At 41.6% G+C, this 120,859-nt stretch overlaps 1 protein-coding gene, 1 long non-coding RNA gene and 1 pseudogene across 6 annotated transcripts; 2 read left to right on the forward strand and 1 right to left on the reverse strand.

Moving 5' to 3' along the window:
* Positions 1-15,505: 15,505 nt before the first annotated feature.
* Positions 15,506-119,799, reverse strand: LOC146222334 (RAS guanyl-releasing protein 2-like). Of its 5 annotated transcripts, XM_084691360.1 has the most exons (18): positions 118,945-119,799; positions 92,341-92,435; positions 91,707-91,937; positions 89,296-89,427; positions 89,006-89,108; positions 82,112-82,168; positions 81,755-81,886; positions 81,173-81,323; positions 80,839-81,012; positions 78,822-78,938; positions 78,170-78,451; positions 60,190-60,270; positions 42,981-43,103; positions 42,338-42,453; positions 42,047-42,188; positions 30,887-30,923; positions 29,555-29,713; positions 15,506-18,616 (listed from the first exon to the last, which is right to left on the reverse strand). In XM_084691360.1, exons 4-18 carry the CDS (start codon positions 89,363-89,365, stop codon positions 18,558-18,560), a joined length of 1,803 nt encoding a protein of 600 aa, XP_084547486.1. In that variant the 5' UTR covers positions 89,366-89,427; positions 91,707-91,937; positions 92,341-92,435; positions 118,945-119,799; the 3' UTR covers positions 15,506-18,557. The 5 variants fall into 5 exon arrangements, with proteins under 5 accessions (XP_084547486.1, XP_084547487.1, XP_084547488.1 ...); XM_084691361.1 differs by lacking the exons at positions 91,707-91,937; positions 92,341-92,435 and having other exon boundaries at positions 15,506-16,987; positions 18,554-18,616; XM_084691362.1 differs by lacking the exon at positions 91,707-91,937.
* Positions 52,267-54,012, forward strand: LOC146222335 (uncharacterized; annotated as a pseudogene).
* Positions 72,220-73,261, forward strand: LOC146222336 (uncharacterized). The gene is made up of 2 exons (XR_014746731.1): positions 72,220-72,855; positions 73,089-73,261. It is a non-coding gene; the product is annotated as an uncharacterized LOC146222336 (long non-coding RNA).
* Positions 119,800-120,859: the final 1,060 nt, after the last annotated feature.

Here is a 120,859-nt window from a genome sequence, read left to right on the forward strand (position 1 = left end):
AACCGCTAGGGGGCGATCCTGTGTCTGATACATGTTAAATTGTGATACCAGCTGAATTGATGTGGCCGCCATTTTGAATGAATGAGTCGTTATTGGTAAATATCAAATATTCACCTAATTTGGCACAGATTATCTTCAGACCACAATCACTTTGACATGTCAAAATATAACTGAATTACAGCTGTTCAAACTTTGGACAAATCAAATTTTTACCCAGTAACTGAAATCTGTGATTTCCAGCACTGAGAATAGCTCACTAGGATAACTTGGTGTCCTGGCAATGTAAACGTCAGAGGTTCGAATCCAGCCTAAGCTGACCAGCTTGTCATGTGTCTGATTCTCTGTTTAGCGAGACTGTAAGCCACTGCAAAGGAAGCCAGGTACACCGCAGTCACTGGATGTTGAAAGTTTCTTCTGGGTCATCTGACCTGCTTGGCCACCACATTGCTGCTTGCAGCTATATTTATACATCTTTTTTGTAAGGGGGGCTCTTTTTTGTTCTGTCGTTGTGTTTACCTGCAAGATGAAGGAAGAAGAAACAAGGCCAACGTGTCCGAATTTGGAAACGGTGCTTCAAACCTGCCTTTCCAACCATCCTACTTGCTAACGTTCACTCCATTGACAACAAAATGGATTAACTTAATGCTCGTGTCAAATTCCAACGGGACATCAGGTACTGTACTGGCGTTCGGCGAGACTTGGCTGTCTCCGGAGATTTCCGACACGGCGGTTACTCCGTTGGAATTCAACATACCGCCAGGACAGGACAGCTGATTCAGGTAAGCGCAGGGGCAGAGGGGTCTGTGTTATGGTTAAGGCCGAATCCCAATACTCCCCCTTACCCCTTCCCCTTCCCCCTTCCCCTTAATTTACCCCTAGCCCTTGGCCCTCGAAACTAAGGGGTAAGGGCTACATAGCCCTAAGAAATGGGACACCACTTGGTTACAGGTACGTCATCTAGCACGCATCGATATCTCCAAAGCAAGTAGTGTTATGCACTGATTTAAACGAAATTCGCTGCTAATGGAGTTTACTTTAAACTGTAGACATGCTAGTCAAAGAAATGCGGGACTGTTGTGTAATTCAGCACTGTAATATTTGCGTACCAAACTAGCGATTTTTAGAAACGTTTCAATTAGGAAAATGGTTGCAAATATATATGTTCATGACTGCATATAACACAAAACAAGACTGTCATAATTTTTTTATCAATTAATTAAGCCGAAAATATTATATTTAGCGGACTCTCTGGATGATCTGGCCGCCATTGTTGCCGGTCGCGCAGTTTTCACATAGCCCTCGGTTTCAAGTAAGCTCCCGACCTCACTTGGTTTCAAGGGGTGTATACCCCTTAGTCTTAGCCCTTCCCCTAGCTCAAAAAGAGTATTGGGACACCACTAGCTCTCACGGGAACGCGCAAAACGAAGGGGAAGGGGTAAGGGGTAAGGGGGAGTATTGGGATTCGGCCTAACTTTCTATGGGCCATGGATGTAGCTGTAATAGCATCTCACTACTCTCCGGTCCTTGAGCTGCTAACTGTAAAAATTAGATCCTTCTATCTGCCTAGGGAGTTCACTGCGGTCATCATAAGTGCAGTCTACATCCCCCCTGTGAAATACATTTGGGCCTATGTACAATGAATGTGTTTTAAGAGTTTACAGTTGGTTAAAAAGCTTGATACAATGAATGTTTATTCAACTCCATTTGGCAGAGATACCACCTGTAGTTTTTATGACACCTAACTAGGAGACGTGAAGTCTAGAGACGTGAAGTCTGGGTGACCTGGGAGAGTTCTCGTCACCTGGGGGGAAGAGACAGTTGGTGTGATGTGGATTCAACTGTATTGTTCTAAGGATTTAACCAATAACAGAAGAGATTTGGTGTAGCTGCATGTCTGTAGGATGGACCAATGATTTTTGAGAACTGTCATATCTATAAAATGGTCTGTTGAAGAATGTTCTTGGGGGGGTTCAGGGCCATCAGCTGAGTAGTGCTGGTGGGCTGAATTCTCCCAGTTCCATTCTAGAATGCTAGATGGCGCTGTATGGAATTATCTTTGTGTTATTGTATGATGTTTGTGTGTCAATGATGTTATGTTGATAATGTTATTATGTATACATCTACGTCCAATAAACATTAACTCTGTACTTCACCCGACTTCAGCTTAAACGATTGATTCTCTCAAAAACTTCCACGACACCCCCCAGGCAGATAAGGCCGCTGCTTTGGATGAAACGTATGGGATTATCAATGGTCTGGAAAATGTGCACCGAGAGGCAGCCTTTATTGTTGTTGGTAATTTCAACAGAGCCAACATGAAGAAGGTCCTGCCCAAATATTATCAGCACATTGACTTCTTCATACGTGGAGACCAGACCCTCGACCATTGTTATACAGCATTCAAGGGCAGCTACAAACCCCTCCCCCGCCCTGCTTTTGTGAAGGCTGATCACACCTCCATTCTTCTCCCTGCATATAGACAAAAGCTAAAACAGGTCAGACCGGTTGCAAGGTCAGTTCACCTATGGAGTAACGAGAATGTGGCGACCCTGCAGGACTGCTTTGATACCACTGACTGGCTGATGTTTAAGGAGGAAGCAGATGGGGACATTAACGAATACACAAACACTGTTTCCAGCTACATTCAACAGTGCATTGATGACGTCGTCCCCAAGAAGGTTGTCCGGTCTTTCCCCAATCAGAAGCCCTGGGTTGATGCCGCGGTCTGGATGCCTCGTGGAGTGGACTTAAAGCCATTACAGACTACAAAGGGAGAGGCTACAGTGAGACCCAGTCCTCTGTCCTACTACTGCCAGACAAGTTGAATGCCTTCTACGCTCGCTTTGCAGGGACAGTGACCCCCCTGCAGTGGAGCTACCTGAAGGCCTAGCCAGTGGTGTGCCTACACTAACTGTAGCTGAGGTGAGGCATTGCTTCAAAAAGATCAACCCTCGCAAGGCACCTGGCCCAGACAGAATATCAGGTAGGGCCCTCAGGGGCTGTGCTGTCAAGCTAGCAGGGGTTTTTAGTGACATCTTCAACCTCTCCCTCAGCCTGTCTGTACTCCCCACCTGCTTCAAGAGGACCACCATTGTCTCTGTGCCCAATAAAACCAAGGTCACCTGCATGAACGACTATCCCCCGATAGCACTGATGTCTGTCATCATGAAGTGCTTCGAGCGGCTAGTCAAATCATTCATCTGCACCTCGCTGCCTCCCACCCTGGACTCATACCGTTGCATACCGGTCCAACAGGTCTACAGACGATGCCATTGCCCTGACTATGCACACCGCTTTCTCCCACCTGGACAAAGGGAATAGGTATGTGAGGATGCTGTTCATTGACTACTGCTCAGCATTCAACACCATCATCCCCTCCAGACTTGTCTCCAAGCTTGTGGACCTGGGACTAAGCACTTCCCTCTGCAAGAGGATCTTCCACTTCCTGACGGGGAGGCCACAGGTGGTGAGAATCAGTGACCCCACCTCATCCGCACTGATCACCAACACAGGTACCCCCCAGGGCTGTGTGCTCAGCCCTCTCCTGTTCACCTTGTTCACTCACGACTGTGTGGCAACGCACAGCTCCAACCTCCTTGTTAAGTTTGCTGACGACACAACCATCGTGGGCCTCATCTCTGACAGTGACAAGTCAGCCTACAGAGAGGAGGTTGATACCCTGACATCATGGTGTCAGGACAATAACCTCTCTCTCGACGTCAGCAAGATTAAGGAGATGATTGTGGACTATAGGAGGCGGCAGGAGGAGGAGCATGCACCCATACACATCAACAGATCCAAAGTGGAGAAGGTCAGCTGCTTCAGGTTCCTCGGGGTGAATATCACTAATGATCTCACCTGGTCTGCTCACACGGACAAAGTGGTCAAAGCGGCCCGGAGGAGACTGAAGAAGTTTGGCATGGACTCAGTTATCCTCACTAACTTTTACAGATGCGCTATAGAGAGCATACAGACTGGTTGCATCACAGTGTGGTATGGGAGCTGCACAGACAGGGACCGCAAAGCCCTATGTAGTGTGGTCCAGTCTGCTGAGTTCATCAGCAGCAGGAAGCCCCCAGCCCTACAGGACACCTACCACACACGATGCCTCAGGAAAGCTGGCAGGATCCTAAGAGACTGTTACCACCCATCCTTCAGTTTTTTTTGCCAGTTGCCTTCTGGCAGGCGATACCGAAACATTCGGTCTCGCACCCGCAGACTGGACAACAGTTTCTTTCCAAGGGCCATCAGGCTTCTGAATGGACATTGATATGGACACTGTCACTTTCAGCTTCTGGTTGCACTATCAGCAATATTGCATTGTTGTACTTCACTTTTCTTAGGTTATTATAGGTTTATAAGGTTAGTATAGGTTGTGTAGGATGTGTATTAGAGGTTTTGTATACTGTATTGAATATTGTACATTATTTGTATTTTAGGAGGTTTACTATATTTCAGCTTATTATAGATGTAATCAATGTTCTGTGTACTTATGTTATGTTATGCCAGGTTGCTTTGCGTTGTCTTGTCCAAAGAATTTCAGTGCCCAGGCTGACCCTGTGTTGTTTTGTGCATCTGACAATAAAATACTTTACATTTACATTTTACATTTAGCACTTGAACAACTTGAACTACCCATTAGTTTTGCGCGTTCACATGAGAGTAAGTGGTGTCCCAATAGTCTTTTTGATCGATGGCAGGGGCACAGATGGAATTTTGAACTGGGGGGGACCAAGCTGTCAGCAAATGATTCCAACTCCATTTGTTATTTTGTGTAATATATGTGTACATATATGCAATGTTTATTGCAGCTTCAGTATATATAGGCATACTGAAGTGCAATACTGAGGTAACAAAAGTGAGAATGATACTGCAATCCCTGACCCTGTAGGGGGGTCCGGGGGCATGCTCCCCCGGAAGAACATTTCTTAAAATGTAAAATTAATCGCATCAATCTAGTGCACTTTGAGAGCAAAATTAAGAGGCTAGATCAATATAGAATCTGTGCTCTTCTAAACAATATCATGTTATTGTTAACATCATCTCAATGACAACCAGGAAGACGCCAAGCCTAAAGCACAAACGCCGGCTCCAAAAATACTTTAAAATAAGCATAATACACTTTTTCTTTTCAAGTGTTGTAGTACTTTTCTGTGGCAAACGTTACACACGCTAACATCGCCTAATCAGCTCTGTGCAGTTATAACTAATGCTTGTCGCCTTACGGTGCGTTCACACTGCAGACTTTTTTACCGCTCTGCACCGCCGGCCTTCCCACAGTGCACCACGCTCGGGGGCGTGCCAGACAGATTCATTCAGAGCTGTAGTTCTCTTAAATCACTGTTGTAGTTCGTATAATGTCATGGCAAATGTGAAGACAAAATACAACTTTTACACACATTAAGCAAGAATCCGACACGCTTTCTAGATCTGACATGATCTTATCTTCAGCACACAATAGGTTATCTTTTTCCACACTTCTTTTAGGCCGAGTGAAAGATTAAATGCCACCCGCACTCTATGTAACGGGTCTTTTTCCGGCTGGAAAAAAAGATGCATCAGACAAACGTTGACATGTGTAACCTTTTATTATATTACTCGAAATCTGTGCAAATCATTCGCTAGATTATGACTTGCCTCTACACATTCACTGTATGGATAGCGAGTGGCTGCCAGCCAGCATTTCAGCGTTGAATGTCAATCGTGTGCAGGGTGAACTAGCTAGACTATGCAGCTAGCACAGAAGAAAGTTACGTAATGTCTTCACATTCACGTAAAACTGAATTAAAGTACAAAATACAACACACCAAGGACGCCGACAACCTCAGCAACCCTGCGCCAGGCATAATTTTTTTGTTTATGTCTCTGTAATCGAACATAGACGTATCATACAATACTGGGTATGAAGACACACATACGATGAGTTGCTCTTCCATCTTGAAAATTGTCAAACCTAGTAATGTTTACCATTACCAACAGTTGCTACGTTACAAGAACCAAGAAACTAACCCGATTGGCCATCGCTGGCGTTTTCACGCTCCTCATTTACATAAAGTTCAGAAAATCCAACTTTCGCTCCCCCGCTCGCCTTCCCACAATGCCCTACGTGAGCGTCGCCGCCCCGCTCACCTTCCCACAATGCCCTACGCGGGCGTCAACGCCTGGTTTCATTGAAAATTAATGGGAAGCCGACGCCCCGCTGCAATGTGAACGCACCGTTACGTAGGGAGAGTGGTGGGGACGGATCGGGGTCGCATGTCCCCACATGTCCCCCCCGTCCCCAGTGCCATCTGCGCGCATGATCGAGGGGTAGGGCTAAGACGTATACACCCCTTAAAACCAAGTTTTCGGGATCTTACTTGAAACCAAGGGGTATGTGAATACTGCGCAACCTGCAACAATGGCGGCCAGATCAGCCAGAGAGTCCCATAAATGTAATATTTTCGGCTTAAATAATTAATTAAAAAAATTACAACAGTCTTGTTTTGTGCTCTACACAGTCCTGTACATATGTATTTGCAACAAATTGCAGAAAACAAATCGCTAGTTTGCTATGCTAATGTTACATTGCTGATTTGCACAACAGTCCCGCATTTCTCTGATTAGCCTTGAATGGACTCCATGCATGTCTACAGTTTTAACTGAACTCCATTAGCAGCGAATTTCGTTTGGTATCAGTGCATAACACTATTTGCTTTAGAGACATCGATATATGTAACCGTAACCAAGTGTTGCCTCATTTCATAGGTCTATAGCCCTTGGTTAGCCCTCAGTTTCAAGGGACAAGGGCTAGGGGTAAACAAAGGGGTAGGGGTAAGGGCTATAGGGGTAAGATAGAGTATTGGGATTTGGCCTAAGTCTGCGTTTCTCAGAGAGCCTCATTAGCTTACACATGTTAATATGGGACAACATTTTTCTTATTTAACTGGAAAAAATCATACTTATTGTACTTTCAATCTGATTCACGAATCTGATGTATGTTTGGGAGGGGGATATTTGTATATGTGCTTGAGTGTATGAGAGGGAGTTCTGGGGTGGGTGTCTGTATTTGTTTGTATCTGGGCAGACTAACCAGCAGAGAATGGAAGCAGATGTCAAACATCTATTGAGGGGGAAGAGACAGGAATGGAAAAGAGGGGATGTGGACGTCACAACCAGATAAAATATTGACAGGAGAAAGACATGAAATGTGTTAAATGTGCTGTAATGCTGTATGATCTCTGTCACCTGCCATATCAGTACATTATATTGCACCATGTCATAGTGCTTTTAATAGCTCAACATCACCATCAAGTGGTCAAAATGTGTATTAGCATGATTACACCAGGGTGCTGAAACAGACATTTGTGCCGATTGGTGGTATTGTAGTCAAAACCCCTCATGTACTATAATGGGATAATAATGGGACCTCATGGGATGATAATGGGATTTTAGGGCAACGATTTTCCCACCATTAAGAACCAGGCACTGTGCAAAGTTCAAATTCTGCAGGTGTCCTTTCAGAACCCAAGGACGTGCAGTTTGACGTTAATTTGCCAGAATCTTCTCCAGCCATGTTGAGTTGGCACTACAGTGGGGATTGAAAGTTTGGGCACTCCAGGTAAAAAAATTGTATTAATGTACATAAAGAAGCCAAGAAAAGATAGAAAAATCTCAAAAAGGCATCAAATTACTGATTACACATTCTTATAATATATATATTTTTTAAGTTAGACTTTATTTCCATCATTTACACTTTCAAAATAACAGAAAACAAAAAAATGGCGTCTGCAAAAGTTTGGGCACCCTGCAGAGTTAATACCTTGTACTGCCCCCTTTGGCAAGTATCGCAGCTTGTAACCGCTTTTTGTAGCCAGCCAAGAGTCTTTCAATTCTTGTTTGAGGTATCTTCGCCCATTCTTCCTTACAAAAGTCTTCCAGTTCTTTGAGATTTCTGGGCTGTCTGTCACGCACTACTCTTTTACGATCTATCCATAGATTTTCAATTATGTTGAGGTCAGGAGATTGTGAAGGCCATGGCAAAACCTTCGATTTACGCCTCTTGATGTAATCCACTGTGGATTTTGAGGTGTGTTTAGGATCATTGGGTCTCATTCTCGAAGGCAGTTAAGAAGAATTTAAGAAGGAAATTCTTCTGAATTGGATTTAGGAAAACATATGGCATTCATGAAAGTTTTCTCATCTGGAATTTGTTCTGAAATTCAGAAGACTTTCCGAACTCGAAATAGCAGTCGTAAATCGTCCAGTTGTCTCAAATGCGATTCCTTAAAAAACCACAAGAGTCAAAGGAATCGCATTTAAGAAAACTGTTTAAATTGTTAATGAAGTTATGAGAAATCGTAGGTGAATGCGTTCACATCAATTCTACAGACTATGGCAAGCCGTTTTATCATTTAACCAATGAATTCTTGATATCCAAAATTTGAATTCTTGATATCAAAAATTGCATTTTGGATATAAAGAGTTCGAATTTTGGATATAAAAATTTCAATTCTGGAAATCAACAATTCGAATTCTGGATATCAACAATTCATTGGTTAAATGATAAAACGTCTTGTCATACTTACTAAAAAAGCTTAGAATTGTATTTTTGATATCAAGAATTCAAATTTTGGATATCAAGAATTCATTGGTTAAATGATAAAACGGCTTGCCATGACAGACATCCTCGGATTTAAATCATTATAATAATTGACCTTGCTTAGAGGAGAGCCAGATGAGGTGGCTCGGGCATTTGATTAGGATGCCTCCTGGGCGCCTCCCTGGTGAGGTGTTCCGGGCACATCCCACTGGGAAGAGGCCCCGGGGAAGACCCAGGACACACTGGAGGGACTATGTCACTCGGCTGGCCTGGGAACGCCTCGGGGTCCCCCAGGAAGAGGTGGTGGAAGTGGCCGGGGAGAGGGAAGCCTGGGCCTCCCTGCTTAGGTCGTTGCCCCCGCGACCCGATCCCCGGACAAGCGGCAGATGACGACGATGACAACGACGACCTTGCTTAGTGTGCACACAGTTAGATCCAGTGGAGAACAATTCCACTGCTCATCTTACGGGTATGATTCCTAATTGTGTCGATTCTGACTGCACATGTCACTGCTGTTGCGTGCCCTTTTAAGGAGCTGTCGGGGCGTGTATGTATGCAAATTCAGGAGCACGAGGACACGCTTTCAGCGCTGCATGAATCAGTCCATGCCGAACGCACCTGATGATTGAGAACAATCCATGACAATGTCAGTCTCAGCTTTCCAAAGGGGGCTGTGCATGCTATAAACTCTGCAGGGTGCCCAAACTTTTGCAGATGCCATTTTTTTGTTTTCTGTTATTTTGAAAGTGTAAATGATGAAAATAAAAAAAAAGAATATAAGAATATATAATCTGTAATTTGATGCCTTTTTGAGATTTATCCATCTTTTCTTGGCTTCTTTATGCACATTAATACAAATTTGTACCTAGGGTGCCCAAACTTTTGATCCCCACTGTATATCGTTGAGCTTGACTGTATGAAGTTGAAATGCTGCGTATTGCACTGCTAAGTGGTTTGTGATACTTCCGTAATGTGGAATGTGATCCATTCCGCTGAAAAACAAACCCCACCAGCGCCCTGTCATTTAACTGTTACCCTGAGTGATATTGATCTGAATAGCCAGAAATGAAGTGAAACGGACACAGTTGCAGCTAATTACATAGTAATGAAGGTAAGAGGAAATAGCCTCACATTGTTAGCCAATTTCACACTGTGCCTTGAAGGGAAATAATCCATTCTGATACAGAAAAGATACTAAAAACTGATACTAAAAAGAAAAGCTTATTTGTCTTCCGGAATAGGCAATACATATCCCAAGAGATTGGAAGAACCCTTTTTTTTCCATAGCTAACAGCTACGTAAAAACAAGGCAACATGGCCTCAGTCAGATATCTTACATTTTAAGGGGAATATATTACATTTGCTCAAATGGTATAAATGTAGGTTGGAAGAAACACTGGTCCCACCTCTCATATTCTTGCCTTTTTCCACAGGGAGGTTAGAATATTCTTACACCTCAGTGTGGAACCTTTTCATCCGTTGCCCTATATGGGACATGATATTCTGACGTGTTAGTTCTACATATGTTTTGACGCATATTCCTGGAGACCACAGAGTATGCTGTCCCTCTACCATGAGGTGTGTCCTTTCCATTGTGTTTCTCTCACTGTCCTCCCACTTGTAATCTTTATTATGTCTGTTCCAGACTAACTGTTTTCCCAGCTGTGCGTTCCTCTATTACATTTACGCATTTAGCAGACGCTTTTATCCAAAGCGACTTCCAAGAGAGAGCTTTACAAAAGAGCATAGGTCACTGATCATCACAACGAGGTTGTCCCAAACATTGCAAATAACCAAAACATGAAGCATACATTGTGAAAAACTACACAAGTGCCAAAGGGAAGACCCATAAGAGCATGCAGTTATACAAGTTACTAATTAAAACAACATGAACCCCAAAAAGTGCAACACTGTACCTGTAGAAGAACAATTAACAGTAAAATATTTCACAGTCAGCAAGTACAAGAGTTGAAGAGTTAACTTCATTATAACTAATCTACAAGAGCAACAAGTCTCCCAATAAGAGTCATTGTGATCCTGGAGGAAACTAACATCAGGTTCAGCCAAGCATTCCTAACGGTGCGTTCACACTGCAGCGGGGCGGCGAAAGATTTTCTCAACTTTATGTAAATGAGGAGTGTGAAAACGCTAGCATTGGCCAGCGAAACCATCGGGTTGGTTTCTTGTTTCTTGTAACGTAGCAACTGTTGTTCATGGTAAACATTTCTAGGTTTAACAATTTCAAGATGGAAGAGCAACTCATCGTATGTGTGTCTACACACTCAGTCATGTTTTATACGCCTCTATACGATTAAAGAGACTTTAACAAAAATACCTGGCGCAGGGTTGCCAAGGTTCGGTGTCCCTGGTGTGTTAAATTCAGTCTGGTCACTTTAGCTAGCTACAGTACGTAACCTAGCTCTAACTTTCTTCTGTGCTTGCTGCATACTGTACTAGTCTAGCTACAGTAGTCTAGTTTACCCGGCACACGATTGACATTCAACGTTGAAATGCTGGTTGGCAGTCACTCGATAGCCATACAGTAAACGTGTACTGTAGTTGCCATAACCTAGCGAATGTTACTGGAATTTTTTTTGAAGTGCTGTACAGTAGGCCTACTGTAGCCTATAGCCTAGTTGACAAGATCATGCAACATCTAGTCAGCGTATCTGATTCCTTGCATCATGCCGTGTAAAAGCTGTATTTTGATTGAGACAGGAGCACCTATATATCAATAATGATCGCTATTTTAAATACATGAACCCAAGTCTGAACACTTGTACTTGACACCGTTTTACACAAACTACAACAGTGACATTAGAGAACTACAACTTTTTTAACACGCCCCAGAGCTTGGTGCACGGTGGGAAGGCCAGCGGTGCAGAGCAGTAAAAAAGTCTGCAGTGTGAATGCCACCAGAGAATGTCTAATATAGAGAGAACTGCCACTCTCGGGAAACTTCCGGGTTCTGAACTGGTTGAAGTTCCATGTGAGGGCGCTAACGAGCGAGTGCAGAATGAATGGAGGTCTATGGAGCTATACCCCTCAAAATCCACTTTTTTCAGGATATAATTTTTTGTCTAGTAATTTGAATTCTGAATTCGAAAGGGGAGGCAAAAAAAAATACACACTGCTGGCTGTTAGATTTTTTTTAAGTTGCCTTTCTGTTTTAAAAAGCTTTTGAAAATATAATTGACGTCATACACATCGTACGACCAGAGCTACTGCTTTACGGCAAGCTCTGGTCACTTACTTTTTTCTCTCAGGGCATTGACAACACAGCTGACAGGTTAGGCTCTTCCTGTCAATACACATGCTAGAAAGAGTTTTCGCTTGCTAATGTTGTTGCTAATGTTGCTAATGCTCTGACATTCTGATTCCGCTTCGGATGCCATCAAGCAAGAGCTCTGGTCGTATCAGTCCTTCACTAACCAATCAGCATACATTAGCAGAATGCTAGCGTGTTGTAGGCAACAACGACTCACCCTGTAAGAAATCAAAAGGACATAAGTACTCGTTCATTCAACTTTCGACCTATAATCCATGTTGAAAATGCAACAACTACAATCAAATCGTAGATTTCTCAACGACAATCAGGCAAAAGAGACAAATTTAGCCGTTTAGCTCCATAGACTCCCATTCAACATGTACTCGCTCGCGATCACTCCCAGTGGAACTCTGGTGGAACTGCAACCAAATTCGGTACAATGGGGCTTAATAGGGAGTGGCAAGGCTCTCCTTAAACAGGCTCTGATGCCACGTAAATGCCGTTGTACTCCCGGAACAAGTGCGTCTTGAGCCTTCTCTTGAAGGTGGGGAGACAGCTATTAGTCTGCCTCTATCAGCAGATTCGTCAAAGATTCACAAACATCTTACTGGCGATTTTCAAGTCGGATCCTATATTTGCTGCGGCAAATATGAAAGTATAGGCTATGTGCGCACTACATTACATCCATTCACGACAATATCAATGGAGACAAAATAAAACATTTGCAGGCTCGCATGATGTGGGATTCGATTGCACTAGATGAAAAACACATATTACACCAAAGCCATTGCTTTACACTGCGAGCTATTCTAGCTCATATAACGTTTGCAAAATCAGTTACGTATTCTTAACTACGTTGGCCTTCAGGTAACATCTTGTTTTGGCTTCTGAAACAACTAATTACCATACACACTACCCAAATGTAGGCTACTAATCACTTATTTTGGGTTGTTTCGAGGCAATAGCCGTATTTAGCACAACACTGCTACTTCTGACACCACATATTGAGTTTTAAAGGAGACATGACATGAAAACTTCGTTTTATGAGGTTAATTAACATTAATATGAGTTCCCCAAGCCTGCCTTTGGTCCCCCAGTGGCTAAGTGTAAACCAAGCCCTGCGTGTTCTTTTCCGCCTTTGACAAAATGAAGGCTCAATTGCTCTGTTTGAAAATCTCCCCCTAGTGACATAGATAGGGGGAAGGTTACCTCCCCTCTCTCTGCTTTGCCCGCCCAGATCATCTGGCCCGCCCATGAGAAACTGAGCTACCACCGTGCAAGGGCAAGTGCGATATCGTTTTTTCCTGGAGAGACATCATGGCGAGCAAACAAACGATGCATAAAAGTTGCTTGGTGCTTGGATGTACAAATGCAAGCACAAATCTTTTTTTAGTTCCTTCATCCGAACCTCTGCACAACCACTATCTCAATTTTATTTTCGCTGGAAATGCGCCTACACAACTTCCCAAAGTTTTGCATGTCTGCCCCAATCATTTCAGCGACAACTGTTTCCACAACTCGGAACAATACAAAGATGGCTTTGCTGGCCGTCTACAATTGAAGACTGGATCAGTACCAACTCTCTTGGGTCCAGCGACAAACCTCGGACAAGTAAGTCAACTAACACTACATAATTGTGTTGCTTTACTGTATATGTTTACCTAGCTTGTTACCCTTCGAATGTGGCTGTTACAACAGCCCAGTTAACGATTAATTAACGATTTAAAGTCTGGAAAATATGTGTGTGAATACACACTGTAATTCCTTCATTGTTATTTGGATAGCCGTTCTGCTGTTGTTGTAATGGTGCATGCTCCTCATTAGCATTTAAAGCTACAGGCACCAAAACAGCGCGTTCTGAGGAAAGCTCATTGTGGGACTACTCGTAGTGGCTATAATTCTGCACCATGGCTGAATTTTGGGAAAGAGACTTCAGATACAGTATTAGGGGACCACTAAGGCCTTTATAAAAGCATCCAAAAACAGCATTTCATGTCTCCTGTAAGTAATACTTAGATTGTCGCTGTTAACCCAGACAATATCATCTTAAATGCGAACACTGCCGAGTAGTACTAGTTGCCTGTACATGTAGTAATATTCTAACTGCAACACAGTGTTGAAGGTGTCAAATTTGTTTGTGACTAACATCCAGGTAACTGTGAGGTTTCTATAATACATACGTTTGTATTTTTTGTCAAAGAAATACACAACACTCATGTAATGCCATCATATTGTCTTTATTATGTGAAGTACTACACATGTTTGTATGAAGTACTATAAACAATTATTAGCCTACATCTAACGTACAGGTAACTTTTGGGGTTACTTGGTTTGGGGTTCATCCAAAACAGCTGGTTACCTGTTAGGATTACCTTGCCATGATTGTCAGAAGTAGGATAATGTCTGTGCCCACGTTTCTATATCATTTCACTTATCATAGGTCTGGAATTCCAGAAATCTGTGTGTGACCAAAGTATACATTTAATTGAATTGTAAGCTAAATATGGCTAAAAGGGAGTAGTTCAAACTATCATTATTACTGGAGATTACAAGTGGGAGGACAATGAGGAAAACACAATGGAAAGGACACACCTTATGGTAGAGGGACAGCCTACTCTGCGATCTCCAGGAATATGCATCAAAACATATGTAGATCTAACTCCTCAGAATAGCATGACCCATATAGGGAAACCAATGGTTCCACACTGAGGTGTAAGGTTTGAGGTATGAGAGGTGGGACCAGTGTTTCTTCCAACCTACACTTATACCCATTTGAGCAAATGTAATATATTCCCCTTAAAATGTAAGATATCTGACTGAGGTCATGTTGCCTTATTTCCAAATAGCTCTGAGCTATAAAAAAATCAAATAAAAAGTATTCCTCCAATCTCTTGGGGTATGTATTGCCTATTCCGGCAGACAAATGAGCTTTTCTTTTAAGGGTCTTTTCTGTATCAGAATGGATTATTTCCCCTTCAAGGTCACAGTGTGAGATTGGCTAACAATGTGAGGCTATTTCCTCTTGCCTTCATTACTATGTAATTACGGTAGCTGCAACTGTGTTTGATTCACTTAATTTCTGGCTATTCAGATCAATATCACTCAGGATAACAGCTAAATGACAGGGTGCTGGTGGGGTTGTTTTTTTCAGCTGAATGGAAAGTATCAATCAAGGGCCTAAGCAAGTAATTGAGGCATCTAAAGAGAACCTCACACAGTGCTGTTTAGGAAAGGAGGTTGGCGTGATAGAGACAGATTTGTGGTTACATTTGAGGGGTTTTAACCAATATCAACTGACACAATGAGAGTGAGTATTCATGTCCAACATAAGATTGTTTCAAAATACTATATTTCTATGGAAAACATGCGCGAGGAACAAAGATTAGTACATATACCTCAAATTTAGTGGAAACATAGATATCAAACATGATGAGATGGACTCAGGCTTTATCGTCAAGCTGTCTAACTGTCTTTCCTTTGATGCTAGCTGATGCTTTTTTAAATGAACATCATATCTTTATTATCATGGTGATGTGGAGGGTAGTATATCTAACCTTTAAGCTTGATTATGAGTAAGTAGGACTATCCTTATGTAAAAACGTAAGGACAAAAACTTGAAATTAATGACAAGACCAAAAAAAGTGAAAGACAAAACATTTCCATGTTGAAAATTCTTATTAAAACAAATATGAGTGATGCATTGTAGATTAACACTGAAAACAGACAAGAGACAGTTACGTTTTTAGATCATTTTTGTTTGTAGATAATTTGAGTTTTTACAGTTCTCAAGTTGGCTATATATAAGAAAATGTATTCAGTTTTTCAGTTATTTAGTCAATAACTCAACCAAATGTTTCATGAACACTTCTTGACTCAAACCCATTTTTCATTACTGTGTGCCCAAACATCTGTTCCTTTTAATCAACTTCACTTTCAAAACTGTGCTTCCATTTAAAAATATAAATATGCGTGCTACATAAATATATATCAACAGCAGAGATTACCACTTAGCAAGAAGCATGCGTAAACAACAATACTTTTAATAAGACTGCCATTAAAATAGATTTGATTTCTCAGGACGATTGTACTGTTTCCACTGTATTCAAAGTACTGCAAGAGGATAGAAATATCAGTGCACTGAGACGTCAATCATGGTCTTATACTTTACACACCACAGTTATCACCATATAAGTAATTGATATTCAGTTAAACATGAAAGAAATACCATAGTATTCAGATAACATTCAAACTGACAATGCATATTAGTTAACTTGAGTGTGACAAGTATACACTCTTGGCAGTAACAGCACCTCTTTCGTTTTTAACAAAGAATTTAAAACATACAAGGCAAATTGTATACAGCAACGTTAAAGCAACGTTAAAGCAATGTTATCAAAACATGACTTATTGAAATAAAAATAGACTCACAATCCCAATAACCATTCTAAAATACAATTTCATAGATTTTTTCTAAATTCAGTGTTTAAGCAATTATATATTCAGCAAGTAATATACACCACAAAGCAGGATCAAAATGTAGAATTACCAACCAAACAACATGTCCAGAAAACATTTTGGACAATCTCACATTCAGAGGATTGGTTAATTTTGTGGGGAGTGCTTTAATTTGTAATTGCAGTATTGTCCACTAGATGACAGCATGTTATGGAGTTAGATTAGTTTCATAATTCACAAACAACTGTAACACGATTCACAAATGTATTACATGATTCACAAATAAATGTAACGCAATTGACAAATGTATTTTGTGATTCACAAATGTAACGCCGTCGTCGTCATCATCTGCCACTTATCCAGGGGTCGGGTCGCGGGGGCAGCGACCTAAGCAGGGAGGCCCAGACTTCCCTCTCCCCGGCCACTTCCACCAGCTCTTCCTGGGGGACCCTGAGGGCGTTCCCAGGCCAGCCCTCCAGCGTGTCCTGGGTCTTCCCCGGGGCCTCTTCCCAGTGGGACGTGCCCAGAACACTTCACCAGGGAGGCGTCCAATAGGCATCCTGATCAGATGCCCGAACCACCTCAGCTGGCTCCTCTCGACACAGACGAGCAGCGGTTCTACTTTGAGCCCATCCCGGATGACCGAGCTTCTCACCCTATCTCTAAGGGAGAGCCCGGACACCCTGCGGAGAAAGCTCATTTTGGCCGCTTGTATTCGTGATCCGCTTGTATTCGCCAATGTAACGCGGTTCACAAATAAATGACCCCATTACATTTGTTTGCAACCTGACGAACACGAGTTACAAATCGGAGAACACGAGTTACAAATCGGACAAACACGAGTTACAAATCCCTGCATTTGTGTGTTGATTTTAGGAACTTTCCTGATATGCCTAGATTCACAAATGCATTTTTTCTAAAAGATATCCTCTGCAGCCTATCAGATGTCTCTTCCAATTGTAGCCAATCACAGATAGCTTGCTAAAGGTTAGCCTAGGAAACACTTAAAATGACTAAACATGGATCCTGCTATTCTCAAAAATATTCAATCACGTATGATAATCGGTTTAATAAGATTAACAAGCAATATTTCACCTACATGTTACCAGACGACATTGCTCGTGATCTGAAGGAGACAATGTCCGTTATTATGGCAGGCTGTTGAAGTCCACATAGACACGTTAATGTGATTGGCTGAAATTGGAAGAGACGATCTGATAGGCTGCAGAGAATATATTTTAGAAATGCATTTGTGAATCTAAGCACGTCAGGAAATACAAATGTCCACTGTTGGAAAAATTGAAGATGTAACACATTTATTCTGTGTAAGTGTTCAGCATTCCTTGTGTGTAGAGAGGCCTACCCCCAAATCTGAACTTTGGGTAACACGAGGCATACGTAAACAAGCTGACCTAGGCTGACCATTATCTTACTAGAGGTGCAATAAATAACCTTATCTGTGCTGAGTGAATCATATGGTCAAGCCTAGGGTCAAAGAACTCTACGCAAGGAGCCAATGAAGAAGATCCATGGAACATTTGCATGATTTTGTCTTAACCAATGACTGTAAAGAGCGCTTGTGCTTAAATAGCTAGCTAGCACAACATGCTAGCAGACAAACGTTGTAGCACAATGGCGTGTGATGTTTTGTCTCCTTGGGAGCCAGCCGCAAGCAATAAACTTTCTTAAACTTGTTCACCGACTGAATGTGCAATGCTTGATAGATTAATATTTCTGACACCACACACAAATGCAGGGATTTGTAACTCGTGTTCGTCAGGTTGCAAACAAATGTAATGGGGTCATAAATTTGTGAATCGAGTTATATTTGTGAATCACAAAATACATTTGTGAATCGCGTTACATTTATTTGTTAATCATGAAATACATTTGTGAATCGTGTTACGTTTGTTTGTGAATTATGAAACTAATCTAACTCCATAGCATGTAGGTATCTTGTGTTGTCTCTTCTTTGTCTTACTTACCCATTGGATGTACATAGCTTGGCAGTGTGTTGTATATGCATAATATGTGTGTGTTTGTGACAAATTCCAGTTCAGGACAAAAGACAATGATCTATTATTGTACCACTTGTGATTAATATTTTCTCGGTTATCAACACATTATATCACACCTTAGAGTAGCCTAATTAATTAATAAGATAAGAAAAATATTCATAACTGTCACTATAGCTATAAGAATAATTTGCTTTGACAAGACTTGTTATTCGTGAAAAACGTTCTTCTCACCTAGTTATAGATGAATGTCAAAGACACCCTCCTCGACTGACTCTAGGTCCTCCTCTGTAATTACTGAGACAGAGAGAGAGAGAGAGAGAGAGAGAGAGAGAGAGAGATGGTTGGGAGGTCAGTGGTTATGGTTACCTGCCATTATTTCACATATTGTGTGGACTAGCTATCAAGAGAAGCCAATGGTGAATGCAGTCAAATTCAATCTTAGACTGATGCATGAGTGGCTTACACAGTCACAGTCCTGCCTCCCTTGCAAATGACAATTCACCCCAGTATGTCATTGTATGAAGAGGTCTCAGTGAAATGGTGAGAAAACTCAAGTGAACCTCACAAACAGGTTGTGCAATGTATTGGCGTAGTTCACGTTTTTGAGGATTCTATGCTTTCATTCCCTCTTTTATATTTGAAAGTGTCCAGGCCAATAAACTGGATGCATAATATCTTGTATTAATCAAATCAATCTGTAAAATGACTGAAATTATTCGTATTGAAATGTGATCACTATTAAAACCCCTAAAATTAACCCTTTTGAATGCAATGCCACCCAGATCCATCGGACCCCTTTACTTCAAGCTGAGGAGGGATGGAATTGGAAAAAAATTGTTATTTGCACAAAATATATTAGATAGTTTCAAGTTTACGTGACATTTATATTTACAGGTATGGCTACATCAGAATTAGCTGGGCCTGCTCCTCTACATAACCCTTTATTAAATATACGTTTTGTCAATGTTGCAGCAGTCTCCCGGTCGTGTAGGTTCACCCTCTACAATATCTGGAAGATTAGGAGATACTTGTCTGAGCATTCCACCCAGCTGCTAGTCGAAGAACTTGTCCTCTCCAAGTTTGACTACTGCAACTCTCTGCTCGCCGAGGATACAGAACGCAGCAGCCAGTCTGGTCTTCAACCTACCCAGACGCTCCCATGTTACCCCGCTCCTCATCTCCCTTCACTGGCTACCCATCACAGCCTGTATCAGATTCAAGACCCTGGTTCTAACCTTCCGAGCGGTGAACAGGACTGCAAAAGTTTCACGTTCGGAGAAAGTGTCCTATTATATATTTTTTTCACAGGTCCCTTCAGGGCATGGGTGGATCTACAGGGGGGCAGCTGCCCCCCTAACTTTGGGGATCCAAAAACTGTACTTGTAAAAACAGACCGCCAGTATGTCCACAAGCTTCTCAAAACATTGAACTGAACAATACATTTACCAAAAGTGAAAAATTGACCTTTCCCCAGGGCCACGCCCCCTTAGTTACTGTTGCTACGTCCGACACAATTCCCGGAACTGTCAACCCAAAAGCCATGGCGAGTACGGGGATAAGCGCTATAGCTGTCAGTGTGAGTGAGGATTTTTGGAGTAATACCTCTGCGATATCTTCCAGATCCAGGCAGAAGAGACTGCAATATGCAGTGGAAGGATATATTCAAAATATTAAAATTAGCAATGAAGGGAAAACAACAAAAATTGAAGCCAAAGCATACAGGTCTCAAGTAGCCTTGTCTGGCCAAGCACTTGAACAGCAAGCACCAGGTTGGGATACTCAGGAATAGGTCGCCCACTCACACAATTCTACTAAGATTAAAATAAAATAAGTTTATAATGGCTTGTTGGGAAGTTTTGTTCAGCATTGATACAGTATTTTAAGCTCCTGGCAACTTGCTGGCGTTCGTTGGCTAGCTTAGCTTGCAATTTTACAGACGTTAACATTAACATTTTGATTTTAACATTAACACATTTGTTGACTAGTTACTAGTTATGCACTAGTAGTGGTAATAATACTAGTTTACATGAACCATAACTGTTTGGGGATGATCTCTCAACTAACATCTTAGATATCATTCAGTAGCAGCTTATCGCTAGCTAGCTACCTTGGACAGACATATGCTAAGTGTGTTTGGTGATGTTATCTAAATTAAGTTGGGAGTGGGGTCTCCCACACAGTTTTATCCACCGCCGGCACCTTCCCTCTTGAGTTTTCGGCTTTGCAAATGGAAAAAATACCACACCTCCCTCTAACCTCCCCGTATTCTTAGCCCCCTGCCCCTCAAATAGCTACGTCCCTGCATCAAACATGCAGAGCGGAGTTCACACAGTCTGGCTCACACACAGTGAGTCTGCTGCAGTGCGGTGGCACTTTGTGATGGGAAGTTCGGATCATTTCACTGATTCGGTTCTTTGAATCTCGTTCAGTAAAATGAACAAATCTTTTTCGAGTCATTCGTTCATTTCAACGGGGTGGGGGGGGGGGGGGCAGTTTTTATGTTTTTTTATCAGTTTTTATGATTTGGTCATTTATTATCACACTAGCATTTAATTATCAAGGCAAATAATTGCACTGCTCTAAACTGTAAGTGTAGAGTGAAAATAACAAAACCAGTCAGTATGATGACTTGAGCAAATATCATTCACGTCTTACTAAAACAGCGGCCACACGAAAGGGAATGAGGAAACTGTTTCCTCTACTAAAAAATACAATGCAGGTCACATGAAAAATTATCCAAAGACTCGTAGAAAGACAGAGTCGGGAAATGAACGAATCGTTTGTTTCCTCTAGCTCCCAGTACAAAGCCTATGCAGGTCATGTGAAAAATGATCCAAAGACTCGTAGAAAGACCGAGTCGGGAAACTAACAAATCGGTAGTTTCCTCTAGCTACCAGTACAGAGCCTATGCAGGTCACGTGAAAAATTATCCAAAGACTCGTACCCAAAGACCGAGTCTGGAAATTAACGAATCATTTCTGTTTACTTGGACGAGCCTATGCAACAGTCCCGATGCGCGGCCACGAGAAAATGAACGAATCACTCTTTGAGAGGACTTGTTACTCCCGAGTCCTTGTAAGGATTCGTTCAAAATGAACAAATCATTCACGAACGACACTTCACTTGTGGCACTGCAGCCCGGCAAAGAGTGGAGCAACTGAGCTGTCCCCGAGCCACTGAAGGTGAAGTCAGTTTCCCCAGGTGAAGTTTAAACACACGTTTAACCTTTAGAGGAGTGAGTTCTAAATATTACCGACGCTGCCACCAGAGTGAGTTATTTTTTCAAAACGAAAGCTAGCTAGCTTTAGTTAGCTTCCGTTACCTAGCAACCTAGCATTATACTCGTAGCAATGCTACTAACTGCTAGTGTTACTTGTTAGCCTCCTAATTGTAAATTTTGAAGCCATACTATAGCGTTTGTCATATAGTTTTTGTCTATCGGAAAATAGTCGGTTGGAATGTTCAGAATCACATGTGTGACGGTACTCTGTGGGGCCCGCTTTCGAACGATCGACGCTACTAATTAACGGGTTAAAGGGGCAATTGACTGCAAAACCGATTTTACCTTGTCATAGTTGAATAACGACAGTTCGGTGGGTAAAATGAACATACTGTGAATATCAAAGTCCATTGACACCTCTCTCCTATTCAAATCTCTAAATGAAAAAAATTGGCTGTAAAACGCTAGCTTTTCAACAAAGCCACCGGACAAACGTCAGTCTGGGGACTGCCTTTTTTGGCAATGGTCTGTATCTTTGCCCCAAAATTTACATCCAGACCTGCCCACTCACTGGTGTTCTTGCCCAGTTCGAGGTAGCATAAATCTCCGATGCTAGTTTAGCTGCGCGCTGTTCTGTGTAGGCTACCTCTAAGCAATTACAAAGAATAACGTTTTGAAATATAACAAGGATATTGAAAATGGACCACGGTCATAAATGCTTTGTTCCAGGCTGTACAGGGAAGGCTAACACTCAGTCTTCCCAAGGAGCCGGGGCCGCCCATAAGAGGGGAAAGCTGTCTGGGGCCCAGCCGTGAATCATGTTCGTCCTAAATATTTTAAGAAATTGTAACCAATATTATTTTGAACTGAAATACTCACCATTGGTTTAAAAAAGCAAACATAAAAATTGTATTGTTGCTTTAGTAAAATGTAGCCCGTTTCATAATGACCCCCCCCCCCCCCCCGTCTCTGCTAAAAATTGTATGAGTCGTTTATTGTTTAGCGATGTCATTTATTGATCGAAGGTTAAGTTAATACTAATGTCAGAGTAGACTACATGTCGTTGCTATGCCAGGACCTGTTCAGAAATCGGATATCAGAAAAGAGAAAAAAAAGAGAGAGCTAAAAGGGGCATTACCCCAAATAAAAGTAATAAACTTTTTTTTTCCAGTCAACTTTGAAAGATGCTCCCAGCCAGGCTGAAGAGACGAGCAGCAGTAGCCACGATGCTAGCCAAAAGGAAGCTAGTTTGTGCAAAGCTAACACTGAGAAAGCGCATGTTCTGCATTGCTCGTAGTGCTCTGAGGATATTCTCCAGTGAACTCAAAATCCTAAAAATGTCCTAACAATGAACCAGGAGAGGCTCAATCACAATACTTGCCATTGAGTATGAAATGGCTAAACAAATTGACTTCAAATACTTTATAAAAGACTTTGCATCCAGAAAGACAAGGAAGATAGCTGTATAATAGGCAAAGGTAAGGTCGGAACGGACCTCTTCTCAGCAACAGCTTCATAGCAAATCCTGCTTTACATTGTCCCAGGTTTTCAAAACCGTCCTTGGTGAAATGGTTCGCACATGCACGTGTCGAGGGTCTAATTGCACAGGGATCTTCTATGCTACGGTATAGACAAACATCAGCCATGCCCGTCTTGTCAATGTTAGATAGACTCTAGCTCATCTGCTTTTTATTAACGCTGATTTGCAAGGAATTCAAGAACAGCTAAATAGCAAAAACACCTAGACTGTAGGCATGTAAACTAGTTTAGCTTGCAAATGCAAGAGCATAGTTAGAATGTGTGATTAGTTAGCCTAGTTTATTGGCAATGGGGCTAAAGTTGTTTCATGTTCCTGACTGTGTTTCATTCAAATAACCCGTGTTCTGTAAATCTACAATTCACGATGCATATGTGTCCAGATCTTTGTCAGGTTATTTCTCAGCAAGATCACAATATAGTTTGGTTGCTAAGCTGTAACGTTCTACCCACCTAAGTCAATCCAGTTTGCTTCGACAACAGAAGTGGAAACAACTAATGTTATCATTTCAAATTATATCTAGTCAATCTTTTGAAAACTGTTGTGTAGACACAATAAATGTATTTGCGCGTTTTTATTTCAAGTCCACCTTTGGCGTTTCAGTGAGTGCTGTTGGCCGTGTTGCGTTTTTGCTCCCCAGCTTCACTCGTTGAAAACCAACCAATCAGCGCGCAGCTCAATCTAAATATTAATCAGCATACCATAAAAGGAGAAAAGCTAGTGTTTTTTCCCGGGAAAATGTCAGAGGATCTATCAGGGGGCATAGAACAGCACCCGGGCCATTTTCAACCCAACCAATGTTACATACCCTTTTCTGAGACCTTAAGGAACAGTGTGAAATAGCCAAAAACCAAGTCAATCACCCCTTTAACCCGTTAATTAGTAGCGTCACATATAAGTGATCGTTTGAAAGCGGGCCCCACAGAGTACCGTCACACATGTGATTTTGAACACGTGATTTTTCCATCCGACTATTTTCCAATAGACAAAAACTATATGACAAACACTATAGTATGGCTTCAAAATGTACAATTAGGAGGCTAACAAGTAACACTAGCAGGTAGTAGCATTGCTACAAGTATTATGCTAGGTTGCTAGGTAACGGAAGCTAACTAAAGCTAGCTAGCTTTCGTTTTGAAAAAATAACTCACTCTGGTGGCAGCGTCAGTAATATTTAGAACTCACTCCTCTAAAGGTTAAGGAAACTGTAGTTGTTCAAGTTCAAGGAGGTACTGTTTGAAAATTGGGACGTGAAAATATAATAAATCTGCCATATTTGAAATCATTTCAATAGTTTTCATGAGTGAATGTCTATTTCTAAAATGATACAAAACGAGTTTTTAATGTCCCATATCTACAGCAAGTACCCTATCATAATAACAGATTAATTCTAGTACAAGAGAGACTTAAAAAAAAAAAAATTAAAGCAGAGGTGTATATATCGGCAATCGGCCAAAATGAGCTTGTAAATATTGGCATATCGGATATCAGCTAAAATGTTATATTGTGCATCCCTAGTTTTCATTTAGCTTTTTATACTTTGACTTTTTAAAAGATGCACAGTTTTGTTTTGTTTGAACACTGGTCTCAGGCCCAGAGTGGCCATCGGGAAAATTCTCATAAATTGGAACAGCAGATCGCCTGCTTTCTCTTAGTTTTTTTCACACACCGAATAAAATGATGTGTTAAGTTTGTTAACTACTATGTGACTGATAAATAAGCTAATATGCTACACTAGGTTTTAATTTAAATTAACGCATGATCAGACCGTGCATTCAAAAGTGCCGTTTTCAGTTATCGGACATGCACTCTTTCTCAAACACAACTGCGTGTACCAAGGTTGTTGCCATGGAGACAACCCTAAACCGTAGTTTAGGTAAAAAAAAGAAAGATCTGTCACTTCATAAATCTAGGTTCCTGCAAGGGTGGGAAAAATATGTTTTCTCAAAAGCCCTGAATCTTTTAGGTAAACATTTTGGTTGTAATTTCTGGAAACATAACAATATGAGTCCAATGCAATGTTCATTTTACATAAAGCTAAAAAAACAATTTTGCACTGAAATTCATGCAAAAAAAATTAGCTCACGCACGTTCGAATTAATGTGAAGTTTGGATTTCAAATAACGTCATCAAGAGCACCTAGGTCCTGGGTTCGGGTTAAGCCTTGAATGTTCAAGTATGGCTCGGCCCCTGGTGGGGCTGGGCTGGTTTGGGCCATTACACTCCCGTGCTGAAAGTTGGTCCTGTTTTTATTTTGTCAAAGCCATTCAAATATAGGGATTCCCACGTACCGTTTACCCATTCCACCCTGACAAGACTTCTTGCCCCCCTTTGCCACCCCCATTTGTAAAATGTTCTAGATCCGCCACTGCTTCAGGGGCTCTGTAACATGTACATACATTCGGGAAATATTACTTTGGCTGCTGTTACAGTACAATTTTACCAGAGGCAACAAATAAGCTTTAGTTGACCATAAAATTCAGATATTTATTGGGTGTGCTCAAGCCTTCGGCAAGCACAACCATTGTTCTCTCATATATATTTATTATTTATTAGGGTTCCTCCGGTAGGAAGTTGGCTTTTTTCTTGAATAATGGGAGTCAATGGCAGCCCCTAGACCAAAACTGTAAAAAGTTGTGAAATTTGGAATGTTGAAACAGCAGAGCATTAGTAACTACCATACCAAACGTGGGCCACCCTAGACAGAAGGTGGCGCTACAGGCCACGCCTAATTTGTGATGCCATTTGCATCCTATTTGTTCCAAAATTCTAAAATGTATTACATGTGCCTTATTTCTCATGAGGAACAAAAAATCCTTGAGAACCTATAACGGCTGCCATATTGGATTTTTCTGTACAATGAAGATTAAGGAAACAAGTTTTTTCGCTTCTCCTCCTACAATTTTTGTTGAATCTTCAGAGCAACCCTCACTCAAGTATTATAAGGATTTTGGATTTTCAAAACCGTTTGTCCGGTACAGCCAATCAAAATCGGTAGCAAAGCAACCAAACAGGAAGTTGGGTCATATCTCAGCAAATCTTTGAGATATGAACACCAAACTTGGTATGTCACGAGGAAGACACTACAACATTTACCATGTGCAAAGGCAACTTAATATATTCAAAATTGATTGAAATAAAGGAGATGTAATTTATTGCTAACACTAAAATAATGCTTTACAAATCCGCCGGTCAAAAAGTGATACTCTGATTTAATCACAAATTCATATGAAGACTCTTGAGTTGACTTGTTTAGTACACAAATCTGAGAAAAAGTTCAATTTAAGATGAAAAGTAGATTCATTGTGAATAATTTGAAATATGCATGCTTGGCTAATTGCTAGGGCTTTTCCCAAAAATCTTCTCTCCCTCTGCTCCTCAGCACGCGTGCTCCAAATTATCACACACACATTCTGTTCCCTTGACACACGCGCAAGCTTGGTAAGACGCACACACATCCAAGCTTTTCTGAAAAGGGTGGGTTGACCATGCCCCACTCAGACCCCTTGGTTTTTAGCATAGTCCCTTGTGGACTTTGGTGTAATTGCATTTCCGATTTTGTATGCAATGGTAAAAAGTTCTGGAACATTGAAAGTATAGGCCATGAGTAACTACCACACCACAAATGGTCCACCATTGCCCATAGGTGGCGCTACAGGCCACGCCCCAATTGGCCATTTTCAAAGTGATGGCATTTTCACCCCATCAGTCTAAAATGTCTAAAACTTGCTATACATGCTTATTTATCATGGGAAACCATACAGTGGTAACCCATACAGTCCGCCATGTATGGTGAACATTTTGAAAAACATACAAATATCTTCTTATGAACCATGACTCCAATTGACTTAAAATTCAGTATGTATGTTGTGTAGGACACATATGTAGTTATACTAAATTGAGACAACATTAGCTATGGAAATAAGCGTGAATGGAATTAGGAGGGCGGCTTTGTCAACATGCACATTTTCTTTGTTTGTGTATAAGTTGAATATGAATGTGTACACAACAGTTAGTTCCAACCAAGTAGCTATACCACCAGTTACTCGTAAGCAGCTGAATGTGTTATCTGACCTATCCTAGTTGTCCTCATGACTCTTGTCAATTCTGCATTGACTGAGATTTTAGAACGAGATCAACTCAGCCAGAGATTCAATGTCCGCGGTTTTCAAAACAAATCGTGGATCTTTGAAAAGAGTGCCGCAAGTGATAATGTATAGATAACGGATGGCAGATTTTGGGGCTAATTCTAAACCTAGTGCGGGCGCCGTATTTCTGCCTTGGTGTGACCTTTGCTCGGTGAGAGGGAATTAGCACTGATGGGTAAAGTGTGTGGGAGAGCGAGAAGAGTCCATTACCTTCACATACTTGTCACTTCACTTTCCTAAAGTAATTGTTGCTCCTTGTCTCTGTTCGGTGGTGATAGGAAGCGGCATGATTAAATAATTGGTTGTATTGAACCAATGACACGTGAGAATAGCAGAAAACAAGGAAAATATTAATCCACCAGTCATTTTTACATTTTAACTATGGAGGGATCTATTGGATGAATGTGTTAACTCCTCCATTGTACACCCAACAAATATTGGGCTGGATTTCAGGCATTTTTGTCTGGTTTTGAGCACTCATTGGGCTGGAAATTGTTGCCCTAGTTGGCAACCCTGAACTCCCATGTCAAAGCTTTTAAAGAATGGATGGCATGATGGGCCGGACGAGAGCACAGGTGGCCTTACAGAACACGCTTCAAAGTTGTCACTTTCAAAAGGGTTGTATTTTGACCCCGTCAGGCCAAGATGTCTGAAAGTTGGTATGCATGCCTTATTGCTCATGAAGAACCAAAAAGTCTCAAGAACCCATAATGTCGGCAGAATGGATTTTTCTCTACAGTGATTTGTGAAGAATTTCAAAAACTGACTTTAAATCAGTCATTGCTCCAATTGTCTTGAAATGTTGTGTACATGTATGAAATTCATGTCTGTATCATGTCAATTTTGCAAAAGTTTGCAATGTTGAGGAGGAACCCGCCATTGCTGCCTGCAGCTATATTTATTATTATCACTCCCCTAAGGATCCCTCAATATTTGGACTACATAGACAACGTTGGTGTCAAAATGTTCGTCTTGGTCACGATTGTGTTGCTTCTATTGGGATTCACGTTCCGTTGCACGGTTTAGGCTTGAATTAAGTTTTTGTGGCAAAAAGTGCCTTGTGTGGCAAAAGGGAACTCAGTGCTAGTCTAAAGTCACAACGTCAGCACACGTGAAGTGAACACCATTTTGCTACCTGCCTATACCTAATACAGCTGGCAGCTTTGCTTCGTTTTGCTCCTAGACTCAGACTTAGCCCTTGTTAACTACTAGACTTCTGCTGTGTGGGAATTGCAGGATCTAACCCAGGGGTGGGGAACGTTTTTTATGCCAAGGGCCATTTGGATATTTATAAAATCATTTGGGGGCCGTACAGAATTATCAACTTAAAAATGTGCCTGCTGCTGGTCAAACATTTATTTACTTATAAACTCACCCCTAATGTGATGGCTGGAACTGCTTCTCTTTGGTGAGGTTTGTAATGTTGTGATGTTAGCTGGCAAGGATACAGCCTGCTTTGACTAGGGGTGCATCGAACATTTCTGTTTGGGGCTTAGCCAAAACCAACAACGTATTCTGGGTTTGCTTTGCTAGAAAGGAATTCCACATGTAATGTGAGCGAGCTAAATTTTTTGGTACATTGGTGCGCAATGCTGCGCGCCTCCACGGTCCTCTTCCACATATTAAAATAGTGCTGCTGCCAACGAATAATGCACCTAATAATATGGTTCCTGCAGTGCCATGACGGGCCAGACCAAATGATTTCGCGGGCCAGGCCGGACATTCCCCACCCCTGAGCTAACCAGTCGAAGGGCGTACAAAAGCACACCCTACCCTGTCTAGTTATGTTCTGCAGGCTCCTTTCTCTAGCTGGATCACTTGGCCTAGGAGGTAGCCTGACGTTGTTATACTCATAATTCTAGTCAGAATATGAGTCTGATAACTCTCCGTTGGGCTGTGACTATGGGGCGTGTTTCAACCGAACTCGTAAAACAAATGCCTCTTCGCTCAATTGGATAGACCTACAACCAATCAGAGCAACGTAATATGTCGTTTGTTCAACCCAAGCACTCTTTCGTGATGTTGTTGATTACGTTACTGTTGATCATCTGTCCATCATCGTATAAAGCCCGCCCTGGCAATTTCATTGGTCTGACCAGCTCCTGGTCTTATATAGTTTGTCCCCAATACGAGCCCTTCCAGACCCAACTTCCCGACCAATTTTTTGTGGGCGGGGCTAAGTTGGGCTGGCAGCCAGGGTACCTAGGAGGGTCTCGTAGTTCATCAATCAATACAAATTACATACATCTCTATGCACATTTGTACAACAGTCAAGAATTACATGTTTGAAAGAGTAATACATTAACATTGTTGGGGGAGGGGCCCACCTGTGTTTTGTAGATTAGGAGGGGTGTTAGCAGGAGGGGGGAAGCTGTAAGAGCGAGCCTGGAGAGTTGGTGGTGTCTCATGGCTGATGCTTTTGGTCCGCTTGCGACATTCCACCGCCAGGCGACCACGACACGCCTTATGACAGTTCACTCCGCACGCTGACGGTGGGAAAGAGTGACAGAAGGAGAGGGAAAAGAAATGGAGGGAGAGGGGAGAAAAAGATGCGATTGAGGGAGTAAGGAATGCCAAGACAAAGGGGTACAGGTAGAAGGGAATGAGCTCAGGAGAGTGGGGGAGAGAGTGCGAGATAGAGGTAAACCAGGATGGGAGAGATGTGCAGGAGAGAAAAAGCAAGAGAAAGAAAGGGGTGTAAAAAGAAACATTGGGGCAAAGGGGAGAGCTAGTGGTGAGAAGTAAGTGCTCTTACACACCATGCAGATACACACACCCTGACACAAACACACTGTCACACTGACAACCCCTGACAACAGCTCTGACAGTGAGGGTGAAGACAAGAGGGACAGTCAGGGTCATCCAGGTAGACAATTCAGAGATGTGTTTGTACAAAACACAAACTAGAAAAAACTTTTTAGATTCCTTTCCCACACACATTTTCAGAGACATCGCACACACCTACAATTCTGACATACTCAAACACAAACCCACTCACAGACATATTCTCCAACTATTGTATAGATTTTGAAGCGCCTCTCACTCTCACATCTAAAATGTCTACACGAGCAGAGATGGCTCTGGTGGCCATCACTCTACCACCCAGACTGAGATGAAATGCATGTCAGACACTCAGCACTTCTGTAATACAGCAAGCAATACATTTCAAGAATGTCCTTCCATTCTGGTCTCTGACAGGAGTTCACACTCAGACACACACAATGTATGTCTGAGTACATAAGAGAACTGCTTTTTGGTATGGTTTGTGTGAATGTGTGTGTGTGTTTTGTGTATGTGTGAAATTTGTTACAAGCTTGCTTGTAGTACTGTCCCAATTCCTATTAATAAAGGTATTTCCCTTCTCAATACTTATTCAGTTTTAAGATTGAGTAGTTATTAAGAATTCAAGAATTGTGGAAAGGAATTTCCCCTTGGGGACAATAAAGTCTAAAGTATAAACTACTACAGTAATTTGTCCTTTTAAGTAAGTAAGCAGCAAGTTGCTCCAGATGGGCAGGCCAATGCCTTGCACGGCAGCTCCGCTGCTGTCGTTATGTGTGAGTGTGAATGAAAGGTAAAATGTGAAGCGTTTTGAGTGCCAATAAGTTAGAAAAACATGCTATAGAGATGCAGTCCATTTTACATCCATTTTCTCTTACCTTTGCATTTGTAGCCTTGTTTATAGAAACCCCAAATCTAAATAGTAAAAAGAAAGAGAGAAATATTTACTAATGTACACAACTATTCAAGATCCAACATTAACTTTTTGGAATAGGTAGGATACAAGGAAGGTGTAGAAACACAAGATGGAAGATATGTTGGGACTGAGAGAAGAAAAAAGAGTGTTAAAGTAAAAGGGAGAAAAGAGAAATTCAATGCATAGGCTCTAGGACGACTGAGTGGGTGAGAGGTAGAAAAAGAGGGATGGAGAGACAGGTACAGTGGAGAGCGGACTATGGATAGAGAGAGACATGGGAGGGGGTGGAAGAGGAGGGAGATCAAGCAGACGCTACAGACCACAGTGGGGGAACAATGACATGAAAGACCTGTCCAGGAGATCACAGACAGACATGAGATCTAAGGAGGCAGAAAATACCCTGACCCCTGGACGCAAAGAAAAAACAGCACACACACACACACACAAGCATAATGTGATAAAACACACAGTTGCATTCATCTATGCACAAAAACACACAGACAGTGGGAAGCCATACAACCAGAGGTTCAGGACCATCACTAAATCAATTCACTATCAAAAAGATCATTAATAGAGAAGCAACCACACCAATATGATATTTTACAGGACACAGTACTGCACACCAGGGGCGTAGCCATGGGTAGACCTGGGTAGGCACAGGCCAACCCAGTTTGTTCTAAGGTCTACCCAAAAACGAAAATATCTCCGAAAAATTATGCACAGGGTGCACATCGCAAAGTAAATAAGAAAAAACCCTATCCATGTTTTTCTAGGCCTACCTAAAAATATTATTCTGGCTATGCCCCTGCTGCACACTATACTGTATAGTATTGAATATGTATATTGTAAGTCTTGTATTGCATTCTATAGTTTACTGTACTGTATAATATATTGTAGAGTCGTTTTGGTGTATGTATAGCTCAGTGGTAAACACAAAGAGGAATAAGGCTCTCCAATTTCAGGGTTTTTTGTCATTCGTTCCAGTTATTGGCAGCTGAGAACTGGAAGGAGTGGCAGCCGAAAGAGGTGAGGGCTTTTGGGGTGATCGGAGAGATGTACCTGCTTGAGCGCAGGATACGTGTTGGTAACGAGGGAGAAACCAGGGAGCATAGATACAGAGGTGCTTTGCCTAAAATACACTTACAACATACACTTAATACAACTCCGTGGATGAAGGGGCTCAGATTATACAAAGGGCATTCTCTTTGGCTCTTGCCGAAGGCGGTCGCATTTTTCTCTCCTCCCCTCCCTGACCTTCCCTGCTTCGGTCTGTCTTGTCTTGTCTCAATGCAATTGACACCATCTTCTCGAAGAGAAGCTCGGGTTCGGGGGAACCCAACTGTCCTGACGGGACGTTTGCAGCTGGCAACACGATGGACGCGTGGGCGAATTGGCGTGTCGTGTGTCTAGCGGCGCTTTCCTTTGAGGATGTTGAAGACATCTTTATTATCATCTTTATTAGACATATATTTATTTTTCGGAACCATGATTACAGGCTTTCTGCTGTTTGGAATAGGCGGTTGGCTTGTATATCGGAAAGTCAAGGAAACGGCTGCGGCCATCAAAAGCCCCCTTAGGCTGCCCGACCTGATTAATTTGTGGGTAGAGCTGTTGGAGCTCTGACTATGAACTTACAGTGCAATATGGATTACAAAAGGGATGAGTTTGCGGCCCTCCAAAGGAGGATCGAGGAGTTGGAGACAGTGGCGGCTGGGACTTTGCAGAGGCCCCCCGCAAAGTTGGAGCTCGAGGCCCCTCCCCTAAATCCACTCAAAATGTACCTCCATCTATTATCTTATACCACTGCCACTGGCAATATATTGATTGCGGTCTACCTTTAACTATAGCCTATATTCAGCAATGTGAGAGAAATTACAAAATTACAAAAGCACAATTGCTTCAGCACAACTGCATATTGGCCATCTGATAGTTCAGCACCAAGGATATTAGCACCGCGAAGTAGCCTAACACACAATCAATGGTGGGAAAGGAAAACATGTATTCTTGACAATAAGTAAGCAAGTATATTTATTGTAGACAAAAAGAATAATGCTAGCAATTTATTGGTCCTTCACTCAGTGAACGTTGTAAAGGTTTAACGTGTCTGCTTAAAAGGGCGAAACGTGCCAAATTATAATAATGATATTAAATAATAAATAACAAAATTGGGTCATCTTGCTTAACAAAGCCCCAGTAATTACATTTGTTCATATTTGAAATTAGGCTAACACAAACTAAAACTACTGCATCATTCCGGGAGTGTTATTTTAAAATGTTAAGCGATCGCCGTGCATTTTCTTGTGCGAACTGTTTAACCACACCTTTTAGATCGAGGTTGCGGGCCCGTCTGTTTTCAATGCTGAGTACTGCCGACCCTGACAGTCTTTCTTGAGACATATTGCTTCTTAGATAGTTCTTTATTATTTTCAGCTTAGAAAATGACCTCTCGGCAGAAGCCACCGTCACAGGTACGGTCAAAAAGATCTTTAGTGCTGTAGCAACTTCGGGGAAACTAGAAAGAAGAGAGTGGTGTTTCACATAAAGCAACTGAGTGATATCTTTAATTGAGCTGCTCTCCTCAATTGCTGGCCCCAGCACGTTACGGAAAGAGAGTAACTGTAAAGGAAAGTCTGAGGACAGGTCATCTGAATATTGCAATGCCAATAAATTGGCCGATGAGTATGGATCATCATCTTTCACTAACAGCAGTTCTTTTGGGCTCAGAAATTGAAAGCGTTTTGCAATTTCTTCCATTCCTCTGAACCGGCGTCCAAGTTGTGTGGTGGCAATGTCAACAGTAGCGTAGAACACAGACACCTTGAAGTATTCCTCTGCATTCTGAAGCCATTGGTCTTTACTGAGTTCATCGAAGTGCCTTTTTGTACGCCGTGCACGCTTTTTATTAAAAGAAGTGCTGGTGCCCCATGATGCTGCTAGGGTTTGCGCTGTTGCCTTGATGTCTTCATACTCCCCCCTGAGCTTGGTCAGTGTGTCCATTGCGTTTCTTAAGAGGCTTGGTGAAGCAGGTCCATGTCTTGCTTCTGGAGAGCTTGCGAAGCAGCATTAACTGTCTCCAGTAATTTCGACTGTACTACTATCATAAGCACAAATTCAAACGTCTCCATTGCCTTTTGTATGCCCGATGCCTCAGTGCGTTCTTCTGGTTTCTTATACAGCATTATAATTTTACTCAGCGCCTGCATTACTTCTTTGTATCGGAAGCGTAATGATTTAATGGCATAGTTTCTGGATGGTCTTTTAAGAGTAGGTTTGGAAAGATGGTTCTCCAATAGCTTCCACCGGTTGATGCTTTCACTAAAAAACACATAGATCCTCTGTACAGTGTCATAGTAGGCCCTTATCTGATATATTTTGACAAGCATCGTTTAAAACCAAGTTTAGGTTATGAGCAGCGCAGTGGACATATACGGCATTTGGCGCTCGGTCTGAAATGCGCTTTTGGACACCGGAGTAAGCGCCACTCATTGTACTTGCGCCATCGTAGCCCTAGCCACGGCATTTGTTCACTGATATTCCAAGACTTTTCTATCAGTCCAGTTATTTGTTTTTCAATACCTGAGGCACTTTGATCTTTCACGCTTTGAAATCCCAGAAAACTCTCGTTTATTTTAACGTTGGTTGTTCCTTTTCATCAGTCTCCACTGTAACATATCTAAACACTTGACTTAGTTGGTCAACCTTTGTTATATCTTGAGTCGTGTCCATGATAACTGAATAGAATTCAGCCTGCTTGATTTCAGTGACAATTTCTTCCTTTACTTTTTGGGACAGTAGAGCAATCAGTTCATTTTTAATTGTGTGGCTCAGATAATTCAATGTACTTTTCCTCTCGAGTAGATCTTTCAGTACAGGGTCATATCTCGCAAGAAGCTCAATAACAGACAAGAAATTACCATTATTTATTTCACCTATTTTCTCCCGATGCCCCCTGAATGCCAAATTACAAGATGCCAGAGTCAATGTTACGTCTGTTATTCTCGTCAGTACCTCTGACCAAAAGTTTTCTTGTTTTTTTAGATTGGAGTCTAACTCTTTATCAATGGTGTGGTCCGTTTTCCATGTATCATAAGCGATACATGCAGCCAAATGAGAACGACTGTATTTGTGGTCTTTGATTTTCCTTGAGAGACCCTGCCAGTCATTAATTCCCACAGCCCATGCCACCTGGTGTGATCTGCACTGTCTGTTGCCGAAAAGCCAACAAGGCTCGCAGTAAACACGGTCTATCTTTGGTGAATAACATATCCATCTACGCGGAATCTTAGTTTTTTTTGACGTAGTGTTCGTCTGAAAAGCACCTGCCCTTACTGTCACTAGGATATGGTCCCTTTGGCTGACACAACCCTTTATTTATTACATATCTCTTGATGCTGTCATCATCAATGTCTACAGGGAAAAGAGCCCTGTCAGTAGGGAACTCGGCGCTGGAGTTATCACTTGGAATAGAGGGGTAATCTCGGCTGCTCTGGTTGTCATCTTCTGTATGGGCTGGACAGGGTGGAAGAGAAATGGTGCTAACTGAACTATGTACATCTCTGTACTCGGGAGAAGAAACATTAGAAGAAAGGCTATGACTGCTGTTCTCAGGCAGTGCCAGTGATGACGTGGCGTTGGAAAGGCTGGTTACTGGTGAAGACGTGCTGGTGCTGCTGCTAGCTACCTGCTGCTGCTGAAGTGTTTCGTCTGTGGAGATTGCAATAGCTTCCTCTATGGGTGGTCTGAATAATTGTGTGATTTTGGGGTGTTTAGCTCGAGCTTTTTCTGACAACAATTTACTGCTGCGCTTTTGAGCATTGTTTGCATGTTTTCTTTTACTCATTCTTTTCTTATTTGATATCTCGACTCGACCGATATCTAGCTAAATGTATTAAGCATTTTTTAATTCGCGCGTTCAAGACAAAAGGCGTAAAGGCGTAGTAGTGCACGTAAGATACGCAAAAGCCATTTTTGCCATGAAAATCTGTTACGTTGCCTACATTACCGTATTCCTTTACCTGGAAGTTGAAACTTGGGGCTCTCAATGAGCGCCCTCAAAGTTTTTTCAATTTTTATACATATATGTATTTTTATACAGGCCTACTTTGTTTGTTTTTTGCTATGCAGGACGGGGTTGGAGACCTTCCTGAAGGGTGGACGTGAAAATTGAGTTGCGTCTACTCGTCTAAACAACTACACCAATCTTATCTACTTTCGGCCCCGTAACCAGCACAGGCCTTGGCCAAGGCTGTTGCTGGAAAACAACTCCCCTGGAGAGCGCTAAAGCGAGACTATCTTGCTCTTCCCTTCCCCCTCCCACACCATCATCTGTGGCTTGGTCTCTACCCGGCTCATGACCAAGGATGTCTCCTTGCCAACACAATCTGCATAAGGAGACTCAGACTTATTGTGGCCTAGGTCGAGGGCGCCAACCCAGACCTACTCACACATTAACTTTCACCTACTACAGATAGCCTACCACCAACCCCCACCCCCATCCAACGCCTTCGACTGCTAGTTTCCCCTGGGTGGCTGGCAGGTCTGTGTCCAGCGCCTATTGTGGCTGCAGGTCCAGATGCTGCTTGTCTACCCCCCCCCCCCCCCCCCCATTCCCCGTTGCAAGTGTCTTTGTAAATGTTGTGTTGTAAATGGTTGTGGGATTATGTGCTGAGGTTTTTGCCTGTTCCCACACTGTACTCCTCTAGGAGGATTGTATGGGGGTTGCCTTTTTCTCTCCTCCTCTCTCCTCATGTTATGCTATGCTGTAACCTTTCTAATTGGCGCAGCTAATGGCTGCCTAGGTAGGCTCTCCTGCCAAAGTAAATTCCGTGTCTGTGCAAACTTTCATGGCAAATAAACATAAATTCAATTCAAATTCATTTACCCCACCAGCTGCTGGGGTCTTCAGAGACAAGTAATCTACTGTGCTTCCCTGACCAGTGCAACAAGGTCAACCAGACCACACAGAGCCGACATCCGGTCACACCTGTAGAGTCTCATCCTACATCAGTCAAACCTAATCAATAGGGATGGGTATTGTTAATTTTTATCGATATCGATACAATTTTTGAGACTGCTTAACGATTCGAGTCTTTATCGATACCACTATCGATACGTTTCTATATCTTAAGTAAAACAGATAGAACAAGAGGAAGGTGTTGCTCTCAGGAGGAGGCTGGCTCAAAGGAGCATTATATAGGCACAATGGATCCTGACTGGTGATGAAGAAAGTGTTTTGTCTGTCTCTTCATAAACGGAGTGACTAAGTTCAGTTGAGTTCTGGATGTTAACAAGTATTTATCAATCTGCAGATTAGGAGAGAAAACCAGACCTCTGACAATAAATGACAACACAACACCAGGCTTAGGTCTAGGGATGGGTATCGTTAATTTGTATCGATATCAATACCATTTTTGAGACTGCTTAACGATTCGAGTCTTTATCGATACCACTATCGATACTTTTCTATTTCTTAAGTAAAACAGATGTAAAATAGAACAAGGGGAACGTGTTGCTCTCAGGAGGAGGCTGGCTAAAAGGAGCAAATAGGCACAATGGATCTGACTCTGGCTATATCTAAATCTGTCCACAACCTGGATGAGTAACTAGACTGTGATTGGTTGGTTGACGAAGTGACATTGTCAAGCTCATCGACTTTATGAAAAGTTGAACACGTTTCAACAAAATGCACCTGATATAGCTAAATGACCAGCTAACCAAACCCAAACCTTCCGTATCTTATCCCTATTTTCTTCTGTCTCTGTTTTTGTTTAATACAATGTTTAAGCATCCCACAGAGCCATGCTTGCGGTGGCTATGTTTTGAATGATAAACAGTGAGGGGGGGAGGCTTGTCTATACTCACACAATGTGCACGTAAATAATCTTTGCAGTTCGCGCACACATCAAATTTTAGGGGCATATGCGCGTGAAATAGTTGCACTGTTGAGCCCTGAATTGGCTTGTTATTGTCAACGACGGAGACTCGCTACGAAGTTGTGGTGCGCTCACCAGATGAATGTCCTGCAAAGGCAGGAGTTTGCACCGTTGCGACTCTGAGACAGTCGAAGTACTGCTTTTTATCTTTATCTGATGCACAACGTTGAGGTGCCTTTTCATAGCAGTTGTTTCCCCCCCTTTACAATAAATTACTTTAGAACATATATTACACTTTGCTTCGTCTTTATCTTTGGCTTTAATAAAATGTAGCCAAGCCTTTGACCGTTTCGTGCGTTCTGCCATTGTAGCTCGCAACAAAATGATAAATGAAGCGAGCTAGCTACCTAGGTAGCGCTTGAGGCAATAACATTCTTCTTTGTTTAGTTTAAAGGCGGTTGGCAGACCATTCAATTGAATTTAGTCATTTTGTTAGTCAAACATTGTATGTTTGTGCACCAGTGATTTTATTTAAATAACATTAATTTTTTCTCGAGACATAAATCAACGTTACATTATATTACTTGGTCTCGATAGCGGTATCGATAAGCTTGGACCTTATTGATATTCGGGTTTTGAGAAATTTGGAATCGGGTCCTTACAGAACCGGTTCTCGATACCCATCCCTACTAATCAACCTTCTTGATACCGTCAGTATGCCGATTACCCATCTAAGGCCGATGCAAAAGAACCATAGAGTTGAGGGGGGGACCTCCCCACTCTGCATGTGATGCCCTCTTATTTCTCAAAGGGCTTGCTTGAGACAACACGTCCCCAGCAATCATTTGTCCTCTCCGTATGTGGCGGGAATTCGAAGAAAGAACATACCTTGCCAGAACTTGAAGAAAAGTTCTTCAAGACATCATCTTTAAAACGAGAGTAGGAGGTGGAGAATTATTAGAGGAATATTTGTGAAATGTTTGCTAGTTTGTTTTAATGTTGATTAATCTTGATTCTTGTAACTACTCCTTCTTTTTGAAAGATAACCAGGTTAATCATGGTATCTATACTAAGCTAACATTATAAAACAATCATTCAACTATATTTTGTAACTGTACAAAGATGTTCAGAACAATATTTAGTAGTTTCGGGTACTTGTGACGTGTCAAGACTCAGCTTTGTTTAAATATGCTCGCGGGTCGTTGTTGTCGTCGTTCCCTCTCCATGTCCTTAACACTTCTCTTAAGGCCCCGTCACAACATAACATTCTGGTCAATGTTCGATGACGTTAGAGGAAACTTTGGTATTCGTCCATGGTCGCTGGTATAGCGCCAGAAGAGCGTTCTGTGGACGCTGGAGACGCTGGTAATCATCTGTAATCATCTGTAACCGTCAATCATCTCCGTCAGCGGAGAATGCTAGTCCAAAAAAAAGTTTTGAACATGCAAAAGTTCTCATGGAGACCAGCGTTCTACAACGTTTAATTTTGAACGCTGGATAACGCAGAAGAACGTTTGTGGAACATTTGGCTAACGTTGCACGCGTTTGACTATCGTTAGTCAGTCGTTGCCCTAGCGTTACTTGGTTGTTATTCATCGTTTGCTTTTCAGTGAACAATTCACTGGCAAAGCCAGCTGAAGCTCCCTCTCACCCTTACGTTGTCCAGGCGGCTGTTCAGAACAACTGAATCCACAGATTTTCCAGCGCTTTATACCCATTTGACCATAAAACCCAAAAGCCAGCAAAACGCTACTCTGTCATTATTCAAACGTTAGTCACACACGTTAGTCAACACGTTCGTCTAACAATGACTAATCGTTCGTCGCGCGCCAGGCACACGTCGTCGCGCGCCAGTGACACATCATCACATGCTAATAGTTTTCAGGGGTGTCATACTTAGTCGCTATGACACGCTCCTCATGCGTCAGTCCCACGCTAGTCATGCGTCAGTCCCACGCTTGTCATGCATTAGACACTGCTCTTCAGTGGATCTCATCCTATCTGTCGGGGAGATCCTACCAGGTCTCCTGGGGAGGTAAAGTGTCAGGCCCCCGCCAGCTCTCCACTGGTGTCCCACAGGGCTCTGTGGGGCACCTCTTCTCCCTGTACACCACCTCACTTGAACCACTCATCACCTCCCATGGCTTCTCCTACCACTGCACACTGACGACACGCAGCTGTACCTGTCGTTCCCCCGACCGATCCGGGGATCTCAGCTAGAATCGAGGCCTGCCTCACAGACATATCCGCCTGGATGACCAAGCACCACCTCCAGCTGAACCAAAACAGAACTCATCATCCCGGCCAAACCCTCCGTCTCCCATGATCTCTCAATCACCCTTGGATCTGCGACGTTGACCCCTTCATCCTCTGCCAGGAACCTTGGGGTTACCATGGTTGACAAGGTCATCCTCACGGCCCACATTGCTGCAGTCTCCCGGTCGTTAAGATTCACCCTCTACAACATCCGGAAGATCAGGAGATACCTGTCTGAGCATTCCACCCAGCTGCTAGTCCAAGCACTTGTCCTCTCCAAATTGGACTACTGCAACTCACAGCATGCGCAACCCGCCCTCTTCAGAGGATTCAGAACGCAGCAGCCCACCTGATCTTCAACCTACCCAGACGTTCGCATGTTACCCTGCTCTTCATCTCCGTCCACTGGCTACCCATCACGGCCTGCATCAGATTCAAGACCTTCCGAGCGGTGAACGGGACTGCACCTGACTACATCCAGTCTCTTGTCCAGCCTTACACCCGCCACCTACGGTATTCTTCTGACAACCGTCTGGTGGTCCCATCTCTCAAGAGCACCCACTCCTTCTTCTCCTGTCTGGCCCCCCAATGGTGGAATCATCTCCCCAACTTCCATCAGAGATACTGACTGTCTCCCCACCTTCAAGAAAAGGCTAAATACGAACTTGTTCCGGGAGTACAATGGTACTTGTTGGATCAGATGTTTATTTCCTCCAGGAACACAATGACACTTATTGAGGCACTTGTTGGTTAGTTGTAACTGATTTAACTACTTGTACTCGCTGTGAATTATATTGATGTTGCTTGCTTTCCTCCAGGTACACTCAAGCACTTTCGAGGATCATGTTGTTTAATTGCAATTTGTTTAACTACATGCTCTTGTGGTTCTACCCATTGGCACTTATTTGCGTTTCACAATGTATGCTTCATGTTTTGGCTACCCGCAATGTTGTTGGGGCTATCTCGTTGTTTATGATCATTGACCTATGCACTTTTTGGAAGGCTCTTTCTTGAAAGTTGCTTTGCATAAAAGTGTCTGCTTGATGAATAAATGTAAATGTAAAAATTGAAATATTTGAACACTTATGAACCAGCCAGAAGACCAGTACACACCTTTGGTAGATGTGAAAGAAAGAGGGGAAACTGAGAACCCAAGTTTCCCCAATCAACTTCTTACTTGAGACAGGACTCCTCCTAACTCCGAACAGTATGAAACTCTGCAAAATACTGCAATAGACTGTCCCCATGTGCGTATCCAGGCCCACTGAAAGACTCGGGGGGGGGGGGGGGGGGGGTTAAAATGCCCTTTAGAGTGGCAAAGACAAGAGCAAGTGCCCTATTGGCTGCCCTTAGTTCCAATGGAAAATGGTGCTGTTGTGAAGTGCCCTTTATGCTGCCCCTACATGACAGTGCCCCCAAAAAGTGTCCCAAATGGTGCTCTTTCCAGAAAAGAAAATAAGATGCTGTGCCCTACAGTCTCTCCTATAATGCCACAGAGCAACGCGCAGCTAATTTTGGGGCGTGACCAAGGTACAGACCAGAGCCAAAAAGGGTGGAGCTTTTTCAAAACCTACTGTTTTACAGCTACATTTTTTTTTTTATGTAGCTAAAAATGTAAATTTGGCTCTGCAATCAATGACCCCTTTAAGGTAGAGTAGGTAGGAGTTTAAACCTTCAATGTGTAACATTTTTACATTGTAATTTATTTATTTAATTATGTCATTCAACTTACTTCGACCATTCTTGCTCTGATTGAACCCATAGAGTCAAATACCTGCAATTCAATTGGTATTGGCATAATTTGGTTTTAACCAAATTACACATTGAAATGTTAACACACTGTTCAGTTTACCCCTTTTCATTTAAACCATGGGGAATAGTTTTGGTTGTTCTGCAAATATTAAACCCCCTACAAAACTATACTATGTACAGATTTTCAGACTGATTGCATTAATAAATTGTTTGAGGTACTTCTGTAGGACCTGTATACTCACAAAGCCAGCACAGTGCTCGCAGAAGGTGGGCTTGACATACGTGGTCTCATTGAAGGTGTGTATGAACCCCATCTTACAGTTGAGCAAGGAGCTGGCCTTCATGAAATAGTCAATCATCTCTTCTTGACTGATCTTCCCATCCCTGAGAAGAGTTGAAAAGAATACGAGGGAGAAAGTGTGAGGGGGAAAGCAAAATTAGACTCGTAGGACAGAGAGCAGGAAAGTATATGTATATGTATCTTTTTTTAACATTGGCATTTTAGTTGTCATTTGTCATGCAATTATCCGCACTGGTTCTTGTCCAGTTCTCCAAACTTGCTGAGGTATGGGAAGTTGTTCCTGATTATCTCAAACTCTTCTCTGGAGATGTGGCCATCTCCATCTGTATCAAAGTTCTTGAAGACTGACTGTAATCATAGCAACACATACCAACCAATCACTACATAGACAGGGTAACTACAAGTTCTAAAGGCAATTGAGAAGATAACTACTGCACAACTACCCTGTTTTCCCTTCAAATGTGTTCAGTGTCAAGGTAAAGGTCGAGATTAAAGTTGGTGTTAGGGTTTGTGGAAATAATACAGTTAGTTGTTTTCACCCCTGCTGCCTCAGTTCCATGGGGGAAAGCTTTTATTCCTTAGGCACTGACTTACTGGAATGGCATTCAGGACAAGCTGAAACATAAACTTTTGATTCCTGGACCATTTCAGTAGGTTGGTGTCCAAACCCTTATCAGAAGACTGTGGCTGTTTCTCAATATTACTTGTCCTCTGCTTCCTTTTTCAGTACATTTTTTTCCCTTGCCGCTCTGTATGTGTTCTGTGTTTCTGAATATACAATGTACTCTTTTATAGTTCTTCTATTAATCTCAGAGCTTCCTTGACAATGACACACCAATTTCCAAAGCACTTTGCTGGAATAAAAAAGTACGAACGTCCACCATCTTCTCAATGTGTTTGTTGATGACTGCTGGATCAGCTTTGGGCTTCACCGATGCTGCCCACTCATCAATCATGGAGGGCTTAGGGGTGGGAGCAGTGGCAGGGCTGGAGTTCTGCTGGTTCAATTAATGCATACCTTGTTGACATCATGCAACCTTATACATCACCCTTATCTTCTCTACAGACATTTTCTTAGAAAGAACTTAATAAAGGTTGACAGTGGGTGTAAATGGATGGAAGAAAGAAAAACAACAACATTGCTTTAGGATAATATTGGTTTTCTAAAAGCGCAAACAAAACACAAATATACAAGTGTGGTCAACAATATTGGCACCCCAGAATATTAAGTACTACCTGTTCAATATCTCCTGAAAATAAGCGTTTTTGAAACAGCTTTGTTTTATTTATGCTCACGTGTTTGATGCAGAGCAGTATAGCATAAAACAATAACAATTGGACAAATGAAATAGGAGAAAAAACTCAAAATACTGAAACTGTGCTATGACATTATTATTGGCACCCTTTTGAGGAATGCAAATCAGTTTGAAATAAAATAACTACATTAGACTCACCTGTGGTAAATTAGAAATTAGACTAACTTGTGAAATTGTCAGCGCTCATATGACTTTAATTAACCAAAGAACGATGGCTTTCATGCTTAAAAAAGCCACTTTTATTCCCTGTTCCCTTTTCACAATGGTGAAGACAAGATAGCTGTCTGAGGGCATCAGAAATGCTATTATCACCAAAAACAGTTGTTCTAAAGGGTACAAGGCCATCTCTAAAGACCTTGGCATCCCTGTTTCAACAGTTTGCAATGTCATTAAGAAGTTTCCTACTCATGGAACTGTCAAGAACCTCCCCGGACGTGTTGGAAAGAGAAAAATCTATGAGAGAAGTCTTTGTAGGTTGGTGCAAACTGGAAAAAACACCACGTAAAACATCCAAAGAGCTTAAGGCTGACCTGGAGCAACCTGGAGACATGGTTTCAACCCATACCATATGCTGCAATCTAAACCAAGAAGGGCTTTAGGGGCAAAGACCAAGGAGGACCCCACTGCTGAAAGAAATACATAAAAAGGTGCGAATGATCTTTGCCAAAAACCTACAGAGGCAAACCACAATCCTTCTGGGGAAATGTTCAGATGACAGATGAAACCAAATTAGAGCTCTTTGGCATCGAGACTAGTGATTATGACTGTTTATGACAAAATGAAGCTTATGAGGAAAAGAACACCCAACCTACAGTTAAAAATGGTGGAGGATCTGTAATGTTTTGGGGTTGCTTTGTTGTCTCTGGTACTGGTGGCCTATTATTATAACTTATACCATGGTCTGGGTGAATACTCGATTCTGATTCTGACACCTACTTTGTCATTGCAGCAAAACTGTTTTCTCACTGTTTTAAATTATTGCGCTGGCTACACAAAGTGTCTGAAATAAGTAGGCTAAACATAACAACAGGGACAGAGTCAAAGCCTCCATTTACAATTTTGAAAGACTTTAACAAGCTAACTTGTATTTACAACAATGAGTGACTTCGGTATCTATTTTAACCTATTTGAAAAATGTTACTTTTCTGAATGTAGTGTGTCAGTGTCACATAACCTAACCGCTCATCTCACATCCCATTCGCTATTCACCTTGCTAGTCAATCTACGAGTGATGGAAAGTTTGGATCATTTTACTGATACGGGGGGGGGCTATCCATCCACTGCAAACACATAGGCTATCATATTCTCATGTAGGTTAGTGCATGACATGTGCACCAGACGATACTATTTCAAAATAAATTCCTGCATTAAAATGTATCATGACAGTTTGTATAATTTGGTCATTTATCATCACACTAGCATTTAATTATCCATCAAACAATTACACTGCACTGTAAGTGTAAATGTAAAGTGAAAATAACAAAACCAGTCAGTATGATGACTTGAGCGAATATCATTCACGTCTTACTAAAACAGTGGCCACGCGAAAGGGAATGAGGAAACTGTTTCCTCTACTACAAAATACAATGCGGGTCATGTGAAAAAAGGATCCAAAGACTCGTTGAACGACAGGAGTCGGGAAATGAACGAATCGTTCCTCTAGCTACCAGTACAGAGCCTATGCAGGTCACATGAAAAATTACTTGGACGAGCCTATGCAACAGTCCCGATGCGCGGCCATGAGAAAATGAACGAATCACTCTTTGAGAAGACTCGTTACTCCTGAGTCCTTGTAAGGATTCGTTCAAAATGAACGAATTGCTCACTAACGACACATCACTACAATCTACTGCAGACAGGCTGCGGCCAACACAACAGTAGCAGCAATTCTACACATAGCCGATTATTTTCTTCTTAAAAATCGTGATTTTATTTGGGGACAATGACATGGCTCGATAGCTGGCTAGTCTTGTTGTAAAACATATTGCCAAATTATAATCATTGTTTGGAGAATATGTCAACTTTTATGCGGTCATCTCACATCCATTTGCTATTCAACTCGCTCCACAGGCTGCGGCCGTACTGTAGCCTAGTAGCCTACTAATGTATGGCCGACATTGTTCGTGGAAATCTTGATATTGATTTTGGGACAGTGACATGGCTGGTTAGCTAGCTAATGTTCTTGTCAAACATACTGTAAAATATATTTACTGTTTGTCAACCGTACGCAATGTTATTGCCTCTGAATCTTGCTAGCACAACGTTAGCTAGCTTTCGGGCTAATAGCTCAGCCAAAGGGAAAGCCGGTGTTGGTTCTATGAGCTGAGCGGAAAATAAAATATCAGTTGGCTAACGTTAAAAAAACATAAGATTTATTTTGCAAAACGCCTGAAAAATTAATGTTTGTAAAAAAAAAAAAAGTTAGCAAGTGACCATGGTATAAGCGGGATAATGCCCGACGATGGTGTCCAATAACACCTGATAATGGACGATGCGGAGGTTGCTTCCGCGGAGTCCATTATGTTAGGGATAATGCCCGACTAGGTGTCCAATATCACCTGATAATGGACGATGCGGAGGCGGGTTGCTTCTGCGGAGTCCATTTTAAGGCGTTTTGCAAAAGAAATCTAACGTTTTTCATCGTTAGCCAACCCGGATATTTGTAGTCCGCTCAGCTCATAGAACCAACACCGGCTTTCCTTTGGCGGAGCTATTAGCCCAAAAGCTAACGTTATGCTAGCAGGATTTAAAGGCAATAACATTGTGTACGGTTGACAAACAGTAAATATAATTTTACAGTATGTTTGACAAGAAGATTTGCTAACTAACCAGCCATGTCACTGTCCCAAAATCAATATTAAGATTTTCACGAAAGTTGCGGCCGTATACTGTATAGGCTATAGTATGACTGCAGCCTGTGGAGCGAGTTGAATAGCAAATGGATGTGAGACGACCGCATCAAAGTTGACATATTCTCCTAACAGTAATTATAATTTGATATTGAGCCATGTTATTGTCCCCAAATAAAATCTAGATTTAAAAAAGTAAATAATCGGCCATGTGTAGAGTTGGCCGCAGCCTGTCTGAAGTAGATTGACTACTGTAGCGAGGTGAATAGCGAATGGGATGAGCGGTTACGTGACACTAACACAGTACATTCAGAAAGGTAACATTTTCAAATAGGTTAAAATAAATATTGAAGTCACTCATCATGTAATTTACAAGTTAGCTTCTTGTTAAAGTCTTTCAAAGTTGTAAATGGAGGCTTTGACTCTGTCACTGTTGTTATGGTTACTTATTTCAGACACTTTGTACAGGCTCATATATATGGAAGCCCATTTCCGCCAGTAAAAAAAAAGGGGGACAATTTAAGTCAGGTGTCGGCAACCCGCGGCTCCAGAGCCGCATGCGGCTCTTTAGCACCAACCTAGTTGCTCCCTTGAGCTTTTTAAAAAATATGAAAAAAGATGGTGTGAACTTATTTTTTGTTTTAATTATTAAAACAGAAATGTTTTAATATTATTCTGTCTGCTTCGTCTGTCTGCTTCTGCTTTGTTCTGTCAACGAAGATTTACGTCATAGCCTGCGACACACGTTTCTTTCAGCTCGGCGTAGTGCCAGAGGTGGCTGTTGCAAACAAACCGGCGGGTGTGTCATGGGTCATGGGAAAGGGAAAAAGATAGCTGAGGAGAACAGAGGATTCAACCGTTCTTAGACCGAATAATTTGCTTTCATTGCCAATGCGGAAGGATTGCCTGAATGTTTGCTTTGTAATGAGAAGTCAACAAAAAGAGTAACGTGGAAAGACATTTCCAGGGAAGGCATGCTACATTTGCAGCCGAGTACCCAGTTGGGAGTGAGAGAAAAAGTGCGATTGCATTACTTCTGGAGAAATTAGACGAGCGCAAAGATAGATTTAAGAAGTGGATTGCATCTCCAAACTCCACTACTGCTGCTAGTAAACAGGGCCGGGGTGGGTAATGGGGAGAGTTCCCGGTGGGCCGCTTCACTTTTGGGCCGGTCGAGAATTTTTTGTTGTTGACATTTGTCACGTTTGTATCATCTTCTCTTAAAGTTCTCAAGCATATTCAGTTTCAGCTCAACCAACTCTCCAGCTGCTGGAACTTTAAATGTGATTAAATGACTTGGACGACTCTGCAGCCTAATGATTCCACAGCCTAATTTCAGTCAAGCATAATTTATGCTCGTCAATTTTTGCACACTCCGTTTTCAGTCAAAGTCAGAATATCTGATGTGAAAATAGTGAACAGTAAATTGTTTGTTAGCCTACAAGATGTTATGTGTTGAGTTACAATTAGAGAGGGTAACGTTTCTGGTGCTTGCAGCTGAACAACTCAATGGTGCCCGAAGGAAACATGCCCAAAATAATACATCATTTGTATAAATCAGCTGATTTTATTTATTCATTTTATTCAACAGAGGGGCATAGGTGTTTAGTGGTGATGGATGAGTTAAGCAACTATTTAAGGTCAAGGCATATGCCTGAGGAAGACATACAGAGAATGGAAGATGAAGGTAGTTAATATAGGAAATGCTTTGTTTTAGTAATGATATGGTGCTGTACATGCAGGGTGTTCATTGTTATAATTGAATGCACTTGACCTAAGAATTTATGACATTTCTTAATTTCAGATTGATTCCAGAGTCATACACCTCATGACAGATGACCATCTTAAAGAGTATCTGCCATCCTATGGCGATCGACTGGCTGTTTTTTGATACTGCAGACATAACGAAAATCAACCCAGCAGTCGCAATGTACCCCTCCATGAGTCACCACCTTACCGCGGTGGAGGGGTTTGCGTGTCCTAGTGATCCTGGAAGCTATGTTGTCGGGGGCTTTATGCCCCTGGTAGGGTCTCCCAAGGCAAACAGGTTCCAGGTGAAAGACCAGACAAAGCGTGGCTCAAAAAAACAACCATGAAGAAACACAACAATGGTTCCCAGTTGCCCCTGCCCGGAAGCGGGTCACCGGGGCCCCCCCCTGGAGCCAGGCCCGGGGGTGGGGCTCGATGGCGAGCGCCTGGTGGCCGGGCCTTTTCCCATGGGGCCCGGTCGGGCACAGCCCGAAGAGACAACGTGGGACCCTCTTCCAGTGGGCTCACCATCCGCAGGAGGGGTCATGGGGGTCGGGTGCAGTGTGAGACGGGCGGCGGCCGAAGGCGGGGGCCTTGGCGGTCCGATCCTCGGCTGCAGAAGCTAGCTTTAGGGACGTGGAACGTCACCTCGCTGGCGGGAAAGGAGCCTGAGCTGGTGCGCGAAGTAGAGAGTTTCCGGCTAGATATAGTCGGCCTCGCCTCGACGCACAGCACGGGCTCCGGAACCAGTCTCCTTGAGAGGGGCTGGACTCTCTTCCACTCTGGAGTTGCCCTTGGTGAGAGGCGTCGAGCTGGGGTGGGAATACTTGTTTCCCCTCGGTTCGGTGCCTGTACATTGGGGTTCACCCCGGTGGATGAGAGGGTAGCCTCCCTCCGCCTTCGGGTGGGGAGACGGGTCCTCACTGTCGTTTGTGCTTATGCACCAAACGGCAGCTCAGAGTACCCACCCTTTTTGGAGTCTCTGGAAGGGGTGCTGGAAAGCGCTCCTCCCGGGGATTCCCTCGTCCTCCTGGGGGACTTCAATGCTCATGTGGGCAATGACAGTGAGACCTGGAGGGGCGTGATTGGGAGGAACGGCCCCCCCGATCTGAACCCGAGTGGTGTTCTGTTGTTGGACTTCTGTGCTAAACACGGCTTGTCCATAACGAACACCATGTTCAAGCATAAGGGTGTCCATCTGTGCACCTGGCACCAGGACGCCCGAGGTCTCAGTTCGATGATCGACTTCGTAGTCGTGTCGTCGGACTTGAGGCCGCATGTCTTGGACACTCGGGTGAGGAGAGGGGCGGAGCTGTCAACTGATCACCACCTGGTGGTGAGTTGGCTCCGATGGTGGGGGAGGACGCCGGTCAGGCCTGGCAGGCCCAAACGTAATATGAGGGTCTGCTGGGAACGGCTGGCGGAACCCTCTGTCAGAAGGAGCTTCAACTCCCACCTCCGGGAGAGCTTCGATCATGTCTCGGGGGGGGCCGGGGACATTGAGTCCGAATGGGCCATGTTCCGGGCCTCCATTGTTGAAGCGGCTGACCGGAGCTGCGGCCGCAAGGCGGTCGGTGCATGTCGCGGCGGTAACCCTCGGACCCGGTGGTGGACTCCGGAGGTGAGGGATGCCGTCAAGCTGAAGAAGGAGGCCTATCGGGCTTTATTGGCTGGTAGGACTCCTGAGGCAGCTGATGTGTACCGGCAGGCCAAGCGGAACGCGGCTCTGGCGGTCGCGGAGGCAAAAACCCGGGCATGGGAGGAGTTCGGCGAGGCCATGGAGAATGACTTCCGAACGGCTTCAAAAAGGTTCTGGACCACCATCCGGCGACTCAGGAGGGGGAAGCAGTGCTCTGTCAACACTGTATACGGTGGGGACGGTGCGCTGCTGACTTCGACGGGGGACGTCCTGGATCGGTGGAAGGAATACTTTGAAGACCTCCTTAATTCCACCAACACGCTTTCCGACGTGGAGGCAGAGTCTGGGGACATCGGGGGGGGCCCTTCTATCTCTGGGGCCGAGGTCGCCGAGGTGGTTGAAAAGCTCCGCGGTGGCAGGGCCCCTGGGGTGGACGAGGTCCGCCCGGAGATCCTTAAGGCTCTGGATGTTGTAGGGCTGTCTTGGTTGACACGTCTCTGCAACATCGCGTGGAGATGATGTGGTCCTGTTGGCTTCATCGGGCCGTGACCTTCAGCTCTCACTGGAGCGGTTCGCAACCGAATGTGAAGCGGCTGGGATGCGAATCAGCACCTCCAAATCTGAGGCCATGGTTATCGACCGGAAAAGGGTGGAGTGCCATCTCCGGGTCGGGGAGGAGATCCTGAACCAAGTGGAGGAGTTCAAGTATCTCGGGGTCTTGTTCACGAGTGAGGGAAGAATGGAGCGCGAGGTCGACAGGCGGATCGGTGCGGCGTCCGCAGTGATGCGGGCTCTGCATCGGTCCGTCGTGGTGAAGAAGGAGCTGAGTCGAAAGGCGAAGCTCTCTATTTACCAGTCGATCTACGTTCCTACCCTCACCTATGGTCACGAACTATGGGTAGTGACCGAAAGAACGAGATCGCGAATACAAGCGGCCGAAATGAGCTTTCTCCGCAGGGTGTCCGGGCTCTCCCTTAGAGATAGGGTGAGAAGCTCGGTCATCCGGGAGGGGCTCAGAGTAGAACCGCTGCTCCTCCGCATCGAGAGGAGCCAGCTGAGGTGGCTCGGGCATCTGATTAGGATGCCTCCTGGACGCCTCCCTGGTGAGGTGTTCCGGGCACGTCCCACTGGGAAGAGGCCCCGGGGAAGACCCAGGACACGCTGGAGGGACTATGTCACTCGGCTGGCCTGGGAACGCCTCGGGGTCCCCCAGGAAGAGGTGGTGGAAGTGGCCGGGGAGAGGGAAGCCTGGGCCTCCCTGCTTAGGTCGTTGCCCCCGCGACCCGATCCCCGGACAAGCGGCAGATGACGAGAGGCGACGAGAGACGAGAATCGCAATGTAAAGATCTTTGAGCGGCTTAGAGTAAGAATCTCACAAAACAAAGGTGACACGTGTCCGAGAAAGACCAACAAACCCCTCCAAAGAATTCTCAGAAGAATCATAGAAAAATTGAAATAGGATGGATGCATTTCCGGGAAGTGGGATTCATGCATATACAAATCAAAAAGGGCGAGGGAACCAGAAAAGAGAGTGTCCCAAAGAGCTGTAACAAATACAACTTGATTGAAAAGGCAGCAGAGTTGTTTTTTCCAATAGGGAAAAATGCTGAGGGGAGTCTTACTGATTTTGACATTGATGTATACACGTAGACAAAATTGTTGGTACCCCTCGGTCAATGAAAGAAAAACTCAATGGTCACAGAAACAACTTTAATCTGACAAAAGTAATAATAATAAAAAAATTATATGAATGTTAACCAATGAAAGTCAGACATTGCTTTTCAACCATGCTTCAACAGAATTATTTAAAAAAATAAACTCTGGACAAAAATGATGGTACCCCTAACTTAATATTTTGTTGCAATATCTTTTGAGGCAATCACTGCAATCAGACGATTCCTGTAACTGTCAATGAGACTTCTGCACCTCTCTGCAGGTATTTTGGCCCACTCCTCATGAGAAAACTGCTCCAGTTGTTCCCGGTTTGAAGAATTTTGATTTATTATTACTTTTGTCAGATAAAAGTTCTTTCTGTGACTATTGCAAGTTTTCTTTCATTGACCGAGGGGTACCAGCAATTTTGTCAACGTGTGTAGTTGACTTCCAGCAGCATGCGTTAGACGATAGTTTCACAGTTGGGGAACTGTATGAAAAAACAAAGTTACCTGTCTTGCGTTTCGACTTAACAACCAAGAAGAGACATTGCCAGCGTCATAAGTCTGGATGAAGAGAAATGTGATTCACCTGCTGAAGAAACTGAAAAGACACAGGAGCGACCTGATATTTACATTTACATTACATTTAGTCATTTAGCAGACGCTCTTATCCAGAGCGACTTACAGTAAGTACAGGGACATTCCCCCCGAGGCAAGTAGGGTGAAGTGCCTTGCCCAACGTCATATGATATCTATCGCCACTCTCCAAACACTTCTGCAACGGACACTGGGGAACAACATTTTTCAGATGTAATTTTTGTTAGAAGCAGCACAGTATTTGCAAATGCAAGCAGTGAGAGTGTTTCCCTTCTTTACAACACAGTCGACCCAACTGATGCATCTATTTTGTCAGAACATGAACAATTACATAATGTGGATGCTTTAGATGATAGTGGCGTTGTAACTTTCCGCACAGAAATCATCACTGGGATGGATTACTCCAGTCTTGATGATACTTTGTCTCTCTCTCAGGAACTGCCTTTTGAGTTACACATGCCTCCTTCCATGGATATGTTGCCGGAACAAGTCAATCAGAGCAAAAGCGTGAAGAAAATTATCGTTCTTCATTGTGGACAGATTCTTAGAGAACTTATTCAAGTGTTTTCTGAGGAAACTGTCATGGAGGACGACATTTCCTTTTAAGTAATCCTCCCAGATGGAAAGCCTGAAAAGGCTGTGGATGATGGAGGTGGTATGAGGGATGTACTGTCAGAAATTTGGAATGATTTTTATGAGCAGTGCACTATGGGAAATGGCTTCAAAGTGCCATACCTACAGTGCCGCCGCTCCCATAACGCGCACTACGCGCTGTGCGTAGGGCACCAAAAATGTGCCAACTGAAAAATCATCATAGTTATTATAATTATAATGCCGATATTATTTCAGTAGGCTTATATAAATATTACCAACATTTTAGGCATGTTTATCACAAAACAGGCAAAACAAGAGATATATTTAATTGCTCAAAAAACGTTACGATGGTGCCCCCCCCCACCCCCACCCCACAAAAAAAACAAATACACACTCAACTTTCCAAGCTCGCCGTGGGTGCCCTTTTCTATCTCAGTGGCCTGACGAACTTTGACAGTAGGCTAGGTAAACCTTTCGAAAATTGCCTCAAAAAGACAACAGGAGTCAGGGGCAGAAAAATAAATAAACTGCAAGAGGATGCCTGTGCATCACTTTCAGGTAAGTCCATTTTTATAAGTTTAATTATTGTTAAATACGGGAAATATGCTGCTAACTTATAGTTAGCCTATGCATACACCTCGAACTAGCTGACGTTATTGCTAATTTTAGCACACTCAAATATGTTAGGTGCAAACTAAATTTAGATTTTACTGTTAAACAATATCTATGCATTTGAAATAACTGACGCCAGCTAGATGTTACTTTACTGTACATTCTATGATGCTTTTATATTCGATTGATCAAATCGTTTTTAAATGAGTAATAAAGGTGGAGAGCTCCTTGGCTGCATGCTTTCAGTTTTAAATGTTTATAATTAATTTGGAAAACCATGCTAAGAAACGTGAGGGTGGGGCTGAAAAATTAAGAGACAAAAATACATCAGGCACATCGCACGCGCTCGCATTAACTCCGTAACCAGCATCATATCAAACTCAGAATGTGAATGCATTGACAGGGCAGCTGTGGTGGTGGTGGTGGTGGTGGGGGGGGGGGCATCATAAAGGAATTATGCGTAGGGCACCAAAATGGCTAGCGGCAGCACTGCATACCTACGTCATGATTTTGGTCAACAAGAATGGGAAAGTATAGGCAGAATAATCACATTTGGCTGGCAAAAAGAGAAGTACCTTCCTGTGAAACTGGCACCAGTACTTCTGGAGCAAGCTGTTTGGGGCTTTGTGGAGAGTGACCTCATGGACAGCTTCTTCAAGTATGTCTCAGAGTCTGAGCGGGTGCTCTTTGAATCTTGTCGTTCAGATTTTGAAGGTGTTGACCAAGAAGAATTGTTGGAAGTCATGGACATTCACAACTGCCGCAGGCTTCCTAACCCTAACCCAGCAGATAACATTGAGCATATCTTGAGGGAGCTTGCTCACCAAAAAATGATTAAAGAGCCTGCTTTTGTGATCGAACAGTGGAGCAACATGCTCATATCTGTTAAGAGCTGAGAGGGATCACAGCAGTCTATGAAGAGCTTCAACCCACATCACGAAAGATCATGAGATGAATTACTTACCCTAGTACCCAGAATGCACAGGAGAAACAAATAGTCAAGTATGTAAACACATACCTTAGAGAGTCAGACACACAGCACCTCTCCTCTCTCCTCAGATTTTGCACTGGGTCAGATGTGTTCACAAGAAAGAGCATCACTGTCAGCTTCACACAGGTTCAGGGTTTTCAGAGAAGACCTGTTGCTCATACTTGTGGCTGTTACTTGGAGTTGCCAGTAAGCTATGATAACTACCCCGATTTTCGTCTCAGAAAGCAACGTGTGGGAAATTGACTTAGTCTAAAATACAAAGATTTCAGCAAACAGGAATTGGACTGCCATCAGAGTTTAGTGTTTATACATTGTAAGTTTTACAGATTTGTCTAATGAAGGAAGTTCTACAGCCACTTTGTTGAACCTTGCAGAATGTCACAGCTTAAACACACTGTCCACTTTCTTAATGCTGCTTTTTACTTCTTTTCTTTTGTTGAACCATATAAGTATAAGTATAAATGAGTCTCAGGTTAATTTGGCATATTTGAAAAATGGAGGAACCTAACTTTTATTTTAACATTAATGTTTGCTGAAACTTGAAAGCTTTAGCTGTTCATCTAACCTCCTTAACACGGATAATAACCAGCTCCACTGTTCTCTTTGAAAACACCACGTCAGGTCTACTCTAATGTGTGGCCATTAGTGAACTGCACAAAAATGCATCAAAATAAATGGTGTTTGACTGTTGTAAATATTAAAGCTGCTTACTTTTATACTTGTAATACCAGAGGTTTTTCATTACCTGATATGTTTACATAACTGCTGCTGTTCCAAATCTTCCAAATGTATTTTTCTTTTTTGAAAACATGACCTAAGCAAAGGATTGTAACTAAAATAAATACATGTCACATAATAGTCCAATGTTGTACAATGTACTTTTATTTTTTAATTTCACATCACAAACACTATTTTACTCATTCTATTTAGGGGTAGTCATTGTTATTACCAAAAGCAGCATGGCAATGTTAGCCATACCATTAGCATATGGATTACTATTAAAGGCTATTTTTAGTAGAAAGTTTGATTAATTTGCAGTTCAAATGAAATAATATGCTGTTTTTAATGCTGTGATTGTTTAAATAATTGAATAAAGAATTCATTTATTACATTTGTGGAGTTAGAATCTGTCCTCAGTTCTTACAAATAGACAAGATGAGAAAAAACTTTACTTATAACTTTACTAATATTTTGTAAGAAAGAACTGAAATTATTTGTTACATCTTTTAAATGTATAAATGAGGTACAATAATATTGGATTTCACCACAGATTAAAACATGTAATGCAGACTCAGGAAAGTCACTGATCTGGATTTAGTTCATTGTTAGTCGTCTGAGTTCCATATATAGGTGAACTGTTTCACACACATCATTTGTTAATTTCAGATTATACTCTGACATTAGGTCCACACAGACATTGAACACATCTTCATCACACGGGAAGTCCTTGAACTCACACTCTTCAAGGGAGACTTGAACCTTCTCTGTGTCTACGTGGTGTAAACACTCTGCCGCCGTAAAGGTGAGGGACTGCATGTAATATGGAAGGACGTCCATTGGGTGATCGTTAGTTGTGGACTTGACGGACTCTGTGGTTCTTTCAAGTCAATACAACCTCGTCAAGTTCTTCCTAGGATGTAAATAATATCTAGTCAAATGGTGAATACAAATTTTGGGGATTGGCATGTTTTATTTGAGAGATTTCTTTTCTGGTCTTAAAATATGGTGGCCGAGACGTGTCAACGCTTTGCAAAAAGCCAAAACACAAATGTCAACACAAATCCAAAAATCACAACACAGTGGGGAAGTGAGCAACAATGTATGTTGACAATAAAACAATTTATATTAGTGCTGTCAAACGATTACAATATTTAATCGCGATTAATCGCATTAATGTCATAGTTAACTCGCGATTAATCACAATTAATCGCACATTTTAATCTATTCTAAATGTCCCTTGATTTCTTTTTGTCCCATTCTTTTATCAAATTTTAATGCTCTTATCAACGTGGAAAAGTGGTTCGGATTGCTTCGTGCAAATATTTTTTTTTATTGAAAACAATATTGCAATCGCCTGGCTTTGACGAGGGGGCGGAGAATTCGCATCATCTGTGTGTATGGCCATCAAGTGGTATTTCAGACTGGACGTGCTGCGATGATTACGTTTAAAACAACAGTTTAAAACGACAAAACCCACATATCACTTTGGTCTTGTCAATGCAACCATTTGGCAACTTTTTTAAAGTAAACTTTCCATTCAGAATCTTATTCAGAATCAGAATCAGAATTGGTGTTTATTCGCCATGAAAGTTTACACAAACAAGGAATTTACTTTGGCAGGAGAGCCTACCTAGGCAGCCATTAGCGGCGCCAATTAGAAAGGTTACAAAGTATAACATGAGGAGAGAGGAGGAGAGAAAAAGGCAACACCCAGACAATGCTCCTACAGGAGTACAGCGTGGGAACAGGCAAAAACCTCAGCACATAAGCCCACAAACATTTACAACATAACATTACAAAGAGTGGGAAGGGAAGAGCAAGATAGTCTCGCTTCAGCGCTCTCCAGGGGAGTTGTTTTCCAGCAACTCCATTGGCATCCATTTCGGCGTCTTGCGCTCGCCATCCACTCAAAACGTAATGTTAGCCTACTACCAGAGAATGTCTAATATCCGTAAACGGGCTCTGCTACTCTTTAGCCGGATCGCAAGCCAAACAAGTGTGTGGCGTGCCTGTTGTTTTGTTTCTGGTCTAGCTAGATCCGGTGTGGTGTTGTAGTTGTAGTGGTAGTTGTTGCAACAGCATGTGAAAAAAAACTACAAAAATTGACGCTGTTAATTTGGGTTTGCGTTAACGCCGTTAATAACGCGTTAAACTAACAGCACTAATTTATATATTTTATCTTCGTGTGGTACTGTCGGACTCCCTGTTGTGACACGGTGTAATGCTAAGGTTACTAGAGCTAGCAACGTCTAGCTAACGTTACATGACTATGAACATTTAGGATAAAGACAATGAACAGTATTGATCATTTTGCAAAGTTAGCTGGTGAACAAAGCTGGATTTATCACTTACTCAAAAGGACAATAAATTTACTTTTCCACATGTATGTATCTAGCCAATAATCCAGTTTATAATCCCGCTGGCCAAAATAGTTGGCAAATGCCTTGTGCCATTGTCAACATCTGTTGTTGCTCACTTCTGCTGTGTTGTGATCATAGACTGGTTGTGACTTCTGCAAAGCGTTGACATGTCTCTGCCACAGTAGACATGTGTTGGCAAAATGTTATTTGCTGCAGTGCAACTAATGTAACAATTGTTTTCAAAACGCACATAGGCCTAATGTTTTTTTGACAAACAATAGTTAATATCCCCATATAACACAGGTAATGACTTTTAACACATGGTCATTACAGCTCTTAGATATATAGACTATTAAGCAATACTTGAACTCAAAATGTGTAATTACCTGTAGTGTTTAAGAAGTTGATTGAAAAGTAGCCATTCTCTCTCAATTTGTCAAACAGGTCCATCCAAAACTGGACACACTCACTTCGCAAGGTCAGCTACCATCGTTCAATCTGCTGGTTTCCAGTGCTTAGACCAAAGGTTACACCGTCTGTTCCTGCTTGATTCTCCGAAAAATGCAAAAACCTCTGCATTTCAGCCATATGACCATTTTCTGTTCCTAAATCAAGTCTGAGTCTGGCAGGGCATCCACCAATGTTGATTACAGCATCCATAAAGTAGCCAGCGATAATCTTTGGATCATTGTTTGTTTTGTAAGCTTCAAGCCATATAATTTTTCTGGAAAACCCGTCAATGCATCCACTGATAGCAATTCCAAATGACTTAAGTTGGTCATAGCCATCAAAGTGCCAGACATATTTTGGACCACAACTGTGGTAAACACGCCTTTGCAGTCTGTTTCTTGACCTCAGATCAACACCTTCACCATCCAATAACTGTAGCAGTATTCGAATTGTTTCTCTTTGAGTCACAATTCCATGTAACCAACATTTTTGGTGCATCCATCTGTAACCATCACACTGACCAGAGGTTTCCAATTGCTGTTCAATAAAGGATGCCACCTCAGTCACATCGGTTTTATTCTTCCTACGCCAGAGCTTCTTCTTGCTCAAAATTCTTTCAAGGCTGTGCTTGCTTAATACAATCTCATGTGAATTAGCAAGCAATTGAAGTATTTCATCCGTTGTAAAACCACGTTTGAAGTAGTCTTCGATGTACTGACAATCCATGTCCATTTTGAAATTGAATATGCTGATTCTTTTTGTCTCATAATGTTGACTTGGTATCTCATAATTTCGACTTGGTATCTCAATTTCGATTAAGTATCTCATAATTATGACTTACAAATCTCATAATTATGACTTGCGTATCTCATAATTTCGACTTAGTATCTCATAATTATGACTTGTGTATCTCATAATTTCTACTTAGTATCTCATAATTATGACTTAGTATCTCATAATTTCGACTTAGTATCTCATAATTATGACTTTGTATCTCATAATTATGACTTAATTTGTCAACTTTTTTTTTTTTTACTGGCAGAAATGGGTTTCCATACATATACTATGTTGCCAGTGGAATAATTTAGAACGGTGAAAAGACAGTTTTGCTGCAATGACGCAGTAGGTGTCACTCGATAATGGACACCCCTGCAGCCAATCAGAATTGAGTATTCACCCAGACCATGGTATAACAGGTGATATTGGACGTCTCGTCGGGCATTATCCCTTACGTATTAAAGGAATTATGAAATCAGAGGACTATCAAGGCATTTTAGAGTGAAATGTGTTACCCAGGGTAAGAAAGCTAGGTTTGAGTCATTCCAGCAGGATAAGGACCCAAAGCACACACCCAAAAACAGAACAGAATGGCTGAAAAGGGCAAAAAACTGGTCAGCAATGACTCCTGAGGCCGTATTCACAAAACATTCCATCTTGGCACTATGAGTTCTCCTAAATACCAGTAAAAGTTCTTAGTTAAGAGTTTCCTCCTAAAAGATATTTACAAAGCTGCTGAGGCAAACTGTTACTAAAGAATGGGGCAAAATCTTAAGCCAAGACAAAGGGTGGGGTTGACCACCCTTTGGCTTGTTGATGCCAACAAGCTTTTTATCTATGCCCATAGTGATTGGCTAAAAGGGTATGGATCTCTGTCAATGATTTCATCATACAAATATTGTAGAATGAGATATTAAGTTTATGTTGGGCTAATAACCAGTCTCTTGCATCTTGTAAACAAACCTGTATGGATTGTCAATGTGGGGTCTGCAGAGGGCATATTGTTTGATGCAATGTTATGTGTTTTACTGATGGATGGCTCAGATATACCTAGTTTGTCTGCGCTGCATAGCAGAATTTTCCCTGTGGCCAAGTAGTGTACAGTTGTCAACCTTGATCTCCGGTGTTACTGGATCGTTTCTATAAGTGATTGCATCCTTGATAACTCTACTACAATCATAATACCTAAAGATACCTTTTCAAAAGCTCATTATCACAAAATGTTTCTAAAATGTTAACGTTCCAAGGCGGATTGCCAGAAACAGACATTTTAGGATTGTTTGTGATTTGGTGTTAGTGATTTAGGAGTCCTCTTGACTACCCCTAAATTTTCACAGATTTAGGGGCTGGTTTTAGCGCTAAAACACTTTGTGAAATGCTCAGAGTAAAAAATTAAGAGTCCTAAAATTAGAACTGACACGCCCATAAGTTTCTCATAAATCGTCAAGTTAGGAGCTACTTTTAGCTTTAAGATGTTTTGTGAATATGGCCCTTGAACTCAATCTCGGTGAAAATCTTTGGAGACTGCAAATGGGAAAATAAATCCTGCAAACACTCAAGAGCTTGAACAAATTGCACTGGAAAAGTGGGAGAAACTACCAGCAGACAGGTGCAAGAAGCTTGTAGATGGCTACAAGAAACATTTGGAGGCTGTCATTGTTGATTGTTGTTTTCTGAACATATTGCACATGATATACAAAATATTCAAGGGTGCCAATAATGTTGACCAGAACTTTAATTCTTGAGGCTCAATGGATAGGTTAGTGTACACTGACCGCTGGCTTGGAACTGCGAGGTTCTCTCTGCAAAGAAAGCTGGTAGATCTCCTCTTCTGTGTGGTACTGATCCAGTGATACCTGCAGAACGAGATAAGCCAAAAAGCTGTTGCTACTGTATAGTAGAAAAACATTTTTGTTATATTGATTCCACTAGTGTACATTGCCTGTGAAATTGGTGGCACAAACAAGAGGAATTTCTGGAATCATGATGCAGCTGGTGATGACAGTCACAATCACAATTGAACTTATCTGTCATTTCTGAAGTACATGTTCAACCTCCACGTCATATATTCTAGTCACTTATGCACATCATAAATGCAATTTTTCATTATTTTTAACGTGTATATATATTGCTGGCAACATTGGCAATTTAAAATTGCCAATGCTCTAGTACATTTATGCAAATGATTATGTAGCCTTCATTTATCTGCTGTTTCCTACATTATCAATTGGTAATGTTCGTGGCTATATCCGTGATGCAGCTGGTGATTATAATGTCGTAGTTCACTTAGTGTTAAGAGTTTGTGCACATGTGCAATGTGCGGGCAGTTTTGACATCAGTAAACACATCAAATGTAACAAAATTCACTGATCTATACTGAAAGTATCCACTTTATTTGGTTGTTCTGTTAGCTAGCCATAAAGAAGAAACCCTTTGAAAACAGCTGATTCATATGCCAGCAGTAAGCACTGCTAACTTGACCATATCGGTTGTTAAAGAAAATTATTACAATTATTATGTGCAAAATTATTACAAAAATATAATTAAGTGCATTAGCTTCACATGGGCATTTGTGTGTTGACTGGTAAGCGCAATTCTTATGTCATGACATAGCAAAAACAATCATTTTCATCATAAAATGTAAATATGTTTTGTAAAGCAGATAAGCATAACAAATAAAGGCATTTGACATTTCCACACAGGAGCGAAACAGATCATATTATATGACTTTGATAGTTTGCAAATACTTTGCAAATGGTAGACTAAACCATCTATTAATATAATAAGGTAGGCCTGATAAAAGGAGATGACGGACAGTCATCTCCAATCATTGGATTCATAGAAGGGTAACCGATCGTTCTTAAAGGCTTATAATTTAGAACTAGAGAGGGTACAATTTCAAGGAAAATTGTGAGGTGTCCTTGCATCGGTTGCAGCTGGAGCTCTTCTTTTTTTTACTATCACCTCTAAATGTGGTTGCCAAATTTAAGACAATAAATTGTGGATTATTTCCACCCGTTGATTCACTTATTTTTTAGTACAATTTATGAAATCTGATCATTTTGGTAAAAGAAAGATCTAGATGTTTTATGCAGTTAAGGTTTTAATAAAAGCGGTTGTCCACTTTATTGTTTGCTTTTTATTTTTGTAATCAGACTCAGGCTTTGCATTTATTGGCATGTATCGGTTATCAGCTTGCAAATATATGGGAGTTATCAGCCAAAATTTCCGAATTGGCGCATCCCTAGTTTAATCTAATATCAAACATCCAAACATTTGGAGACTTTTCATGGGAGTACTTAACTGATATCTCTGTATATTTTAAATAAGTATGCATACTTATTATGTATGTGATTGCATAAATTAAAAAGCATACATTTGTTGCTGCTCATTTACACTTCAAAATACTAAGAGTGAAGTGTACAATGAAACAGGGTTCTCTTATCAATTCCCTTTGTGCAAGAGGGAATGGTGATATGCTACTAAGGTGAGATATTTTTGGGGGATCCCTGATGATTTTGTACATTTTCCCACTGACAAAGAAATGATCATATAATGTTAATGGTAGGCTTATTTGAACAGTGAGAGACAGAATAACAACAACAAAATTCAGAAAAAAACGAATGTCAACATTTTTATACATTGATTTGCATTTTAATGAGTGAAATAAGTATTTGACCCCCTCTCAATCAGAAAGATTTCTGGGTCCCAAGTGTCTTTTACAGGTAACGAGCTGAGATAAGGAGCACACTCATGCTGGGGACACACTACAGTAGTGATGGGAAGTTCGGTTCATTTTACTGATTCGGTTCTTTGAATCTCGTTCAGTAAAATGAACAAATCTTTTTACGAGTCATTCCTTCATTTCAACGGGGGGGGGGGGGGGGGTTATACGTCCACTGCAAACACGTATCATATTCTCATGTAGGTTAGTGCATGACATGTGCACCAGCAGATACTATTTCAAAAGAAATTCCTGCATTAAAATAATGTATCATGAGTTTGTATGATTTGGTCATGTATTATCACACTAGCATTTAATTATCACGTCAAAAAATTACACTGCACTACACTGTAAGTGTAAATGTAAAGTGAAAATAACAAAACCAGTCAGTATGATGACTTGAGCGAATATCATTCACGTCTTACTAAAACAGCAACCAAGTGAAAGGGAATAAGGAAACTGTTTCCTCTACTAAAAAATACAATGCGGGTCACGTGAAAAAAGGATCCAAAGACTCGTAGAAAGACCGAGTCGGGAAATGAACGAATCGTTTGTTTCCTCTAGCAACAGAGCCTATGCAGGTCACGTGAAAAATGATCCAAAGACTTGTAGAAAGACCGAGTTGGGAAATGAACGAATCGTTCGTTTCCTCTAGCTACAGAGCCTATGCAGGTCATGTGAAAAATGATCCAAAGACTCGCAGAAAGACCGAGTCGGGAAATGAACGAATCACTCGTTGAGAGGACTCGTTACTCCTGAGTCCTTATAAGGATTTGTTCAAAATGAACGAATCGTTCACGAACGACACATCACTACACTACAGGATTTTGCCCCTTCAGACAATCCTGGGTAACGTCCCGATTATCTTGATGGTTCTACAGATTGTTTTATCAGATGTTCCCTTGGTGTGAGGTGTGTCAAGAGTGACCGAATCTGCTTGGAAGGACGTTGTAGGTGCCCCGATCGCAAATCCTAAATATTCAACATTTGAATATTGACGTTGAATATTTGCGATCAGAAATCCTGATGTGTGGGGGGATCCCCGAGGACAAACGCAGAGTTTATCATTTGAAACTAAACAATATCCAATCAGAAAGCAAGCTGAGAGAAGACGGATGCATAAGAAACTGAGTCACGGCGCAACACAAAGTTAAATGGATCTGATTTGTGGCAACAGCAAACCCTTTTCTTTTTGCCTGTGAATTTTCTGTAAAAATCATTGCAAAGACTATCATTGCAATTTCTTCCTGCATATCGTCCGCCATGCTTATTCTTAAGTCTCGAGAGATTTGGCGACATTTGGGGACACTGGTTGGAAATCTGTTTGTGTGTGGTGTGCTGTCTTTGTCAAGTCATGGCACACCATACACTGTATGAGCAAAACGGCTAAATCTAGGATTTTTTGTCTTTATGTGTGTGGTCTCACAGTTTGAAGATCTTATAAGATAAAAACAAATTGTTTAGTGTGTCCCCAGCATTAGAGGGAGTGCTCCTAATCTCAGTTTGTTACATGTATAAAAGACACCTGTCCACAGAAGCAATCAATCAGATTCCAGGGGCCTCATGTATTAACGTTGCGTACGCACAAAAAGCTTGCGTACGCTGGTTTTCATGCACACTTTGTGATGTATAAAGATTTACTTAACGTGAGAGTGTGCGGGCCGTCACGGAAACTTTTGAGCAGACGTGAGAATGTGTGGATCGTCCACAGGGGCAGTCCTAGCGCATTTGGCGGTCTAGGCGAGCTTAACTCGTGGCGCAAAAAAAAAGTTGCATTCACTCCCTCATCGCCTGCTAATAAAGTTTTTTTTGTCTTCTGTTCTGTTGATGGCTGGCAAACAACAATCTTAGAAGGTCTGGGTCACTTGTGGCACATATTCACTAATTTTAAGCAATCAATCTACCTGAACAAAATTAGACTAAATGGAATTCACCAAAATTGAATGACACATCGAAAATGACGCAAATTGCGGTACAGCTGAACTTGAACTGATGTTTTGACTGAATGGCAATAACAAGGAAGTCAGAAGTCACTGGCTAACTAGCGTTAGTTAACTATCTAGCAAGATTACATACAATCCCTTCGCTAAAGTTGACAATACAACACTTGGATTTTTACCAGTATTCCTTACTTCCTCACTCCACACTTGACAAATTGCTGTGTTTGTTTTCCTTAATGCCTAATGCAACAACACTACAAATATCTTACTCGTTGCATAGCTCACCCATTAGGCATTAAGGAAGACAAACACAGCAATTATTGGGGTGTGCTTGCCTTCGGCAAGAGCACAAACCATTGTTATCTCACATATATTATTCATTATTGTTTATTTTCGTGCCCCTAAGGCTCAGTCAATATTTGGACTAAATAGACAACGTTGGTGTCAAAATGTTTGTTTTCTATTGGGATTTACGTTACCTTGTTGTGGCAAAAAAGTGCATTCTGTCAACGAAGGGTACTCGCTAGCCTACGTCACTACGTCAGCAACGCCGCATGGATACAAGGTGTTAGAGACGTTCTTGCACGCAAGTTGGAGCTTGGATTATGAATGAAAAATATCACCCGTAAAAATTCCCAACCATTGGACTCTGTTGAGAAAGCGATTTCGAGTGGAACTGCAATCTCCGATTTTTGATTTAGGTCATGAAAGTCTTTGTAATTTGAGCGAGTGCGGGTCGCCTGTGAGACCGCCTAGTCTTTTAGGCGGCAGCCATGCTAGAAAGCGTCATAGTAGTATTTTCGTAATTTTATAGTTCAATTTTACACGAAAAACCAGAAAGAGGGAAATGTTATGACGATATGACTGTTGTGAAGACAGCCAGGTGGTGAGATTTTAATGTAGGTTGCTGTAAAAACTTTGATTTGTTTGCTACGTGACAGCCCCGTCAGCCTCCATGGACAATTGTGGCAGCTGTTGTCGATCAATTGTGGCAGCTGTTGTCGAAGTATTTTCTTAATTTCGTAACAGGGTCAATTCTACATCAAAAGGGAGAGCAGTGTTTTAAGGATATGGCGAATGCGAAGACAGCCAGCGGGTCTGCATATTTTTGTGATTTGTGTAAAACTTGGAATTTGAGCCCACTGGCAGTGTGTAGTACTAGGCTACAGTACCGTCTTCAATAGAGGGTTTTCACGACGCGTCGTCGGACCGGAAGTCGCCATCTTGGAGGCACTCCGCATCACAACAAAGCACTGGCAGTGAAGTATATCCCGAACGTCATCAAGGAAAATGTTCAATTATTGCCGTGTTTCAGGTTGTACCAATAGGACAGATCGAGAAAAACATTTGGTATAGTATCGACTTCCAAAAGTTATTAAAAACCAGGGAGAGGAATGCCAGAGATTATCTGAGTAAAGGAGGCGTTTGTTGTTGGCAAAGCTCAAACAAGATCAATGAGGGAAAAATCTGGACAATATCCGTATTTGTTCGGCACATTTCTTGTCAGGTATTGTAAAATGAAAGGGAGTCGGATGGCTGAGCGGTTAGGGAATCACGCTAGTATTCTGAAGGTCACCAGTTCGATTCCCGGGCCACACCAAATGACGTTGTGTCCTTGGGCAAGGCACTTCACCCTACTTGCCTCGGGGGAACCTGTCCCTGTACTTACTGTAAGTCGCTCTGGATAAGAGCGTCTGCTAAATGACTAAATGTAAATGTTTATTTCAGCGGCTCATAACAAATGTTCTAATGTAATGATATTTTTTATAGTAAATAGTAAAAACAATTACTGCTTTTATTGTTTTTACTGTGCTTATTTTACTGTAAAGCTTGCATTAACGTAATATAATTCATATCAAACTACTGCATGTGTATGGGTTCGGCGAGAAAACCAGGTAGTTAACAATATCGGGATGTCCAACTGAAGGCAGAATCACCGGGTCATAACGGATCCAAGTCGAGGGACCTCGGTTAACTGGGAGGGATCTGCACCGCCAGTAAATCTTAATTTCTCAAAATATCGACCCTTTTCTTGTGGTCCAAGTCCTTCCCTATACGCCTTTGGATCTAGGACGCGTTTTGATGACCATTTCGGTCATTTGGACATGGCTACAGTTGTACCAAAGAGTATAGAATATATGTTCTTTTATTGTACTCCGTTCAGTTGTTTACACCGAGTGCCTCCAATATGGCCGCGCATCCGGGTTACTGTCCAGAACGTGACGTTGGTGAAAACCCTCTATGCCACAGCTATAATTAGGTGCGTTCGACATGACCCGACTTCATGTGGCGCTGCAGCCGGCTGCAGGCAGCTGACGCGAAACAGTGGATTTAGGTTAGACTTTTTGTCCGACTTGAGAGGGCGCCGAGAATACGTCACTGTGACGTCGCCATCAAAGTACCGTGAGATTGATACGTGAACTGCCGGCTGTGTAGCCGAGCGCATTTTCTCAACAGCAACTGCACGGGTTCAAGTGACGACACAGCTATTTAATGATTGGCCAGACTCACACACGACAACTTTGACGCATGTTTTGTAATATTCGGACACCTTCAGTTTCGCTAACGCTCAAAAAAGTTTGAATAAAAAATGTGTTGAAGAAAGGGTTATAGTCAGTCTCTTCACTAACGGAAAGACTAAGTTTAATTATAATTAAAGTAAAGCAAGCAAACAGCGCTTGATCGGCCATGACTGACATCAACGCAGCAAACCACGAGAAGCTGGAATGTCCGACTTCACAGAGCCGTTCTCAACTCCTCCCCGACTGCAAGCGGCTACTCTCGCCGGTCGTTTCATGCAGCCGCAGTCCATGTTGAACGCACCTACTATGTCAAAAGAAACGTTCTCATTTCCAGCGCTTTCAAACAATCAGTGAAGTGTGGCTAGCAACAGCAGCTAGCTTGCCTCTAGCAAACTGCTTTTGAATAAGCCATGTCTCCCTAAATTAATATCAAACCTATTTATGTTGTGGGGGGCTTATTTTCAGTTAGCAGACGGTACTGTTTGAATCGCAATTCAATATGAAATACTGCCATTGACAACGTTAGAGTAGCTTGTTTCAAAGGGTGTTTGCCTGTTTCAAAGGGTGTTCTGATGAATTATGCAATATGAGTAGGCTAAATGCTTGAAAATATCTCTAGAAGGGAAAACGGACCCACCTGCAACCGACGCAAACAAGCACACCCTTCAATTTCCCCAGAAATTGTACCCTTTCTAGTTGGGTGTGCTATGCAACGAGTAAGATATTTGTAGTGTTGTTACACTGGCTATTGGCTTTATATGTGCGCCCCTATTTTAATCATGTTTTTTTGTATAACGTAGAATAAATGGACATATCATTTTTGATATGGCTACCCGCCTCTGTAAAATCTTTAAAGAACGAGGCTATGTGACAGGGAGTAGGAAAACGTTTAATGATAACATACATCTTTTCTTCTTAACTCCACTAAAGTGCCCGGGGCAATTCACGCATTCATGAACGTTTTCTTATCTGGAATTCATTATAGGCTAAGACCAGAATTTAAGGATTTACCTAACGCCTTTGCATATTTCTCTTATTCTTCCTTTCTTTTCTTCTTAAATTTCGCCCGGATAGCTTTTGCCTCTTCATTATTTTGTTCTTCAAAGTTCTTGAACACACACACTCTAACCAAACGCCTCACTGTGCTAGCATATTCCGATAACACCAAGAAGGTACGTACCCCTTAAAAAAGGAAGGGGCCAGGGGTACCTGGCTCATTTTACCCTAATGTTCGATTTATTTTTTGAATGTCAAAATATTGGTTGGAGATCTAGAAGGGAGTGCAAAAAAAAAACTGCCAGTTTTTTTTTGCGCTCCCTTTTATATCTCCAACCAATATTTTTTATAGAGGGGGGGCGCAAAAAAATGCGCCCCCCTCTGAGTGGCGCCCTAGGCGACCGCCTATAGACCAATTATCACCCTACGTCACATAACTGTCAAGCAGGCTCAACTGCGCATGTCGGTTGCAAAAGACAAACTTCTCCCTGGTCTATTACAATTCAGGTCATCATATATCTCTGGCCACTGGATTGCAGGGCTTGATATATTAACTTTTTTAGGCTCTTGGCCTTTGGACAAATACATTTACGTTTCACTTGTCTATGTCAAAAGTCTTAAATATGTCTTAAATAGCCTGACCAAGTGATCGGGCAAAACTAGCCTGGCTAATGGAGGTCGCTTTCTCAGGCAAATGACGAGTGAAACAGGCTCGGTTAAAGAAATCCGAGATGCTGGCTATCTTCATCAGGCTCGGATCTACATTAGGCAGTCCTCCCTGACGTTTCTGGTGTATATGGAGTGATATACAACATTGTGCACACTGCCAGTGAGGGAGTCTGACTGAGGCTTACGTCAAAACAGTGTAACGGGGATGCAGTCTCACTCAGATTGCCAGTTTAAACAAATCAGAAAAATAATCGGACCAGCTGGCAAAAAGTAGAATTCCCATATTTCTTGAAAGCTGCCCTGCTCGACTTTTTAGATGTAGAATTGACTGTAAAACTGTAAAATTATTAACTTTGTGACATGACGTGAAGACATGGTTGCCGCTGGACTATGCGGTCTGTACCGGGCGACATTCTCACTCAAATTTCAAGACTTTCATGACCCGAATCAAAATTCTGATGCGACAGGTCAATGGGGAATCGCTTTCTCTCTTAAAGGCTGTACCCTTGACCTTTTTGGTCTTTTTAAATCTAACTATTTGTATTATCCGTGTGGTCCTTTTGCCATTTAAAATGCTTTTCTTTCCCGGTTTTCTGCAGCCACATTGCGCGCGCATCCCGAATGTTTACAAACAAATAATTGGTCTATCGTTCCTACTATTAACATCACCTGTGACCATGCATCCTCCTGTAACTGGTGTTCCAGTAAATCTATTTCAAAATTAGCCTTTATTCTTCTACCCTAAATAGGCCTACACCATCTCTCGGTCAGTTTTTGACACTTTCTTCATGAGATGCAGTTCGTACAACTCATTTACTTGTAACTGGGAATACATGAGGTTACATTAAATTTCACAGTTCCACATGTAGAATTCACCTGCCATTAAATCTCACTGTATACAGCATCCATGCTCTGTTGAAAGAATGTGCAAATCGTTTTCATAATGTCAGTGTAACTGACAATTCCACACAAGCCTGTAAATAAAAGTATATGGAGAGAGAACTACCAGTAGCTACCATACACTGCATCCATTTCTGCGGCAGCAGTCATTAATGTCTCTTCTTCATCTTAATCACCATAATCATCCTTTGATGAAAAGCATTCTGTTGGGGGAAACAGCTACTACAAGTTGAAAAAGGCACCAATTGATATTTAGACTTTGTATCATGTCAAATATGATTAAAACCACGGTGACGTTGAGGCTACAAAAAGTGTATAGCCTAAGCAAAATATGCAATGAAGTATGTTTTTATATTTAATAAAACATTGAACATGCTATTTTATTAAGTCCAGCCACCTTTTCTAATATTAACTGACAGTGGGGTTAAATGTTCAATATATGGACTGGCTATTGCCTTCGAATGCATTGACTCGGCAGCAATTGTCTCCCACGCCTGTATACGCTACTACAGCCGTGTTGCTTTTTTCCGGAATATGTGCTCAACCATTAACACTAAATAAAACTTGTATCTGAAGTTTGGTGAAGTATGACAATGTTTCTTTTTGCCGGGTGCCATGGTGGATCCTAGTATTGGAGCTCCATTGATGTTGGCTTTTAATAGTTCTCATGCCCGCGTTTAACTCTGAGTTGAGTTAACAAATTCATATCAGCTTTTCTGGAACCACATTTTTGGAGTTTCCCATTTTAGAGTAACTCAACTCGGAGTTCAGGGTTAATGTCAGAGTTTGTTAAACCAGTGGTTCTCAATCCTGGTCCTTGGGACCCCCTGCCCTGCATTTTTTAGATATTTCCCTGCTCAAACACACCTGTTTCAAATTAATGGGTCGTTATCAGGCCCATTTATTTGAATCAGGTGTGTTGAAGCAGGGAAATATCTAAAACATGCAGGGCAGGGGGTCCCGAGGACCAGGATTGAGAACCACTGTGTTAAACCACTACCTGCAATACCCCCCTGGACTACTAGTGATTGGATGAACTTCCGTTGTGAACTACTTAAAGCTGGGTTAGGCAAGTTTTTGCGATGCCAGCCATTTTAGCTTATGTTAGACCAGTGTTGGGGGTAACGCGTTACTGTAATAATAATATCCTACACTGTAACGCGTTACTGTTGAGAACTTCAGTAATCGTATTACAGTGACAAATGTTTTGCGTTACTTGCGTTCAGGGCTCCAGACTGCGACCAAATACAGGGCGAGCATTTTTTACAAACACTCGCGCATGTGCTACCTACACATTTTGAATTAATTTGGTGTGCACAACGTCATCACACGTTAGCAAGACGCATAGATACGACGTTCTAGTAAGACAGTGTTTCTTCTGCATTAGTACCATAGCTAAAAGTCTAGGAAAGTTGGTAACCCTTCATTTTACAGTCTCTTAAGTACTAGGTATTTACATAGAGAGTAAAGGGTATGTTTTGTGTTTTATTGGGTATTACCGATTGGTACCAAGATGGTAAATACCTAGATAATTCAAAGTATTTACCCATTAACTAAATACTAACGTGCTGGTCATTACTGGGTATGTTTTCTGTATGATTGGGTATTACCGATTGGTACCAAGGTGGTAAATACAGCGATAATTTGAAGTATTTACCCATTAACTATTTACTAACGTGCTGGTTATTACTGGGTTATTACTGACAGAAGACAAGACTTAGTATTTACCTGGAAACTTATAAATATTGCTATTTAAATACTGCTGGTAGTAAGTTGGTATCTACAGGAGATATATATGGTAAATTATAATGTGTTATAATGTGTGTGGTAAATACCACTGCTACTAAGTAGGTAAAGACGGCCAAGCTCCAGCAGAATTACTAAAAAAAATACTCTACTATTACCCTGCAGTTACCTAAGGTTAATGTCGGTAACAGTCCACGCCTAATGAGAATATAAGATAGTACTTTCCAATAAAGTACCTTTTCAGATACATTTATGGATGATGGCCTCATTTATTTGGCTGGTATACCTACTTTCGCGGGAAGTTTCCTCTACTATCATGGTAAATCTTCTTGGTTACTAGGTATGTTCCTGCGCATGTTTGGACTATTTACTCAGTAAGTAATCTGAAACTGGACTGTAAAAGGAAGCCGTGTTTGTTTCCATGGTGTTACCAGGTTCTTACCATATTCTTTGTGAGCGAATACCACTTTGTCGATGTTACCCTTAGTATAAACTTGTACTATACCTTCCAAGGCGATACCAGGTAAAACATGGCTATGTACTCAGTAAGTAATCTGAAATTGGACTGTAAAAGGAAGCCGTGTTTGTTACCATGGTGTTACTGGGCTCTTATCGTATTCTTTGTAAGCAAATACCACTTTGTCAATGTTACCCTTAGTATGAACTTGTAATATAAGTTCCAAGGCGATACCAAGTGAAACATGCTTATGTTCTTAGTAATCTAAAACTGGACTGTAAAAGGAAGCCGTGTTTGTTTCCATGGTGTTCCCAGGTTCTTACCATATGCTTTGTGAGTGAATACCACTTTGTCAATGTTACCCTTAGTATGAACTTGTACTATACGTTCCAAGGCGATACCAGGTAAAACATGGCTATGTACTCAGTAAGTAATCTGAAACTGGACTGTAAAAGGAAGCCGTGTTTGTTACCATGGTGTTACCGGGCTCTTACCCTACTCTTTGTAAGTGAATACCACTTTGTCAATGTTACCCTTAGTATGAACTTGTAATATAAGTTCCAAGGTGATACCAGGTAAAACATGGCTATGTACTCAATAAGTAATCTGAAACTGGACTGTAAAAGGAAACTGTGTTTGTTTCCATGGTGTTACCAGGCTCTTACCATATCCTTTTCAACTGTTCATTCCCTTTTCATTCAATAAACACAAACTTGGATTATGTTTCAAAGGAAAACGTGACACTTCACTCCGTAAATGTTAACATTATTGACCAAACATGAACAAATACAAAGGTTAAATCTATACAAACCTCCATATAAAAACTCAAAATTCAATAACTTAATATACCATAGAACATGTCAGTATTAGTTTGGCCCCTATGGTTTGTCTTTCTACAGCTCCTGTAACATAAAACATAGTATACAAATATCTAAGATTCTACCTATTTTATTTTAGAATACATAATCGATTGCCACATTTATCTGAGTGTATCCTGTGTGGTAGCCAAGGATGCTGTGGTAGTTTTGGTTCTTTAGAAGTTGTTGCACACTGGGCATCGTTTTTTCCTTGCCAGCAGTCTCTCCCTTTGGAGCCTTCTTATTAAACTTTTACCGCCTTGAGCCGTCCTCTGAAGTAATATTTTTGTAAATGTCATACTACTAAAACAGATGTTCAATGGGTTTAAGTTGTACTAGCACTCAGTAGCTTCGTTTTCTTAGCGAGAAAAACTGTGGACGCAGATATCACTCATCGTGAGATTAAAATGGCTAGCAAAGAAAAAGCTAATTTTGGCCTCAAAATATGTTCTGGACCAATCATCGTTCTACTAGTAGGTAATGGATGATAATAGACCGGTGGTTCATCCAATCACCTCCCAACTAATATATGGAAGTTCCGGGTTTTATTCTGAAAAGTTTCTGTCATCAATAAGTGGTTTCTACAGTTGGTTTCGTGAGCTAATTTCAGCAGCAGTCTTGCATTACTAGGTAAGTCTCAAAATAACACAGCCTAATTACATCATTTATTTGTCAAGAAAAAGTATAGAAATGCATATTAAATGATTGTATTTTGATCTTGTGCTAATAACATGTATTTTGAACATAAAGTTAGGCTAATGTTAGCACATTGCTAGACAGCTAGCGTTACCTCAGTCGACATTGCCTGGTTGCTCGTCCATGTTGCTAACATGTTTATTTTCTTTTTATGATCTGTCTTGTAGTTCACAGTCCAGAGGATGATATCCACCGCTATCGTGTTCGGCGCACCAGGAGCATGACCCTCTGCCGAAAACTAAATGACTGCCATCATCGGGGCAATTGTGATTTAACCTTTGTATTTGTTCATGTCATGCCATGGAAACAGTGCTCTAATTTAAAATAATGTTAGCTACAATTTACAGAGTGAAGTGTCATGTTTTTCTTAGTAACATAATCCAAGCTTGTGATTATTGCATGGAAAAGGTAATGAACAGTTGAAAAGAATATGGTAAGAGACTGGTAATGCCCTGGAAACAAACACGGCTTCCTTTTACAGTCCAGTTTCAGATTACTTACTGAGTACATAGCCATGTTTTGCCTGGTATCGCCTTGGAACGTATAGTACAAGTTCATACTAAGGGTAACATTGACAAAGTGGTATTCGCTTACAAAGAATACGGTAAGAGCCCAGTAACACCATGGTAACAAACACGGCTTCCTTTTACAGTCCAGTTTCAGATTACTTACTGAGTAAATAGTCCAAACATGCGCAGGAACATACTCAGTAACCAAGAAGATTTACCATGATAGTAGAGGAAACTCTTCCCGCGGAGGTAGCTATACCAGCCAAGTAAATGAGGCCATCATCGATAAATGTATCTGAAAAGGTACATTATTGGAAAGTACTATCTTATATTCTCATTAGACGTGGACTGTTACCGACGTTAACCTTAGGTAACTGCAGGGTAATAGTAGAGTATTTTTTTTGTAATTCTGCTGGAGCTTGGCCGTCTTTACCTACTTAGTAGCAGTGGTATTTACCCAATAACACATTATAATTTACCATATATATCTCCTGTAGATACCAACTTACTACCAGCGGTATTTAAATAGTAATATTCATAAGTTTCCAGGTAAATACTAAGTTTTGTCTTCTGTCTTTACCTAATTAGGACCAGTGAAAATTACCCAGTAATAACCAGCACGTTAGTAAATAGTTAATGGGTAAATACTTCAAATTATCGCTGTATTTACCACCTTGGTACCAATCGGTATGAACTGAAAGTGCACTACACGGGTTACTTTAGAGTATTCCAAAGTATACTTTGAAGTACTTTAGGAAGTATACTTGATGAACTGAAAGTGCACTACACAGGCTACTTTAGAGTATTCCAAAGTATACTTTGAAGTACTTGAGGAAGTATACTTGATGAACTGAAAGTGCACTACACAGGCTACTTTAGAGTATTCCAAAGTATACTTTGAAGTACTTGAGGAAGTATACTTGATGAACTGAAGGTGCACTACACAGGCTACTTTAGAGTATTCCAAAGTATACTTTAAAGTACTTGAGGAAGTATACTTGATGAACTGAAAGTGCACTACACAGGCTACTTTGCAGTATTCAAAAGTGAACTATTTTCAAAGCATACATAAAAGTATATTAAAAGTAAAGTATGTTCTAAGTATACTTCTTAAAAGTATATTAAAAGTGAACTATTTTCTAAGCATACTTCTTAAAAGTATATCAAAAGTGTACTATCCATATTTTAGTATACTTATAGTATACTTTAATATACTTATTTTTTGTAAGGGAAGTTTAGGCTATTTTTCGCTAGGTTCCTACGAACGTCTTAATCTGCCAGACAAGTGGGTTCCCCTTCTTTTGGTGAGCAGTTTCACGAGCCCTTCTTACCCGGCGTCATGGACCCTGGCAGCTAAATACTTATTTAACGCTACTGTATTCCTGCTTGTGTTTGAGCTGTTGCGCTGTTATACTCAGCAGGTATCGTGTTGTGGTGTCGGAGGAATGATCGAAAAGTGCATCATACATTTAAGTAATTTAGCTAAGACTTGCATGTACAGTACGTAATGTCACATTAAATAATGTATTTAAACTCAAGTTTATATTCTGCCAGGGCTCTCAAGTTTTGAAGACAGGCAAGAGTGACATTCCCCCCCGTCCCGTAAGGGGCCAAAATTAATTAATGAATTGCTTTTTACCTGACATCTTTGAAAGGCAGCAATGATTAATGCATCCATGGCCAGGATATAATTATAAAATGTGACATTATTTTAAAAGTGACCTATAACATCGACTATGCAAAACACTTAAATGTATTTAGTGCTAATACAATTATTATGCCTATTTGGAAATAGATGTTTATAATTGCAGATTTTCTGTGTACAGAGAAGCTTGAGTCTCTTGCTGTGGTCAAGAGGTCACGCAGCAGGTCTCTGACAATACATATATAGATAGAGGAATGTGCTACTTTCACCTTTGGAAACAGCAACATGCAGAAAATAGTACAAACGATGAGTGATGACTGAACCACCTGTGTGTTGTTCTCCCTGTGCATTAAGTTGTGGAATGTATACTGTTTAAGGACATGTTTTGGTGGCTACTACAGTAATCCCTCGTTTATCGCGGGGGTTACGTTCCGAAAATGACCCGCGATAAGTGAAATCCGCGAAATAGAAAACTTTTTTTAAAAACAATTAGCAACTATTACATGTATACAAATACAGTGACTCACGTGTAGGCCGTTTCGTCGACATTATGGGTTTAGGAGATGTTCGAAATTACAAGATAATTTGGCCAATTTAATGTAAATTTGCCAAGCTGTTTTATGTACGTACACATAACTGCACGAGACGACAAAATGATAGCACAATTCGTAGCATGTTTTGATACAAGAAGCGGGAGTGAGTTTTTAGCGAATCAGAATGCAGAGCACAATGCACCAAAAAAAAAAGAAATGCATTATGAAAATCCGCGAAATAGCGAATCCGCGATAAGTGAACCGCGAAGTGGCGAGGGATCACTGTATATTTGTATGGTCCAGCTCATGCACATAATGTCCATCTGAGAGACATTTTTCTCACTCATGCCTATCATTCTGTTGTGGACTGATGGTGTGATCCAAGCTCGATACCTAATAAACAAAGTCAACTCTTTTTCATTGTGGTGCGTTCCTTGGCCCATCCTCCGACAGAAAATCATCTAAAAATAATGTGACGAGTTGTCAGTCATCGTGTGATAACGAAAATATGACTAGGCCCATTTTAAGTAACATATGTGGTATTGCAAGCTTCGTCAGAGGTATCGGGCCCATGTTCGTCCCGCACTGGGTACGAACCTGCCATCTCTGACATCCCAAGTGCCACCACAACCAACTACGCCAACGAAAAGCTAGTAGTCCGTCAACGCGGGTGGCCTGTTACATACCTGAGGAGTGAGTTGCACTGATACACACCAGCTACATCCAGGGGCAAATCTAGGTTCCCACTTTTGGGGGGGGGCTAACCCCTAGATAAAAACTGTAGTTTTTCCTGTGACCCAGCAAAACAGGGGGGTTCTGGCGGCATGTTCCCCCAGAATACATTTTTGAAAATATCCTTTTAAAGTGTCCTTGTGGGATTTAGGAAGAGAAATTAACAAATTTAGATTTAAAATATGAAGAAAAAAAATATATATATATATTTTATTTTTTTATTATTAAAATAAATTGGGGGGGCTAATGACATGTTTTTTATCAGACCTTTAGTGGTGCTCAGCCCCCAATGAGAATGTGACATGAATACAGTGCCTTGCAAAAGTGCTACCCATAATATATATACCTAATTTCACTGGATAACAATTGATACATTTCTGTATTATTATGCAAAATATTGAATGAAATAACTAAGGATGTCCCCTTTCTTCATGAACTACCAGCATCAAATGATAATAAACAATATATTAAAAAAATATATTATTTTTAGGGGTGCTGAGATTACATTTAGGGGTGCTTGAGCACTCCTAAAAAGGGTCTAAAATTGCCACTAAATTGTACCCTCTCTAGTTACATTAATTAATGCATTGCAGGTCAATACAAGGTGTGCCCCTAAATGTTCTGCTTGCGCTCCTAAATTTTTCAGTCAGGGGCTACTGTGCTCCTAGTACAAAAAGTTAGTCTGGAGCCCTGTGCGTTTCCTGCAGTACTGCAATCTGCATATCGGGAGGAAAAATAAATACATCGAACTCCCCTTTACAGTACGTGTGTTTGCATAACACTCGTCACTTTGACCTTAGCCCCAAAATTCAAGAGGCAAAAACATAATGACATCGTTTGAGGGATGGAAGTATACACATTACTTTGTTTTAGTTGCGCAAAAGGGCAAAAACTTAACTGTACAATGTACATTGTGCTCAGGCCAAAAACACCTCTCCACCGCCGCAAACACAACTTCTAATCTTTTAAAACATCTTCAACGGCAATATGCCAGCGCCAGATTAGTAGCTAAAGATCAACGGAGTGACACTGATGCCAATAAAAGTTTGCTGTTGCCGTAGGAGCATATATAGTTGAGGAAATGTTGCCTGTTTCGACAGTGCAATCGTCGTCTTTCCGAAACATCTTGTGTATGTCCTCATTATAATAAGAATTTGAGTTGATTTGGGCATATATATAGGCCTATGTTACAAATATTGTTATTTGACAAGTTATTGTGTATCTCAGGTGATGTTACGGAGTAATTCAAAAGTAATGTAACTAGTAATGTGACTAGTTACTTTCAGCAGTGAGTAATATCGTAAAGTAAAGCATTACTTTAAAAAAGTAACTAGTAATGTGTAATATATTAGTTTTTTGAGTAACCACCCCAACTCTGTGTTTGACAATTCTAACTAAAATATCGCACCCCCTCCCTTCAAAGCCACTCCCACAAAATTACAGTAACGCGCATTGAGTGCAGGGGCAGAATGCGCGCAGGTAATTGATAAATTGGTAATTGAAACTTGTTTTGTTTTTTTAAGATATAAAAGATTGATTTCATATTACTGTCAAACCGTTATATGTATTGGTTGCTATCCAGATATTAAGTTTATTTTGGCAAATATGCCCCAAAAGTGCTTTGACTACATGTTTCATTTGTGTTTATGCTGTTGTGTTATGGGTTATAAGTTTGAAGCTTTTGCTTGCTTCAACGGTGTGCACTTAATGTTATTGTGAAATTAGAAATTATGTTTCAATATCAGTACCTAAGGCTACAAAAGAGGCAAAAAAATGTCTGTATTTGTTAGATTTGTAAAAAAAAAAGTATTACTCAATATATTACTTACCGTGAGGAGGTTAAGCAGGTCAGTATTAGCGTCTGTGTTAGGTGGCATGGTTTGGACCAGTGCCAGATCCTGTAGGATAGCATACAACTGCTGTGTCTTGACTAAATTAACCCGAGTTTTCTCTGGGTCAACCCAGTCAGCCAGTGCCACGTGCACAGCAATCAGGTCTTTGAGGTGCACCCCCAGTATAGGGAAACGGAAGCCTGTGCACTCTGAGAAACGCTTGCGGTACTGGCTGTAGTTGCTGCACGACGTCACTAGTTCAATCAAACTATTGAACACCTGAGGAAAAAGAAGGGATTTAAAGGGGAGAAAATGGAGAGGAGTATGATTTCAGAAAGAAAATGTGAGAGGGAAAATGTGAATACCGTTCCTCTGACTAACAAGGCCAAAAATAACTATTAGTTATTGGTTAAACATTAACTGTCAAGTCAGGAGAAAAACTATTGTCGGACAGGAAGCCATAACATTTCATTAAATTAAATAATCATCATAAGATATTTGGAGAAGGGAAGAAATACAAATACCACATGCGGTATTGTGTATATGGATACTTGCACATTTTCTGAGATTTAAATCACATCAGTTTTTTGCATGAACATGATGATTTATGATTGAAATTTGATACATTAAGAAGCTTTTTTTGCTATACCTTGTTTGTTTCTGAACTGATGTGTGTCTGGGTTTCTTTGAGACGAGAGATAGAGCTGTTACTAAGACCCCCTACCACAGCCATCAGTGTGTTAAAGTTCTGCTGCTGAAGAAGTTTCTGTGAGGAGAAAGAAAGAAAAAGTGAGAGACAAAAAGACAGGAACAGAGAGACAGATTAATGAGAGCTAGCATGAGTGCGAGACATGAAACAAGGGTATAGCCAATGTGTGGGAGTGTTAGTCGGTGCCAAGGAATATTTGGAGAAGTAGGACAGATAGTTTGAAAAGGAGCCAGAAGAAGAGAAGAGTTAGAGATGATGCAAATGGATGTAGAAGAGTCTTTGAATGCAAGGAAATAACCTAAATTTGAACACCCAATGTTAGTAGTTGCACTACTATGCATTAAGTTGACATAAAAAAGGCAACATACATTTATCATACAACATATTCAATGTGTCATAGGTGATGAGTTGAATGCATTTCTCAGTTTTCATGATATTCACACAGCATTACTTCTTATTCAGAGATTACAAACAAAGATTTAATGATATGTGATAATACTAAAAACCACTGTAGGTATTTGCCTTGACTCTGCAAAGGTTGCCCAACCAGTCAAACCAATGTCATAAAGACACATGCAGAGATACACACCAGCAAACCCAAATAAACACAACCAAGTACTTTATCCATGATAGTAAATTGACTAAGGATCACAATTCCCATGTTACTATCCTTCTAATAGAACAGCATGCTAGTATTCATCTGTGCATCTAAGTTTTTGTGACACTTTCTGAATGGAGCTCTGCTGGAGGCAAAGCATTGCCCTTCAGCTCACATGGCATTTCACTGAAAATCAATCAGGTCGCAGCTGTTTGGGGGAACGCTGCCTGGGGGCATCATTTAGTTAAGCTCAAATACCCATTTTAATCAATGCTCAAAGCTTCTGTGACAACATACTGTAGGCAGAGTAGACTGCTCGCCTGGCATCATGCAACTGAACTGTGGTCTAATGAACACTGACTACTAGTGCTAGGTATCAAGTGAGTAGTTGTCAGAGTTGTTGTCTGTCAATAACTGATTATTTCCACTGCTCATGGTCAGTAAGCTACACTAGTAACTGGCACAAAACAAAATCAATACTTTAAGTTAAATTACTTATTAGGAAGCCACTGATACCGTAAGTTGAGAAGTTTAGATGTATGTTTTAGTACACTGCTAATAGTGATAGATGAAACAACATAAAAACTGGCTAAATGTAAAAAGAATGAGAATTATGAAGGCAGGAATTATAAAAAAGCGTCAAAAAAATCTATGGGATGGAGGTATGTCAGTGGTGAAATTCTGAAGCAAGGACGAGCAGAGAGAGAAAGCAGGAAAAAGGAGAGAGGTAGCTGGCTATTCCCCTAGAACCTTAGGAACATTAAATATATATATATATATATATATTTGGGAAGGAAAAATATGTCCTCTTTACGCCATCATCTTAGTGTATCAACATAGAGTAGAAAGTAGAAGTGTTCTGTAGTGTAACAGAAGTGGGATTCTAAACCACCAAACAGCTGTGCTTTTTGGGCTCTGGTGTGTTTGAGTGGAGGAAGTGAGAGCCTGCTGTGGCCTATGTGAATAAATCATGAAGAGTTTGTTTAGGAGATAAAGAGAGGTGTCAGGGAGGTTTTCTCCTCAAACAAATCCCAAAATAGACACGGTTTAGAAAAAATAGAACACAACAGGGATTCGACCAATAATGGGGGTCGTGAGATGGTGACAATCAAATGCAGATCAGTTGAGAAAATGCAATACCCTGCAACCTATTGGTTACACCATTGTTAAATGTAAAGATAATTAATTACCTCTCCACTGTAGGTAGAAACTAGTATTGCCTGGAATGTTTGGCAGCTAAGCAAGACTACTAACCCCCCCGGCAATCCTCAGAGTCTTTCTGGCATCGACACGTATGACACGAATGTAAAATGTTACAAAAAACATATATATAAACAAGACTTGACAGACAGTATTGACCTGGGCCACCCGGATGAAGTGCGAGATGACAGCAGCTCTTTGTTGAGCAGTGGGCTTGGTGAGGACCATAAGTTGAATCCACTGTGACACACTGTTGAAGAGGGTGATGAAGCGCTCCAGGATGGGGTTATCCACAGTGCAGCCGTGCATCACAAAGCTGTGGTAGTCCTGGAACTGATGGGAGGACATGGAGCGGCCAAGTTGATATACAAACACTCAAATACATACTGGATGGTTTTATGTTGACACAGCATTTTATTCAAATCGAGATGTAAAGTCAGCAAACAGACAGAAAGACACAAATCTTTTTTAAACACACACAGATCCTACTGACTAGAATCTTGCAGAAAGATTTGTACTCCAGGTAGGTGAGGTGTTCAGCCAATTCTGATGAGTCTAGGTGGTCAAAAAGCAGAGACATCTTCCTCTTCTTGGACATGGAGGGCACACGCTGGGTCACCTGACGCTTCCACTTGTATGATGGCCTGACAAACAAAGCCAAGTAACGTTGCTAAAGATAAAGTGGACATTTGTACTCAGTGTGTACACTGAAGTTTAATCATTTTGACAGCATTAGCAGAGCTCTAGTTAAGACCACTGCCACAATAGCAGATAATATAACATACTGCTCAACAGAAGAGATATTATGAAACAGTCTCATGACAACTTTTAAAAGGGGTTAGTGTGTGCTTGCGATTCGGTCGGGTGAGTGTTGATCGGGACCTTGATACCGCGGCTCCACCAGCCGATCAGTACTGCTTTGCCCTGTGCCTGAGAACTGAGCATGTGAGACAAGCTTGCGATGTCCACTCTCTCACATGCACACAAAAAAAACCAAGTACACACATTTACCCTTTGTCTTCCTCTCACTCCTTCCCAATCTCTCTCCCTCAAACTCACAAAAACAGACACTTACACACTGTCAATGTCTATGAGCTGACTTTGGCGCTCATTCCCCTCAGTGGTCAAGAGGTCCTTCAGGTCTTTGATCTGGTCGGCCAGCGCTGGGTTCAGATTGAACTCTGCTGGGAACTCTGAAATCCAGTACCTAGGGACACAAAGACAGACAAAAGGAGGACAGAGAGAGTTGGGGTATCAACAGTAACCACATGGGAGAAGGGAGAAAAGAGAAGGGTCAAGACAAAAGAGGAACAGAGAGTGATAAATTAAAAAGCAGAGAGAAAAAACTAAAGAAAGATAGAAGATAAGATATGACAAACCTGATACACCTGTTGCAACACAGTCAAACTGAGCCAAAATAGTAATGTCTTACTTCACAAGATGGCATATTTTTGTTCTGAGCTCAGCAGTGCAGTTCTCGTCCTGTGACCTAAGTGAAATGTTAAGGTAAACCTGGGGCGCAAGTTGGTTTGGGGCAAGTTGGTTTGTGGGTGTGAAAAGCTATGTCTATCTGACTACCTATCCAGGATAGATGACTTGTAGGACAATCATTTCTCCGGATATGGCAGGAATTAGGTTTACATGTTCAGGTTAATCAAGTATCAATCAGATTGTGCACATTTAATAACCTTTAATTTAAAAGTTATAAATCCACAGATCATGTCATATGATACATCCTCAAATATTTTTAAATCCCAAGTACTGAGCCTATAAAGTTCACGTGAAAAATTATCCAAAGACTCTACGCATGAAATACACTGGCAGTTTATCAATCCGAAGAACGCTAAGAACGTACTTCTTGAGAAGAACATTCTTGCCAAGCATCCATGCAAGAACGGTCTTGTAAGACCGTGAGGACGGAGAACAATTTGAGATGTCTGTGTTCTTGGCTATTATCTTGCAATGACTTCTGGGAAATCAGATGTGTTCTCACTGGCCAAGTCACCAACCGATGCATCCTCGATAAAAGGGGCTGACCAAGAACACTTCTCTCCGCTCAACCGGCAGGATGGTGGAACAGGCTTGCTTCTTTCCCCACATATTAACTACACATCCACACCATTCTCTGTTACTGCCAAATCATTTGAACACCATTATGTGATGCTAACTGATCCTATCAAAGCATTCTTAATTGTTCTTTATCGCCCACCAGGACCGCTAGCTGACTTTGTGGAGGAGCTGGACATGCTCCTCAGCGTCCTCCCGGATGATGGCACCCCGCTGATAATCCTTGGGGACTTCAACATCAACAGCCTGCACGATCTTCTCCCTCCTGCCCGTGGCTTACGGATGTTATTTGTGAAGAACAGTCCACCCTTCGGGCAGCTGAGAGGAGATGGCACAAGTCCAGAGACGATCTGGACCTTGATAAGTACTACTCCCTCCCTAAATCTTCTCTTCTCATATAACTGGTGCTAAAACCCACTACTTTCTGAACAAAATTAACTCTGCTTCAAACCCCCACAAACCTTTCTCTATCTCAGCTAGGATTGAGGCCTGCCTCACAGACATCTCCACCTGGATGACCAAGCACCACCTCCAGCTGAACCTCGCCAAAACATAACTTCTCATCCCGGCCAAACCTTCCATCTCCTACAATCTCTCAATCACCCTGGGATCTGCGATGGTGACCCCTTCATCCTCTGCCAGGAACCTTGGGGTTACCATGGGTGACAAGATGTCCCTCACAGCCCACATTGCTGCAGTCTCCCGGTCGTGTAGACTCGCCCTCTACAACATCCGGAAGATCAGGAGACACCTGTCTGAGCACTCCACCCAGCAGCTATTCCAAGCACTTGTCCTCTCCAAGTTGGACTAATGCAACTCGCTGCTCACCGGTCTCGCAGCACGCGCAACCCACCCTCTTCCGAAGATTCAGAACGCAGCGGCCCGCCTGGTCTACAATCTACCCAGACGCTCCTATATTACCTGACTCCTCATCTCCCTCCACTAGCTACCCATCACGGCCCGTATCAGATTCAAGACCCTGGTACTGACCTTCCGAGCAGTGAACAGGACTGCACGGAAGGTCAAAAGTCTCTCGTGCAGCCTTACACCCCCACCCACGGTCTTCTTCAGACAACCGCCTGGTGGTCTCACCGCTCAAGACCGCCCGGTCCCAACACAAGCTCTTCTCCTGTCTTGCAGTGGTGGTGGAATCAACTCCCCACCTCCATCAGAGACATTGACTGTCTCCCTACCTTCAAGAAAAGGCTCAAGACGCACTTGTTCCGGGAGCACAACGGTACTTATGAATGGTTTGCTGGTCCCAAAGTTAGTTTCCTAAAGGATCACAATGACTCTTGCTTAGAGACTTGTTGCTCTTGTTGGTTAGTGGAAACTGATTTAAATCGTTTTACGCACTGTGAAATATATATATATATATATATTAGTGCTGTCAGTTTAACGTGTTATTAACAGCGTTAACGCAAACCCAAATTAACGGCGACAATTTTTTAAAACTTTGTAGTTTTTTTTCACATGCTGTTGCAACAACTACCGACGGTAGAAAAACCACAACACCACACCGGATCTAGCTGGACCGGAAACAAAAACAGGCACGCCACACACACTTGTTTGGCTTGCGAGCCGGCTAAAGAGTAGTAGCAGAGCCCGTTTACGGATATTAGACATTCTCTGGTAGTAGGCTAACGTTACGTTTTGAGTGGATGGCGAGCGCGAGACGCCGAAATGGATGCCAATAAGATTCTGAATGGAAAGTTTACTTTTACAAAGTTGCCAAATGGTTCCATTGAAAAGACCAAAGTGATCTGTGTGTTTTGTCGTTGTAAACTGAGCTATCATCGCAGCACGTCCAGTCTGAAATACCACTTGATGGCCAAGCACACAGCTGATGCGAATTCTCCGCCCTCTCGTCAAAGCCAGGCGATTGCAATGTTGTTAAAAATATATATATATATTTGCAGGAAGCAATCCGAACCATTTTTCCAAAAAGAACAAAAGAAATCAAGGGACAAAAAGAAATCAAGGGACATTTAGAATAGATAAAAATGTGTGATTAATTGTGATTAATCGCGAGTTAACTATGACATTAATGCGATTAATCGCGATTAAATATTTTAATCGTTTGACAGCACTAATATATATATATATATACATATATATTAGGGCCGTGAAAAATAACGCGTTAACATGTTATGATTAAATTACAGGATTAATTCGTAATTTTTGTTTAACACATTTAACGTAATATACCCACAATTCCACCCAATCTGCAACTTCTGGATGAGAAGTTCGTGCTCCAAAAAAACTAAGATGGAACATCCAATAAAACCAAAATGATATGCACACTCTGCAGGAAGACGTTACTCTGCTCTGGATAAGCGTTTAGTAGCGGATTGAAAGAAACTGTTCTTGTGGGGTGAGGTTTTGGCCCTGATGGACCGCAGCCTTCTGCCGGAGGGAAGTAGCTGGAACAGGGAGTGTCCATGGTGGGAAGAGTTGGCCACAATCTTCCTCGCTCGCCTCAGGGTCCTTGAGGTGTGCAGGTCCTCGAGGGTAGGCAGATTGCAGCCAATCACCTTCTCAGCAGCCCAGATGATACGCTGCAGTCTGCTCTTGACCTTGACAGTGGAAGCAGCGTACCAGATGGTGATGTAGGAGGTGAGGATGGACTCAATGATGACTGTGTATAGTGCACCATCATTGTCTTTGGCAGGTTGAATTTCTTGGCTGGAGAGACAAAGTCTGACCCAGCTGCTTTGCAGGGGTTCTGCCTGTTGTCTTTGTGGTGGGGGGGGCTCTTGGGTGAGGACAGTCCAATTGTCTTTCAAATCTTAAGTAGAACTCGTTCAGGTCGTTGGCCAGTTGAGAGTCGTTAACGGTGTGGGGGGCTCTGGGCTTGTAGTTGGTAACAGTGATCCAGAGTGTTCCCTTCTCTGGTGGGGCATTTGTTTAAGTGTCTGTATTTGGGGGGTTTGTGGCTGAGATTACCTTTGTTAAAGTGGCCAAGTACGATAACCAAAGAATCCGGATTTGCTCGCTCCACACTCAAAATCTGGTCGGCGAGCATACGTTGAGCCTCTAACCATAACACTAACCTGAGGACCCGGCCGCAAGTACACTCCTACCAGAATGAGCAACGCAAACTTGTGAGGTGAGTAGAAAGGTTTACAGTTTATACAAAATTATTCCAGATCCGGGGAACAATGTTGCAGAATTACTGTCACATCAACATGTAATCCATGTGAATTTGGGTCACTAGAAACAAAACGTGTAATAATAATAATGTGATCTGTAAGAAAAACTGAAGGATGATGCAAACACAAATCCCTTATTTTAGTGGAATAATTGGTTGTCAGACAAAAACTCAAACAATCATCAAAGGGTTTAGACAAACCCTTTCAATTTTAGAGTTCCGCTCACGCTCAGTGTGCAGAAAGCAGCCAATTAGAAGAGACTTGTTACAAGAGACCTGTTAAACTGAAGAAAAAAGTTAACAAGAAGAAAAAAGTTAACATTCTAAAGTTATAATAACGGTGATTTATGATACCAGCGATATCTTGTTCCATTGAATTGTATGTGTGCATGTGTGTGTGCCGCCATTACGTGCTTGGGAGAAGGCACAAATCTTACGGAGTTGGATTGTTTTTTTTTTTCTTCTTGGAGCTGAACACCTTTGAACATTTAACACCTTTGATGCCGAGCTAACCCAGATCCTAGAAATTGTGATTTCATGTTATTGTGTATAAGAGCTGAATATTTTGCACAATTGATTTGAGATCTATTTTTGTTTATGACCTATGATTAGTCATAGTTATAGGGCGCACCCAAGGTAATTAAGAGGATGTTTTAAATTGTATTTTGTTTAGTTTTTTTACTATCTGACTTGTATAATTATCACTCTGTATATTGCTACACATGCCATTTATTATTTTATTCAAAAGAAATACAAGTCAATACCCTTCAAAAAATCTACCTCTGTGGATGGAAGGATCAAATCACACAGCCATGTCTCCATGAAGCAGAAAACATAAGATGAAAGAAAGTCTCAGTTTTTCACCATCAGTAGCTGAAGTTCATCCATTTTGTTGCACAGCGAGCGTACGTTGGACAGGAAAAAACTAGCGCCCCCTTTCGCTTTCCTCTTCTTCGGCGTTTCACTGCTTGAGCAAAGCCTAGCGCGGTTTTGACTAGAATGCCCACTAATTTTGTCGCTGGGAGCAGAAAAGTGGGAAATAAATCCACAGGCGTAGTTTCCCTGATGTTTAGTAGTTTGTCTCTTGTTAGAGAACTCTGAAAAACTTGGCATAACACAAAATTCACAGACAAAACCAGACAGAACAGGGCGCACCGATAGACCGAGGCAGCTATCAGCGGCGTCATCTTGGATCAATTATCATATTGGCTGAAATATATGCCTTTCCAATTGCAAAGTGTGATTGAAAAACGATTGGCCACAAACCTGACCATCCTGGATAGCAAAACATGAGATTTCAAAATCCAGATAATTCAAATCCAGATGAGCATACATTTTCCTCAACCCAGTCCGATTTTTATGAGGTTTCGCGTCTGTCATGTACACATCTGACCAATCAAAATGAAAGTGGTTAACCACGTCATAACTGCAGTGTTTCCTCTATATTAATTTTGCAGTGGCGGCCCGCCATGGATACATTTCTGCCACCACGGTATCAGAAATAGGACTGTAAAAAGGCAGTGATTGTTAGAGTGCAGGTCGGAGAATAGCACGGATACACGCTTCACACCGCGAACTGACAACTTATGTTGTCAGTTCATTTAAGCCTGTTATTGTATTAGTCTCTTAGTTCTTGGTAATTTAAATTAAGTTATCTGGTGATTTTTGTTGTTTGTATTCACCTGCTAGCTAAATTGCACGTGGCTGTTGATTCAATAGCGATTGCTGAACCCCCATGCTCACGTTTGTATTTTAGATGCATTATTATAATTCATAGTGGGTTTATTTTTATTATTTGCTACAGAATACTTAGCCTATATGTCAAGATCAAATTAAGCAGACAGTGTACACGTGCTTTAGAGTTTTGTCCGAGTTTTATTTGACAAATTTGGTGTTGTTTGAGTTTCAATATTAAGTGTTCCATGCCTTTGAAAATTCAAAACATTATGTCACTGATTTGCTTCCATAAGAGCCTGTTCACTACCTATTAAGCCGCATTGTACCAAATGTGGTTGCAGTTCCACCAGAGTTCCACTGGAGGTGATCGCAGAGTCTATGGAGCTAGACCGCAAAATGTGTCTCTTTCGCCTGATTGTTGTTGAGAAATCTCAGATTTGATTGTAGTTTTTGCTAATTCAACATGGATTATAAATCGAAAGTTGACAAACGAGTACTTATGTCCTTCTGATTTCTTACAAGGTGAGTCGTTTTTGCCCATAACACGCTAGCATTATGCTAATGAAAGCTGATTGTATGACGTCATTGACATTTTAAAAGGCTTTAAAAAAAAAATCGAACACTCAACAGTGTGTATTTTCTTTGCCTCCCCTTTCGAATGCAACATTCAAATTACTAGACAAAAAATTATATCCTGAGAAAAGTGGATTTTGAGGGGTATAGCTCCATAGACCATTCATTCTGCACTCGCCCATGAGCGCCCTCATATGGAACCTCGAGTTGAACTGCAACCAGTTCAGAAGCCTGAAGTTTCCAGAGAGTGGTAGTTCTCCCCTTTTTAAGACATTCTCTGGCTTGATGTGGCTTGATGTCAGGCGAAATATTCATCCGAATCAGTCGCACTTTTGTGCTGTTTATTTATGTTGCGTCCAAGACGTCAGAAAACAATCGAGTCTTGATGAACGAAGGAGTTAGCTAGCTGTGTGTGTTCCAATAGTAGTTTAGCTAGCTAGCTGCAGAGCTGTATCAGCAATCTTACATTTACATTACATTTAGTCATTTGGCAGACGCTCTTATCCAGAGCAGTAAGTTACAGTAAGTATAGGGACATTCCCCCGAGGCAAGTAGGGTGAAGTGCCTTGCCCAAGGACACAATGTCATTTTGCACGGCTGGGAATCGAACTGGCAACCTTCTGATTAATAGCCCGATTCCCTAACCTCTCAGCCATCTGACAATCTTCACGTCCTTTGGTAGTTGATAGCAGCATAGCAGTAGTCAGACACTGCACACAAATGGGGCGGTTCGCAATTAAATTGTAGGTTGGGCTACCCCCTCCCTCATATTTATTTCCATCTCATATGAAAATTCTAAATAGATGGTTCATCATCTGCTAATTAAGAGACAAAGATTGTTCTGACTATGAAGGATACTTCAACAATAGTTTCTTTGCCATTTCGGTGGAGGGAAGGTACCATGGGTGCATCATTAGGAACATGCGCACCAAGGAAGGTTCTTTCAGAGTGCCCTTCTCATCTGGAAGAAGTAAAACACATCACAGCATTTTAAAACAAGGCAATCAGTTTCAAAGGACTATCACTTTGTGATTTCAGGCAGTCAACAATCAATAGATGGGCATACCACTGGAAATATACACCTCAAAATTATAGAACATAGTTTGAACATTTAAGTGTTACAATACAAGGCAGAGTAGCAGACCAACCAAATGCTTGGATGCATGCATCAACAAGTTCATCCACCGTGGCTGATTGGTCTAAAGAACTGTGCTCCATCTTTTTCTTTCCTTTCCTCTTAGTTCTGGTCTTCTTTTCTTCTTCCTATCTCTCAGCCACTCCTGAAAGCAAAATCAAGAAGAACACATTGCAACACTTGATTTTTTTTATAATGTCTTAAGAGTTTGTGAAATTTATGGAAATGAAACCTTATTTGATTACTGTAGATTTAAGTTTTAGTATCTGGTTCTGGAAGATCAGAGGGCCACACTTTATATTAAGGTTGCATTAACTACCATGTAAGTTTATAGCAATACCTAAAATAACAACACAGTTGGTACATAGGAATTGCTATTAAATCAAATGGTTGTTAGCTGCAAAAGTGTAAGAATGCACAGATTTGGGGAGGGGTGTAAAGGGTCATGATTGTAGGGCAGTTAATACAGATTTCCCAGTAGAAAGTCCAACCTCCCCCATTAAGTAATATAGTCTAACTATAGCAGTTAGTTTCTATTTAACTACAATGTTGTAACTAGGTATTATTATGTAGTTACGTGGCAGTAGTGTTGCAGATCAGTGTCCACTAAATTGACCATCATCCTTTCGAAGGAACAAAAATAAATTGTGTGTTGTTGAGTAAATGTCCGTAACCAACTTGCACAATCTAGCTAATGAAGTGTGCACAAATAGCATTTTACTACACAGTAAATTATAAAGTTTGACAGATACTGAACAATGTACAAACCTCAGCCTTAATTAACAATCCTCATTATCATGACTGGTAAAAAAAACTTTGTTTAAAAAAGACATCTATGTATCAATGTACAGGCGGAAACATTACTGTGGGAATATCAGTCGTCCAAGATGGTAAGCCACAAAGGACAGCCAGTTTATCTCAGTGTGAAGCCTCTTTTCACCAGGAAAACCACAATTTATCACTTCCTTAAATAGCACTGCAGTCATTACATATAATGAACATTGTTGCTGTATTATGTTCCAGTGTAAAAGGACATGCATGGTACAGGACATGTCAATCTTCTAACATTATAGCGTAGTAAAAAGCCTCATCGTGGTTTCCTTTGTAAGCTATTTAAGTCCCAGCAGGGAGCCATGGCAACACATCTTCATGCCCTCAACATACGCAAAAGCTTGCATGAACACAGACACACAGACCCTTCTTTCCATATAAGGACAGCCTGACCAATATACTGCAAAACTACGACTCATTGAAATCCTTGGGAAGACCATCAGATATTATGGTTACATTATATTTTTGCACTAGTGTTTTAAATTAAAATGGTCTTTGAATGCCACTAGGTAGCTGTTGCCTGCTGTAGCCGACTTTACAGCAGCATTTGTATACATAGCTAAATACAATGGCCTTGAACATCTCCACTTAAACCCTTTTGTTAAATGGGGGTGGTTGCTACAGTATGCATTAGGTCTTGCATTAACAGAGAGGGAGATGATGCATGTTGAGCTAATTAAGTGTAAGACTGCATGTGTTTGTGTGTGTTTTGCAGGTTTAGGTCTCAGCCTCTGCCAGAAGGGGTGTCTCATGCGTGGGAATGCATGAAGGGACTGCAGCAGAAGTGTGCCTGTGTGTGACAATGAAGCCTTCCCCTGGCTGTTTCTGCAGCAGGCGGACATACTCAATTACAGACTTCATGAGCTGTCTGAGACACACACACACACAACAAAGAAAGAGACGGGTAAAGAAGTAAGTAAAAGATTGTTTTGAACTCTCCATCAGTCACAGAGACCAGGTGAGAAAAGAGGAACTAGAGAGTATGGGAAGGGGGAAAGGAAAAGGAGGGAAAGACAGCTTTACCCCCTTGTCATTAGTCAAGGATAATCTGCCTCTATGTAGTTGTGGGAGCCCAGTGGCATACGTTCAAAATTACTACAAGTCAGTTAAGGCAGACTGAGCCAAGCCATTAAGCCAAAGACATGCCAAGTCCAAAACATACTGGTTGGAGTTGAAACTGGCACAATCCTAGATTTGGATTTTATTCATCCACTACCGGGGATGGGTAAGTGTCTTTTGCTTTGCAACATCATCATTCATTGGAGTGTTCTTATGAAATAAAGCAACCAACTTCTCAACTAAACAAGCACCTGTCATCTTGTCTCTTAGAGCCAAAGAGTATGCAACTGGTTGTGCGCACCATTAGTGCTGACTGTATGACCTCACAATGCCACTGTTTATGCCCACTATTGTCTACCTGTTAGCCAAAAAAGTCACACTTTGTATTTGCTGCCAGTCCCACCCTGACAGAACAATTACAGTTTCACCAGATTTATCAATCAGGTGGTGACATTTGTTTTTTTTTATTACTGAGAACAAATCTCTCCATCCCTCCTTACAGACTAGAAATAAGATAAAATAGAGGATTTTTACCTTTAACAACCTCTTTGGTTCTCCATCTCTCTCTCACTCTTTCTTGCTCTCTCCCTTCAAGTTTAGTTTCAGTTTCAGAGGTTTGTAAGACAAAGGTTGTTTTCAGGTCTCTACTCGCAGTTCTTTCCCTCTCTCTCTCCCTTTAACTCATAAATGGTATGTTGGTGGTCTGTGCCGCAATCACTTTGGTGTCATTCCTGTTGCCTGGTGACGCGTGCTAGGACTATCGATCTGGAGAGATCAGGGGGTGAGACAGGAGGATAGGGGGCATTGGGGACATGAAGGAGATGCTGATCCACAGTTGATTTATTGCAAATACATACATTAAACACAAAATCATGCATATGTATGTACACAGATGTCCCTACACGTCCTCTTTGACAATGGTGTTCTTGCATGTCTCCATGCAACAGTAGACGAAAACTATTACAAATCGGAGACTGAATACTGAAATGAACTGGTCAAAACAATAGTAATACATCATACTGTTTTCAGGAGTCCCAAGGACATTTATTGTTTGTTTGTAACAAAAACGTAAAAATATATATGCTGTAACAAAAACTAGCACTCCAAACAAATATTTAGAGGATTTTTGTTATTAATGTGGGTTATCTGAGCTGTGGTCAATGCATACCAACAGGAGTCAGGGGATGTGGCATAGTGGTGAGTGATGGTTCTTGCTGTAGCACTGGTTTTTGCTGCAGACATCTCATCAACAATCCGATGAAGCTTAGAACAAAACAGATTTGTTTCGTAAAACTAATTGCAGTGGACAGACGCAGCACACATACACTTTGATGCAGTCAGATGGATATATACAAACACATACAAACACGTATTCTGTTCACACAAACAATGATGTCCATCACTATATTGATACTAATGAACCAATCTCAATGAAGGCAGTTATTACTCTGGTCTGGTGTGTATGCTTCACTGGCAATTGATTGTTCTATATGCTCCCTGACAGAATTATTGGAAGAACACTTGATTTATGTTAACAATGATAATAGACTGAATGACAATAGAATGTGAGGTGAGCTTGTGTCGGTTGCAGGTGGGACAGTTTTTCTTTTTTACTTTATCACCTCCAAACCTATTGTTTAATATCAAACATCCAAACATTTGGAGAATTTTCATGGGTATACTTAACTGATATTTCTGTATGCATACTTATTATGTAGGAAGATTGCATAGATTAAAAAGCATCTTTTGCTGCTCATTTCCACTTCAAAATAATTGAAGTGTAGAATGAAACAGGGTTCTCCTCATTTCCTAGTGCGAGAGGGAATGGCAATAGGATAGATAGGCTATGTGGCAGCCTCACATAGTTCAAAGAGTTGTATCAAAACAAAGAAATTGGCCAATCCTGTGTAAAAATGGTCCTAACCTATATGACTAACTTCCCCTTTGTAAGCATTAACTCATATTGCATTCATTCATTAATAAGGAACCTCCATTGAAACACACGCCTTTTCCATCTACACGTGACACAAATTATAGTTTTGGGTTGTAAGTATATTGTAAGTATGTCAAGGGTTCCCCAGGTTGAACCCCTGTTCCCCCTGTGCTCTGTTAGAGACTGTTGTAAAGGTTAAACTTGTTATACATGACGATAACCATAAAATAAGGAAATTAAATTATTTTCTAGGTTCATGAGTCAATCCTATTGTGTAACTGAGATGAGTCGCCTAAAATAATAACACAGTGCTGATGAAGAATTATCAGCACACTGTTGTAATCATGAAGATGGAGAAACAATCATGGTACTATATAATTGATATTGAACCACTAAATCACTTTTTTTACTTGTATATGCTATATTATTAAACACATGATGCAAAGGTGTTGATTGATGGGTATTGACATTAAAACATAGAAGAAAATAAAGCCAAATGTGGAAGTCCAGATAAGCAGAGTTTGAGTGCCAGAGAGAGAAGTATGTGAGTTGTATTCACCCAGGAAAAACTACAAGGCCCTGGCAAGGGACTACAAGGCCCAGATATCAGAGGACAGATTTATGTCTTTAAACTTAGTATAACCTGTACAGCTGGGCCACTATGCCTCACGTGGGCCCTGGATGGGAGAACGAAGTCCTGGCTATTTAAATTCTGTGACAATGGACCAACCAAGTGTGAAATGCATATATGAATCTGTGACTACAGTTAATGTACCAATGGTAAACTATCAAAAATAATGGAGAACAAATATTAAAGCAAAATTCCTATCTGATCTCGAGACCTTGCTCACGTTTGTTGGAATCAATCCTCTGTGTTAGATTCAAATAAACACTTTGCATACTCTGCTGCCGTTTTCCGTGCTGTTTTATACTTTGTTATTTGTTAAAGAACTTAGACTAAATTACTGCCACTACAGTGCATATAATACAGCGCAAAAGGCTATAGTTTATTTGTGCCTGCAACACAACGTAAGGTTGTTAAAAAATAACACGCACAATAATAATTAATGCTGTCAGTTTAACGCAAACCCCCACCCCTCGGCTTGAAGCAATGGCCCCTGTGGATGTAGGTGGTATTGCATTACGTGTTTGACTTCCGACTCTTTCGGTCGTTTTTATTTTATTAACTCCAGTCAACATTTACAAAACGATCTCCCCCAATAATTTTTGTTAGATTCTCGAACCTGGCTCATACTACTAACTTTTTCATAGAATAATTTTTCCGGATTTTTGCTAAGTTTGAAACCAATCCGAAATGGGTAAACTAGCACCCCATTTATTTGCTTACGTCAATAAAAGTTGACTGCAAATGTGCTCGCGAATACTAACAGGGCACTAGCACAAAACTTCACATTGGCCGATAGCCGATTTACATGGAGCTGAATGAGCCATAGACTTATGGAATGAGCGCAGAGACAAATGGCTTGAGTTGCCTGCCCTGTTGTGGCAAATGGTTGTCACACATACATGAAATGTTGTAATATAGTTTTTCTTGCCTTCGGCGAGCACAAACCATTGTTATCTCACATATATATTTATTATTATTATTGTTTATTTTCGCGCCCCTAAGGCTCAGTCGATATTACTACACTACATAGGACTACATAGACAAAGTTGATGTCAAAATGTTCGTCTTTGTCACGATTGTGTTGGTTCTATTGGGATTTATGTTCCGTTGCACGGTTTAGGTTTTAATTACGTTTTTGTGGCAAAAGTGAAGCTAGCAGTGGCTAACTTGCTAGCCACGGTCACTGACGCTACTGACTAGGGATGGGCGTGGTTAATCAAATATCCGGATATCCTAAAGTAAGTTAGTATTCGAATACTTATTTCGAATACTTATGAGCGTAGTTTGATTTAAAAAAAAAGTTTTATTGAAAAACTGTCGCATCATGTTGTGAATTCTAAAAGTTGTGACGTTAAAAATGATGAAAACCATCAAAAAAGGTAGGCTACGCCTGCGTTCTGCTGTGAGTCTCCTTTCATTTCATTTGGCGCTACAAGAAGCATAGTGTCCTGGCTAAGCAGGACCACGCAACATCCTCAGTTCCTGCAGTCTTTTCTACGCCGGCCTGCTCGTAAATCGACTCCGTACTAGCCTCTCCCCTGAGCATGTTTACATGCTAATTCTCCTGAATAAAAATGCGTATGGCTAATGCAGTTGTGGCTTATTTATTTTCTTACCAGTAGCATGTAGAGCTAGCGTAATCGGCTGTTTATGTTCGCAATGTGTGGTGGCGCACCGTATCCTATAGGATTCCGGTTCCAAGTTAATATCCAAGTTAATATGCAATATTTCTCCGTGTGTCTTTCGTTTTTATGGAGGATAGCCTACCCAATGTGTTTAATTTAGTCCAATGTAGCCTACTTTTTATTTCACATAATAATAGGCTAATCGCTTTTCCGCCAAATTAAGAGCCTACGTCTGAAGACGCAGCGTTTTTTCAAGTTCATTGTCTTTTCGTCATGTAAATAAATTGATCTTTCATTTGTTTTCTTTATTCAACCCTTATTTAATCTAATAGTTTAACAGTCCCAATTATTGCCAGAATGTGTGGTGGTTCATGTGTTTACTGTATGCTTTGCGTCACGTCAGGCTAATTACATAACGGAACCACATTAATAAAATAGATAATCCGGATATTCGAAAATAATTTCGGATACTATTCGAATAGTGAAATCAGTTCAAATCTCCATCCCTACTACTGACGTCACTAATGTCACGAAATATCGCGTGACTACCTCTAGCAGAGGTATTAGTTTAGCAGTATTACCTCGGAATTACCGCAGTATTAGTTTAGCAGCTCGTTAACTTCTGGGAGATAGCTAGGCTAGCTGCTTTACTGAAAGGAAGCTGCAGAAACACCACAAGCAAATAGGCCAGGGTGATAACTATTTACTCATTTTACTTTATGATATGTAACACAATTGTGAAGTTTAATGTACAATTTAAGCTGATATAAGGAAGTAGTTACATCTACTTTCGGAAACAGTAGTCTACTATCTCACTGAAGCATTAGCATCATGACATTAGCCTCTGTTGCCCGGGCAACACATACTACAGCGGTCTATGATGCATCTGTTTTCAATCGTTAAAATAAACATTCCTCACAAATACATTTTTGTTGTAGGATTTATTATGACATTAGATTACAAGTAAACAATTTGTTGGTGAAATTATCATTACCTGTAATTTCAAACCAGTGTAGCTCACTGCAACGCTGTACTGTAGCATAGTCTAGTAGCTAAAAAAAAAACATCTCCACAGCTGTTTACAGTACAGCCTACGTAGGAAGTCAAATGGCGGCACATGTTCGGCACTACCCTTACTTAAATCAAAAGTCTTTCAATAGGTGAAACTATCTGACTAGTGACTACTAACCTGAAGTCCATTGCCACAGCCTAAACCTCAATCAGTTCATGAACATAATTCATTTCAGCCTAGACCGTACAACGGAAGTAACGTTAAATCGAATTCAACCAACGCTATCGCTACCAAGACAGTCCAGTAGTAGTTGTAGCCTACAATTTACCGGGGCAGCTTCTCCACACAGCAGGGCTGTATCGCATTTTGCTTTGTTACTGACAATGATCGCTACCACTGACATTTTTATGAATGAGTGATTTTCTCCTAAATAAATGTCAAGCTTATTTACGTTTTTGGGGGCATATTTTCAGTTAGCAGATGGTACTATTTGAATCGCGATTCCATCTGAGATAGCTACTGCTGGTAACGTTGTTGTTAAAATAAGCTTCAAAGGGGTTACTTTATTAATGAATGAATGCAATATGAGTAGGCTAAATGCCTGATAATATCACGAGAAGGGAAAAACGTACAGTGACGTTTAAGTCATAGAGATTAGGTAAATTTTTACACCGGTCTGCCAAATGTATTTGTTTTTATTCAACTATGAGGTTGCTGATCACCATTCCCTCTCGCTGGGGAAATGAGAAGACAACTATTTCATTCTACTCTTCACTCTTAGTATTTTGAGTTGTAAATGAGCAGAAAAAAATATGCTTTTAAATCTATGTAATCTTTAATAAGTAGGCTATGCATTTTAATATAAAATATACAGAAATATCAGTTGTAAAATGAAATTTAAATACGGAGCCCTGCAACCAACGCAAGCAAGCACACCCTACAATTTCCCCAGAAATTGTACCCTCTCTTGTTCCCGTTATTTTAAAACAGACTAGATTTTTCGTAAAAACGTTCATGACATGATGTCAAATATATGATGTTAAATGCGAGCATAGATTGTTGACATGTCTATCTGGAGCAAAGAGAAGATTAATACTTTAACTGATAACCACAATAGGAAATTATATATATTTAAATAATATTAGTCTTGCCTTCAGAAGCTTTTGTTAAACACACCCATTATTCTTTTTTTTTTTTATCGTGTCATCAAGCCAGACTGCTTTGTGGGACAATGAAGGTCCTCAGTGACTATGTTTCAACCCCACTTACATCTGATGGAAATGTCTTATAGCCTATATAGTTCTTTTAATATGCCCTTTACAAAGGTAACTGTTCAATAAAGTATATTTTAGACACAGTTCAAGCTTTCATTTATTACATTATTACCAAATCTTGTTAGAACACATTATATCCATTAGTAGGTGTTTGGTTTTGTAGGATGAACATATAAAACACAGTCCACATTTCTACACTGATGGTAAATTGAAGGCAGTGTGAATTTCGTGGCATTTCGTTTGAATATAAAGTTGACAGTAAGCTATGGTAAGTCTGCATTATAGAAGATTTCTGTTACCAAAATAACTATTTCGCTTTCTTTGCTTGGCGAGAACAACGACGGAGCTGTTCATGTTAACAGTTTATTTAATCCGATACAATGCGTTGGAAATCATACTCATATCACGAAGAAAAAAAGCAACATATGTGATGAGTTCCATCAGAAATAGCCCTACATTTAGCCCTATAGCCTATTTCTAAAAACCAAGTGAAAGGAATACTATACAGTGACAGCATACATTTCCGTAATATTTGCATAATGTCTCTGATTCTTATCGGACTTGTACCCCATTCTGCCACTGCAATGGCTTAGCTCACATGCTGGCGACCAAATAAGTCTATGCTTGGGACTGGTTGTGGCAAAGTATGACGTGTACAGCTAGTTGCAAACATGCACAAGTAGGAACAAAACGAGCCACTGTTTAACGCGGAAAGTCGGACGTGGAAAGATGGCGCGGTCCAGTTTTGCGCTCTCGCTTGCCTCACTGCGCCACTAAGCACTTTTCATAGAAATGAATGGGGACGCCATCTTGGAAGACAGAAGTAGCTGTGTCTAATAATATACAAGTCTATGGTTTAACGCGTTATTAACGGCGTTGACGCAAACCCATTTTAACGGCGTAATTTTTTTTTATTACGCGATTAACGTTCTTTTTGGCCAAGAAGACTTTGTCGTTTTTTCACATGCTGTTGCATCAACTACTGACGTTAGAAAAACTACAACACCACACTGGATCTAGCTAGACCGGAAACAAAACAACACGCACGCCGCACACACTTGTTTGGGCTTGTGAGCCGGCTAAAGAGTAGTAGGTAAACATTACGTTTTGAGTGGATGGCGAGCGCAAAAGTTGCCAAATGGTTCCATTGACAAGACTAAAGTGATCTTTGTGTTTTGTCGTTGTGAACTGAGCTATCATTGCAGCACGTCCAGTCTGAAATACCACTTGATAGCCAAGCACACAGCTGATGCGAATTCTCCGCCCCCTCCTCAAAGCCAGGCGATTGCAATGTTGTTTTTTACAGTGCTTGAAGTGGAGAAAAAAAAGGTGCCGGTACTCTCTTGCATTGGCAAATTATTATGAAATTTGAGATTTCTACAGTGAAAAACAAAGCTTGGATTGCTGGTACAAAAACAATTTATTGTTAGCCTATTTATTAACAACATAAATGCATAGCCGCGGGAACATATTTTTTCAGGGGGGTGGCTTAATGTTGCGGGGAGACAGGGACGGACTGGGAGTAAAAATAGGCCCTGGACTTTTATCCAGACCAGCCCACCAGAACCGGCCAATAGCTACACCACCACAGCTGTCTGCTAATGCATGCATAGTCTGTGTTTGATGTGATGCTAGTTCGGGAGTTCGATACTTTGCGCTCAAATAAAGGCCAAAAAAGTTGGCAAAATCTTTGTCTTTTTGAGCCTTGTGTAAAATAAAAATGTCTTTTTTTCTCTTTGCTTTTCAGTCCCACCCTTACGTTTCTTATCCTCGTTTTCCATCGTTATTCTTCTCCCGGTGTTCCCGATGGCCAGTCTGCTACTGCGGGGCTATTCCACGGTGGTGGATTTTCAATTCATATCATTTTAAATTCTCGTGATGTCAGGGGGTGCTGCAGCACCCTCAGCACCCCTAGTTCCCGCTATTTATTTAAACAAGTTTGAAGCTCATGATTCGTAGCCTACCCAATGTTTCTGGTTGGACTTGGACCTCTCTTGACGTGTCTGGCTCTGGCACACGCGCTCTTTTAGTGCCTTTCTGAAGCCAGGGTAACAACTACTTACACACGAAAGACGTTTCGTTTCTAGGTTTGAAAGCAGCAGTGAAAAGTCTGTTTTACTCAGGCATCAGTTGATGCTGTCTAGATAACTTTTTCGAATCTAGCATACCGGCAAGCAAGAAAAGGTGCTGGTACAATTAAGAGTAAAATGTAGAGGTGCCGGTACTGCGTACCGGTGAGTACCGGCCCACTTCAAGCAATGTTTTTTTTTTTGAAAAAACATTTGCATTTAGCAATCCGATCCACTTTTCCATGTTGATAAGAGCATCAAAATGAGAAAAAATAATGGGACAAAAAGAAATCAATGGACATCTAGAATAGATACAAATTTGTGATTAATTGCAATTAATAGCGAGTTAACTATGACATTAATCACAATTAAAAATCTTAAACGTTTGACAGCACTAATAATAATATTAAAGCCGCAAAGCCGGTGCATGTCGGAGCGGTAACCCTCGAACCCGGTGGTGGATGCCCGAGGTGAGGGATGCCGTCAAGTTGAAGAAGGAGGCCTATCGGACTTTATTGGCTGGTAGGACTCCAGAGGCAGGTGATGTGTACCGGGCCAAGCAGAATGCGGCGTTGGCAGTCGCGGAGGCAAAAACCCGGGCATGGGAGGAATTCGGCAAGGCCATGGAGAATGACTTCCGAATAGCTTTGAAAACGTTCTGGACCACCATCTGGCGACTCAGGAGGGGGAAGCAGTGCACTGTCAATACTGTATATGCTGGGGATGGTGCGCTGCTGACCTTGACGGGGGACGTCCTGGATCGGTGGAAGGAATACTTTGAAGACCTTAATTCCACCAACACGTGGACAGTCTGGGGACATCGGGGGGGGCCTTCTATCTCTGGGGCTGAGGTTGCTGAGGTGGTTAAAAAGTTTTGCGGTGGCAGGGCTCCTGGGGTGGATGAGGTTGATGGACGTTGTAGGGCTGTCTTGGTAGACACGACTCTGCAACATCACCTGGACATCGGGGACAGAGCCGCTGGACTGGCAGACCAGTCCCCTCTTTAAAAAGGGGGACTGGAGGGTGTGCTTCAACCTTAGGGGAATCACACTCCTCAGCCTCCCTGGGAAAGTCTTTTCAGTGGTCCTGGAGAGGAGGGTCTGTCGGATTGTCGAACCTCGGATTCAGGAGGAGCAATGTGGTTTTTGTCCTGGCTGTGGAACAGTGGACCAGCTCTACACCCTCGGCAGGGTCCTGGAGGGTGCATGGGAGTTCGCCCAACCAGTCTACGCGTTTTGTGTATTTGTAAAAGGCGTTCGACCGTGTCCCTTGCGGGCTCATGTGGGGGGTGTTCCGGGAGTACGGGGTACCGGATTCCTTGATCAGGGCTGTCCGGTCCCTGTATGACCGGTGTCAGAGTTTGGTCTGCATTGCCGGCAGTAAGCCAAACTTGTTCCCGGTAACAGTTGGGCTCTGCCAAGGCAGCCCTTTGTCACATATTCTGTTCATAACTTATTTGGACAGAATATCTAGGCGCAGCCAGGGTGTTGAGGGGTTCCGGTTTGGTAACCTCAGGATCGGGTCACTGCTTTTTGCAGATGATTTGGTCCTGATGGCTTCATCGGGCTGTGACCTTCAGCTCTCACTGGAGCGGTTCGCAACCGAATGCAAAGCGACTGGGATGGGAATCAGCACCTCCAAATCTGAGGCCATGGTTATCGACCGGAAAAGGGTGGAGTGCAATCTCCGGGTAGGGGATGAGATCTTAACCAAAGTGGAGGAGTTCAAGTATCTCTTGTTCACAAGTGAGGGAAGAATGGAGCGCGAGATCGACAGGCGGATCGGTGCGGCGTCCGCAGTAATGAAGGCTCTGTATCGGTCTGTCGTGATGAAGAAAGAGCTGAGTTGAAAGGCGATTAAAATATTTAATTGAGATTAATAGCATTATTTCATATTATTTCATAATCGCAATTAATCACAACATTATTCAATCAATTTAATCTGTTAACATTTTACCCCAATACATGATTGTATATGATTTTTGTGGAAATAACTTTAAAAGGGTGTACTTAACTTCAGATAGGCCTAACTTGATGATAATGTCCATGTAACAAGTTCAGATGGAACACAACTTAAATTGTGAGGGAGTTTTATTCACACACAAAATATACTGCTGTATAATAACCATCCACAAAATTAGACTTATTCTGGAATATAAAATACATTAAAATAGTTCTGTCAGTTTGACGCGTTATTAACGGCGTTAACGCAAACCCAAATTAACGGCGTCAATTTTTTTATCGCGTGATTAATGCTGTTTTTGACCGAGCAAACTTTGTAGTTTTTTTCACATGCTGTTGCAACAACTACCGACGGTAGAAAAACTACAACACCACACCGGATCTTACTAGACCGGAAACAAAACAACAGGCACGCCACACACTTGTTTGGCTTGCGAGCCGGTTAAAGAGTAGTAGCAGAGCCCGTTTACAGATATTAGACATTCTCTGGTAGTTGGTAACGTTACGTTTTGAGTGGATGGCGAGCGCGAGACACTGAAATGGATGCCAATAAGATTCTGAATGGAAAGTTTACTTTTAAAAGTTGCCAAATGGTTCCATTGACAAGACCAAAGTGATCTGTGTGTTTTGTCGTTGTAAACTGAGCCATCATCACAGCACGTCTAATCTGAAATACCACTTGATGGCCAAGCACACAGCTGATGCGAATTCTCTGCCCCCTCTTCCACCTTTCCACTTTTCCATGTTGATAAGAGCATTAAAATTTGAAAAAAGAATGGGACAAAAAGAAATCAAGGGACATTTAGAATAGATAAAAATGTGCGATTAATTGTGATTAATTGCGAGTTAACTATGACATTAATGCGAGTAGTCGAGATTAAATATTTTAATCGTTTGACAGCACTACATTAAAGACATGTTGTCTCATAGCATATTACGATATCCTGCTCCATAATATTAAAGTCTTACTCAAACATACTTCATATACTTAAGCAACACAGACCTTAATATTGAACAATAGTTTCTATCTTGTTGAACCCAGTCAGCTGCTCGCTTCTTTTGCAAGTGTTGTCTGCCATATATTACCGGAGCGAACGCTGCTGCTGCTACTGCTAACGCTGCTGCTAGCTGTGTGCTTTGCTTGCATGTTATAGTATAGGCTGGAGGTACTCTGGCGATAACTAAACTCAGCCTTGACAATCAGTACACACAGCCTTAGTTTTGTCAACCGAGCCGTCTCAGAACTTTTTGAAATGGAACTTCCCTTCTCCCCTTCACACCGGAGGGTGTGCTCCAACTTTAGGGGATCACACTCCTCAGCCTCCCTGGGAAAGTCTATTCAGGGGTCCTGGAGAGGAGGGTCCGCCGGATTGTCGAACCTCTGATTCAGGAGGAGCAATGTGGTTTCCGTCCTGGCCGTGGAACAGTGGACCAGCTCTATACCCTCCGCGGAGTCCTGGAGGGTACATGGGAGTTCGCCCAACCAGTCTACACATGTTTTGTGGATTTGGAAAAGGCGTTCGACCGTGTCCCTCGGGGGCTCATGTGGGGGGTGCTCCGAGAGTACGGGGTACCGGATTCCCTAATCGGGGCTGTCCGGTCCCTGTACGACCGGTGCCAGAGTTTGGTCCGCATTGCCGGTAGTAAGTCGAACTTGTTTCCGGTGAGGGTTGGACTCCGCCAGGGCTGCCCTATGTCACCGATTCTGTTCATTACCTATATGGACAGGATTTCTAGGCGCAGCCAGGGTGTTGAGGGGGTCCGGTTTGGTGACCTCAGGATCGGGTCGCTGCTTTTTGCAGATGATGTGGTCCTGTTGGCTTCATCGGGCCGTGACCTTCAGCTCTCACTGGAGCAGTTCGCAACCGAATGTGAAGTGGCTGGGATGCAAATCAGCACCTCCAAATCTGAGGCCATGGTTATCGACCGGAAAAGGGTGGAGTGCCATCTCCGGGTCGGGGAGGAGATCCTGAACCAAGTGGAGGAGTTCAAGTATCTCGGGGTCTTGTTCACGAGTGAGGGAAGAATGGAGCGCGAGGTCGACAGGCGGATCGGTGCGGCGTCCGCAGTGATCCGGGCTCTGCATCGGTCCGTCGTGGTGAAGAAGGAGCTGAGTCGAAAGGCGAAGCTCTCTATTTACCAGTCGATCTACGTTCCTACCCTCACCTATGGTCACAAACTATGGGTAGTGACCGAAAGAACGAGATTGCGAATACAAGCGGCCAAAATGAGCTTCTCCGCAGGGTGTCCGGGCTCTCCCTTAGAGATAGGGTGAGAAGCTCGGTCATCCGGGAGAGGCTCAGAGTAGAACCGCTGCTCCTCCGCGTCGAGAGGAGCCAGCTGAGGTGGCTCGGGCATCTGATTAGGATGCCTCCTGGAGGCCTCCCTGGTGAGGTGTTCCGGGCACGTCCCACTGGGAAGAGGCCCCGGGGAAGACCCAGGACACGCTGGAGGGACTATGTCACTCGGCTGGCCTGGGAACGCCTCGGGGTCCCCCAGGAAGAGGTGGTGGAAGTGGCCGGGGAGAGGGAAGCCTGGGCCTCCCTGCTTAGGTCGTTGCCCCCGCAACCCGATCCCCGGACAAGCGGCAGATGACGACGACTTCCCATCTCAAATCCCTCTCTCCATCATTCAACTACCGTTGGCAGTCGAAATCATGTGACGACAGGTGATTCCCAGGGTCAAAAAGAAACCTGCGTTAACGGCACTATTTCTTTTTTTCGCGTTAAAATTAGATTGCGTTAACACGTTATTAATAGACCGCTGTAGCATGTGTTGCACGGGCAACACAAGCTAATATCATGATGCTAATCCGTCAGTGAAATAGTAGACTACTGTTTCCGAAAGTAGATGTAACTACTTCCTTATATCAGCTTATATTTTACATTACACCTTACAATTGTGTTTCATATCACAAAGTAAAATGAGTAAATAGTTATCACCCTGGTCTCTTTGCTTGTGGCGTTGCTTGTGGCGTTTCTGCAGCTTCCTTGCAGCAAAGCTATAGTTAGCCTAGCTATCTCCCAGAAGTGAACAAGCTGCTAAACTAATGTTCTGCTAGACTTTAGCCTAGAGGTAGTCATGCGTGTTTTCGTTATGTTAGTGACGTATAACATGTCAATGACTGTGGTTAGCAAGTTAGCCACCGTTAGCTTCACTTTTCGCCACAATAACGTAATATAAACTTAAACCATGCAACGGAAGGTACATAAAAATACAAGCAACTTAATCGCTACCAAGACAAAACTTTTGACAGCAACGTTTTCTATGTAGTCCAAATATTGAGGCATTAAGGGGCAAAAATAAACAATAAGAATAACTAGAAAAGACATTTCCTGCTGAAAATGCGTTGGAATGTTGAAATCTGAAATTATTTTTTTAAATGGCTGAAAATACAGAAATGAGAAAATACCTGCAAGCTGAAATTAATTTTAAAAATTTGTGAGTCACACTAAAGAGGCAGTGTGGTAGCTGAACTGCATCATCTAACAAAGCTAAGAGCTTAAATAGCCTACGACGCGGGAGAAGCTGAACTGTTAAACCGAAGTAGGCTAGTCGTAACAAGAATATTATAGTTTTAACAGCTGAAACTATAGTTGGGATAGTAAAAGCAGATGTAGCCTATCATTGAGTGAGTTATATGATAGTTATTGACTGAGTTATTGACTTTGAGTAATATGATAAAACGTTTTTACACATGTCAACGTGTGTTTATGAAACACTTTTGTATTTAAGTTGTACTTAAATCGATGTTGCGAGTACATAAACCCAAGTCTGCACACTCGGCCATGACAACTACAACAGTGATTTTAGAGAACTACATTCTACATAATCTGTTTGAAAGCCCCCCAGCGTGGTGAACTGTGGGACAGCAAGCGATGGGAAGCGATTCGCGTCGCTGCAGTGTGAACGCAGGGTTACGCGCTGTGGGCAGAGTATAACAGAAGTGTAGCTAGAATCCACACCTCAAACAAGTTAACCTAGACGCAAAACTATACGTCCAATCAAAAAAATAAGGATATTTTCCGAGACCCAAGACTCAGAGATGTCCTTTATATGTCTGGGCGGTCAGAAATACGACTAACGGCATTTTCTAAATCTTATTTTTTGCTTTCTGTGACTTATTTGTCACCAGATTTGCATTGGACTCTATGGGGCGAGAGTTGGACTTTGTCTTGCTTGCGTGGGGCTCTGAACAAATGTGTAAGTCTGTTGGATTCCACAGACAACTGTCTACGACCAGCACAAAAATAGCTATCTATTGATCCAAAAACGAAGCATGAATAGCGAAAATTGTAAGCCTGGCTGCCAGCCCAACTTCTCCCGCCCATAAAAAAATGTGTTCGGGAAGTTGGGTCTGGAGGGTCTCGTATTGGGGACAACTACAGAAAACCCAGAATCGGGACGGACCAATGAAATTGCCAGGGCGGGCTTTATACGATGATGGACAGATGTTCAACAGTAACGTAATCAACAACGTCACGAAAGAGCCCTTGGGTTGAATTCGTTTTCAACAAACAACATAATACGTTGTTCTGATTGGTTGTAGGTCTATCCAATTGAGCGTAGAGGCATTTGTTTTACGAGTTCGGTTGAAACACGCTGGGTACTCAAAGCCCAACGGAGAGTTTTCAGACTCATATTCTGACTAGAAATATGAGTATGACAACGTCAGGCTAGAAAATTGTGGCAATGCTGGCAAACTAGAAATACTTTTTGAAACTGATTTCGAAGCTCCCCTCCTCTAAGCGTTTCAGTCTGCACTCTAGGCTTTCACGTACACACCCATGTAAATCTCAGAAACAGTTTTAAAAACTTATGAAACATCAGGGATATAAAAAAAAATTGAATAGATATCAAAAAGCAGAATTTTTTAAACAATTGTTTAGGGTTTTGTCAACATTTTTAAGTTTAAATTTTGTCTGTAGCTGAAGGATTGAGGAAGAAGAAGGATTTGAAAGTTGAAGAAGATTGAGAGGATTTGAAAAAACTATATTGGAAAACCATGTAAAAAAAATTATTAATATTGATTGATATTAATTCAAGCATAAGGAGGTACAAATGCTGAAGCAGCATTCCAACAAATATATATGGGAGAATATAGGTTGTGCCTTGCCTACGCACGCATTTTCAAGCACCAATCCCATTGGATATACCAGACTTAATGGCCCAGCACAAACAAATGGTCCACCACCCCTGGTTTTAAGAGTTTGTGGTAGGGGGTTATTGTGTACATGACTGTTTCCCAGGACAGATATAGATCCTTGGAGAAGCTGGGTGTTTTTTGACCACTGCTATTTACAGATAATAGGCTATGTAGAGAGCAGGAAGGGCAACATTTCCTGTCACTGACATACAGAGGGAGGTAACTCTTGTGGTAGCTACCCCTGCTATCTAACTAACCCCTTCTTAGGGAGGGGAAAAAGGACATGGAGATGGTGTAAAAAAAAGGAAATATTTTACTAACTATTTAAGTAGGATGCAGCCCATGTCCAAGGGACATCCGTTCTTACAGTAAGACATACAATGCCGTACATACAAAGTTTGAAAACTTTAACGGTATGAAGATTTACTTTGACCAATATGTTCAGATATATAACTACATTTTCATGAAACTATCACCTTGGGAAATATTTGGAGAACATGCTAACACTATATACATGTAGGTTAAATGCCCTACAAACCGTGATTGAGTGAATGAATTCATGCATTAAAAGCAATAAAAAACAGGTTGTGCATGTGTCTTAAACATTGGCGAGGTGTTTCCAAACCTTTGACAGACAGTGAAAGTTATCTTTTAGCAGCTATGCTGATCGCTTAACAATCATAGAATGAACCGTTTGTCTTCCACGTTCTATAAACCTTCAGCACTAAACCGTTTGTACCTAGTCACCAATGCTGACATCCGTCCCCTATTACAGACCACATAAAGCTCCCGGTCGCTCACTGACCCTCTTGTGGCCAAGACATACTATATTGTCTTGTGGACTAAGATGATGATGCAAACTTTGGTCTCTGTGGCTCTCTGATGAACCATACAGAGCACCTGGTTCCTACCTGAATGTCCTGTTGTATGCTGATTCCCAGCCCTGTAGTCCCAGCCCATGTAGTCCCAGCCCATTCTCACTGCATAATTCATAATAACATATTCAGCAAATGATCTGCACCTCTCTGTATCACTAACCATATCATGAAGAGGGGATCCTTTAATGAATTGCTCTTCCCAAGGTTTCTTCCATTTTCCTGAGTTTTTCCTTGTCTTCCTTGGTTGGTTTAGGTGCAGTTATATGAGCATCTGTAGATACTGAAAATGTGCATAATCCGTAATAGTTTAAAAGAGTAATTAAACACCCCAATTTCATTAACTATTTTAAATAACCCTTCAGCAAAGAAATGTGGGGATCAAGAACAGAATTTGTTATTTAGCCCTCAGTGAGTATTGAAATAGTTATTTGAATCTTTTTTTATAAGTTAACTAGACACAAAAATATTCATTTTGTGTTTAGTTACTCATAATAAACTATAATAAAGACAAAAAAAGATGTGCAAAAAACAACAATTAAGCTACCAAAAAGGCGTTATATAATAGGTTGATGGAAAAATGACATAACAGGCATCATGATAAATGATCAAATGAACACAAACAAATGCACAAAGGAGAATGTATATATAAGGATGTGCCACAATGACTCATTGTTAGAGAATAAGCAGTTTGAAAGCCTAAATGTTTTCATTGTTTTGTGCAGATGCTTCCTGCACAACTCCTGCCCTTTGGCCGATGTTAAACTAGCTATGACAACCAGCAGAAATGTTACTGTGTCTGTCTACACATCTAAATTATAACTGCCCAAGGTTTGTCCACAGCTATTCGAACAAACAATGCTAATTCTTTCCCGCTCCTTTAGTGATACATGTTCCTCATGTCAAAATCTTCATATGAAACACTCTCTTACCACAACATATCAATTTCTTACACACACAACTCTCAGATCTGATCAAGAGTGAATGAATGGTTCAAGAGTAAGAGTGAGGAAGGGACAAAGCTTTAAGTGCATTTGATTTTGCAATTTGTCATTTAAAACCAGAAAATGCTCTCACTCTTTTTCAGTAGGTTGCTGCAGTGAAGTGTTTTCAGAGTTTCACATCCTGTTGTGGTGCACTCCCAAGTCATTCACCTCTGTTAGCAAACTTTCAACTCCCAAGATGCAAATGTAGTCCTTTCTATTCCAACTGGGCGCAAAAGGACACCAACCTACCCAGCATGATACACCCACAACAAAGGGAGATAAGGCCAGCTTGTTACTGGACATCTTCCAAACATCCAAGTCTGCTCATTGGCCTAGTTACTGTCCAGGGTAACATGAAGCTTACTTTCTAGTCATCATAAAAACAATATAGAAGGTTTTCAAAATGATTTCCTGCTGATTAGACTGCAGGGATCTTCACCATCGCCAAACTACCAATATATTATGTTTGCCCTAACAGTATGACTGACTACTTCCTGTTTATATTTCCCTACCAAAACTACTTACAACCGTATTTCCTGTATTGTTTTTAGTGTTGCCCACAGGGAGTATAAGTAATATATGAAGAATAAAGACCATATCAGGGTTGCTCAGAATAGATGATGATTTGTATATATTTTTTTTAGATAAGAAATTGCATGTGAGTATCTGTAGAGGTGGCTACATGGCTACAATCATAAACTTGAATTTAACGTAGCCCCAGATAACCAGGAACTTAATTGTAGACACACATTTTCTATAACAGGCAGATGTGAACATAACTAAAGGTGAGGCGAATCATACACCTGTTGAAAAGTATAGAACTTGAAGACAGCATATCACAATGTTAACACGGTAGGTCATAGTAATCCACATTTTGCCCACTAATGCTATTCTTCTACTTATCAAAATGTATACTACAGCTGTAAATTTGCCCACTGCCTTTAAATGTGTTCTCCCACTATGCTTAACAACTGTCTATCCTCACCAGTGGCAGATCTAAGGGGTGGCAAGGGGTGGCAGCCAGCACCCCAATAAAAAATACAGCCTCCCAAAAAAATGTAATGCATTTAGCATTAAAAAAGACAGATTTAAGACAGAGCTTTACAAAAGTGGATATACGACGAGATAGCCCCAAACATTGTGGGTAGCCGAAAAATGAAGCATACATTGTAAAAAAACAGTCCCAAAAGGAAGAACCATGTAGTGAAACAAGTTAAAATCAAACAACATGAACCTCAATCTTCCCATGGAAAAATATTATTTGTACATTACAGAACATTTCAAGAAATAATATTGTTACTGTTTAAGTTAAACTACAATGTTCTAGCATAATAATTTACCGTAGGGCGTACTGTACCCCCCTACTTTGGGTTTGATTCGCCTCCAGGAGGCCACCCAACAACTTCCTTCTGCCACCCCATTGCCACCCCGAATGAAAATCTCTAGATCCGCCCCTGATCCTCACTTCGGTTAATCTTAAAAACTTTATTTATGGCTACTTCAATCTTTCTCTCAGACAGCAAGCCAGTTGACAGATCATGTTACAGAAGGAAGAGGAGGAATAGAAAGGGAGAGGGGACAGATGAAAGATGAGTAGTGCACTGTAGCATGGAAACCAGTGATGGCAATGCATGCCTCTGAGCATCTCCCTGTAATTAATTTCTTTGTTGGTTTATTTTGCTCTCAGTGGATACATTTTGTACCTCTGCATCACCTTTATATAATCATGTTTATTCTCCTCTGTATTTAGCCTAAGTTCTCATAAAGAATGCAATTAAGGCTTGCTTGCCTAACCAATCCAACAGCCATGACACTGGATCAGTGTCTGAGATGACTAAAAGTGTGTATAATATATTACAGTTAAATACTGCAGAGGAAGGAATGTAAGGACTACATACATCTCAAATTGTCTTTATTTCAAGAACATTTTCAAAACTTGAAAACAATTTAATGCTATTTGACCAGGTATGGTAGACAGAACATCATACTAAATGCTTCATATAGGCATCAGTGTAATGCCTAGCCTCCCCAGAGTACCAGCTATAAAGGTTACGCAGGAAATATAATACAGACACTTTATTTGCATGATGGTTAGTTTCTTTCAATCAGTAACGGATACAGAAGAGCACAGTATTCATGGTTGTCCTATATTAAAATAATTACTGTAGTTCATCAACAACAAAATCAGGTTGTCACACAACATAAGGTGCACCAAACTAACTGATGAAGTCTAACCTCAGAAGACCTTTTTTTCCGGCAGTAATTTCCCAGAACAAGTTGGTGAATTGGACCAAGATTTATAGGCTTTACTGGGACTGTTACAGACAAACTTACAAGTCAAATCCTTACGTCCAAAACAATAAAACAGCTAGAAACGCTGGTCAAATCAGGGAGGTGGCTACAGACCAAATCAACGTCAGACTTAACACCAGAGCTACAGCTTAATCCCCCATTGCTTCATGGGCAATGGGCGAAAAACTTGAGTCAAGCCTCCCTTCATCTCCCCTAGCAGACACCATGTAATCAAGGTGGTGGATTTGAAGCAAAACTAAGTTAACCCAGAGTTTGACCTCCCCTTGTTTTATGTATTGCATTGCTGCAAGCAGGTGCATGAACATATCCCTACATTAGATGCAATGAGAAATGTATTGGTCTTGCAATACAGTAACTGTGGTTATTTTGAGGAATCAATGAACAACTGTTAAAAATCTTATGCTGCATGTAGGCTATTATGAGACCCCTCAGATTTTAAGTTGACATTATATATCATACTACAGCAGTTCCCAAACCTTTTAGGCCACGCACCCCCTTTTACATACCAACCGGGTTCATGCACCCCCACTCCCCCACACTTGGAAAAAAAAAAAGCAACAGCCTATTTATAGCCGCATTCAAATCATACCAATGAGAGAACAGTTTGCTAGCGCGTGGAGTTTGTTTACAAGATTTAGTCCGCTGTTAAATGTTGCAGTGTAAACACAAACCGAACAAAGGGGCAACTGCAACATTTATCATATTAATCCCTAAATCGGAACAAAGCAAACAAACTACAGGGGTGAAAACGCCCTGTGTTAGCAGAGTAGGTTTCTGCAGCAATCCTGGCGTAAGTATTTGACCCAGTGTTAACAGTGCGGATGAAAGAAACACTCAGTACACGTTTTCTGACTAGCTCTCATGGGAGAGAAACAAGATAGATTTATTTGACAGTAACACATCAATTTATATGCTCAAGTCACGTGCCAATCTTGCTGGCGTTCTTTGGCTAACATGTACACAATTGAGAACATATTCAAAGTATACAAAGTTTCAAAACATTTCAGTTACACAAGGCCATTTTGAAAATATTTTAAAGAGCAATAAGGATGGCGAGGACACACGCACAGGCTCAGAGGCAGATTGCATCACATTTAATTTACAATTAATCATAAATAGTGGTTACATTCATCTGAATCATATAAAAATTAGGAGTTAGTTTATTTGAGGATTTTCACATCAGATGGCTCAGCCTGCAGCAAGAGAGAGAAGGAGGGGAGAGAGTGAGAGATGTGAGTATTCCCAGTAACCTAGTTGCAATAATAACAATAACATTTGGCCACATACTTACGTATATTAATGTGACGGATGGGCCTGCATCTCTGCACAAAGCTCTGCGATGTTTGGCGCAATTGAAGACAGTTTAAGCTGCAGATCCTTCTCACCAGCATCCAGTCTTTGCCAATATTTTGTCTTCACTGCTGTCAGAGCAGAGAAACCAGCCCCATACAGATACATTGTGGTGAAGGGCATCAAAACCCTCAAGGCTTGCTTTGCAAGGACTGGGTATGCTGGCATTGCCTGGGTCCAAAAATCCACAAGTGGCTTTCTTTTGAACTGCAACTGCAGGGCTCCATCGGATGACAGCTCAATCAGCTGCTTGAAGCGTAGGGAATACCAGGAGCGTATTCCTACTCACACAGCTTGTCCAGAACCGTAGCTTCTTGATCATAGCTTCTATTTTGTCTTGTGTGTTGAACGAAGAAACTCTGACTCCATGCAGACTTAAATTCAGTTCATTCAGAACAGAAAATGGCCGCGTTTCCCAGATTTGTTAAGAAGCTCTTAAGCGCCAAGAGCTTCTTAGAAGCGCTCTTAAGAGCGCTGTGAAAGAAGGACGTTTTTCCCGGTGTCGTTGTTAGCTTAAGAAGATCTTTCACTCACAAGGAAATGTAAGATCAGCCTGACCCACTCTTAACAGCCCTCTTAGCGACCAAACGCTCACTGCAGCCGCGTCAGGGAAAGTTATATCTGACACTCAAAAGAATACCAAAACCATGCGTGATGATAAATGTGCGCCCACAGCTGCAGAACAAGAAAAATTATAGCATAAGAAGAAAAATAACGATATTAAAAATAAATAATTGCCCATGTGTTCCTGTACCTACGTAAATAAAATGAATCATCATTACTATCACTCATTACGTTTTCACAAACATTCCGCATCTGCATGAGTTTACACATTAGATATAAAAACATCAACAACCCTGTGGTATTTCACAGATATCAGGGAAACTGACGGGTGTAATTGAACTCGGCTGGAACCTCATCAAGAGAGGCTCCACCTGCCAGTCTATATATAAAGGTATTGCTGAAGTCCACATAAGTGAGACACCATGGCTGCAATATAGCATATTCTCGCTGCTAATCAACAGGTGAGGAGCTCTTTTGATGTCTATTAGCCCCTACCCCGTCACCACCAGTCACCAAGCAATGATATCAGCGCCACCCTACTCCCAAAAATAAACCCACTACCATCACATAACCCATATCAACTATCATGTATAGGGCTCAAGGCCGTAGCCATGGAGTCAACATTGGGGAGAACGAATTACAATTTTTATGATAATTTCGGACAGCGTGCATGGTTTCCTGTCGTAGCGTAGCACATTTATATTTTTACATAAATATATAACGGTGTTGTGCGTGATTCATGCGCTGATAAAGTGGTGGGTGATCGATTTTCCTGGCATCGATTGATTTAGTTTCAACACCACGGCGGTGGACAGCTCCCACTAAGAGTTTCTTAACCCTTGTGTTTTCCTCGGGTCATTCTGACCCATCAGTCATTGTGACCCACCGTCGTTTGCGACAACTTTACCGCATACAAAAACAAAGTGAAGCATTTTCTTTTAACCGTTGGGCTGTCTCAGACCCCCCACATTGCGAAGGTTAAAATACAATTATTTTTATTTGCTTTTGTATTGGGTAAAATTGGGTAAACACAACGATGGTTCGTTATGAACCTTTTGGTCATGTGACCCGAAGGCAGCACAAGGGTTAAGAAGCTTCTTTGGCGGGATCTTAAGAAGGCAGTTAAGAACGCGTCTGGGAAACACCACTATCTTAGTGCTCCTTCTTAGCCGAACCCTTCTTAAGAGCCTTCTTAAGTCTTTAAGAACGATCGAATCTGGGAAACGCGGCCAATGTCGGCCAGATAAGCAAGCTTCAGCAGAAAGTCCTCGTCATGCAGATTGGAGGCCAAATTAAAAGGGTTGTCCTCAAACTGCTGAAGTTCGTGCCGCAGTTCAAAAATCCTTGTCAACACCTTGCTGCTGGACAACCAACGCTCTTCAGTATGCAGCAGCAGTGCTTTGTGTTCGCTGCCCATCTCATTGCATAAGTGTGAACAGTCTAGAATTTAGCGGATGCGCTTTAATGAAGTTCACCAGTTTCACAGCATCATTGAGGACTGAAAGTAGATCAGCGGGCATGTTTTTGGCTGCAAGGGCCTCTCTGTGAACACTGCAATGTAACCAGAGAATGGATGGACAGACTTTCTTGATGTGAGCTATAAGCCCTATAAGCCTTCATCGATTTTGCCCCGTCGGTGCAGATTCCCACGCAGCTTGTCCAGTCGATCCCATTGCTCCCAGTGCTCATAAAGGTGTCTATTAAATTGAAGATTTATTGACCTGTTGTTCGGGTAGCAAGGGGGAGACAGAACAAAAAAATCGACCTGCACCGTGCCTTCAAAAGGTTAACTGCATACACCAGAAGATTAGCCAGATTGGCCACATCTGTAGACTTGTTTACTTGCAGAGAGTAAAACTCTTCTTCACGCAACCGACTAATGTAGCCAAGATGTCTTCAGACAAAGCATCGATGCGGTGCGACAGTGTTGTTGGACACCAGGATCATGTCCAAATGTTTTGCTTCTCTCTCTACAAGCATACATTCCACCATCTCTTTGGAAGCTGGCAAGCACACGTCTTCGGCGATTGTGTGAGGTATCCCCTTTCTTGCTATTCTGTAACTGAGCAGTTATGAAGCCCGTAGTGCGTTCTTTGTAGACCCAACAAATGAACAAATGTAATTCCTCCAATTTCGCAAAAATATTTGAGATTTTTTGACTTAGACTTGGTGTTCAGGTGGTGACGTAAATAAGAGGGCTTCAGACAGCTGTTAGCCAGAACCTCACTGTACACGACGCACTGTGGCTTTAGGCAATCTGCATTGCCGATCCAAGTGAAGCCAAGACCTAGGTCTTTTCATCATATTTCCTCTTTTTTTTTCCCCAGTCTGATGGTCTTGTTTCCTCTTTTTTCACCTTGACTTACGCGATGGGCGTATGTGCTCCCGATTTGTCTTTGCTATCCCTCCTCCTTTTCGGTATCCTCCGTCTCATTTCTCTCTGACTCCCACTTGAGTTCTTCTACCAGTCGATCCCCAACGCACCTCCCTGTTATCACCTCCGATTCTTCACTCTCTCTCTCTGTCCTTCTCCTCTATTATTAGTGATAGCTTTATATGTCCCTTCTGACAGTTTGCCCGATTCCCAGTTGAGCATTTTGTTTATGAATGTTACTTGTTACTGATTGAATGAGCTTAAGTTAGGTGCACAAGCTTGACTACCTAGTGTAACAGTTTTGGCAGCAAGAGCTGAAATGCATTTATTTATTAAATTATGTATGTTATGTTTTGAAAGTTAAAGTTTTTAATTTTTATAATTCATGTGTTTGTTTTGTGAAAATACGGTAGCCCACGGGTACACACCACAGCAACATTAGCGAAGCAAACAAAAGTTGAAAACACAACAACATTAACACACAACACAACATTAACGAAAACGAAACATTTCACTACATTTCAAAAAACAATCTACTACTTACAATACAACAGCATTGGTTCACACCACCAACATCAGCCGATGTTAGCCGAGAACACCGCAGCATTAGCACAAAACACAACAACATTTGCAGAAACGCTGCATTTCAAGTTCACACCAAATCGTTTTCCAGACCACTAGGTGCAGTCAGTGCATGCAAAATGGGGTGTTTTTGGTGTTTTACCTGTTGTTGTAAAATCAAGCGAAGTAAATTAACATGAAACCACACTTATGTACCTTTTGGAGGTTTGCTATCGAACATAACGCAGTACAACATCACTGAAACTAAGAGAGGGCGTGAATTTTGTAAAACATAAGATTATAATTAAAATATAATAAAACCAACTTTTATTTGTGAATTTAAGTTGTGTTCTTGGTTGATGTTCTTGATTTCAAATTGACTGGCTGTCAAACAGTTAGTTTTTATTTTGGCGAGAACCCAACTAATTCCAATTTGCACTGCCCCTAGTGGTCTGGAGAACGATTGGGTGTGAACTTGAAATGCGAACTTGAAATGCAGCGATTCTGCAAATGTTGTTGTGTTTTGTGCTAATGCTGCAGTGTTCTCGGCTGATGTTGGTGGTGTGAACCAATGCTGTTGTGTTGCAAGTAGTAGACTGGTTTTTGAAATGTAGCGTTTTTATAAATGTTTTGTTTTCGTTAATGTCGTGTTGTGTGTTAATGTTGTTCTGTTTTCAACTTTTGTTTGCTTCACTAATGTTGCTGTGGTGTGCACCTGTGGGCCACTGTATGAAAATTAAGCAATAAGCCCCAAGAGGCCGTGTTTTGCGCAGATTTTTGACTATTGACTAAAACAAGAAAGTTTGATCATATAACATCTACTCTTTTCTCTTTACACTGGCTCCCTATCCAAGCCAGAGCTGAATTCAAAGTTTTACTACTAACTTACAAATCTCTGCATGGATTTGCACGACTGTACCTCTCCGGTCTCCTTGCACCCTATTGCCCCGCAAGGACTCTAAGATCTCAAGATGCCGGCTATCTGGTAATACCCTAAATTAAGAAAAAAACAGCTGGAGGTAGGGCGTTCTCATATAGAGCACCTCTTCTCTGGAAAAAATTACCTGTCTCAATTAAGGAGGCTGATACTGTTTCGACATTTAAAACTTGTTTAGTCAATCCTATGAGTGTTAAAAGGTAAGTATGTGTACTTTTTAGGTAAACCTGGGGTGCGCGTTTGCCTATGTGTGTATCACATGTAACTTTTAAATTGTAATTATAGCTTATGTTCACACTGCCCATCTAGATGTTACAAATAAAGTAAACCAGTTACTGTATATTGTTACTGTTATAGTTCCGTTGCTGTATATTGTTATTGTTTTAGTTGTTGTTACTTGTTGGAGACAACAGGGGAATGGTTGTTTTCATCCTTATTTGTATAAGTATAACCTATTTTAGAGTTATTTCTCCCGGAACAGATTTAATGTCAGGCTGTCGCTGTCTTGGTGTGTGGGGCTGCATCAAATACCCTTTTAGCTCTGTTAAATTGCTGCACTAGTCCACACTTGACCGGTGGGGATCTCATTCTATTAGGACTGTAACTGTTAGCTGCTCCTGGCATTCTCTAATCCCTGTTCTCCTCTCTCTGTCCCCCCCCACACATCCCCTGTGGTGTGGGGGGTTTGAGCTGTCAGGGCCTGCCTGGTCGTTGGTCTACCAACGCTGGACCAGGTCGTCTACCGGAATCAAGTCTCCATGACGGCCAACAGCGAGTTTCCCGTTTCCATCCAACGTCTATAAAGCCGAACAATGGATTTTGGTGTTTCAAAACCCATTGACACTGTATGACTATGTTAAGCTTGTGTTCTGCTCCTCTCTCTTACCAACCGTCTCTGGAGGAGGGGATCCCTCTCTGAATTGCTCCTCCAAAGGTTTCTTCCATTTTTTCTCCCGTTGGGAGTTTTTCCTTGTCTTCCTTGAGGGTTGAGGTTGGTTGAGGGGCAGTTCTATGGGCGTATGTGAAGCCCTCTGTGACATGTTTGCGTGTAAAAAGGGCTATACAAATAAATTCGATTTGATTTTAGAATAGGTAAGGGGAGTTGTTAGGCACGACGTGAAGCGGATTGCCAGTTTTACACAAATCACAAAAATAATCGGACCAGCTGGCTAAAAACAGAATTCCCATATCTCTTGAAAGCTGCCCTGCTCGACTTTTTTGGGTTTAGAACTGACTGTAAAATGATTAACTTTGTGACATGACGTTTAGACATGGCTGCCGCCTAAGACTATGCGGTCTACCGGGCAACATTGTCACTCAAATTTCAAGACTTTCGTGCTCCAAATCAAAATTCTGATGTGACATATCAATACACGGCTGGCATGACTACCCATTAGCCAATCAGAATGCTCGTACTGTCGTTTCCATATAATAATTTATATTAATTATTACACCATTAGACCACCATTACATTTTTCCTCTCGCGCACCCCCTAAAGGCAGCTCGCACACCCCCAGGGGTGCCCGCACCACACTTTGGGAATCCCTGTCATACGAGACTAATAAACCATATTGAACTAACTATGACAATTGGTTTTAGTTATATAAGGTGAAATTGGCCCACTTGATTAAGTGGGTGGGAAGATACTCTCAAGCCCAATTACCTGCAAATGTGTTGCACAGGTTACAGTGTGCTCGAAAGCTCCCATCCGACTCTTCGATTTACGAACACTCAACCATTTGAATATCAATAGAACATGATAACTGGAGCCTAATCTCTTATCAATAGCTGCAGATGCAACATGACAACTAACCACCGAGGCATTTTTACAAGCTACATCTCGTCCAAAACATCAGTGAGGTTAGGAAACGCATGCACCAACTCGCCACCAGTGCCTGCTTACCAACACATTTTATAAGGCTGACTTATAACTGCTCTTAACACCATTCACTTAATATTAACACGAATACATAAGAATCTTGCACATCCCCAGCATACAGGCTACATTTAGGAGCATAATCCATTCAACGCCAAATGTGGACTGTTTGGAATTTAACCTGCGTTAAATTCATAAGTAGAATATTGAGGTCTCATTGTAATATTGTATGGTCTCGAAATCTTAGTTCAGAAATACAAACAGACTTGCTAATTATGCTACCCTTACCTTCAGAGTGTGTTGAGTCCCATCCCACGAAATGCCCAGTGCAAATGATTATTTCACACTAGACTGAGAGATTTGCTAATTGAACATATGATTTATGATCAACAAGCGTCGTATGGTCTTAAATAGCTATAGTAAAAACCTCACAGCACAAGCTCGCGGCATAACTATCCAAAACCACGAATTCAGAAGCTAAAGCAACATTAGATATCCGTATTGCTTCGCTATGGCACAGGTCCAGTTACATTAGCAGGTCCAACTCTTTAAATGAAGCCAACAATCTCCACTAAGAGACAGTTAAAACGATGTCTGTTGCAGCTGGATCTCCTCTAGTCTTTCTCCGTTCCCCGTGCAAACTCCAATGCTGTTCAATCTGACTATTCAAATCTGACTTCTTCAATTTCCCAGTACTGCCTACTGATGGTGGTTCGCGGAGGCTGCGTAACACCAATAGGCTCTACTCCCTTCCAAAATAGTTTCACCAGCCCAACAACCTGAGTTAGCCTACATATTAAAACCAGTTGTTAATCCCTAGGGGCTAGGTAGCCTATTTTCTAAACTGTTGCAATGTTGTGAGAGTCAATCATTTGTGGGAGAGTCATTTTGAATACATTTTTGGGTCATTCTATTGATAAACTATGCTTCCGGGCTCACGAGTGCACGAGTTTTAACCCGAATGTCAGCCGTGTGTTCGAGTTAAATGCCCAAGTTGTGAAAGTCGGAAGGAACCTTGCTAGCTCTGCTTGTCTGAACTTCAGAACTCTTCTGCTTATGAGAGATTGGGACAATCCAATCAAATCGCATCTGTCCTCGTGTGTTTATCTAAACTTGTAGCCGCCTGCCCGAGCAGATACTAAACATACCGAGGTGAAGTTAGTTTCATATTCGACTTTCGACATTCGTCTCACATTCGGAAGACGCTACTTGCAGCGTCGAGTTAGGGACTGGGTGAAAATGACTAGGGAAGGGACGTATGGCACTGACGCATCGATGCTCGTGTCGCAAAACCAATATGCCCTGTTTCGAAAAAGTGGTTTGGAGCTTGTGTCAAATGACGATGCCTCGTGATTGATGACGTTCAATGCTTCAGACGTCACAAACTGGTTCAAAGTTGTGGCGCACTTCTAAACCTGATTCAGAATACATAATGTAAGGAATGAGACAGCTATAAGCAGAGTGGTTGTGTAGGCTACCACTCTGTATCAGCAGTCATTTAAAGGGGCAATTGACTGCAAAACCGATTTTTGCCTTGTCATAGTTGAATAACGACAGTTCGGTGGGTAAAATGAACATACCGTGAATATCAAAGTCCATTGACACCTCTTTCCTATTCAAATCTCAAAAAGAAAAAATTTGGCTGTAAAACGCTAGCTTTTCAACAAAGCTACCGGTCCTACGTAGGACCGGTGATTGCCCTCTTATTGGCTCTGGTCTGTATCTTTGTCACGCCCCCGAATTTACATCCAGACCAGCCCGAGGTAGCGTCTATCTCCGATACTAGTTTAGCTACGCGCTGCTCTGTGTAAGCTACTTATAAGGAATTACAAAGAAGAACGTTTTCAATTATAACAAGGATATTGAAAATGGACCACGGTCCTAAATGCTTCGTTCAGGCTGTAGCCTACAGGGAAGGCTAACACTCACAGTGTTCCCAAGGAGCCAAACATTCAACAGGCATGGCTGTCTTATGAAAAGATCCCGGCGAAGTTCGACACTCAATCATTCATTTGCTCTGAACATTTCACCCAAGACAGTTTTGACAACCTTGGACAATTGCAAGCAGGATTTGCTAGGAAGCTGAACCTGAAAAGAGGTGCTGTTCCGACCGTATGCTCATTGCAACCCCCATAAGGACAGTATGATGTTGTGCCAACAGTTATTAGCAATGCTAACGTTTCCTGTATAATATAGCGTACCA

This window comes from Hypomesus nipponensis, chromosome 25, assembly GCF_054491055.1.
Source record: "Hypomesus nipponensis isolate SF chromosome 25, ASM5449105v1, whole genome shotgun sequence".
Classification (NCBI taxonomy): domain Eukaryota; kingdom Metazoa; phylum Chordata; class Actinopteri; order Osmeriformes; family Osmeridae; genus Hypomesus; species Hypomesus nipponensis.

What these genes read in the sequence shown, in the direction of transcription:
- LOC146222334 (XM_084691361.1), bottom strand. Translation starts at nt 89,365, where the DNA reads ATGGAGCACAGTTCTTTAGACCAATCAGCCACGGTGGATGAACTTGTT. An exon ending in AAAATATGCCATCTTGTGAA is followed by an intron (nt 81,887 to 82,111) that starts GTAAGACATTAC and finishes TTGTGTCCCTAG; the next exon opens with GTACTGGATTTCAGAGTTCC. An exon ending in ACATTGAGAAGATGGTGGAC is followed by an intron (nt 42,454 to 42,980) that starts GTTCGTACTTTT and finishes CTATGATTACAG; the next exon opens with TCAGTCTTCAAGAACTTTGA.